The following is a 144,179-nucleotide window of genomic DNA, read 5'->3' as shown; positions in this document are numbered from 1 at the left end:
GCCATCGTACCAAGGCCGCGTCTTCTTCTGTATGATTTTTTTGCGTCTTCTATGATTGTACCGTCTCTTAGTTCATGTTTTGACTGTATTGTAAGATTGGATATCAAATAGTATCATGTCAGACTCTACAACTTTCCTTCTGTTATTTGCTTCAATTATATGTCATTGTGGCTGGTTTGTCAGAATTTATGATTTGTTCGTTTTTCTGTTTCAATTATATATCATTGTCTCCTTTGATTGATATGGACAAGAATTTATGGCCGAAATGATATAAAAATAGCGACGAATATTTTAAGCCGAATTTTGCTATCATTAAAATTTGTCACTAATTTGCGACGAAATTCGCGACGAATTTTCTGACGAAATTCGCGACAAATTTTACGACGATTTTGCGACGAAATTGCGACGGATTTTTGCGACGGACAGAGTCGTTGCAAATTTGCGATGAAATTGCAACGGATTTTTGCGACGAATTTTGCGTCGGACAAAGTTCGTCGCAAATTTTCGACGAAATTTGCGACGAATTTGCGACGGATTTTTGCGATGAATTTTGCGACGGATTGAGTTCGTCGGAAATTTGCGACGAATTTGCGACGGATTTTTGCGACGAATCTTGCGACGGACAAACGTTCGTCGCAAATTTTGCGACGAAATTGCGACGGATTTTTGCGACGAATTTTGCGACGGACAAACGTGCGTCGCAAATTTTGCGACGAAATTTGCGACAAATTGCGACGGATTTTTGCAATGAATTTTGTGACGGACAAACGTTCGTCGCAAATTTTGCGACGAAATTTGCGACGGATTTTTGCGACGAATTTTGCGACGGATCGAGTTCGTCGCAAATTTGCGACGAAATTTGCGACGAATATTTGCGACGGAATATTTGCGACGAATTTTGCGACGGACTATGTGCCGTCGCAAATTTGCGACGAATTTTTTTTCGTCGCAAATTTGCGACAAACTTGTGAATTTTCCGTCGCAAAATTTTGTGACGACCGAGTAGCGACGGAAAAAATTCCGTCGCAAAATCCGTCACAAATTCGATTTGCGACGGATTTTTCCACGTTTTCCGTCGCAAATTTCGTCATTAATCCGGTGTTTTTTTGTAGTGGACAATTCCTCCATGAAAACAGAAAGAAATCAACAAGCGTGAATTATGATGGGCTGCGTGAACTTAAGAATGAAGATCGTTTTGTGAAGATCTCATTAAATGCTAGCAGATGCATGATAAAGAATGAAGACAAAAATTACAAGCATTTAATAAAGACAAATGTCATTGAAGAGTTCTCCACAAATTCTACATTTGTTTTCTAGTGCATTTATTGCTTGTGTGTCTTTTTTAGCTTTGTGGATTTTTTGTTGCTTCATTTAATGTTGTCAGAAGGAGTGCTAGAAGACTTCTTGGCTCATTTAATGTGTGTTTTAAGTGTGTGGATGTTTGTCTTTATCATTAAATGTATTATAAATGTTTTTCTGTTCTATAAGGACGTTAGGGTGAGTGTTGTAATTTGTAAATCAATTGAAGTCATAGGGAACAATTTCTCACTCCAATTTTGTGCAATCGTTTCAAATTTCCAAAGTTGTCGTTCTTCTTTTTGGTTCCAACAGGCCAGAGGAGCTGACTTGTCATCGTCGTTAGTTGATAGGACAAAGACAGTGGCTTCAGTAATGGCTCGACCGCAACTAAATGGGATAGTTGAGGATGATCTTGGGATCCAGATTAGGGATTTTGGTAGAAGAAAGAGGTTCGAGATGCGAAATTAGGGTAAACGCAGCTTTGCAAGATGAAGGTTACACACAATACTGGCTCCCATTGAAAATCGTAAGAACACTTACATAGATGGAAGATGACATTTGCCTCATGAATGGATTTCTTTCCTAGCCCTTCTAAGGACTTTGTGGCTGGTTTCATAATTACCCATATTCCCAAAGACAGACTATGGCTCATATTGATGATTAATAGCAATACCTTCTTTCTCCTCCATCAAACTTGAGTTAAGTCTTTACATTATGGATTTGCCTATTCCACTTATATATATAGCCCAAAGAAATCCCTTTTTTCCATACGTTGTCTAACAATAAAGAGTACCAACTAACCAAGTGGTTGATCGAGTTGTTCAAGCCTTAATTTGCAAGCCGAAGGTTACAAATTCGATTCCCCAGTCTATGTTCGGTCTCAAGATACCTTGGTTAGCATGCACAAGATGGGCCTGTACTTAGATGTATAGCCAGTCTTGGGCTTCCCCACTCAAACCTGGTTGGGCTACGCTGACAAGGCTTGTCCATCGGATATTGGTATTTCGTTGTCGTCTTAAACCAAACGTTCGAGTAGGGGATGAGAACAAATCCAACCCTGTCAAAATTCTTTTTTGATTTGCAAAAATAAGGAGTACCATAACCATGTTCAAACGTAAAAGGAAGTTAAGTGCAGATCGCCCTGAAGTGTAAAAAGCCTTTTGCTAGATTTAGCTTACATAGTGATGCAGAATTTATTAGTAGTGCGTTTCTGGACCGATTGGACAAACAGAAGTCCAAACGGAAAGCGAAACAGTGATGCGATTAGATGGTTTTTTTTCTATTATTTTAGTATTTTTTTATGAGTTAATTTTAAGGGTCGTTTTTGTAATTTTGCTATTTGATGCTTATTAACTTTCCTATTATGATTAGATTTCCTATTATGATTAGGTTTCCAATTCAGATTAGGTAACTTTCCTATTATGATTAGGTTTCCTATTGTAATTAGGTTTAACCCCTATAAAAGGGTGTTTAGGGTTTGTTTTGAAGAGATAACATTATTATCATCATTATTGAATTTCGAGATTTTTCTTTCTAAGTAAGGTTTTGCTTGAATTATTCGCTGAACGCTGCATCAGGTGGTATCAGAGCCTATGGCGACTGGCGGTGGTCTTCGTGACGATGCTCAGGAGACTGGAGCCCCAACCCTTGGGGAGCAGCGTTTAATGGAACGCTTGGATTAACGATTCGATCAAAGTCTTCATCGTTTCGAAGAACGATTTGACGAGTTAACAGAACAATTCGAAGGTCTCGGCGTTGATGTGAACCGGAATTGGCGGAACGACAGAAGGCCTGGTGCAGATCGTGCTCGCGGTGATCCTGTTGATAGACCTGTTCCTATCCGCAGGCAGAATAACCCTCTGTTTTCAGAGAGTTCGGAAGAAGAAGAAACTGAAAATTTTGATGAGGAACGTGCTGATTATGGTGGCAGAAATCGTTAGGGAGGACTTCAGAGAAGGCATGATAAGAGAGATGGACGACGACGCTATGACGATCGTGAAGGTAACGACTTTAAATTGAAAGTCGATATCCTTTATTTTAATGGTAGTCTGGGTATAGAAGAATTTCTGGATTGGCTTGCTGATATAGATAGATTTTTCGATTATATGGAGAACCCTGGTGAGAAAAGGGTGCGATTAGTAGCCTGTAGATTAAAGGGGGGTGCGTTTGCATGGTGGGAGAGATTACAGAATAGGAGGGAACGAGAAGGGAAAGAGAGAGTTCGAACTTGGACTAGGATGAGGAAGCTGCTGAAGCAAGAATTCCTTCCACCCGACTATGAGTAGATTATGTTCCAGCAGTACCAACGTTGCCAGTAGGGCAATCGGACTGTGCATGAGTATACGGCCGAATTTATGAGATTGGCGGAGCGGAATAATTTATCAGAGACGGAGGGACAGCAGGTGGCCAGATATCTTGATGGTTTGAAACCCTTCATTCGAGATAAAATTGGAGTGCAGTTTCTGCGAAATTTAACTGAAGCCAAGAATATGGCGATGAAGGCAGAATTGATGCAGCAAGATAGGGGAAGAAGAGGCTATGAAAATTATCGAGGTAGCAGTTCGGTAGAAAACAACAGTTTCAATAATCGCTTTAACGCAGGGCGAAATCAGGAAGATAAGGCGGTAGAAAAGCGCCTTATGAACGAGCCGAGGGATAAGGGAACGCAAGCACAGAAAACTGTGAACCCTAACCCTTATACTAAACCAGCCGCGATAAAGTGTTACAGGTGTAATCAGCATGGGCACCGTTCTAATGAATGCCCTCAGAGAAAGACCGTAAACGTAGCAGTGAGAGAAGAGGAGGAAGATGGATATTGCTGTGTGCCGGATGGTGAGGACGATGATTTTGAAGATGAAGAAGAGGAGCAAGTAAACTGTGTGGTGCGCAGGATGATGTTGGCCCTAAAACAGGAAGATGATTCGCAGCGCCATCAGTTATTCCGAACCAGGTGCACCATTCTGGGAAAGATCTTTGCTGTGGTTATTGATAGTGGAAGTATGGAGAATATCACTGGGAAGGAGGCAGTGAAGAAGTTGGGAATACACGTGGAGAAGCATCCTAATCCCTATACGTTAGGATGGATTAAATCTGGAGCAGAAAACATTCAGGTGACTGAATGATGCAAAATTCCATTCTCCATCGGTAAGTATCATGATGAGCTGTATTGTGATATAGTAGACATGGATGTATATTATGTGTTATTTGGGAGGCCGTGGCAATTTGATGTAGATGCTCAGCATTCGGGAAGAAGCAATTAGTATAACCTTGTGAAGAATGGAGTGAAGTATACGTTGCTGCCACTGAAGAACAAAGGAAAACAAGCTGCTGAAAATAATTTCGTTACCCTTACGAGGAAATTTGAAGCTGAGGTTAAGGAGACTCGACAGATTCACGTGCTGGTCGTGAAACAAACAATTGAGACTGATGCTGAATTACAAGTGGAGGAGCAGCCTGAAGCAGTCGGGCCTTTATTGAAGGAATTTAGCGAACTGATGCCTGAAGAGATTCCAGATGGGTTGCCGCCTATGCGTGATATTCAACACCATATAGACTTAATTCCTGGTGCTAGTCTGCCAAATTTACCGCACTACAGGATGAGTCCAAAAGAGAGCGAGATTCTAAAAGAGAAGGTGGAGGAGTTGTTGCGAAAGGGACACATTCATAATAGCATGAGCCCATGTGCTGTTCCGGCCTTGTTGACTCCTAAGAAAGATGGGAGTTGGCGGATGTGTGTAGATAGCAGGGCCATTAATAAAATAACTGTGGGTTACAAGTTTCCAATTCCGAGATTGGATGACATGCTGGATAGGTTGTACGGTGCTAAGTGGTTCTCGAAGCTAGATTTGAAGAATGGGTACCATCAGATTCGGATTCGGCTTGGAGATGAGTGGAAGACAGCTTTCAAAACAAAGGAGGGGTTGTACGAATGGTTGGTGATGCCTTTCGGACTTTCCAATGCTCCAAGCACTTTCATGAGGCTTATGAATCAGGTTCTGAAATCTTTTATTGGCAAATTTGTTGTAGTTTATTTTGATGATATCCTGATTTATAGTAAGACCGAGGAGGATCATCTATTACATTTAAGGGAGGTGTTGACAGCCTTACAGATTAATAAGCTGTATATTAATCTTAAGAAGTGCAGTTTTTTAACTAATAAGCTGTTATTCTTGGGGTTTATTATTACTGCCGAAGGAATAGAGGTAGATGAGGTGAAGGTAAGAGCAATCGGAGAGTGGCCGACTCCTAAAACAGTTTCTGACGTTAGGAGTTTTCATGGGTTGGTTACTTTTTATCGGCGATTTATTAAGAATTTCAGTACTATCGCAGCCCCAATTACTGAATGTATGAAGAAAGGCAAATTTCTATGGGGAGAGGAAGCTAAGAATAGTTTCGCTATTTTAAAAAGAGAAGTTATGTACTGCATCTGTTCTTGCTTTACCTGATTTTGATAAACCGTTTGAAGTTGACTGTGATGCTAATGGAGTGGGTATATGAGCTATTTTATCTCAAGAGCGCAGACCAGTTTGCTATTTTAGTGAGAAGCTCAGTGACGCAAGGCAGAAGTGGAGCACTTATGATAAAGAATTCTATTCTGTCATAAGGGCTTTGAAGACCTGGGAGTATTATCTGATTGGGAAAGATTCGTCCTTTATTCTAATCATGAAGCTTTGAAGTATCTGAATAGTCAAAAGAGGATTAGCAAAGATATGCATGAGCGATGATGTCAATTTTTGCAAAAATTTCCTTTCAGATTACAGCATAAGTTAGGTGTGCATAATGTTGTAGCAGATGCATTGAGTAGGAGAGCTGGCTTGTTGATTACGTTGAGCCAGGAAATTCTAGGGTTCAAGTAGCTGAAAGACTGTTATGCAGATGATGATGACTTTGGAAAAATTTGGGAGTCATGTGCTGCTGGTCAACCTGTACAAGAATTTTATGTGCAGGATGGTTATCTGATGCGTGGCAATCAGCTTTGCCTTCCTCGGACATCATTATGAGAGAAGGTAATTCGCGATTTACATGATGGTGGATTAGCTGTACATCTAGGTCGTGATAAAACTATTGCTGCAGTTCGGGAGCGATTTTACTGGCCCCAGTTGCGTAGAGATGTCAGTAGGTACGTACAAAAGTGTTATGTTTGCTAGACTGCTAAGGGTCAATCTAAGAATACAGGTTTGTATATGCCTTTACCTGTTCCTACCAATATATAGAAAGATCTGTCCATGGATTTTGTGCTTGGTTTACCACGGACACAAAGAGGCGTGGATTCTGTTTTCGTTGTGGTTGACAGATTTTCCAAGATGGCGCACTTCATTCCTTGTAGGAAGACTTCTGATGCAGTAAGTGTGGCCAGATTATTCTTTAAGGAAGTGGTTCGTTTGCATGGTGTGCCCAAGTCTATTACCTCAGATAGGGATAGCAAATTTCTGGGGCATTTTTGGCGGACTTTATGGAAGTTGTTTGATTCATCTTTGAATTTCAGTAGCACAGCTCACCCGCAGACTAATGGGCAAACATAGGTGGTTAATAGAATTCTGGGAAACTTGATTCGAAGCATTTGTGGAGATAAGCCGAAGCAATGGGATGTTGCTTTATCACAAGTAGAGTTTGCTTATAATAATGCAGTTCATAGTTCTATTGGCAAGTCGCCTTTTTCTGTTGTTTATACAAAGGCGCCTCAGCATACTCTGGATTTGGTACAGTTGCCTAAGCAAGCGGATAAAAGTGTAACAGCGGATCATATGGCTAAACAGATTGTGGAGGTGCATCATGAAGTCAAACAGAAGCTGGAGGAAGCTAATTAGAAGTATAAAGCTGCAGCAGATAAGCACAGGTAGAAGCAGGTATTTGCGATAGGTGATTAGGTCATGGTTTTTCTTTGTAAAAAGCGATTACCAGCTGGATCTTACAGTAAATAACAGCCAAAGAAGTATGGATCTTACGCTGTCAGCAAGAAGATCAACGATAATGCTTATGTTATAGACCTTCCACATAGCATGGGCATATCCAACACTTTTAATGTTGCTGATTTGTCACCGTTTCATGAGTCCACAGAGTCGTTATATCCAGATCCTGATTTTAACTCGAGGACGAGTTCTTTTCAAGTGGAGGAGAATGATGCGGAATTTATTAGTGGTGCGTTTCTGGACCGATTGGACAAACAGAAATCCAAACGGAAAGCGAAATGGTGATGCGATTAGATGGTTTTTTTTCTATTATTTTAGTATTTTTTTATGAATTAATTTTAAGGGTCGTTTTTGTAATTTTGCTATTTGATGCTTATTAACTTTCCTATTATGATTAGGTTTCCAATTCAGATTAGGTAACTTTCCTATTATGATTAGGTTTCCTATTGTAATTAGGTTTAACCCCTATAAAAGGGTATTTAGGGTTTGTTTTGAAGAGATAACATTATTATCATCATTATTGAATTTCGAGATTTTTCTCTCTAAGCAAGGTTTTGCTTGAATTATTCGCTGAACGCTGCGTCACATAGCAAAAGGAGCAAAGGGTTGAAAATTAAGATAGTAACCCTCCCATTAATTCTCTCTCTCTCTCTCTCTCTCTCTCTCTCTCTCTCTCTCTCTCTCTCTCTCAATACTAATCAAGATTATCAAGTATTATGTTACCGAGGAATTTTAATCATTCCTCCAACGCATCACTAAGTTGAATCATGATGAAATCCTTTTTTGATTTTTGTCTTTTGGATTGTCATATGTTGAAGTAATTAGGTTTGCAATGGAGATTTGACACTTAGTTTCTTTAAACATTAGGGTTAATACTACAAAAAATCCTAAATTGGTACACCTGTGACAAATTCACCCCAAACTATTTTTTTGACCACAAAAAATCCCAAACTAGTACACCTGTGACAATTTTACCCCGAACTATTTTTTTGACCACCAAAAACCCCCACACTGATACACCTGTGACAATTTTACCCTTGAACTAATTTTTTAACCACAAAAAACCCTAAACTGGTATACCGGTGATAAATTTACCCTTCGTTAGTTTCCGTTAAATTTTACTGTCAAATTACTAAGTTTAATGACACGTGGTAATTGACGGTGTACTGATTTTGGGTTTTATCCCTCTATTTTTCATAAGTTTACCAATTTGTGATTTTTCGTAATATTAATCTAATTTAACGGACACTAATGGAGGGTAAATTTGTCACAAATGTACCAATTTGGGGTTTTTAGTGGTTACAAATTAGTTCGAGGTAAATTTGTCACAAATGTACCAGTTTGGGATTTTTTATAGTCAAAAAATTAGTTCGGGATAAAATTGTCACAAGTGTACCAGTTTGGGGTTTTTTGTGATAAAAAAATAATTCGAGATAAAATTATTACAGATGCATCAATTTGAGATTTTTCGTGGTAATAATTCCTAAACATTACAATGCTGGCCATCCCTGCATTACATAGACTTATAGGGATATTGTGTGAGAGATTGAGAAGACATGTTAGGTGACGTTAATGCATTTGGAAGTGAACAATCCACAAGAAAGTGGATAGATCAATTAGCAAACCTTTGGGAGTTGGTAATTGGGGTGGCCATCGGGCCATGTCATCACATTATTTTGTCGGATCGGGCCCATGGTTGGCCCAATATGTTCTGAACAAATCAAATTTGTTTGTCGAAGAAAAATTCACAAGATTTAAATTAATTTTTTTTGTTTTCAAAAAATAATGCTGATGAAAGAAATAATTTGAATAAAATTAATAAAAAACAATCAATCAAATTTTAATAGAAAAAATTACACATACAGGTGCTCTAATAACGATTAAATACAAATTATATTGTGAAAAATGTCCGATAAGTTTGGTATCATTGGCGCCGTGTCCTTCACAATGATTCGGATGACAAAGTGTCATTGTCATCCTCTTGTTCATGTGAAGCACGTCTGGCTGAAGTCGATTAATGCAACAACTAATCGTGCCTGCTAACAACAATTTCTACATTTTTCGTAGTCTATAAATGCATCTATTGTCTTCCATGATCAGTTGGTTAGTACTACCTTCGACTCAAACAATACAAATAAGTTAAATGATTCAAAATTGTTACAAAACATGCAAGTGAAGATAAATAATTTGAGATTGTTAAAGAACATCACTAAGTCGTTGAGCTAACCGATTCGCTATCAATGGCCGGATAGATTCTAAAAACTTTGATCTCTCAATAGGATTAATAGTTATAATCACTCATGATTAAATGCATAAATCAGTATAACATAATAATCTCTAAAAACAAAAAAAAAAGATGCATTAACGACATCATCACATTTGCTTTTTTTCTTTTCCTTTTCCTTTTTTTCTCTTTTTCTTGGGAAACAAACTCGAATGAACCAAATCCCATTTGTTGAAATTTTGCTAAATGCTCCTAAAATGCAAGCATGCAATGTTCAACAACTAAAATATTTCTTCCTGAGGAAAACAGATCCCAATTTTTTTTGATAATACGTGACGATGACCTTTGGACAACAATTTAAGTGTCAACAGATACAGGCCAACTTCTTCAACAATAGAGACGATACGAACATGAGAGATTTGATCGTTTGGGGACAAGTTCGTGACGTTATCAATCCAAAGAATGAATTGAGAGACTCGCAATAGAACATAATGCACGAAAAACGCATGAAAAGGTACAGTATTTGGTGAGACGTCGCCATTTGTACGCTGAGATTGAGCAGACCACATAGTATTTGGTGAGCCGTCGCCATTCATATGGTGACACTGAGCAAATCATACTTCTCATGGCCTTTTTCTCATATGATCAAGATTCTTATCAGACTTCTCTTTCTTGAGTCTTCATGATGACGAAGCTTAACATTCTCTGGAAACGATAAAGAAAAGAGAGAGAGAGAAGATCCAGACGGTGTAAACTGTAAAGCACAGAAGGAAAGCAACTGAGTAGTGCATGAAATCAGAGTCCAAACGCCACCTCATCGGGTGTCCCTTTATTGAACCCATTCCTATATAAAACTGGCAAATTTCTGCAGGATTGCGCAAACAGCAAGCTCGTTAGGCTCGCACTGTAAGCTTACGTTTAGCATCTGACTTTCGTTTTACTTTGTTTAAGATTGCCATGGACATCTTCAGTACTCGTGCTCGGGTACATTTCTGAATCTTGATTTGAAGGCAAGATAATTAAACTCTAAATCACGTAAGCTGGCAATATAAGTATGTAGAAATCCTAGAGTCGACGTGGGATTGGGCGATTTAATTCGAGGCTGCCTAATATTTACTTTTACTAAAGTTTTAGACTGTCTCCATAGGGCACTGCATTGGAGAGACTGTTAAGAGCTTCTTGTTTTTTGCTGTTGAGCATATGTGCTGTCTTTGTCTTGGAAATTTGCAAACCATAGTCATAGGTTCGTTTGGAACAGCCGGTCCATATGCGTTTATTAGCTAGTTGCTGTCTAGCTTGTTCTCTAGCTTTCATCACAATGTGGAACTCCATGCATAACTTCCACGAAATTGGTTGAGTGGGAGATTGAGACACAGCCCAGGGCTAAGAGAAAAGATGTAGATCTTTCTGTATCCACTAGTAACTGTATTCAAATCACAGTGTCGCCCACTCATATTGATAGTGGGGGCCACAGTCGCCAGCCCCTTACTCGATATACGTGGACGGGAATATTTGAGTATATTCGTGGAGATTAGTCGAGTTATAAGTTTTGGAAACTCCCAGAAAAAAAGAAAAAAAAGAAAGAGAAGAACTCCGTACTCATCCTTGACCTAAAGAATACTAAACAATGAGAGCAGTAAGGAGTGAGCCGAAATTCACATGTGCACCCATAAGTATAGGATTGCTCAATTTTTGGTGACATAGAGAAGTAGAATTATTGCGTGCATCTAATCAACTCAAAATTGGCAATTAACCATTAAACTAATCTAACAGACTTGTTCACTACTTATTTGTTTTGTGTTCGGCTACTACATCTTGCAATTCAATATATGCAATCGGGTTCATAACTGCTGAGCTATACATGTAACTTGTTTTAAAGAATTCTCATATTGGAAATTCCCATCATGATGGGGAGCAATTAATATATCTTACTTAGCCTTATAACTCATGGGTTTAGATTTTTAAGTGGACACGAGTCAAACTTAATATGTTAATAGGTTCAGACTTGAACTCTCTCCTGGTGAATTTCCCAGGTGAAGTATTAGGCTTTTGTTGCACCTACCCATAATAGGTATCGAAGTCGATATTTGATTGGTGAGCCTTCAATTTGGATCGGTATTTGATTGAAATATCTCAAGGAAGAAATATCATGATCAGCACAGTTTTTGAGTAGACGTTGCATTCATGGTTGGTTTGGTGAAAGGAGGCCATGAGTGAAGGCACACGTTGCAACATAGTAATGCGGTCTGCCAATTTTGATGCATAGTATTGAAGTGGAGATTAAGGGGGAGTATGCATAATACTAAAACTCACATGTGATGGGAGATTATTAAAATGCATGAGTTAATTGTGTTATAAAAGTTTCAAGTTGGAAGTTTGATTATAGATTGGGTTTGATGAGGATTATTTAATACCCTCCTAGTTGGCCAATAAATCATTGTCTTAAACTTCTACAACACTTTCCAACAATAACAAAGCCACCTACACTTCAATTATTGAACAAATTGCTTGTATATGCATATGCCAAAAGATAGATAAGTCTGCTAGGAGTCCTAAAATTTAGCCTCAAAATCCATAGCAATTCTGAAGTGTGCGATATTTCCTAAAACTTTTTTAGCAAACTAAGTTGTTTCGTTGAAATGTCTTCTTGATGCTAACTTAGATGTGCGTTTTGTTGGTGAAGATATAAAAATGGACTTTTAGGGTGTGTTTGGTAACTTGTCAAATATTGACTGTTTCTATTCTTTTATTCCCTGGAACAAAAAAAGAACAAAAATCCGTTTGGTAAATTTTTTGTTCCCGGGCACAAATTTGTTCTCAGAATCAGTTTTGGAACAGAATCAAGAATTAAAAAAAAAGTTGATTCTTGATTCTAGAAACAAGAATCAGAAATAGAAGAGAATTTTCATTTCTTTTTCTTTTTCTTCTTTCCTTCCTGGCTGTGGCCGGTTCTTCTTCTTTCCTGGCCTGTGACCGGTGGCTAGCGACCGGCCACAGGCCAGGGCCGACAAGGGTCCAGCCCTTGCCCTCGCCTGTGGCCGATGAAGGCCCTAACGCCCTCGCCGGCCTTGGCCTGTGGCCGGTTGCCGGGCATGGCCAAGAAGGAGAAGAAGAAAAAAAGACAAGAAAAAAAAAATATATTAAAAAATTTAAATATTATTAAAATATTATTAATAAAAAGAAATTTTGTGCAGTTACCAAACGCATTTTTGTTCTTTTTCTATTCCAGAAATGGAAATTTTTTTGCCGTTACCAAATGCCTTTAAATGCTTAAAAATTATTTCCGGGAACAGAATAAATAATAATAATTTCTAAGCAGAAATTGTTTCTGAGAATAGAATGATTACCAAACGCACCCTTAATGAACATTTGTTGAATGTCTCATGATTTTATTGGCCAAATGTAAAGTTTTCATTGCTCAATCTTCCCGAATTTTTGGACTTTTAGTGCACACACCTACGCAGGCTGACAATAGTCATTCTTTTTTTTTTTTGGTTGGGGGGTCGGAGACTATAGTCATTCTTAATTGGAGCAATCGATAAAAATGTGATAGCGACGTAGGATTGGCTCCTTCCTCCTCGGAGCTAATGTTCAAGTGACGTGACAAGTTTGAATGTGGGAAATTTAATACAGGGAAAGGCATGACTATGTGTTTGCATTCGAAAGGGAATCTGCTATGTTATTGGTCGACAGACGAATATATAAACCGTCCAACGCAATGTGCATCGGCTGCTTCTGAGCAATATGCGCCAAATGCAAAAAGGATAGGACAAAGGAGAAGAAAAGATATATCCATGTGAATAAAGTTCTAGAAAAAAAGTTTGTATGGGATCATGGTAGTAAGCCCTAAAATTTCATCGAACGTTCTTTGATCTCACAAATTTTTTTGGGTCAAATTGGTAAATTCTACTTCACTATGAACAATGAACTATTCAAAGTTAAGATTCCGTTTCTTTTATCACTTGATTATAAAGTAATATGTGATAAAGTCGGCTGTTCAATAATTTAACATTGATGAAGCAGAATGAGAGCTAGAAGTGGCCATACTCATTTAGGAGGAAGATTACCGAAAAAATCATAAATCTATTGCAATTGTGCAAATTCAATCTTAAAGCTTTCAATTTGGCCAATTTAGTCCTAAACTTTTTGACAATTTGCCAATTTAGTCATACACCTTTCAATTGTGCCAATTTAGTCATAAACCTTTTGATGATTTGCCAATTTAATTATAAACCTTTCAATTGTGCCAATTAAGTCATAAACATTTTGATGATTTGTCAATTTAGTCCTTTCGACCAAAATTGGCCAGAAATCACTGATATAGCGGTCCAGTTAGCGCTGGGCGTTCTACGCGGCATGACCGGCACTGGCCGATGCTGACGTGAACAAATTTTTTAACTTTTCTAAATATTTTATTTTTTTTTCCAACTTTGGCCTGGCAAGGTTGCCAGTTCAGGGCTGGAAAAAAAAAGAAAAGACAGTGTGCTCCCTTAACCCGTGAATGGCAGTGCATTACAAACTCAATTTACAGAGAAAGAAAAGGAGTCAATTCAAACTGTTTATAGTAAACTTGCCCTCGCAAATCTTCAACGCTAGATCCATCCTTGACCATGGTCACCTTAATTTTATGCACTTTAACATGTGAACTAAGACCACATCCTGGAATATAATTATTAAAGAGGGCTAAGATTGAAACAGGCAAGAGTTAGGTGTTTGTAATACGAAGATGGAATATTCCTCATTTTATATAATGTCAGCATTACTCTTTAGGTGAGTTAATATAAGGTTGCATGTCGCATGCACGTGCACCAAGACTTTACAGAATTTCCAGCGAAAAAAATAACAAACGCGACCAATGACGACCTTAAGGTCCACAGGTTCTCATTAATGGCACGAATGTTTCTGAACATTAATTATGTACAGCGGTGGACCCCACCACAATTAGTGAAGGCTGGCCCCGGCAATAATTTCTAGTACTATGATAAGCAGACAAATTTGACATTTGATTTATTGCCACAAATGCGTCCTTTATTTTAAAATATCGATACTTACACACTTCACACCCTCAATTTTCTTTGTATCATTTTTCTAGAGTGAATACTTTCTATATGATCTCGAGATTTGGACGAAAATCGAGATTGAGCCTTTTAATGACCTATTTAGATCCAATATCTATACTCTACTAAGCAAACAAATTTGACTTCTTGATTATTGCCCTTCGCCCATTCTTGACAAATGGCAAATGATTATTGCTCTTTGATAGTCTATTTGGCGAGAAATTGAAGATTCAAAAAAACTCTATTGTAATTGATTTTTTAATATTACTTATGAAAAGGAATTAAGAAAAAATATTTTCATTATCAACGTATCAGGTACTCACTATCCAAAACAATTATTATGTTGGAAACTTATCAAATCGATCTTGTTAATCGTCTCAGGGCATTGGTTTAACTTTGTTTAATAAGGAAATGTTCCAACTTTGAATGGCATGATTGTATGTAACGTAGAAAAGATAATGTATTAATGGTGCGTTCTTTTTTCGCGGGAAATGAATGATTTAAAAAATATTTTCTTTAAAATGATTGCTAATAAAAATGAATGAACGAAAAATATTTTCATCATCCACGAAAATATAATAAACTTTTTAAGATAATACAAATATTTTTCATCTACTAATTATTTCAAACGATACAATCAAATTATTCATTTTTAGCAAAACAAAAAGAATTTAAAAATTATAGACATTTTTTACTCAGAGATTTAACAAGTGTCTTTGTCGCGCCGCGCCTTTTTCGAGCATGCTAAGGAGGTACTTCTATTTGTCATGAATGGGGAAACTATCCCCGAATGAGCTACTAGGGTTCGATATGGATATTTCGCTCAAATATCCCACAGACATCCCATCATTAGACAACGAGGCCTCTCTCAGACCATACCTCACGTGACAACGGGTTGTAAATTTTTTATCATTCTATTCAATCTAGGTTTTCGATTTGGAGTCGCCACTAGTCATTATTGGTAGGTTGACTAGAAACCTAATCGGGGTACGGGAGAAATACCACAATTCTGTGAACCAGAGATTCTGAATACAAGGATTTGGTTATGCTAATGATCCCGGATCGAGATCCCTAACGCCCTTTCGGTACCTAAAATGATACGATGTGTCTAACGTGTCACACGAGTTTCGAAGGTCTATCTACTAATTCTAACTATTCTAATTGTGGGAACTCAATCAATCAATATAAGCAGCACAATCAATTGCAATCAAACAAAACAATCCTAATTTGGGTCTCTAAAATGAAAATCAATTCAAAACACCAAATCCCTAGTAAAGCCTTAAAGGCTTATTCATTCGATGATGTGTATTGTTTTAGGGTTTAGGATTTTTTTAGGGGCAAAAACCCCTAAACTAAGGATTTACTAAAAATGCCATTTAAGCACCTCTAAAACTTCTAATTTCATTTGCGAAGGTTGACCATAATGTTTTTGAGTCATTTTGTGAATTTTTGAATTTTTTGAATTTTTTTTTTGAAAATGTATTTTCCCAGGAGCTATTTTTTACTTTTTTTTTGGAATTTCCAAAATTTTGAGATTTTTATGGATATTTCAGAATTTTCAAATTTTCGTCAATTTTATGAAATTTTTATGATTTTTTCGATTTTTTTAGAATTTTTTTGGATTTTCAATTTTTTTTATGAATTTTCTGAATTTTTCTAATTCTTTAATATTTTTTAGGATTTTTCCGAATTTTCTATTTTTTAGGATTTTCTAGAATTTTTTCTGAATTTTTATGAATTTTATGAATTTTTTTTAAAATTTTTTAAAATTTTCAAAATGTTTTATTTTTTTTTTAGAATTTTTAGAATTTTTATTTTTATTTTTTCAATTTTTCCCGTCAGGGGTTGAACCGGGCTGAACTAGTTAAGACCGGTCCAATCAAGTTGGACCGGCCGACATTGACGCCGACCAGTGCCCCGGCGGGCACAGCACCAAAACGGCGCCGTTTCTGGCGTTGTTCTCTTTGACATGTTGCCGAACACCTGGTAAGCATAATTCTGGGTTTGTTGTTATCAAGGCTGCCGGTTCAAGCTCACCGCCAGCGACCTTCGAGTGAGTTTTTTGCCATTCTTTTGGATTTTATATCAACTTCACATCACCACCTATCAACCGAACCTAATCAGCTCGTCGTCAGACCACCACCGACTGGCAAAAACCTAGCCTGAACATCATAACCCGAAACTGTCCTATACAAGCATTTCTAATACTTAGATCACTGAGTAAATGCCATAGCCATTGTCTAACGATCAAATCAATATCAGAACATCAAACCAAGTTAGAAATGGCTAACTTGAGTGGTTGTTGGCTACAAATGGGACTCCGGTGAGGGTCTCCGAGCTTCGACGAAAGTATTTCAATGGCGGCCGACTTGGTTTATGCAGATTAATCCAAGTTTTGCAATCAAATAAGAAGAAATATGTTCCGAAACAAGTTTTAAACATCAACAACCCAGAAAATTGCAAGATTTAGCGCGGTATAGTTCAACTATTCAATCTGGAATTTTGGAAAAATGGTGATGAAGTCTGAACTTTACCTGTTTCAACGGAGAGTAAAACAAGATTTCCGAGGCAATCAAAAACCGTGGCGCCTTTCTTTGACAACTGAGCTTCAAACTAATGGACTCAGTTTCGTCAGAGAAGCTTTGGATGCGTCGGCCGAGCTCGAGTTTTCGAGCTTCACGACTAGCTTCGACACAAGTTTTCCAAGTGAGGAGGTTCACTGTCAGAGCCGATTTGCCGACGTTTTTCTCGCCGGAAAAACGCCAATCACTCGATCCTGGGAGCCTTAACACACCTCTCAAGCCTAGACTCTTTCTTTCTCGCTCTCTGGTTCTGTTTCCCTTTCTCAGTGATTTCGTCGAACACCCTCTATGCACGAGATAGTAATTTTTTCTATTTTTCTAGCTTGATTTTCCTGCCCAAAGTTGGTTATTACCAACTCCGAATCGATTAAATCGAATTTCCAACACCAGCTGGAGATACTCCAGCTGGAATCGAAGTGTAACACATGCTCATTTGATCAAATTGAATCGGTAAAGTCACGAGTCGGAGAAGATATTTTCTGGGTTTATCACGTTCTAGGCGAGTTGGGTGAACAAGGAGGCCGACCCAGGTCGGGTCGGGTCCATCCGACCGACCCGACAGACTCGGGTTGGTCTAAATTCGTAAATTTGACCCGAGTTTGACCCTATTTTTCGATCTTAACACCAAAATTGGATTCCTCATCACATTTTACACCCGAATATGAGATTTGCCCTAATTTTGTAACAATTAAACCCAAAATTCTCAAATTGTAAATTCGGATCATTAGAGTTTTTGCTCAATTTAACATCCAGATGACCTGATTGGGAAAAATTGATGCCAAAATTGGATTACCCATGACTGATTAACCCTAGAAATGATGTTCTCAAGATTCGACAATTTCAAATTGATCATGATCCCCAATTTGGGCTTAAAATCCCTAATTTTCAGTTGGATTTAGGGGTTTTTTGATTTCTTTGGTAAATTGTGCAATTGGATAGACCATTATGTAATTCAAGGTTCCAAGATTATTATTGTGAAGACATTATAGCCTAAAAATGACTAGAAATGACTCAATTGAATTTTTTATTCAATTTGGGCTTGATTTTACCCAATTTTGGGTAAAGCACATTCCCAATTGAAATTTTCTAAAATTAATGCTGTATTGATGAAATTGGATTCAAAAGAAGACTAATGGCTATTTTTATGGAATTTTTGGATTCCATTTGCTATTTTTATTGATTTTCTCTATTATTTTGACTAAAAAAATTAAGAAAAAATTCAGGAAAATTCTAAAAAATTTATTTTTGGTTTAGAAATAGGTCCCTAAACTTGGCCAAGTCCCTAATCCTAATTTTGTGATTTTTGAAAAAATTTAAAAAGTGAACTAAATATCAGGTGTCAATAGCTGCCCCTCTTTGAGATTGAGCTCGTTAGAAATTGATCTCAAAGATAAGGTGACACCTGAGTTTTTAGTTGACTCTATTGACAAAACAAATGGAAATTTCACAACAACTGATTATGGATCTTGCTTTGAAATTCATGATCTAATCCAAATTTTTTAGTGTATATGAGAAGTTCTTAATGATTGAAGGAAAGAAAAACTTATCTGTTTGTGAGCGTTTCTTTATTGATTTTCTCCAGAATGTGAATTGATGATAGTGATAGTGATGATTATAATGACTTGAATTCTGATTTCATGGTTTAAGGATATACCCCCGAACCATGAGTACCTAGGGCTTCTCGCCCAAGGATTTGGTGGTTTGCCTAGTGGCTCATCGCTAATAGGACTTAGTAATTTGCCTAGTGGTTCTTTGCTAGTAGAACTTAGAAATTTGCCTAGTGGCTCCTCGCCAGTAGAAATTAATAATTTGCCTAGTAGCTCCTCGCTAGTAGGACTTAGTGATTTGCCTAGTGACTCATAGCTAGTAGGACTTAGAAATTTGATTAGTGGCTCCTCGCCAGTAGAAATTAATAATTTGCCTAGTAGCTCCCCGCTAGTAGGACTTAGTGATTTGCCTAGTGACTCATCGCTAGTAGGATTTAGAAATTTGCCTAGTGGCTCCTCGCCAGTAGGACTTAAGATTTGCCTAGTGGCTTATTGCCAGTAAGACTTAAGATTTGCCTAGTGGCTCCTCGCCAGTAGGACTTAGAAATTTGCCTAGTGGCTCCTCACTAGTATGATTTAGTGATTTGCCTAGTGGCTCCTCGCCAGTAGGACTTAAGATTTGCCTAGTGGTTCCTCGCCAGTAAGACTTGAAAATTTACCTAGTGGCTTCTCGCCAGTAGGACTTAGGATTTACCTAGTGGCTCCTCGCCAGTAGGACTTTGTATGATGTTTGGTTGACCAAAAACTATTTGAAACGTGGTTTTAAGTTTACCACAAACTGCTTGAAAATTTGATTTTAAGTTGATCAAAAACTATTTGAAACGTTGATTTGGAAACATGCATTCTTTGTGCCAATGCATTCAAACAATCAAATTTCCTTTCTAAGGAAGTATTTGAGCAAATTTACTTGCAATCTTTCAAGAAATGCTTGAGACGATCATTTGGAAGACGTCATTAGAAAGGATTTGTCTCAATCTATGAACCTGATTTTTTCTTCACTAATTCATCTCTCTTGACTGATTCTCAGTATTCGGAGATGTTCGCAATGTATACAATCCGATTGATGTGATAAGGTCTTTCAAAGGATTGTAACGTACGCTTGGTCAATGGCTATTTAAAGGATAGGCATTGTGAGGCCAAGAAAAGAATTTCATCATATTTTTTTGACTCACTTTAGGTCTACAAGTTAAGAACCTCGAGGACGAGACAAGACATTATTGCATACACTCCTTTGAGAGATAACTTCTTGTCATCAAGTCATATTTTCACTTTCAACATATCAATCTAAAGAGTCTTTGGGGAGAGGTTGTAATGTTAGTATTGGGTAGGCTCAAAAGGCTCATTTGTTTTTGAATTCAGGGTTTTTTGTGAAATTGGTGATCTTCTTGGCATCACCACCCATTTTCCTTCTATCCGCTAGGGATCTTCTCTTTTATGATCACAAGAGTCCTCTAAATACTCATCATGATCTTCTTTCCTCTCTTTTGATCGTACTTGCTTGTTGTGATCTTTGATTTCTCAAAATTTATGCTTTGCTTTGTCATGACTTTTTGTCATTTTGAGCTTTCTTTCGAAATCTCCTTTTCTTTTCTTTATTTTCTTGGGCATTTGGCCTTGCTTTTATCAGGCACACTGCTTTTTCATACCCCTGATTTATCTTGCATCTTTGGGCTTCTAACCTTTTTGAATTCTAAGGACTCTGCGTCATGCCTTTTGTTTCTTATTTATCCAAAGTGGATCATATGCTCATGCTCCAGTGTGAAGAGATGATCACCAATTTAGGGTTTTGAAATGAATATTCAGGCTCAATTAGGCTTTGCAAAAAGGTAATGTGTTTGGGGATAAGAAATGAAATGCTCTTCTTCCTCTTGGGATGTTGCGAGCTTCCATATGACTTCACCCCGAAGTTATCACAGAAAGATTGATGCAAGTGTATGTAATAAAATCTTTCTTGATCCTTTTCTCCATAAACGTCGACCACAAACCTCCTAGTTTGTCCCAATGTAGGGTGGTTCTTAACAGGACTGTTTTGAAAAACTTTTCCACTGTTTAAGCTCAAATTTGATTTGTAAGGGATAATCATATATTTGGGATAGTGAAACGATTGCCTTTCATCATTTCAATCCACGTAATCATTGCGAACATCCCCTATCTCCTTAGGATGAGGTTTTTTTTCTTCACTCTTAGTACTCATTCTTTCATTGCACTCGAGTGTATAGGGAACATGTTTGGACATGGCTTACCGTTCATCATTTGAAGGTCTTTCAATTTGATTTTATATAAACGATTTCTTTGAAACTTTCAAAGCCTTTTGTCAAATTATCCTTTTTAAGGAATTTTGACGTGTAATGCATGCTCAAAGAATGCATGTTTCAAAACTTTTTTGGTTGAAACTCTTTGAGACGATCTTTGAAACAATCTGCTTTGTTTTGTGTAGCTTTCACGTCAACCCGCTTGGGGAAAAAGAAGTTCAATCTTTCCAGAAAAGTAAACTCTTTAAAACCCAAATTGTTTTGTTTTTTTTTTCAAATTCCTGATCGGTTTGATGAGATTCCTTTTCAACTTGATGAAGGTCTTGCAAAATTAGGAATCAAGTGTTGAAATTCATTTGAGCAATTCTTAACAACAATTGGAACGATTACCACTAATTCGCTTATATGTTTCCACTTTGATTCCACTGGGGATTTACTTTTCGTTGCTTCCTGTCTTTGAGCTCCCTGAGGATGACAAAAAGGAAGAACATATTAAAAGATGACATCAAGGAAAGTAGATTGGGAATGATACTTTCCTTTATCCTTTATCAACTCCGTTGGGGGTTTTGGAGATCTTTGATCATCTTAGACTCATTTTGCTTCATTCTGCAAGACGAATAAACATGTTTATGAAATGCATGATATGCACATGTTCTAGAGTGACCCAAATCATTTTATTTCATGGATAGAATATCTTGACAGCATTTGCATTTACAGGATAGGCCAATTCTATTCCAACCATATCTACAAGAATCAATGCTCCTCTAGAAAGAACTTTCTTGACAACATATAGACCTTCATAATTTGGAGTGAATTTCCCGCGGGGATCTGAATTATTAGGAATGACTTTCTTCATCACCAAATCTTTTACCTTAAAATGCCTTGGTTTCACTTTTCGATTAAAAGATTTGGCAACTCTCTTTTGATAGGGTTGTCCATGACATATAGCCATTAACCTTTTTTCATCAATCATGTTGAGTTGTTCACATCTCTGCTGAATCCATTCAGCTTCTGAAATCTTCAATTGAGATAATATCCTTAATGAAGGAATTTTCACTTCAATGGGTAATACCGCTTTCATTCCATAAACCAAGGAAAATGGAGTTGCCCCAGTTGATGTTCGAATTGAAGTTCGGTATGCCATTGAGCATATGGCAACCTTTCATACCAGTCACGATAATTCTCAGCTGTCTTGAACAATATCTTCTTAATATTCTTGTTTGCTGCTTTCACTGCTCCATTCATTTGTGAGCGATATGGGGACGAGTTCAAACGTTGAACGTGGAAATGTTCAAGCAAATCATCCACAATCTTGTTATTTAGATTTGAGCCGTTGTTAGTAATGATTGCTTCTGGAACTCCATATCTAACAATGATGTCCCGTCTAATGAATCTTACGACGTTCTTGGCGGTGACATTTGTGTAAGAATTTACTTCAATCCACTTGGTGAAATAATCAATTGCAACCAAGATGAAGCGATGTCCATTTGAGGCCTTAGGGTTGATTCGACCGATCATATCAATGCCCCACATTGAAAATGGTCATGGCTCTGACATTTGATGCAGCTCATTCGACGGTGCATTGATTCTGTCTCCATAAACTTAACATTGATGATAATATCTCACATGTTGGATGCAATCCGTTTTCATTGTCATCCAATAGTATCCCAACCTCATAATCTTTCAAGCTAGGAGATGGCCATTCGTGTGTGGCCCACATTCGCCTTCATGGATTTCTTTCATGATCTGTTCAGCTTCTTTAGCATCAACACATCTTAATAGGACTGAATCAAATGATTTCTTGTAAAAAGTTTGATCGCTAAGGAATAATTTAGTAGCTATCTTCTTTATAAACTTTCTGTCGTCTAGTTGGCTTCCTTCAGGAAATTCTCCAGTTTGGAGATACTTCTTAATGTCATGAAACCACGGTTCTTTATCAAACTTTGCTTGAATCACCATGCAATGAGTTGGTTGTTCAAGAATGTAAATTCTTAACGGCTTTACATCTATACCATCTTCAGCTTGCAGTAGGGACAACAAAGTTGCAAGAGTATCTGCGAAATGATTCTGAACTCTTGAAAGATAATCAAATGTTATTTCTTCAAATTCCTCTACCATTCCTTCTAAGTATTTGTGATAGGGTATCAACTTGGTATCTCGAGTTTGCTACTCACCACTTGTTTGCAATATGATGAGCATAGAATATCCATATACTTGCAATCTCCTTACCTTCATTGAGAGGGCTAATTGTAAGCCAAGAATACATACTTCATATTCAACAATGTTATTAGTTCATGGAAATGTCAATTTTGCAGATACTAGATAATGTTGGCCTAATGGGGAAATTAGCACTGCCCCAGTTCCTGATCTAGATAAATTGGTTGCACCATCAAAATACATGATCCATTTATTGTCAACCAATGCTAATGTACGATCGTCAAATCATTCCTCCTCAGGATTAGTAGTATTCTGAGAATTCTCTGTCAGCATGTTCGCTATTGCTCGTCCTTTGACTGATTTTTGTGGTGAACTTCTGATATCAAATTTTGATAACAAGACTTGCCACTTTGCTAACTTTCCGACCAACTAGGATTTCTCAAGTAAATACTTAATCAGGTCATTTTCAGTCACCAGCAAAATTTGATGATGAAGAGTGTATTGCCTTAGTTTGTGCAACACTCAGATCAATGCAACACACGTCTTTTCAACTGCTGGGTAATTCGTCTATGATATTGTGAGCTTCTTGCTCATGTAATAAATAGTTTGCTCCTTACCCTTGTATGGTTTTCTTTGGACAAACACTGCTCTTAACGACTCGTAATGAATTGTCAGGTATAACATCAGTGGAATCCCATGGATTGGTGGTACAAGGATTGGTGGACATACCAGCTATTCTTTGATTTTGTCAAAGGCTTGTTGACATTCTTTATCCCATTTCACTTTAACATTTTTCTTTAGTAGCTTGAAGAATGGTTTTGCAATTTCAGAAAGCTGATAGATAAATCGGGCAATGTAATTTAATCGCCCAAATAAACTTTTCACATCTTTCACTGTGAAAGGAGTCTTGAGATCATATATTACCTTAATCTTTGAGGAATCTATTTCGATACCCCTAATGTTGACCATAAATCCTAGCAACTTGCCATATTTTGCCCCAAATACACACTTAATGGCCTCAACTTGTATTTTCTAAGTCTTTTGAACAATTTCCGAAGCACTTCAACATGATATTCTCCTTATTTGGATTTTACAATCAATGTCATCCACATATACTTCAATCTCTTTATGCATCATATTATGAAATAAAGTTACCATTGTCCTCTGATACGTGGCACCAGCATTTTTCAAATCGAAAGGAATCACTTTGTTACAAAATGTGCCACATGGTGTAATGAAAGATGTTTTCGCCTTGTCCTCTTTCTTTATGAGGATTTGATTGCATCCAGAAAAGCCATCTATGAATGAAAACGTTTCAAATCCAGCAGTACTATCCACTAGTACATCGATGTGTAGAAGTGGAAAGTCATCCTTGGGGCTTGCTTTATTTAGGTCACGATAATCAACGCAAACCCATACCCTCCCATCTTTTTTCAATACGGGGACTATGTTAGCAACCCATTCTGGATATGGTACTATTTCGATGAATCCAACTTTAAGCAGTTTCATCACTTCCTCTTCTATTTTCTTTGCCAATTTCGGCTTGGTTCGCCGAAGTTTCTATTTCTTCGGAGGGATACTCGGATCGATTGGCAAAGCATGTTCAACTATGTTCGGATCAAGGCCTGGCATGTCGGCGTATGACTATGTGAATATATCTTGATATTCTCTAAGTAAATCAATAATTCTCGTTGCTTCTGCAGAAGAAAGACTTTCTCCGATCTTAACTTCTTTGGGATTCTCCTCATTACCTAAATTGATAGTAACTGTTTTCTCTAATGTAAGTGGCTTTGATTCTTCGTGACGAATCCATTCCTTCCTGACCCATTTTTCATCCTCATCGTTTTCTTCGATATCACAAGTGATTTCCTCTGTATAAGAACCTATTATGAATATACGAATGCTCATGCCTAACATGCAACAAACATGGTTAGTAATCGTATATGAAATATAACAATGCATGAGGTTTTATGAAAAGCCTTTTTGGAAATCCATTTTAAAATCCATTTTTAAAAGAATAGAAAGATAGAGCTAGTCCTCATATCCTTGGACTACCTTGTTCTTAAAACCAATTTTGCAATCAGGAGCAATATAGAAACCCAAAGTCTCAAGCCTCATGAGTGAGGGCAATATTCATCATAGGTTTGGTTTTGTTTCTATGTCCTTAACAAAATATTGAACACTTTTATTGAATTGAAAAGTGTGATTACAGCTACATCAACATGAATGGAAATTGCAACTAAATTTGAAATTTCAAACAGAATTAGCATGAAACTAGAAACTACAAAAGCAACAATGCAATGGAAAAGACAACAATACAAGTAAAAGTTTGAGAGAATCTTCCTACTCTAGTGCGTAGGTATTTTCTACTTCGGTTATGATGACGTTGATAACATTCTCCTCGAATAAACCAGGCATATTCTTCCTTTGTGTGTAGATCCTCCTCTTGAAGCAACTTAGAGGGTCCAGAAAAAGTTTCTTTGATGTGGATCTGATAATAAGGAAGCTCCTTAGCTTTACCCTTCCATATTGACGGATTAATAACATAATCACCTCGGCTTCTATAGCCTCCATGGTTCTTTTAACCTCGACCTTAACCTCCTTTGTGATTATTAGAGCTCTTTGTGATATAACCTATTCCATGTCTCTTCTTCGTGGCAAGTGGAATAATAAGTTCCTTGATCCCTTGGGCTTTTGACCCAAGTTTGTCACCAGGAGTGAATCTATATTGGCATAACACCTTCCCCGACATAATAGATGATGTTGAGAGTTCTTGGGACTTTATGATACTTTCGGCGGGGATTTGCACCATCGAAATCATTTCAAAGGAATGATAGCTCGGTTCCTCTTTTACCTTCGATTCAATATATGGTATTGCACTTTCCTTGTAAGTGGTGAAATCTGTCTTTTCATGTACAGTGATCATTTTGTTGTTAATAACGAATCTAACTTTCTGATGAAGACTTGAAAGGATAGCACCGGCCATATGAATCCAAGGCCTTCCCAGCAGCAGGTTGAAAGTCCTCGGAATATCCACCACTTGAAAATCAATTAAGAAGGGCATAGGGCCTATATTTATCTCAAGCTTGATATTGCCAATGAGATCTTTCCTCATTCCGTCAAACGAATGTACAGTTACCTTAGAAGGTTTAATGAGCTCTTCACTAATCCCCAAGCAATGCAATGTGCTCAGAAGACACAAATTAAGTGCAGAGCCATTATCAATCAACACACGTGATACTTCTTTGCCCCGGCATCTGACAACAATGTATAGGGCCTTATTGTGTGAACGTCCATCTATCAGGAAATCTTCATCAGAGAAAGCGATTTGATCTTTCAAAAGAATAGTGCCAACGAAATCCTCCAACTGCACTTCGTTGATCGTCTCCGGAACATGTACTTCATTAAGAAGTTTCATAAGCACCATTTTATGACTCTCTAAGGTTTTAAAGAGATCCAGCAAGGAAATTTGGGCCGGCATCTTCCTTAGCTATTTAATTACTTCTATTCACTTGTCTTCATGATTGAAAACAAGTGCTTCACATCTCATTCGGTTACTTCTTTCCTTTCTTGATCACCCTCTTTCAAGACATAGCACCTTTCCGATCTAGTTATAGCATTAACTTCTTTAGGTGCATAATCCCAAAACACGTACTTAGTGTCAAACTTTTCTTTTGGAGGCAAAGTAATGATTACAGGTTGTGTCTCCTTTTCTTTGGTTACTCCTTTCTTTTCTTGATCACCCTCCTTCGGGACATATCACCTTCCCAATCGAGTTATAGCATTAACTTCTTTAGGTGCATAATCCCAGGATACGCACTTAGTGTCAAACTTTTCTTTTGGAGGCAAAGTAATAATCACAGGCCGTGTCTCCTTTTCCTCGATCATTAGCTAATCAATTGGAAGTTGAATGGTAATTGGTTCAACATGACATTTTTCTTCCTCATGCTTATCCACTTCATCAAGTTTGATTAGAAATAGTGTGATCATGGACACCATGCTTCTATTGGCTTCATCGGCATCCATTCCACCCCAACCATTAGGTGTGATCATTTCGTTCTTAAAAGCCCATGGAGGGGATGTGTATTTGACATAGTAATCATATTGGCCACTATCTTGACCCAAGAAATCCACAACTTCACCTTGTTTCTGTGCTTTGCGAACGAACCGCCTATCGCCTCGACGAGTTTTTTTCTTCTTTTTCTTCTCTCGATCTTCCTTTCTTCAAGATTTAATATGTTAATTGAAACCTTGTCCATACCGCCCCATCTGTCAGGTATGATAATTTCATTTTTAAATGCCCATGGAGGCGGGGTGTATTTGACGCAGTAGTTATATTTACCACTGTCCTGACCAAGTAGGTCCATGGTTTCACCCTGCTTAAGTGATTCTTGGGTAAAACGCTTTTCACCCTAACAGATCCTTTCCTTCTCTTTTTCATATTGATCTATTTCGTCTTCGAATGGAATTTTATTCTCAGGATTCAGCACATCATCCATACCGCCCCAACCATCGGGCACAATTACTTCATTATTGAATGCCCATGGTGGTGGGGTATATTTCACTTGGAAATTATACTTACCGGAGTCTTCTCTCAAGTTATCTACAACTTCACCTTTTAGAAGTGTTTCATGACAAAAATGGGCATTCCCTAGTCGAGAAGCTTTCAGCTTGGCTTCATATTCATCTTCATCATCAAACCCAATTATTTCTTCTTCACCTCAAATCATGTTTATCGCATTATGCTCAGGAAGAGGATTCTGATGTACGTTTGGTTTGAGCTCTTGGAAGTTAAGTATCTTCTTGTCAATGAGCTGCTGAACCTGGTATTTTAGAATGGAACAATTATCTACGTCATGTCCCCTTTCTCCCATGCGGTACGCACAGGTTTTTGATTCATCATACCAAGTAAACCTTGTAGGATTGTCTCTTGGCACCTCTTTTGCCATCAAATGACTTTCTAGAAGCATTGATAATAGCTTTGACGAGGGTCGCGGCAAAGGTGTGAATTGCCTTACAGGCATTTTCTTTCGCTCAAACTGCCTTGGGTTCTTCCAGGCAGTGTTGGATTGCTTCGAAAATGGCATCTGATGAGTGTTCCGGCTAGACACCATAACTACCTCACGAACGGGCTCTTTGTCTTTCCTCCCAGGATAAGGCCTCTGTGTTGTTATTTCTTGAACTTTCTTCTCTTTCAATCCCCACTCGATCCTTTCACCCACTTTTACCAGCATGGTGAATGTTTGACAGCCTGACACATGTAACTTGTCGTAATATTCAATCGGCAATGATTTCAAGAAGAGCTCAATAAGTTCATCATTGCTTATGGTAGGTTTTACTTGCGAAGCGACAGCTTTCCATCTCTAGGCATAAACTCGAAACCCTTCATTCTTTCGTTTCTCTGTTCTAACAAGATCCTCTCTAGTTAGGAGTACTTTAACATTAAATTTGTATTAGTGGAGGAATTCTCCAGCCAAATGATCTCATTTCGTGAAATCTTCTATGTCAAGTGCGGTGTACCATGCCAGGGCCGCTCCTCTCAAGCTGTCTTGAAATGTGCTAATGAGAAGTGGCGTGTTGTCTAAATATCTTGCCATCTTGTGAAGATAATACTTCAAATGGCTTTTGGGACAGTCAGTTCCATCATACTTACTCACGAATTCTGGTTCCTTGTAATTTTCTAGAACAACTACTTTTGCATATGGTGAGAATTTGTCGAACCTTTGAAGTTCATATCCCTGACTTGCCAAATATTCTTCAGTTTTGGCCAATTTTTTGGAATCTTCCTCATTTTCACTTTGGATATCTTCTTGGCTAGATCATTTTCTTCAAATTTACTACTTCAGGTGTAGCCTTTGGAAGATTCTCTTGGACTAATTCTTTATTTCTAACTGGTTCTTCGATAGGAGTTTCCGTAGCATTTGAAGTTCCAGCATTAGGAATTGTGGGATAAGATCCTCCGGAAGCAATGATGAAGGCTTTCATTTATGCCATCATGGCGGCCATTTGGGTCATTTGGTTCTCAACTTCAGCTAGTCGAGCACGGGTTTCCTCTTCCACCATTTTAGTCTGCAAACGAGTTTGGATTCGGGTTCTTCTTTCTTCCGTTGCTATATTATCAGTTTTATGGAAAGATAAGGTGTTAGCATGATGAAATAAACATGAAAACGTACATTCTTTCAATTGTATGATTTTTCTTATAATTAACAAGGATAAGAACTTTCATACAAGGCTTAGCATTGTATAAAACTTCTCATCAATGTCTTTCTCAAGCAATCAAAGAATTGTAATCCATGGTGATTCTTTTATGTTTTGAAATCATATTCTAAACTTAACCATACACGTTTAAAAAATGATCAATTCATCATTGCATATAAAACTTGAAATTGTTTAACATCATGATCTTAAACTCAAATGGGAATCTAAATCATCAAATTCTAGGCTTCTTGCTAGCTAAGGTAGCTTCCGCCTTTTGGTATTCCTCCCATTCCTTGATTTGAGATTCCCACTCATCGACATCGATCACGACCTCTTCGGGGACATAGGGCTCCACTCCAGGTATGTTTGGAACAATATATTCTGGAACATACTCTTCTTAAGGATCTGGTACAACACTCAACGGAACATACGACTCCACATCAATTGGATGCTTGCTTTCTATCCATTTGATGTATTCTTTGGATGCCATCTAAATTTTCATGTCACCTTCCAAGCTTTTTAGGCCACTCAATTACTTGTTCTGATGAGTTATCCAAATATAGAATGATTTTGTGAATCTTAGTTTGAAAGCTATTCTTCTCTTCTTTGGGTATAGTTCCACTTGAGATGTCGAAGGCAAATTCCTCGAGATTCTATGTCGGTGGGACTTGCTGAAGCAACCCGAATTGCTGACAACCCTTAGGGGGCAATATGCAACTCCTCCATTCAATCCAAGTCGTGGTACCATATTCCCGTCTTGGCTTGTAATCCTCGCTTTGTCAATCTTTGGCCAATTGATCCGCCGTTGGATTTGATCAGGAGTTAGAGCACGAATGAAATTATCCCAATCTAAGAAAAATTGCTTGGGTGATTTGTCTTGAAGATGAATGTATCGCTTTATTGGATTTGTTGCTGAATAAATTTCACAAATGTTCATGAAATGACACCATGGTCAAATGTGTGAGATAAACCATAATGAAAGAAGACCAGTAGAAGCTTGAAAGACACCCTTCCCATGATTTTGGTACGTGTTTAGGGAAATAATAGTTTGGGCAAGAAGCATATTTGAAAAGTCCCTCTTGAGACATGCTTGTCTTGTAATCACAGCAACTAAAAGATTTAATCCCGTTCTAGACACGGGGAATAAAATGAAGCCGAAGAAGGTTAGAATGAATACCCGAGCTAAAGTGTTTCCCATTTCCCTATGAAGTTTTGAAAAGTTGGATATTAGGAAAGATAATGGAAATCTACCCGTGTTTTATTTGATTAGCTTTTAAATTTTGGAAGTTTTGAGGTTAAGGAATTCGGCTAGAATGCTTATAGGATTAAGTCCAACGGGTGGCTCTACAATCCTAGGCTTAGAATTGATCCTGATGGCGGCTTGATACTCTTCTAAGGTCGGTACCAATTCATGTTCTCCAAACTGGAAGGTGGCAGTAGAAACTTCCCAAAAGTGAGCTAAAGCTTGGACTAAGCTAACTTGATGCTCCACATGCATTAGTTCGAGAAGATATCCAAGCCTTTCTTAGACATAAACTTGGTTGTTCTTAGACATGTCATTCCACTAAGCAATGAGCTCCTTCAGAGGAATGGGATTTACTTGGATGTCTAACTTTCCCATTTGAGTCTAATCATGCAAAGAAAAACTCATCATTATTCACTATGGATTACAAATCAATTTTAATGTCTCAATTTCAATCATATGTCCCTTTTAAGATAAAATGGAGGTAAAGTATATTTGCATACTTAAAAAGTAATTCAAATATCAAATTAGGTCCATTCATGCCTTAAAAGAACATATAGTTGAGAATGGGAAATGAAACCAGTGTTTGATGTAAATGCCTTTTTGTCATGCTCCATTTAGACTTAGCCTATGGTTTACAACTTTGAATACATCAAAATGAACACTCGACTCATTGAATTGTACATGTCATATTTTGAGCACATCGTCACTTGAATTACATTGAAAATTCGCCATGGACCTATACATTCCATCTAAAAGTGAAAGGATGGTTAAATGGAGCATGTCATCCTAATCATTCATTCTAATACAAAAATGGCATCTAAATCAACCATTGGATGTCATTTAGACATTTTTTTCAAATCGTGCCAACTAACTTGCGTAATTGAAAGTGAAAGGAATGAAACGATACTTACTTACTGGAACATTTTTGTTTGGTTTTAGGTATACCAACCACAAAGACAAGCAAATGTAACAAGTGAGGTTTTGACGCCTAAAAGGGTAGGATATGCTAAAAGCTCGAGGTCACCACCTTAATGGATAAGGGATTCCATTCCAATAGGCAATCGGCCTAAAGTAATGGAATATTATTCCATTTCAGTGATCGGTATTGCATTTAAACAATCCTATGAGCAATCGGCTCATAGTTTCGCCTAAACACATACCTCCTAAGGGTAATCCTAAATGTAGCCAGGGTTGGACCACGGGTGATGTGTGCGAATGATGTAATGCTAAAGCAATTTAAAAGCATGCATATCAATTGAATAACCAAACAGCATTTCTAAAATTCAATCAAATCACATTTAATCCCAACACCATCCTGCAAAATAAGGGTCAGCAAAGACAACACCCCTTATACCTCCCACCTACAAAACAATTTAACACGATCATTAGTGGGACGTACCTGGGATCCTTGCGCGAGTACAAAACACATACATATCATTCTATCTAGGCCTAAGTCCACTTAGAAACCTAAAGTCCCCATCGGAGTCGCCAAGCCTGTCGCGCTGTGCCTTTTTCGGGCACGCTAAGGAGATACTTCCATTTGTCACGAATGGGAAAATTGTCCCCGAATGAGCTACTAAGGTCCGATATGGATATTTCGCTCAAACGTCCTACAGACATCCCATCACTAGACAAACGGGACCTCTTCCTAACCATACCTCACGTGACTGCGGGTTGTAAATTTTTTATCATTCTATTCAGTCTAGGTTTTTAATTTGGAGTCGCAACTAATCATTATTGGTAGGTTAACTAGAAACCTAATAGGGATATGGAAGAAATACCACGATTCTGCGAACCAGAGATTCTGAATATGGGGACTTGGTTACGTTAATGATCATGGATCGAGATCCCTAACGCCCTTTCGGTACCTAAAATGATACCATGTGTCTAACGTGTCACACGAGTTTCTGAGGTTTATCCACTAATTCTAACCATTCTAATCGTGGGAACTCAATCAATCAATATAAGCAGTACAATCAATTGCAATCAAACAAAACAATCCTAATTTGGGTCTCTAAAATGATAACCAATTCAAACACCCAATCTCTAGTAAAGCCCTAAATGTTTATTCATTTGATAATGTGTATTGTTTTAGGCTTTAGGGTTTTTTTAGGGGTAAAAACCCCTAAACTAAGGACTTTCCAAAAATGTCATTTAAGCACCTCTAAAAATTCTAATTTCACTTGCGAAGCTTGGCCACAATGTTTTTGAGTCATTCTGTGAATTTTTGAAATTTTTGATTTTTTTTTAAAATCTATTTTACGGGAGCTATTTTTTACTTTTTGTTTTTCTGGAATTTCCAAAATTTTGAGATTTTTTATGGATATTTCAAAATTTTCAAATTTTTATCAATTTTCTAAAATTTTTATGATTTTTTCGATATTTTTAGAAATTTTCTGAATTTTCTATTTTTTATGAATTTTCAGAATTTTTCTAATTTTTTTAATTTTTTAGGATTTTTCTGAATTTTCTATTTTTTAAGATTTTCTAGAATTTTTTCTGAATTTTTTTAAAAATTTTTAAAATTTTAAAATTTTTGTATTTTTTTAGAATTTTTTTATATTTTTATTTTTAAATTTTTTTTCCCGGGGACTGAACCGGTTTAGATCGGTCCGATCGAGTCGAATCGGCCAGCATCAGCACCGGCAGGTGCCCCGGTGGGCACAACGCCAAAACGGCGCCGTTTTCGGCGTTGTTCTTTTCGGCATTTTGCCGAACACCTAGTAAGCATGATTCTGGGTTTGTTGTTATCAAGGCCGCCGGTTCAAGCTCAACATCGGCGACCTTCCAGTGAGTTTTTTGCCATTTTTTTAGATTCTATATCAACTTCACATCACCACCTATCAACCGAACCTAATCAGGCTCGCCGTTGGACCACCGCCGACCGGCGAAAACCGAGCCTAAACATCATAACCCGAAAACTATCATATACAAGCATTTCTAATACTTAGATCACCGAGTAAACGCCATAGCCATTGTCTAACGATCAAATCAACATCAGAACATCAAACAAAGTTAGAAAATGGCTAACTTGAGTGGTTGTTGGCTACAAATGGCACTCCGGTGAGGGTCTTTGAGCTCCGGCGAGGTATTTCAATGGCGGCCGACTCGGTTTATGCAGATTTAATCCAAGTTTTGCAATCAAATAAGGAGAAATATGTTCAAAAACAAGTTTTAAACATCAACAACCAAAAAAATTGCAAGATTTAGCGCGGTATAGTTCTACTATTCATTCTAGAATTTTGGAAAAACGGTTGAACTTTACCTGTTTCAACGGAAAGTAGAACAAGATTTCCAAGGCAATTAAAAACTATGGCGCTGTTCTTTGACACCTGAGCTTTAAACTAATGTACTCAATTTCGTCGGAGAAGCTGTGGATGCACCAGCTGAGCTCGAGTTTCAAAGCCTCACGACCAGCTTCGGCACAAGTTTTCCAGGTGAGGAGGTTCACCGTTGAAGCCGATTTGCCAGCGTTTTTCTCGCCGGAAAAATGCCGATCACTCGGTCCTGGGAGCCTCAACACACCTCTCAAGCTCAGACTCTTTCTTTCTCGCTCTCTGGTTCTCTTTTCCTCTCTCAGTGATTTCGTCAAACACCCTCTATGCGCGATATAGTAGTTTTTTCTCTTTTTCTAGCTTGATTTTCCCGCCCAAAGTTGGTTATTATCGACTCTGAATCGATTAGATCGAATTTCCGACGCCAGCTGGAGATTCTCCAACTGGAATCGGAGTGTAACACGTGCTCATTTGATCAGATCAGTAAAGTCACGGGCTGGAGAAGATATTTTCTGGGTTTATCACGTTCTAGGCGAGTCGAGTGAAGAAGGAGGCCGACCTGGGTCGGGTCGGGTCCATCCGACCGACCCGACAAACTCGGGTTGGTCTAAATTCGCAAATTCGACCCGAGTTTGACCCTATTTTTCGATCTTAACACCAAAATTGGATTCCTCATCACATTTTACACCCGAATATGAGATTTGCCCTAATTTTGTGACAATTAAACCCAAAATTCTCAAATTGTAAATTCGGATCATTAGAGTTTTTGCTCAATTTAACATCCAGATGACCTGATTGGGAAAAATTGATGCCAAAATTGGATTACCCATGACTGATTAACCCTAGAAATGACGTTCTCAAGGTTCGACAATTTCAAATTGATCATGATCCCCAATTTGGGCTTAAAATCCCTAATTTTCAATTGGATTTAGGGGTTTTTCGATTTCTTTAGTAAATTGTGCAATTGGATAGACCATTATGTAATTCAAGGTTCCAAGTTTATTTGTTGTGAAGACATTATAGCCTAAAAATGACTAGAAATGACTCAATTGAATTTTTGATTCAATTTGGGCTTGATTTTACCCAATTTTGGGAAAAGCACATTCCCAATTGAAATTTTCTAAAATTGATGCTGTATTGATGAAATTGGATTCAAAATAAGACTAATGGCTATTTTTATGGAATTTTTGGATTCCATTTACTATTTTTATTGATTTTCTCTATTATTTTGACGAAAAAATTAAGGAAAAATTCAGGAAAATTATAAAAAATTTATTTTTGGTTTAGAAATAGGTCCCTAAGCTTGGCCAAGGTTCCTAATCCTAATTTTGTGATTTTTGAAAAAAATTAAAAAATGAGCTAAAAATCAGGTGTCAACGGTCTTGAAGTGTTCAATAATAAATTTCATAGGATTTGTTTGTTTAAACTTCTCAAAAGCAGGAAAAACAACTTTTTTACTATCTAGGTATGGTTTGAAATATTATTCACATTTTGAAAATTGTAAAAGAATTATATGTAAATTACTGCATTAAAGTTTCGAGTGTTAAAAATTAGTAAAAAAGTTACATCAATGTTGAGGGAATACGGAGAGAACTTATAGGGAGATCCCTCCACCATATTAGGGAGTTCCTTCTCTTGTCTTTCCTTGAGCCTTTCAAGGTCCTGCTCAGGACCAACATGAGATTTATAAAACGTAAAAAATAAAATGCAATCATTGGTATCCGGTACTTGTCAATAAATTAAAATGAAAATCTAGGTATTATGAAAAAGTCTCTTCCTTGTTAATCGATCGAGATAAGGAAATGATTTTTATTGCAGGTATTGTTAATGAGTTTTTGCAATTTATCTGTTAAAGTATGCTTTATTTAAATGATTTAATTTTTAAGATATAAATTGTGCATTACACAAAATGATTTATGTATTAGAAACCTTAAATTCCCCCTTTTACGATATCCAAGTGAAAGCCTAAAAAGATAAGAAACCTCTGTCCACTCATAATTGAATGCCAAGCTTCACAGTATTGCCTTTTGTTAGGATGCACGTGTGGCCCATATCAGAGAATGGACGTGATGTAGAGTACTTAAGATATCCTAATTGGTTCATAACTCACTAACTACTAGAAGAGAGTCAGCTGCTAGGAGTTGGATTCCCTCTTAGTGATCTCTCTAAGTGAAGGTAACGTGCTTTTGCTGCGCTCTCAACAAATGGTATTAGAGCATCCAATTTGTTCCGGTGTTCAGAGAATATTTCAAGAAAAGAATCTGATGACCAACGCGATGAGCATTGTGGTGTAGCAATAGGCCCGATTTAGTCCGGAGAAAGAGACCAAGGATGAACAACGCGGGCTTAATTGTAGATTTCACGATTTGATCTGGAAAAAGAGACTGAAGATGAAATTGGGTGTGGCCGTTGATGGAGATTTGAGTTGATAAATCTTGATCCAAAATGATACCAAACCTAAGAAATCTGATGAACAACACCTTAAGCATTGTGGTGTAACAACGGGCCATGGGCCAGGTCTGGTCTGGAGAAAGAGACCAGAGACTAGCAATGCCGGCTTGATGGTAGATTTCATGGTTCGATATGGAGAAAGAGACCATGTATAAGTTGAGCGTTGATGGAGATAACACTGAACTCGCACATGAGAGGCTCTTGAGTGAAGATTAATCCAACTAGACATATTAATGGACTCCCTCTTGATGATTCCCCCATCCTCGTGCCATTGATGTTGATTTCGCTCTGTTCGACGTACTGTCTCACGTGCATATGCCTTGGCCTCTCTTTTACTGTAATCTGTAAGATATCTGGGTCTGCTGTTTTTCGCCATCCCGGAGCTAGAAAATGGCAGGAGGTGAGAACAGAAGGATTTCAGCCGCATCAGCGAGGTATCACACCAGAAGAACTAAACAGAGCTCTCCATTTATACTGCCTTCAGGTTGATTGTCCTTTTAGTTTTCCCTTTCTTTCGTGAATTATTTGGGCTTTAATTGCTATTGTTCTTCACTGCGAATTTGTAATCAACGCCTAGTATGGACTCGCAATTTGTGATTTCTTGGGTTTAATTTTTCTCTTTCGTTGCTTTATTCTGTTAAGATCTGTTCATTTTTCTTTTACCAATTCTGACGTTTGAAAGAGAAGAGGAATGTGTACATCTTGGATGGAATTTTTCAGTTGTGGTGCTTGGTTGTAGCTGGATACGAGAGTTGTGTCGCTTGTGACGAAATGACTTGGAAGAACACCCGCCATAAAAATCACGTGAAATCTCTGTACAGAAGCTTCTTTTTGTAGCCAGAGCGTCTCTGCTTTTGCTCGCGGCTTGTTTGGCATATAATGTCGGGTTGAAACTTCAAAGTTTCATGATTTTGGAAGAAATCAACAGCATGTTCAACAGTTCTTTTTACTTGGTTCAGCTCGTCTTATGATTCTCATACAATGAGCTGTAGGAGTGTACTTTGTTATATGTTCTTCGTATTTGCACAGCTAAGAAGGTAAACTGACGAGAATTTCGGGTTGTGCGAAGAATAGCAGTTTCCCTAATAATTTGATCGTGTGACCCTCGAAATGGTATTGAATTTCTCTTACCAAAAGATCCCAATTGTTCTGGGATCGGTTTTTCTTACCCTTAACTTTGGCATTTTTCCATCTGAAAGTAAAGAACATCGACAGCTTTAATATTCCGATTTCGTGCCTGTGTTGTTGAATTGCATTCTAATGGGAGTTAGTTTCAGGGATTTTCACCAAATTATTGGCGATTTCATTGGTTGGAATTCTTGCATTGGCATATCAAGCGATCCAACCTGCCGCACCAAAGATTCCAGGAACTCTAGATGGTCCCCCTGTTACAGCACCAAGGATAAAGCTTAGAGATGGAAGACATTTAGCATACAAGGAACACGGCATGCCAAAGGACGTAGCAAAGTATAAAATTGTATTCGTCCATGGATTCGATTCTTGTCGGCATTTTGCTGTTGTGGCCAACACTTTATCTCAGGTGCTCCACTATTGTTTTTTTACCATTCTGAGTACACGCTGAGACTCTGAGAACGCTATTTTTGCATCCTTATCATTTCTTATTCACTGGTTTCTTCCAGGAAATTATCGATGACTCGGGTATATACATCGTGTCCTTTGATCGACCTGGTTATGGTGAGAGTGACCCTGACCCAAAACGAACACCCAAGAGCATCGCAGTAGACATAGAAGAGCTTGCTGATAAATTGGGTCTAGGGTCAAGATTTTATGTGATCGGATATTCCATGGGAGGACAGGAAGTGTGGGGCTGCCTCAAGTAAATCCCTCACAGGTGTCGATCACTTTGTGGAACAATTTGTCTTACCGTGTGTGAAACTACATTGCTCATGTTGTCTTAAGTTTAAATGAAAGTGGACATAGTTACCGCGGGTGCATTCTCTATATTCTCTAATTGTTTCAAATGATCCGCAGACTAGTAGGAGCAGTCCTTGTGGCTCCGGTCATCAACTACTGGTGGCCCAGTTTTCCAGCAAACCTGTCGACTGAAGCATACTACCAACAGTTTCGGCAAGATCAATGGACTCTCCAGGTCGCTCATTACACTCCCTGGCTTACCTATTGGTGGAATACTCAAAAATGGTTTCCTGCTTCGACTGTTATCGATTATCATCCTGAAATTTATACTACTCCCGACAAGGCACTCATTTCCATGCTTCCCCAGAGAGGACCATACTTGGTATGTTAACTCCCTTTAACATGCGATGCGTATGCTTTCTGTTGTCTAGCTAAAGCTATTAGTTTGAAATTGAGAAGAATGAAGTTATATGTACAGCTTGTTTCTTTGTGCATATATGCCATCTCATGAAAGGCGATCTAAGTATCACGTGGCCCTGACTTGAGGTCCTGAAGCATTTCAATGTTCTCCCTGCGTTTCAGGGATCTGTTCATGGTCCAAGTTCTTTGGCTGCTATAGGAAGCTCTTCTAGAAATCTTAGTATCATCCCAAAATATATACAACTTTTGCTGCGCGGCATTGAGAATATTAAATTTGTTCTGTGAGTATTTCTTTCAAGTTTCAAGGGAACATCTTGTATTTCGTGTTGAAAGGTTTCACATATTACAATTCTACTCTGTGATTCTATTGTTCATTATATTTTCACTTTAAACATGCCAAAAATTTTGACAAAGTGGAAAGATTGATGTATTTTTGTGGAGCAAACTTTTTAGTTCCTCTATTCATGCTTTGAGTCACATTATGTTTTCTAAAGTTAACTTCCTTACCTTGCATCCATTGCACTGAAAGATCAATCTTATGTCAATAGAAATGCCTCTTCTATACCAGAAGGAAACGGATTTTTTTTGTTTCAAAACCCTATTTGTGTTTATCAGTTAAATTGCTGATAGATATGCCGAGAAAACATGAACAAAATCATGGACCGCGTATTCCTTTCTCAATCTTGCTATTATCTACAACTCCTGTTTCTCAGAACAGCATGATGCGCCTTTTGTTCTCCTCAATGCAAAATGTGGTAATCCTTGCTTTATCTCAGATTGAGTTGTATTCTGTAATGATCAGGCACAAGTAAGACAGCAAGGAGAATACGAGACTCTCCACCGAGACTTGACGGTCGGGTTTGGGTCCTGGGAGTTTGACCCAATGGATTTGGAAAACCCATTTCCCAACGGCGAAGGTTCCGTACATTTATGGCAGGGTGATGATGATTTGCCCGTGCCCGTCACACTGCAGCGTTTCATCGCCCACCGGCTTCCCTGGATTAAGTATCACGAGCTACCCCAGACCGGCCACATGTTTCCTTATGCCGAGGGCATGTGCAATGCTATGGTCAAGACACTTCTAGATGGGGAAACCGCGGCTTCTGCATAACCATAGGTAGAGAGTTTGGATTCCTAATGTCATATTGATGCATCTGTTCGTATCAGGCGGTGGTTAGGCCCTTTGTTCTGAGTAGCGGACATGCTGTTCATCTTCTTCTTATTTGTTGTGGCACCATCATTTATATGCATTGTATGTGATGACAGAGGTCTCATTAGTGGATCTACTTCTTGGTCAGCCAGTTGAACAACTCCTTTGAAGACTTGAAACGATCATTTCAACTGAACCTTTTTCTTGGCTGTTGGAAGAAGTTTCTCAACTAGATCATTACAATCAAAGTATTGAGTAAGACAAAATCAGAATCATATTTATATCGTACACCATTCCAAAAAATTATGATAAAAACCTGCACAACAAAAAGATTAACAAACACTCCACCTCTTATAACTCCCTTCTGCAAGACCATTTAAAACGGATGTTAGTGGCATGCCTAGATTCCACGCTCGTTCACACAAAAACATTTTCGAAAGAGAAATTCAAGACCTAAGTCCACTACGAGTTTTAACTCAAGTATCCAGTAGAGTCGCCAAGCCGTCGCTACTTTCCTCAAGGTGAATTGTCAAGGGAAAGTTAACAAATTTACCAAGTGAAAACGTTAGACCCTCTCACGAGGTGACACTTACACTTAGTGCGGACTCTCCTAAGTGCATTCGACCGCAACTTGGGTTCTTGATGCAATTGAACAATTAATTAATATGGGAGCCGCCGTTAGTCTATTTAGGGTCAATTAGAAATCCAAGTAAAAACGGAGAGTTTGTCTTACTTCGGCGAACTAGAAATTCTGAATACGGGGACTTGATTACGCTAGATTACCCCAACACTTTTTCAGTATCTTTTCTCTTTAAATGAAAACATTTTTTTCACAATTTTTATCAATTTATTTCCTTAAACCGCTAACATGTGAAAAATGATCATATGAGTATGCAAACATGAATGCAACGCTTAATAATCAAGATAGTAAACACACTACGAAAAAACCGAAGAACCTGGAAGCACAAGCAAGCAAATTCCCCTGATTGATCGTCAAAATGGGAGCTTATACAAACCATGAACCGGGAGGCAAATTGTAACAGCCTGAATTTCGATGTAATTCCGGGATCAATAAAATTGACAATATTTCGCGTTTCATTTTAGTAAGTCTCGCCCAGAGCTGATCACTCTTGGGATACTAACCAATAGGGTATGGCTAATTAGGAAACGGTACGTGGACCAAGGACCCGATCGCGGAGCGGACACCGATCACGAGAAATGATGAGAGAATATTATGAACCAATGTGGATCGATCTTAGGAAAGGTGACGGATTTGGTTTGGCCAAGGCCAACGATGTACAATCGGATCGCAGGTGATTCTGCATGACCGAGAGTGCACGTGGCCAACCAGTCCTGAACTTAAACCGGACGATCGTGACTTCTGGGACTAGTGATAATTTCTCATTCTCTCAATGATCGGACCGTTATGACTCGGATAACCCTAAGTCGATACGCGTAACTTCTAAATAGCCGTCCATTAGTGAGAGATCCTGAAATTGAAAATTGAGCGAGTTTTGATCACGAAATTGGGCCCGGATTTCGATGTCGATTTTCGACGGCTTAAGAGACTATTTTTGGGAATCCGACGTCATATTATGCTGGCCACGCATATTTTGAGTTAGTATGGTTGAAAATTGGAATTTCGGTCCGGGGGTGAAAATTACGATTTTGCCCATGTGGACACCGATGTTGGATTTTGAGGCCGTTTGAGGATATTTTTCGAAACCGATGTCATTTTGGGGTGGCCACGCACATTTAGAGTGGTTTCGATCAAAAATTGGAATTTCAGCTCGGAAGTGAAAAATAATATTATTTTATTCCCGAAACTTTGCAGTCGATTTTTTAGGGCTTAAAGGGCTGTTTTCGCGATTCCGACACCACATTATGTTGGCCAAGCATATGGAGGGTTGGTACGGGCGAAAAATGGAACTTCACCCCGGGACCGGAAAAATGACGGTTTTGCCCCTGGGCTATTTTTGGTTCCGAATTTTGGGGGATAATTAAGGAAATTAATTAAAATTGGACTTATCCTAATTATTGCAGCAAAGGACCAAAATGCCCTTGAATTATTGGATAAGATTTAATGGTGGCCATTGGATGAGGGGCAAAATGGTCATTTTGGGCTAGATTTGTGACACTTGGCACCCTAAACCCTAAAATTTGACCAAATTAAATCTGTTTCTCTCTCTCCTCACCCTCACTCTCTGCCAGATCTCTCTCTCTCTTCCCGATCACTCTTTTTCTCTCATCTTCTCTCTCGGCTAGGCCTTGCCGGAGCAAGCCGCCGCCACGGAGCGCTTCGCCGCCGGCCACCGTGCCTCCCCGTCGACCACCTCGGTCCCCTGCTTCAGCCGTGCCCCCGTCCGACCCCTTTCCCTCTCCCTTTCTCTCTCTTTCTCTCCCTTTTTCTCTCCCGGGTTAGCACCGCCGCCGCGCCGGAGCCCCCACCGCCGCCGCGCCGGAGCTCGTACGGCCGAGCTACTGCCACTGTGACGTCCCCGACGTCCGTACGTCACTGTTCACCACCGTCCGTACGGTGTCCCCGTACAGTGTCCGTACGTCGCCGTCCGTACACCGCCATCCGTACGCCGTCGCCGGGAACGCCGCCGCCGGTTCCACTGTTCACCAGTGATCGGCCGCCGTTCCTCGTCGTCGTGACCTTGGATTAAGTGAGTAAAATTCCTAAACCCGGATTAGAACTGATAGTGCATTTTTTCTGGACTGGTTTAGGAATACTAGTACATGCTGAGAGGAATTAGTGTACCGATTGGTAGGAATTATTATCGGGAAAAATGTAGTGGATCAATGAGAATTTATTGGGGAGAGTAATTGGATTGATTGGCCAATTTAGGAGCCCATTGGTGGAATTGCCGGGTATGTCCGGGTTGACTGATTGTATATGTAATTCGTGCTTAATTGTGATTGATTGAGTACTGCTATGTCGCATGTGGTGTGGCTGATTTTTGTGGAGTGCGACTGGCCACTGTTTGGCTTGTAATTAATTATTGAATTGTGAATCGCACATCGGGCCACGTGGTATTAATTGGGCCAATTGAGCATGTGTTATGATATTGAGTGTTTGAATTTCATTGGTGCTCATGGTGCATTGCATTGCATAACATGGACACGCATTATGTATGCCTAGTGTGAGGCATGTGGGGAAATTGTGCGAGAATGCGTGCCTGCCATGAGTGTGTGATCACCCAAAATACCCTGAAGCGTCATACGCTGGGTTCGGATAATAATGAGTTGCGTGATCACCTAAAGACCTTCGGGTCGTGACCTTCAGATCGATACCGTCCTCATGCACTTTGAAGCAGGACGATGCCCGGTACGTCCGGAAGACGACCATCCTCATGCACTTTGAAGCAGGCTTTGGTTCGTAAGGAGATCAGTGTTGCGCCTCATGCACTTTGAAGCAGGCTAGAGACAATGGGCCAGATCGGTTACTGCGCCTCATGCACTTTGAAGCATGCTAGACGCACCGGGCCGTGAATGTTGTTGACTCGAGTCGTCGTAATAAATAATAAATTGGGCGATTGCCAGTGTGGGCCAGTGGGCCGGGAAATGCACGTGACCTGTCGACGACATTTGCATGCATGAACATGCATGGACTGGCATGCGAGTGTGTGAGACTCGGTACATGAGCATGTGATTGGCATACGTGTGGTAATGTGTGCCACGTACGTGCCGTGATTATTATATATTGAACTGCCTAACTTGCAGGGTCAGAGAATTATTTGATTGTTGTTGCATTATGGTTTCAAATATTTATTTCCGATCAGGAGATTGCATGCTAGCCTAGCCTAGATTTAGGGGTTGAACTCATTGAGATTCGTCTCACGGTTGTGTAAACCGAAACTTTTCAGACCCCCAGCCGTTAGGATGCCGAACCCGCCGCTTTTTGGAATACTCGTACAGATACACCAAGATACCAAGTACCTACCCCGCAGAAATGGGGAATCATACGTAAGATACTTGGTCCGTGGTGTTTATAAATGTGGGAGAGTACTTTCATCAGACCCAGGAGTATGTGGCATGGTGCTTACGAGATGCAGACGGAAACCTAGGGCAACCCCTTAGGACTTTTGATGTGCCGGTCGACCAAAATGGATTGATGATTCCACGGATGGCTGATGGTGAGATAGTCAATCCTCAGGATGTGTATGACGTAGATGGCGTGGATGAGCCCATGCATGGGGAGCCTCAAGTAATCGTCGAAGATCCTGATCAGCTCGAAGACGAAGAAGAGGAATTTGAAGACATGGACATAGATGATGAGGAAGAGATTGGAGAGGTCACCGAGGTAGGGTCCGATGTGGAGATAGGAGCTGAGAAGGATGACGAGTTAGGTCTTTATCTGGACCCAGAGTTAGAGCTAGATTCGAAGGACGAGAGGATCGCAGCCGAGGATGAGCGAGCACAGGCCATGGATTCGGAGGAGTCTTCAGAGGAACCATCGGGCGATTCATCGGAGTCCTCAGACCCTGACTGGGAGCCCTAGAGCAGACCGGTACCCTGGGAAGCGAAGACCGTCTCTTTTGAATAGCGTTCATACCCTAGTTAGCCTAACCACCAGTGCCACTTACCCTCTTTTTGATATAGTGGCAGTTGACTGATGTAGGTTTTTGGAGTTGTTCAAAAATATAGTGCAAAAAGGGTTTTTACTATAAGAGTACAAGTGTATATTCTTGTTTAATGGCTGTTCTACCTTGGTCTCACGTGTGTTGTTTTGTACGGGTGTATATATATATATTTATATACGTTGTTTCCGCATGTGCCTTATCTCTGATTGGGTGTTGGGTCAGCGACGCATCCTGGGAGCGTTGCATCACAAACGACCGGAGGTGGGATGCTCGCACCTCGTTGGGTACGGGGCGTGACATTCCCATTTGAATTGGTATCAGAGCAAGGTCAGCTCGGTCCAATCTGGTCGAAGCCTGAAGTGATAAGGAACGATGAGACCATGGGTAGCCAATAGGGTGACCTTGTGTGCTACATGGATCTCCTGACAGTTGTGTTTGATTGAGTGCTTACTGGTATGACCCGTAACGTGCAGGTGCGGCAGGACCTGAGGTGAGTACGTGAACTCCTTGGGTGATGTGTTGATTGGTTCTTATTAAGCCGCATGCTGATTGTTTTATTGTTGTTTGATACCTGCCTAGGACTTAGACTGGGATAGATTGGTTTAAGTCTTTAATTCCTTGATGGAATTATAGCAGGTAGTGTATAGCCGGGTAGCAATATGAGTAGAAGAAAGGGTAAGGAGCCCCAAAGTCAGCCTAGTTCAGAAGGCCAAGAGGGCCGAGACCACCGACTAGAGGACATTATTCAAGCTCCAAGTAGGATAAGGGGAAAGAGCCCCAAGCCCAGGCTAGCGAGGGAGTCCGTGAGGCTAGAGATCCCAGGTTTGATGAGGTAATGAATACCCTACGGGGAGATAGGGCGTGTTATGGGATTGCAGGCTCAGGAAAGGGCCGCAGCTTATGCTCAGGCAGCGGAGGCCGCCCCGATAGCTGGTAATGAAAGAAATCAGGCCAATCCAGGGCAGGCCCAACCAGCAGGGGTTAGACTGATGCCCCATCTAGTGGAGCAATTTATGAAATTGAAGCCGCCTAAGTTTACGGGAAAAGGTGACCCCGAGGCTGCACCGAAGTGGGTAGAGGAACTGGAAAAAGGCGTTTGAGGTGTTAGGGTGCACCGAGCAGGAGAAAGTGACCCTAGTGTTTATCAGTTGCAGGAAAATGTGAGTGATTGGTGGAAGGCCCCCAAGGGAAGAGTATTTCCGGAAGGTATCGCCCAGACTTGGGCTGTGTTTACTGAAAATTTTTATGGGAAATACTTCTCGGATAGTGCCAGGGAAAGGAAGATAGCAGAATTTGTGCGACTCCGCCAGGGTCAGATGACTGTCGATCAGTATGAGGCGGAATTCGCTAGATTGTCTAAGTTTGCACCAAGGATGGTGGAACATCCCGAGGATAAGGCGCGAAAATTTCGAGAAGGATTGAGACCTGACATTCGTACCCTGTTAATACCGTCCAATCTGAGAACTTATGAGGACATCTATGATAGAGCTCAGGCTCTTGAGCAGAACCAGGTGGATAGGACAGCCGCATCTGGATCGCGGTTTGCCCAGGTCAGAGACAACCGCCGCTTGGGAAAGAAACCTGTAATTGGGAATAGATGGTTTGTCTCACCGGCCAGGCGGAATCTTGGGAAACCGAGCCCCCAACTGAGTAGATATGGGGCATGTTTTAAGTACGGGAGTATGGAGCATCAAATTCGCAGTTGCCCGCAGATGCAACCCTCAGGACCGCCTAGATTACCGCCACCATCGCGCATTGGAAATCAAGCCAGACTTCCCCCACCGGCTAATCAGGGGCGACCACCAGCTCAAGGAAGGGTCTATGCCATGGCGCGCAGAGAAGCTGAGAATGCGCCGGGCGTGGTCACAGGTACGATTTCCTTATGTGATCATGCCGCTTATGCATTGTTTGATCCGGGGGCGACCCATTCTTTCATTTCAGAGCAGTTTATTAAGTTGGTTGGAATGAAACCGGTATTGCTTGAGCATGTGCTTTGCGTGTCAATACCTATGAATGATAGGGTGTTAGTTTCTTTTGGATACCCTAGCTGTAAAATAATTATTGGGGGTAATGAAGAGAGTATCGACTTGGCAGTATTGGCCATGTTCGATTTTGATGTGATCATTGGAATGGACTGGTTAGTCCGACAGAAAGCTGTATTGGATTGCAGCGATAGGACGATCCAATTTAATCCGGATGGATGTCCTAGTTTTGTGTTTCAGGGAAATCGAGGAGGAACCTCGATCCCTTGGATTTCCTCGCTTGAAGTGAGCAAGTTGTTGGATAATGGATGTGAAGGTTATCTGGTAGATGTAGTGGATCCGACAGTGGCAGAATCTAAGTTGGAGGATATACCCGTAGTATGCGATTTCCCCGAGGTGTTTCCTCAGGAATTGCCGGGTTTACCGCCGGAGCGAGAGGTGGAGTTTGTGATTGAATTGGCCCCTGGGACAGAGCCGATTTCGAAGGCGCCATATCGGATGTCCTTATCAGAATTGAAGGAGCTGAAAGTGCAAATATAGGAATTATTGGACAAGGGTTTTATTCGCCCTAGTGCTTCTCCATGGGGAGCGCCAGTACTGTTTGTAAGAAAGAAGGATGGAACTCTGAGGCTGTGCATAGACTACCGGCAGCTGAACCAAGTGACAGTAAAGAATAAGTATCCACTGCCGATGATTGATGATTTGTTTGACCAGTTACAAGGAGCCTCAGTATTTTCTAAGATAGATTTGAGGACCGGGTACCATCAGCTGAAGATCAGAAACGAGGATATCCCTAAGACTGCTTTTAGGACCAGATACGGGCATTATGAGTTTTTGGTTATGCCCTTTGGATTGACGAACGCCCCAGCTGCTTTCATGGATTTAATGAATCGGGTGTTCAAAGAATTCTTAGATCAGTTTCGTGATAGTTTTTATCGATGATATTCTGGTATACTCTAAGAACCTTGAGGAGCATGAGGTGCACTTAGTTGTAGTGCTACGGACCTTAAGGGAACACGCGTTGTATGCCAAGTTCAGTAAATGTGAGTTTTGGCTCAACCGAGTAGGGTTTCTTGGACACATAGTTTTTGGAGATGGAATTTCTGTAGACCCAGCTAAGATCGAGGCAGTAATGAAGTGGCCTAGACCGACCTCGGTGACCTAGATCCGGAGTTTCTTAGGATTATCTGGCTATTATCGACGTTTTGTAGAAGGATTCTCGTCGATAGCCATGCCGTTGACGCGATTGTTGAAGAAGGAATCCAAGTTTGTTTGGGACGATAAGTGTGAGAAGAGTTTTCAGGAGTTTAAGCATAGGCTTACAACTGCCCCGGTTTTAACCATTCCGTCTGGACCGGGTGGATTTGAGGTTTATAGCGATGTGTCACTAAGAGGACTCGGTTGTGTCTTGATGCAGCATGGAAAAGTAGTTGCGTATGCGTCGCGTCAGTTAATGCCTCATGAGATGAATTACCCGACGCATGATTTGAAATTAGCTGCGATCGTTTTTGCGCTCAAAATCTGGAGACATTATTTGTGTGGAGAGAAGTTCCAGATTTACATCGATCATCAGAGCCTCAAGTACCTATTTTCGCAGAAAGAGTTGAATATGAGGCAGCGCCGATGGATGGAACTTCTAAAGGACTATGATTGCGACATTTTGTACCACCCGGGTAAGGCGAATCGAGTCGCTGATGCCTTAAGTCGCAAGTCTAGTATGGCGCACCTAATGGTCAAGGAGTGGACATTATTGGAAAGGCTTAGAGATTCAGAGTTCAAGTTTGAAGTGAGCCAGATGCTCAGTCTGCTAGCTGCATTACGAATTGAGCCGGAGATTCAAACTAGAATCAAGGAACTGCAGTCTACGGACCAGGAGATCCAAAAGATTGTCAGATTGGATACCGCTAAGAGGAAGTCAGATTTCCAAGTGAGTGAAAATGGAATCTTGAAGTTCCGGGGAAGAATGTGTGTGCCTGATGACGCAGAGCTCAAGGAAGAAATCGTATCGGAAGCTCACAGGAGCAATTATAGTATCCATCCGGGCAACACGAAGATGTATCAGAATTTGCGGCAACATTATTGGTGGAATGGAATGAAGGCTGATGTGGCTAAGCATGAGGCTAAGTGTTTGACGTGCCAACAAGTGAAGGCACAGCACTGTAAGCCTGGAGGACTGCTGAGACCGTTAGAGATCCCTGAATGGAAGTGGGAGCACATCACGATGGATTTCGTAACGGGACTGCCACGAAGCCAGAGAGGACATGATTCGATATGGGTGATAGTAGATCGATTGACAAAGTCAACGCACTTTCTGGCAGTGCGAAAGGATTTTGAGCTGGAAAGATATGCAGAATTATATGTGCGGCAAATAGTACGTCTTCATGGAGTACCAGTGACAATCACATCGGATCGTGACCCGAGGTTTACTGCAAATTTTTGGAAAAGTCTGCAAGTGGCTATGGGAACCAAATTACAATTCAGTACGGCCTATCATCCGCAGACAGACGGTCAATCGGAAAGGACGATTTAGACTCTTGAGGATATGCTGAGAGCCTGTGTATTGGACTTCCAAGGCAAATGGGAAGAGCAGTTGCATTTAGTGGAATTTGCTTATAATAACAGCTACCAACATAGTATTCAAATGGCGCCGTTCGAAGCCTTATACGGCAGAGCTTGTAGAACGCCATTATGTTGGGACGAAGTTGGTGAGCGAAGTATAAGCCCAGAGATAGTACAGTAGACGGTGGAAGCTGTCGAGATCATCCGAGATAGACTGAGAACAGCGCAGAGTCGCCAAAAGAGTTACGCCGATCGGAGACAACGACCCTTAGAGTTTCAGGTGGGAGAACATGTATTTCTCAAGGTGTCGCCAATGAAAGGATTATTCCGATTCGGCAAGAAAGGAAAGCTCAGTCCAAGGTACGTCGAGCCATTCGAGATATTGGAAAAGATTGGCGATATGGCTTACCGACTTGCCCTGCCTCCCAACCTGTCCCAAGTGCACAATGTTTTCCACGTGTCAATGTTGAGAAAGTATGAACTAGATCCGACTCACGTCCTAAGATACGAGGAGATAGACGTGGACGACAAAGTGTCGTACGTGGAAAGGCCAGTCAGGATCGAAGATCGGAAAGACCGTGTGCTAAGGAATAAGACAATCCCAATGGTCAAAGTTGTATGGGAGCACCACGGAACGGAAGGTGCCACCTAAGAAAGCGAAGAGGCCATGCGACGTCAACATCCCCACTTGTTTGAGGAGTAAGTGTAGACTACAAATTTCGAGGACGAAATTTTTGTAAGGGGGGAAGAGTTGTAACAGCCTGAATTTCGATGTAATTCCGGGATCAATAAAATTGACAATATTTCGCGTTTCATTTTAGTAAGTCTCGCCCAAAGCTGATCACTCTTGGTATACTAACCAATAGGGTATGGCTAATTAGGAAACGGTACGTGGACCAAGGACCCGATCGCGGAGCGGACACCGATCACGAGAAATGATGAGAGAATATTATGAACCAATGTTGATCGATCTTAGGAAAGGTGACGGATTTGGTTTGGCCAAGGCCAACGATGTACAATCGGATCGCAGGTGATTCTGCATGACCAAGAGTGCACGTGGCCAACCAATCCTGAACTTAAACCGGACGATCGTGACTTCTGGGACTGGTGATAATTTCTCATTCTCTCAATGATCGGACCGTTATGACTCGGATAGCCCTAGGTCGATACGCGTAACTTCTAAACAGCCGCATGTTAGTGAGAGATCCTGAAATTGGAAATTGAGCGAGTTTTGATCACGAAATTGGGCCCGGATTTCGATGTCGATTTTCGACGGCTTAAGAGACTATTTTTGGGAATCCGACGTCATATTATGCTGGCCATGCATATTTTGAGTTAGTATGATTGAAAATTGGAATTTCGGTCCGAGGGTGAAAATTACGATTTTGCCCCGGTGGACACCGATGTTGGATTTTAAGGCCGTTTGAGATTATTTTTCGAAACCGATGTCATTTTGGGGTGGCCACGCACATTTAGAGTGGTTTCGATCAAAAATTGGAATTTCAGCTCGGAAGTGAAAAATAATATTATTTTATTCCCGAAACTTTGCAGTCGATTTTTTAGGGCTTAAAGGGCTGTTTTCGCGATTCCGACACCACATTATGTTGGCCAAGCATATGGAGGGTTGGTACGGGCGAAAAATGGAACTTCACCCCGGGACCGGAAAAATGACGGTTTTGCCCCTGGGCTATTTTTGGTTCCGAATTTTGGGGGATAATTAAGGAAATTAATTAAAATTGGACTTATCCTAATTATTGCAGCAAAGGACCAAAATGCCCTTGAATTATTGGATAAGATTTAATGGTGGCCATTGGATGAGGGGCAAAATGGTCATTTTGGGCTAGATTTGTGACACTTGGCACCCTAAACCCTAAAATTTGACCAAATTAAATCTGTTTCTCTCTCTCCTCACCCTCACTCTCTGCCAGATCTCTCTCTCTCTTCCCGATCACTCTTTTTCTCTCATCTTCTCTCTCGGCTAGGCCTTGCCGGAGCAAGCCGCCGGCCACCGGAGCGCCGCCGCCGGCCACCGTGCCTCCCCGTCGACCACCTCAGTCCCCAGCTTCAGCCGTGCCCCTGTCCGACTCCTTTCCCTCTCCCTTTCTCTCTCTTTCTCTCCATTTTTCTCTCCCGGGTTAGCACCGCCGCCGCGCCGGAGCCCCCACCGCCGCCGCGCCGGAGCTCGTACGGCCGAGCTACTGCCACTGTGACGTCCCCGACGTCCGTACGTCACTGTTCACCACCGTCCGTACGGTGTCCCCGTACAGTGTCCGTACGTCGCCGTCCGTACACCGCCATCCGTACGCCGTCGCCGGGAACGCCGCCGCCGGTTCCACTGTTCACCAGTGATCGGCCGCCGTTCCTCGTCGTCGTGACCTTGGATTAAGTGAGTAAAATTCCTAAACCCGGATTAGAACTGATAGTGCATTTTTTCTGGACTGGTTTAGGAATACTAGTACATGCTGAGAGGAATTAGTGTACCGATTGGTAGGAATTATTATCGGGAAAAATGTAGTGGATCAATAAGAATTTATTGGGGAGAGTAATTGGATTGATTGGCCAATTTAGGAGCCCATTGGTGGAATTGCCGGGTATGTCCGGGTTGACTGATTGTATATGTAATTCGTGCTTAATTGTGATTGATTGAGTACTGTTATGTCGCATGTGGTGTGGCTGATTTTTGTGGAGTGCGACTGGCCACTGTTTGGCTTGTAATTAATTATTGAATTGTGAATCGCACATCGGGCCATGTGGTATTAATTGGGCCAATTGAGCACGTGTTATGATATTGAGTGTTTGAATTTCATTGGTGCTCATGGTGCATTGCATTGCATAACATGGACACGCATTATGTATGCCTAGTGTGAGGCATGTGGGGAAATTGTGCGAGAATGCGTGCCTGCCATGAGTGTGTGATCACCCAAAATACCCTGAAGCGTCATACGCTGGGTTCGAATAATAATGAGTTGCGTGATCACCTAAAGACCTTCGGGTCGTGACCTTCGGATCGATACCGTCCTCATGCACTTTGAAGCAGGACGATGCCCGGTACATCCGGAAGACGACCATCCTCATGCACTTTGAAGCAGGCTTTGGTTCGTAAGGAGATCAGTGTTGCACCTCATACACTTTGAAGCAGGCTAGAGACACTAGGCCAGATCGGTTGCTGCGCCTCATGCACTTTGAAGCAGGCTAGACGCACCGGGCCGTGAATGTTGTTGACTCGAGTCGTCGTAATAAATAATAAATTGGGCGATTGCCAATGTGGGCCAATGGGCCGGGAAATGCACGTGACCTGTCGACGACATTTGCATGCATGAACATGCATGGACTGGCATGCGAGTGTGTGAGACTCGGTACATGAGCATGTGATTGGCGTACGTGTGGTAATGTGTGCCACGTACGTGCCGTGATTATTATATATTGAACTGCCTAACTTGCAGGGTCAGAGAATTATTTGATTGTTGTTGCATTATAGTTTCAAATATTTATTTCCGGTCAGGAGATTGCATGCTAGCCTAGCCTAGGTTTAGGGGTTGAACTCATTGAGATTCGTCTCACGGTTGTGTAAATCGAAACTTTTCAGACCCCCAGCCATAACGATGCCGAACCTGCCGCTTTTTGGAATACATGTACAGATACACTAGTATACCAGTACCTACCCCGCAGGAAATGGGGAATCATACGTAAGATACCGGTCCGTGGTGTTTATAAATGTGGGAGAGTACTTTCATCAGACCCAGGAGTACGTGGCATGGTGCTTACGAGATGCAGACGGAAACCTAGGGCAACCCCTTAGGACTTTTGATGTGCCGATCGACCAAAATGGATTGATGATTCCACGGATGGCTGATGGTGAGATAGTCAATCCTCAGGATGTGTATGACGTAGACGGCGTGGATGAGCCCATGCATGGGGAGCCTCAAGTAATTGTCGAAGATCCTGATCAGCTCGAAGATGAAGAAGAGGAATTTGAAGACATGGACATAGATGATGAGGAAGAGATTGGAGAGGTCGCCGAGGTAGGGTCCGATGTGGAGATAGGAGCTGAGGAAGATGACGAGTTAGGTCTTTATCTGGACCCAGAGTTAGAGCTAGATTCGGAGGACGAGAGGATCGCAGCCGAGGATGAGCGAGCACAGGCCATGGATTCGGAGGAGTCTTCAGAGGAACCATTGGGCGATTCATCGGAGTCCTCATACCCTGACTGGGAGCCCTAGAGCAGGCCGGTACCCTGGGAAGCGAAGACCGTCTCTTTTGAATAGCGTTCATACCCTAGTTAGCCTAACCACATGTGCCACTTACCCTTTTTGATATAGTGGCAGTTGACTGCTATAGGTTTTTGGAGTTGTTCAAAAGGATAGTGTAAAAGGGGTTTTTACTATAAGAGTACAAGTGTATATTCTTGTTTAATGGCTGTTCTACCTTGGTCTCACATATGTTGTTTTGTACGGGTGTGTGTGTCTATATATATATATTTATGTACGTTGTTTCCGCATGTGCCTTATCTCTGATTGGGTATTGGGTCAGCGACGCATCCTGGGAGCGTTGCATCACAAACGACCGGAGGTGGGATGCTCGCACCTGGTTGGGTACGGGGCGTGACACAAATATGCAATGACATGATATATACAAAGACTATATGAAATGCCTAATAATGATGCATTATTATGCATGAACTAAAAGACCATAAATGCAGACTTAATTAGCATCCAACCTATTATAATCATTTTGACATTTTCATGTTTAATTAATATGACAAGATGCAAAAATACCCCCGAAGACATTATCTATATCCGTGTGCTTGAAAATGATAGACCTATTCATGAAGACCTCGCCCTTCGATGGACCTATCCATGTACAATTCTCTTTATACTGTAGGGATAATGACAAATGGTCTTAAATTTTGGCTCAATGTGTAATGTAGTACCTGAACTTTAGCTCAATGTGCAATGCGATCCATGAACTTTTAATTTGTTCAATGTGGTCTATGAGCTTTTGGTAAATATTCAACTTAATCCTTGAACTATTTGAAAATATTCAATATTGTCATTTCATTAATTTAACTTCAAAGACAATATTGAACATTTTCATATAGTTTAGGGACTAAATTGAACATATACGAAAAGTTCAGGGATCGCATTGCATATTAAACTAAAGTTCATAGATTATTGGTGTCATTTTTTTCTATTACGTAATCTGAAAGGTATCTTGATCTTCTGCTTTTCGTCGTCCCGGAGGTAGAAGATGGTGGGTAGGGCTGAGCAGAAAGGTTTCAGCTGCATCAGCGAGGTCTCACACCAGAAGAGCTAAGCAGAGCTCTCCTTTTGGGTCCGGGCCCATCTCGTCACTTTCTGGTAGATTTTATGGATGCATTGGGTTGTGTTCATCTTGGGTTCAAAGGCAAACCTTATACTTGGACAAATAGCAGAGAAGGCTTTGCAAGTGTTCGGAAAAGACTTGATCGAGCAGTTTGTTCGACATCATGGTGTGAGAAATTCCCTCGAGCAGGGGTTGTCCACTTGCCGGTGGTAAACTCGGATCATTCTCGTATTTTGCTGAATTCAACTTCTAATGAGGATAACTCGAAACGTCCTTTTAAATTTGAAGCTGCATGGCTACGGGACTCAACTTGTGTTAATGAAGTGGAAAAGGCTTGGAACAATAATGTGGTAGGCAATTCATTAACCCATGGCATAGGAAGCTGAAATCGACAGAAACAGCTCTCAAAAGGTGGAATAAGGAGCATTTTGGTATTTGCCAACAACGCCTCAAGGAATTGATCGTAGCACTTGATTCCATTCAAAGTGATGATTAGAAGATCATAGCAGGAGGGAAAAAGAAATCAAGGTGGCTATTAACAAGCAATGGGAGAGATTGGAGATGATATGGAAGCAAAAATCGCGACAATCATGGCTTCAGGAGGGTGATCGGAATACCAAATTCTTCCATCTTTCTACAACCATCAGAAGGCGCAAAAATTATATCCTCGCAATTCAGGATGATTGAGGCCAATGGCTTACGAGTATAGATGAGATTAAAAACTTCTTTTTATCCAAGTATACAGAGCTTTTCTCGGGACCATCTCTTGATCCACACCCTCTCATTAGGGAACTCTTCCCTAAGATAGTTTCTGACGAAGAAAACTTGGATCTTTTGGCGATTCCAACTCAGGATGAAATATTTAGCGTCTTGAAAGAGATGGCCCCTCTTAAATCACCAGGCCCAGACAGATTCCATGCTATTTTCTACACGAAATGCTGGGAAGTGGTGAAGGCCCATATTGTCCAATTTGTGCAACATTTCTTTAACACAGGTCAGTTGCCTCATCTTCTCAATCATACTTTTATAGTACTCATCCCAAAAACTCATAATCCACACACCTTTAACCATTTTCGGCCCATAAGTCTATGCAACGTGAGCTATAAACTTATCTCTAAGTTGTTGGCAAATAGACTGAAAGGGTTCCTCAGTCGTATCATTTCACCTCAAGAATCGCTTTTGTTCCGGCAGTAAGCATTCAAGAGAATTCCGTAATTGCACAGAAATCTTACATTCCATGAGGAAGAAAAGAAAGGGGAGTCCATTCATGGGATTCAAGGTTGATATGTCAAAAGCTTATGATAGAGTTGATTGGAATATACTTGATGCAATACTCTGTAGTCTGGGGTTTTCATCTCACTTTTGCAGGCTCATAAAAATATGTGTATCATCGGTTCATTATTCTCTTCTCATTAATGGTAGACTGGCGGGAAGTTTTAAACCTCAGAAGGGACTTCGACAAGGTGACCCTATCTCGTTATACCTGTTTGTGATATATACTGAACTTCTTTCTAGAATTCTATCTAGAACAGAGGATTTGAAGATTATTACAGGTATAAGAGTAGGGTGAAAAAGTCCGCCTTTAACTCACCTTATGTATGCCGATGACTTGTTGTTATTTGTTGGAGCCACTAAACATCAAGTGAGAGCACTGAAGGAATGCCTTGAAATTTATTGCTCGTGGTCAGGTCAAAGCTTGAATCATCAGAAGTCGTCCGTCTTTTTTTCTAAAAATACTTATGTGGGCATGAAAAAGTTTTGTATGGATGAGCTCCACATGCGAAAGACAGATCCTGAATCACTGTACCTTGGAAATCCCCTCTTCAATCCAGGAAAAAGTAGGATAAAATATCAATTCCTCGAACAAAAGGTTGACAATAAACTTAGCTCCTGGAAAAGAAAGACACTACCTTGGGCGAGGAGAGCAACATATATCTGATCGGTTGTTCAGAGCACACCAATTTATGCTATGCAATCTAGTCGGCTACCTCGGAGTACTGGTAACAGACTCGATGCCTCTATAAGGAAATTCTGGTGGGGTGTGCCAACCGAGAAAAACAGATATTTTACACCTAAATGTTGGGATTCTTTGTGTAGAAACAAGAAGAGTGGAGGAATGGGTTTTCAGCAGAATAAGGACTTCAACAATGCTTTGCTTTTGAAGCTCGGTTGGGGAATGATCCAAGATAGAGGCAAGTTATGGGTTCGAGTACTTGAAGGGAAATATCTGCAAACCTCAAATTTCTGGAATCACAAGGTCAAGGCATCAGCCTCTCCTCTGTGGAAGGCAATAATAGATACCAAAGAAATACTTAATCTGGGAACTCTATATCAAATAGGGGATGGAAAGTCGATCGAGGTCGGAAATCACCCCTGGATTCCTAATGTCTCAACTCATATGCCTTCTTTTATTGATCCAGATCCTGCTTTGAAGCACAGAAAGATAGAAAGCTTCTTTATCCCAGGGACAAAAACTTGGGATGTATTAAGTCTAAATCAAACATTTTGCCCAACCTCAGTACAAGCCATCCTTCAGATCCATGTGCCAAACTCCATTGGGGTAGACAAACTGATTTGGCATCCAGCTATCGATGGAGTGTTTTCTGTTAAATCTGCTTACAAACTCATAAAGTTGCAAAATGAAAATGGTAACAATAGTGGGATTTGGAACAAAATCTGGAAAGCTAGAGCTCATGAGCGACACAAAATGATGTTGTGGAGAATAGTGTCTAACGTTTTACCTTGTTGAGCTAACTTGTTTCAATTGATCCATATCCCAGACCCCTCTTGCCCTTTGTGTGGAGCTTCGGAGGAAAATTCAGTACATTTGTTCACAAGATGTCCTCTAGCCCAAATTTTGTGGAGACAGAGCCCATGGGGTATTATCTCGTCTGCTTGGAACTTCAGGTCTCCGGAAGAGATGGTGAATCACTTTCTTGATCCAGGAAAAATAGCACAGACAACGGGAGTGGATTGCAAGCTCTTCACCCTTTATGCAGCAATTCTTTGCACTATAATGTGGCGTTACAGGAATGCAAAGCTACATGATCAGACTATTCCAGTGCCTTCCCACGCGATTTAGATGATCATACAAGATTTCTTGGAATATTCACATATGTTCAAGAGGGAGGACAAAGTTAGGTTAAGCGAGAAACCGGATTTTATTGGGGTAAGGTCAAACTCTTGGATTCCTCCATCAAACCAAGAGTTGAAATTTAATGTAGATGGTGCGTGGAAAGATAACAGAGGTGCCATAGGTATTATTGCACGATCGTATAGAGGCTCAGCTGTCCAAGCGTGGACAAGACGAGGAAGATGGAACTCGCCAGTGGAAGTGGAAGCTGCAGCTCTTCTTCTCGCATGCAAAGCTGCTCAATCCCTCGGCATCCACAAAGCGGTTTTTGAAAGTGATTGTAAGGTGTTAATTGATGCTATTCAACAAAAGGGCATTTGTCCTTGGTGTATTCATCCTTTCGTCTCGGACACTCGCTTACTTCTCAGCAATAACCCAGAATGAAGTTTCAAGTGGATCAACAGATCTAGTAATGTTGCTGCTCATGAGCTTGCAAAATGGGCTTTTTATCATTTAGGAAATGCTTCATCTTTCTTTTTTAATGATCTACCACCTAGAGTCAAAAACTTAGTGTTAGTGGAGTCTTTTTTAATTTATTGTGTTGATGTAGGCTCTAACTCTTCTGTGTAATATTGTACTTTTCTGATGCAATGGAAGGTTCGATTTAGCAAAAAAAAAAGCAGAGCTCTCCTTTTATACTTCCTTCAGGTAGATCATCGCCCTTTTACTTTTCCCATTTTTTCGTGAATTATTAGGGCTTTAATTGCTCTTGTTCTTCACTGCACATTGGAATTAACGCCTAGAATGGACTCGCAGTTTGTGGCTTTCTGGGTTTAATCTTTCCTTTTCGTGCTTTATTTCGTTAAGATCTGCTCTCTTGTTTTTTTTCCCTCCAGTTCTGACACTTGAAAGAGATTAGGATAGTGTATAATATTGGACGGAATTTGTGACATCCTTGAATGAACTCATTCAAAGTAAATTTCGCTTTATTAACTCATTTGAGGTATTATTTGCTTTAGCTTGTCTTATTTTGAGCTTCAGATTTTGTCCTTTAACGTATTCCCAGGAAATCAATCATCTTGCCCTAATCTAAACACTCCTAACTTTGAAACGTTACGTCAAAAAGTGCATTCGTAAATTAATTCCAGCTTTCACATATATATCCGTGGCACACTTTCCTCTTGGTCGATATACAATTCGGTTCATTTCTACCCCCTTCGCCATTCTAGAAACCTGCAATGAGTCACTCCTTGTCCAAATCCTCATACCCTGACATCATTTCCTACCCTTATTAGACCGGGTCGATACAGAATTTTTCAGTTGTGTTGCTTGGTTGTAGCTAGAGATCTAGTATATAATTATTAAAGAGGGCTAAAATCAAAACGAACAAGAGTTATGTGTTTGTAATATGAAGATGGAATATTCCGCTGCGTATATAATGTCAACATCGTTCTTTCAGGTGAGTTGATATAAGGTCGCATGTCGTACCCACGTGCATGAAAACTTTACAAAATTTCCAGCGAAATTAATAATGAACTTGACCAAACACAACCTTAAGGTCCACGAATTCTTCTAATTAGTGGCATCAAATGTTTTCCCAAACCCACCTGCGCATGGCCGAGTTGGTGGGCGCTTTCTTTCCCTCCTCAGAGGTTCTGGGTTCGAATTCCCGTTCGATTCCGTAATTTAAGTAGGTGGCACTGGCGGTGGGTTGCTGGGCTAGTCTCCCCTGAGGTATAGGTGCCACGATTACCTGTGCGGGCTCGTCCCCGGGGAATGGTGGCGGATCCTCGGTTACCAAAAAAAAAATGTTTTCCCAACATTAAATTATTTATGGCAATGGACCCCACCACAATTAGTGAAGTTGATAGTTGGCACTGATTTATTTTTTTTTGGCCCGGTATGTTTCCGGACTTTAGAACTTCTCTATGAAGAGCTTGGTTGGCCTCTAATGAGCCAATTTGGGGAAACCCTGTAAACCCCTCTATCCAAAAAAGAAAAATTTCGAGCCCCCCACCTCACCGTTCCTATGTGGAAATACTATTCTCCGCCCTTTCTTGACAAATAGCAAGTGATTATTACTCTCCGATAGTTTATTTCATAAGAAATTGATGATTTAAAAATACTTTCTTAAAATTGATTTTTAATATTGCTGATAAAAACAGGGTAACGAAGAACATTCTCATCGTCAACGCACTAGATACTCACATTTCCGAAACAATTATTATATTGAAAACTTATCTTAAGATCTTGTTAAGAATTGTGTTAGGGTACAAGTTAACTTCGCATGATAAAGAAATGTTTCAACTTCGAATAGCCTGATTGTACGTAACACATAAGTCACAGTATATTGATAATTACATACTTTTAAAATTAATAAATTTCATAGGATCTATTTGCTTGCACTTTCCAAAAGAAAAAAAACAACTTTTCTACTTTCTCGGTAAGTTCGAAATATTGTTCGAATTTTCAAAACTACAAAACGCAAAAAACAATGTGCAATGATTCGTATCCGGTATTTGTGGATGAATTAAAACGAAATCTATATATTACGAAAAAGTCTGTCCCCTTTTAATCGATCGAGATAATCCAAAAAATGATTCTTTCTTTGAGGGTAATGATTAAGGGTTAATATTGCGAAAAATCCCAAATCGGTATACCTGTGATAAATTTATCCCAAACAAATTTTTTAACCACAAAAAACTCCAAACGGGTACATTCATGACAAATTTACCCTCAGTTACCATCAAATTACCGAGTTAAATGACACGTGGCAGTTGACGAGTGTACCGATTTGGGGTTTTATCTTCTGTTTGTCACATTTGAACGAATTTGTGATTTTTCGTGGTGTTATTCCAATTTAACGGAAACTAACGAAAGGTAAATTTATTATAAATGTACTAGTTTAGATTTTTTTGTGATCAAAAAATTAGTTTGGGGTAAATTTGTCACAGGTGTGGTAGTTTGGGGTTTTTGTGGTCAAAAAAATTAATTTGGGGTAAATTTGTAACAAGTGTACTAGTTTGGGGTTTTTTGTGGTATTAACCCAATTGCTAATGGGTTTTTGCGATATATTTATGTGTTTATACTACGAAAAACCTCAAACTGGTACAATTGCGACAAATTTAAAAAAAATAATTTTTTGACCACCAAAAACTACAAACTGGTAAACCTGTGAAAAATTTACTCTCTGTTAGTTTCTGTTAAATTTTATTTCAGAGTTTGATGACACGTGACAGTTAAGAGTGTACCAGTTTGGAATTTTATCCTCCGTTTGTCACAGATGTACTAGTTTGTAATTTTTCCTGATATTAATCCAATTTAATGGAAACTCATTGAAGGTAAATATGTTATAAATGTACCAGTTTGAAGTTTTTGGTGTTCAAAAATTAGTTTGGGGTAAATCTGTCATAAGTCTATCAATTTGGAGTTTTTCGTGATCAAAATATCAATTTGGGATAAATTTATTGTAAGTGTATCAGTTTAAGGTTTTTTATTGTATTAATCCTATATTTTTCGAATAATATTTCTACTTTATATTAATTTAATTTTTAAGGTGTGGATCGTGGATTACACGAAATAATTTAAGCATTAGAAACTTTAATATCATTCTTTCACGAAACCCAAGTGGACAAAAAAAAAACAAAAAAAAAGCGAAGAAACCTCCGTCCCACTCATAATTAAACCCAAAGCTTCACAGTCTCCCACACAGTGGGTCGCGTCGTGGATTCTTGCTCTGTTCGACACTCTCTCTCTCTCTCTATCCTTCATGCATCAGCCTTGGCTTCTCCGCAAGATACTCGTGGGTCTTCTTGTTTTCGGTCGTCCCCGAAGCTAGGAAATGGCGGGCCGTGTGAGCAGGAAGATTTCGGCCGCATCAGCGAGGTCTCACACCAGGAGAGCTAAGCAGAGCTCTCCTGTTGTCCTGCCTTCAGGTCGATTGCTTGCCTGCCCTTTTCTTAGTTTTCCCTTCTTGTTTTTCCGTGAATTTTTTGGGGGCCTCAATTTGCTCTCGTTCCTCGTTTCGCGTTGGAACCAACGCCCCAGAATGGGACTCGCGGTTCGTGGATTCTTGGGGTTTAATTTTTCCTTTTCGTGTGCTCTGTTTCGTTTACATTTGTTCCCCCTTTTTTCTTTTTCTCCCCAATTCTGACATTTGAAAGAGAGAGTAGGATTGGGTACATCGGGGATGGGATTTTTCAGTTGTGTTGCTTGGGTGTAGCTGGAGATAAGAGAGCTGTGTGGCTTGTGACGAACTGACTTGAAAGAACATGCGCCATGAAATTCATGGCGAGCATTTGTTCTGGACTAATTTTGGGCAAACTTTTGCGGGATTTTTACTACAGTGAACAATTAGTCATATCTTGAATCTGATTAAGGCTCCATTTGTTTTGTTTTGTGGAGAATCAATGAATTGGAAAATAGTTTCTTAAAAATAATAACTTTTATCGCTTGAAATAATTAATTCATGAAAAATATTTTCGTCGACGATAATTTATATCTAAACATTTTTCACGAACAATGAAAATATTTATCGTTCATCCATTTTTATAAGCGATATAAGCGACAATTCATTTTTCGCAAAATAAACACATCCTAAATGTCTGTACGGTTGCTTCTTTTTGTAGCCGGACTGTCTCTGCTTTTGTTCACGACTTATTTGGCATATAATGTCGGGTTAAAACACCAGAGTTATGGAAGAAATCACATGTTTAACGGTTCTTTTTACTTGGTTCAGCTTGTCTTATGTTGTCTAGTATTACCATTTTTGTTCTCATGAAACAATTAGCTCTATGAGTATATTTTTTCATATGTTCTTTGTACTTGCACCGCTGAGAAAAAAGAGATAAAGCTTGAGCTCAACTGACGAGAATTTCGGGTTGTGCGAAGAATAGCTCTGTTCTTGGTACTTTGGAAATGTGACCCTTGAAATGGTATTGAAATTCTCTGACCAAAAGATCCCAATTGTTCTGTTAATTTTTTTTTCACCTTTCTTAACTCTGGCATTTTTCCTTTTCTGAAAGCAAAGAACATCCACAGCTCTAATGTTCCGATTCCGTGCCTGTGTTGTTAAATTGCATTCTCATGAGAGTTTATTTCAGGGATTTTCACCAAATTGTTGGCGGTTTTATTTGTTGGAATTCTTGCATTGGCGTATCAAGCAATCCAACCTGCTGCACCGAGGATACCGGGAACTCCAGATGGTCCCCCTGTTACAGCACCGAGGATAAAGCTTAGAGATGGAAGACATTTAGCATACAAAGAACACGGCAAGCCAAAGGACGTAGCAAAATATAAAATTGTATTCATCCATGGATTTGATTCTTGTCGGCATGATGCTGTTGTGGCCAGCACTTTATCTCAGGTGCTCGGATATTTTTCTTCCCATTCTGCTTCCCGTGTAGCATTGTTCCTGCTAAGACTCTGAGAATGCTATTTTTGCGTCCTTATGATTTCTTATTCACTGGGTTCTACCAGGAAATTATCGATGACTTGGGTATATACATTGTTTCCTTTGATCGACCTGGTTATGGTGAGAGTGATCCTGACCCAAAACGAACACCAAAGAGCATCGCATTAGACATAGAAGAGCTTGCTGATAAATTGGGTCTAGGGTCAAGATTTTATGTGATCGGACTCTCCATGGGAGGGCAGGTGGTGTGGGGCTGCCTCAAGTACATCCCTCACAGGTATAGATTGCTTTATGTAACAATGAGTCTTACATGTATGAAACTACATTGCTCATGCTGACTTAAGTTTAAATTAAATGGGACATAGTTACAAGCGGCTGCATTCTCTATTTACTCTAATTGTTTTTAAATGATCCGCAGACTAGCAGGAGCAGTCCTTCTGGCTCCAGTCATCAACTACTGGTGGCCTGGTTTTCCGGCAAACCTGTCAACTGAAGCATACTACCAACAGTTTCGGCAAGATCAATGGACTCTCCGGGTCGCTCATTACACTCCCTGGCTTACCTATTGGTGGAACACTCAAAAATGGTTTCCTGCTTCTAGTGTTGTGGCTCGCCATCCTGATATTTTTTCTCCTCCCGACAAGGCACTCATTTCAAAGCTTCCCCCGAGACCATATGCGGTTTGTTAGCTTAACTCGCTTTATTAAGTCTTATGCATATGCTTTCTGTTGTTTAACTAGAGCTGTTAGTTTGAAATTGAGAAGAATGAAGTTATGTACAGCTAGTTTCTTTGTGCATATATGCCATCTCATGAAAGGCAATCTTAGTAGCACGTGGCTTTGACTTGAGGGCCTGAAGCATATCCATGTTTTCCCTACGTTTCAGTGATCTGTTCATGGTCCAAGTTCTTTGGCTGCTGTAGGAAGCTTTTCTAGAATTTTTCGAGTATCATCACAATAATATATGTAACTTTTGCTGCATGGCATTGAGAATATTAAATTTGTTCTGAGTATTCTCTTCAAGGGAACATCTTGTATTTAGTGTTGAAAGGTTTGGCACATTACACTTCTAATCTGTGAATCTTTTGTTCATTATATTTTCACTTTAACATGCTGAAGATTTTGAGAAAGTGGAAAGCTTTATTTATTTTGGTGGAGAGAACTTTTTAGTTCCTCTATTCATGCTTGGAATCACATTTTGTTTTCTTAAGATAACTTCGTTATCGTGCATCAATTGCACTGAGAGATCCATGGCAATAGAAATGCTTCTTCTATACCAGAGGGAAATGGATTTTCTCAGTAAAATGGTGATAGATGTACCAAGTAAACATGAATAGTTCTTTTCACGGTATCTTTTCTCCCTGTCTGTTTAACTAACCATTCGTGTAATTATACTAAAATGATAGACCGCATATTCCTTTCTCAATCTCGCTATTATCTACAATTCCTGTTGCTCAGAACAGCATGATGGGCCTTTTGTTCTCCTCGATTTTTGGTAATCCTTGATTTATCTCAGACTGAGTTGTATTCTGCAATGATCAGGCACAGGCAAGACAGCAAGGAGAATACGAGACTCTCCACCGAGACATGATGGTCGGGTTCGGTACCTGGGAGTTCGACCCAATGGATTTGGAAAGCCCATTTCCCAACGGCAAAGGTTCCGTACATTTATGGCAGGGCGACGATGATTTGCTCGTGCCTGTGACACTGCAGCGTTTCATTGCCCACCGGCTTCCCTGGATTAAGTATCACGAGCTACCACAGTCTGGTCACGTGTTTTCCTTTGCCGATGGAATGTGCGACGCTATAGTCAAGACACTTATAGTTGGGGAAACCACCGCATCCGCATAACTCTAGGTAGAGAATTTGGATTCCTAATGTCATATTGATGCATCTATCATATCAAGCGGTGTGTAGACCCTTTGTCTGGATAGTGGACATGCTGTTCTTCTGGTTTTGTGTATTTTTTCCCCCAATCTGCATAGTATGTGGAGACAGAGGTCTTGTTAGTGGTTCTACTTCTTGGTCAGCTAGTTAAACAACTCCTTTGAAGACTTGAAACGACCATTTCAACTAAACCTTTTTCTTGGCTGTTGGAAGAAGTTTCTTTCATCTTTCAAAGCATAGCTCACGGTTGACCCACGTATGACCATGAGAATTCCATGTCGTCAGAGTGGAATGCTATGTATTTTACACCTACCCTTGTCGAGAGATGATGGTTTTTATGTCCTTGTGTTGACAAATTTTCTGTGCTCTGTTGAAGTAATACTTTAAGGAGTAGAAAATAGAAATAGTTCTTTTCGATGCTGTTGTCAAATGAAGAAATTTCACTAGCACTGTCCTTTTGGTATCATCATACATCATACATCATACATCCAGCTAGACAATTCTTTTGCGATCCCAAGTCGCAACCTCATCAAAAGCCGCATCGACAAGATCAACATGATTGTTCGACAAAGCCAGATCCGCAGTCGTAAAAGACTGTGAAGTGAATAGATCTTTCGATCAAAGCCTGATCATCGACTGAACTATTGGATTTTGTGGACTTCTTACGAATAGGAGGGGAATCCGGAAGCATATATATTATGGATGCTTTGTCTTGCCGGGATTTCATCTTAGTTATTTGCCACTGGGGTAACCTGGTTTGGTTCTGGAACTGACCGCAACTGATACTATTAAGTTCCGAGTTGGTTCCGGGAACCTAGAATTGGCTTAGAACTGGTCTAGTTCAGCGGTCTCGGGAACCAATCTAGCAAGGCCGTTTCATCGGCTCTTGGGATGAATTTATTTCTAATGCTTTTCTAAAAAGAAGAGATGAGACTTTCGCGCTTACCATAACTTGAGCCATGATCTTCCAGGTATATACAATTACCTAAATTAACACTTGATGAAGAGTAATTTTCGTGATAGAAAGGTGCAACTTTCTTATTTTATCATAAATAATGCTGGTTCTTGGGTAGAAGAGGAACTAGCATGGAACGGACTGCATCAAGATACAACCGGTTTATGTACTGACTGGTATCTCAATTTTGGGGATCAATTCTCATATCTAGGTTAGGATCCGATCTACGCTGAAATGTCCTGTGTTCTGTTTGCCAAGTAAATACATATCATTTGTAGCTTTTAAATACAAAATTGTACATAAAAAGAAAAGATTGAATATAGGAGCAGGTGAACAAGTGAGTAGTATTGGGGGCCTCCTCTCTTCTTGAAGATTCGGCTCATAACAATCATTAATGATATTCTAAGATATTCTACCAAAAAATTATGAACTGCATAGCACGAGAGATTGATGATACGGCCCAATCAAAACTTGCCTTAATTAGAAAATGCGATTGACTGCCCAGAATGAAGAAAATTTTCTACACGCGTTATGCAAGGTGTTTTACTGACATTTTTATGGATTAGATGGATGTAACGTCTTCAAGATTTAATTGCAACATTCGAAGTTAAAAGGCCTATAAAAGAAGAAAATATTCAGTGATTTGTGCACGCTACGTCACGTGCTTACGAGATGTGCACAAATTCACGTGGACCCATTAGTGGAGCGACACGTGACTCTAACCTGGAATAAAAGAATTCCGTATTTTCAGACACTTTCTCCTCTACAGCCCCTAGGAGGACTGAATTTCTCTCCTCTCGCTCCTCTAGGAAGACTGAGCACGCAAGCAACGCATTTAATGCGAGCGTTCTCTCTCTCCCTCTCCCTCTCTTTGCTTTTTCACATACGTTTGAATGACTCTTTCTTTTTCACTGTGGTGTCTCTTCACCTTTCCCAAAAAGCTTCTCTCACCTCATCTCATCCTTCATTCTCCGCCTGCACCTCGCGCCTCCACCTCCCGCTCATCACCTTCGCCTCCGCCTCATGACATCCACCTCCTGCTCGTTGCCTCCGCCTCCACCCTCCCACCTCCCCTCGTCGCCTCCGCTTTTCAGGTATTTTCTGGGCTTTCGATGATTAAAGTCTTTTTGCAATTCAGGACCAAATTTCTTTATGTGTGGATCAAAAGCAATTGTCGATTTCTTTTCTATTCCTCTGGTTACTGCTTATCCATTTGTAAAGCTTGAAACATGCAGCTTTAGCTAGTTTTGTGATATTATAAACGAAAGATGAGTCATTGTACATAATGCAAATCATGCTTGTTCACTATACACATTGTAATAGGTCGTGCAATTTTTTGTTTCTTTTCAAATAAAATGAGATGAAACGATGTTGTGGCACAGTTTCCTTAGGTGCATAAACTATGTTTTCGTGTTTCTTTAGCTTAGAATCGACAAAGAGGAGCATTCATCTTGTAGACCCAGTTTTGCTTGGGCAAATTTGAGTCGGAATACGAACGAATAGAAATGCTCAAATTTTCAACTTTTGTGATGTAAACTATGATCTACTTCATCTGCATTTTCATGGGAATATTAGTGAAAATCGAGGGTTTTGTTATCTATGTAAAGAGCTTTGTTAATAAAATAATTTTACGGATTGACCTGCAGAGAGAAGTGGGTATGGCATTTTCCATTATGATTGAAATATGCACAGTTCACAATCTTTTACAGTCACTAACTTACATTTGTATAAATTTTCGACAGATTATTCCGAGTACTTTGGTGCTAGCTCGATTTGATCTCGAGGTAAATAGGTATGACTCATCTTTTTAGAATTAAAGTTTTCACTTTATCTACCTTCTTTAAATGATTAGAATTTTTCTTTTAAAAATTTGTAGAGGCTGCAAATGATAATATCATCATGCACAATGTTAATAAAGAATTTGAATTTAGAATTGGTATGATACTTGCTAACGAGGATGAAGCATATAAGACATACAATGCACATGCAATCTCCAAGGGAATTGGAGTAAGAAGAGGACAAAAGGCACACAATAGTAAAGGAATATTGCAAACATGCATATTTCTTTGTAATTGTGAAGACACTCTCCACCAATTCTACCTCATGATTAAAGCCTTGGATTTTCACTAATATTCCCATGAAAATGCAGATGAAGTAGATCACAGTTTGCATCACAGAAGTTGAAAATTTGAGCATTTCTATTTGATCATATTCTTACTCAAATCTGCCCAAGCAAAACCGGGTTTGCAAGATGAATTCTTCTCTCTGTCGATTCTAAACTAAAGAAACACAAAAACATAGTTTATGCACCCTAAGGAAACCGTGCCACAGCATCGTTTCATCTCATTTTGTCCAAAAAGAAACAGAAAATCGCACGATCTATTGCAATGTGTGTGGTGAACAAGCGTGATCTACATTATGTACAATGACTCATAGTATCTCAAAACTAGCTAAATCTGCATGTTTCATGCTTTAGAAGTGGAAAAAGAGTAACGAGAGGAATGGAAAAGAAATCAACAATTGCTTTTGATCCATACACAAAGAAATTCAGTCATGAATTGCAGAAAGACTTCAATCATCGAGAACCTAGAAAATACTTGACATGTGGAGGCGACGAGGGGAAACTGGAGGGCGGAGGCGGACGCTAGAGACGGAGGCCACAAGGGGGAGGCAGGAGGGTAGAGGCGAACGCTGGAGGCGGAGGCCACGAGGCGGAGAACGAAGGATGAGATGAGGTGAGAGAAGCTTTCTGGCGAAGGTGAAGAGACTTTAAAGTGAAAAAGAAAAGAGCTGTTCAAACGTACGTGAAAGAGCAGAGCGAGGGAGAGGGCAAGAGGGAATGCTCGCATTAAATCCGTTGCTTGCGTGCTCAGTCTTCCTCGAGGCGCCAGAGGAGAGAGTATGAAAATATGGCATTTTTTTTTTATTCCAGGTCAAAGCCACATTTCGCTCCACTAGTAGGTTCACATGAGTTTATGCACGCCATGTAGGCACATGACATGGCGTGCACAAACCACTAAATATTTTCTTAAAAGCCTATAAAAGGGATAAAGCTCAAACAGAAATGGCACTGTCGAAAAGAACGAGAAACAAGAAAAATCGTGATCTATTGAAAGGGCCTGTAGTCTATCGCCTCTATAAGTTTATTATATCAATTTGAGTGTTATTCTTAAGAGTTAGCAAGAGTGACAAACAAACGCTCTAGCAAGAGTGACAAACGCTATTTGCAAATGCACAAGAAAATTGTTTTTCTTATAAAAAATACATTTTTGTAGGTGAGAGAGACAAATTGAGAGAATGACCCTTTGCAAACACTAAAGACGTGTGGTTATAATTTGGGAAGTGGGTCTAGTATGTCATGCTTATTAAATGAGAGCAGATATTGAAGGGTTCCAATAATGACCGGATCTATAAGATAGATGTAACTGGAATCTAGTTTTGTGCGACAAAAACTTCTACGACTGTACCAAATAGAGGTATCTGTACTCTTGGCGTAAGTAGCAGAATCTAGCCCATTTGAGCTGCTAGAATTGAAAGAAAGGACACCTCTATAATTCATACTTGCAATTTCTCTTTTCCTAAGCTCTTTAATTTCCGCTATTTATATTGCTAGCTTGCACAATGCGAAGCATAAATTTGTCGGATTTGGTTGTACAAACCGGTTTGTATTTTCTTGAACAGCAAATTTACTCCTCCTTAGTTTCTTATTCCGGCCTAACACATCACCCCAATTGCAAAAGGAGTCACTTATTTAAACACGCTATAACATAAAAAGAAAAAAAAAACCTATCTTTCTTTTGTGGATACTCTAAATACATTCTATAGAGACATGGTGCGAGTGAGAGGATACATACAATAAAGAAGTCATTGCCAACCCTACCTCACCTCATTTTGTCACCATGTCAAAAGCCTAGACCTGGTGAGGCTTCCCCAACAAATTTTGATGTTTGATATAACTTTTAGGGAGCATACATTCTATATATTCCAAGAAACATGATGAAAGTTTGGTTACATAATCTCCCTCAAATTAGGGGATATTCTATATATTCCAAGAAGTATGACCAAAAAAGTTTGGTGTAGAAATCTCCCTCAAATTAGGGTATTGCAAGCATATGTTCATTTCCTTCTGGTAATAGCAAAACCAATAATTTATTTGTGAAGGGGCACACGTGGAGGCATGGGGATCGGCTTAGAGCCAGCAAAACGGGCTATTGCAGCGACACCTGGCGCGAATGTGTCCAGAACTCGAACCCCCTCCATTTCCTTACCATAAACGGAAAGTGAAGGAGCAACTGTGTAATGACTGATATGGCATTTGACTCGCACTGTCTTGTGAGGGGACCTAGTTTACCCGCAAGGGGTCGATGTACATAGATTGTCCGAACATTGCAAGATCTTCTTTTGGCAACAAAAACATATAAAAGAGGAAAGAAAATGGAAATCCTATGAACCAGAAATGAGAGTCCGACCCTCTGCTTCTGCTTCAAGGACGATTACAAGAACTCGGATGTTTCTTTCTTCCCTTTTCTTTAACCAGTGGAAATGACTTGATTGAGTTCACGTCCTTGAGTGCAAGGGAGTGAAGATTGGCTGGTTTGATCGATTCTTTGAGCCCAAAGGATCATGTGTGGAACATCTTAAACCCCGTTTGAGAGCTTCTCATCGTCAACTGGGTCTTGATTTGCCCAAAAATAATATTTTGACCACCAAAAATCCTAAACTGATAAACCTGTGATAAATTTACCCTCTGTTAGTTTCCGTTAAATTTTACCGTCAAATTTCAGAGTTTGATGACACGTGGCAGTTGAGGGTGTACCGGTTTAGCATAAATATACCAGTTCGTGATTTTTCCTAATATTAATCCAATTTAATGGAAACTCACTGAAGGTAAATTTATCATAAATGTGTCAATTTGGGGTTTTTGGTAGTAAAAAATTAGTTTTAGGTAAATCTGTCATAAATGTACAAGTTTAAGGTTTTTCATGAAATTAATAATATATTTATCGAATAATATTTCTACTTTATATTAATTTAATTTTTAAGGTGTGGATCGTGGATTACACGAAATAATTTAAGCATTAGAAACTTTAATATCATTCTTTCACGAAACCCAAGTGTCAAAAAAAAAAAAACAAAAAAAAGCGAAGAAACCTCCGTCCACTCATAATTAATCCCCACGCTTCACGGTCTCCCACACAGTGGGTCGTGTCGTGGATTCTTTGCTCTGTTCGACATTCTCTCTCTCTCTCTCTGTCTCTCTCTATCTTTCGTGCATCAGCCTTGGCTTCTCTGCAAGATACTCGTGGGTCTTCTTGTTTTCGGTCGTCCCCGAAGCTAGGAAATGGCGGGCGGTGTGAGCAGGAAGATTTCGGCCGCATCAGCGAGGTCTCACACCAGGAGAGCTAAGCAGAGCTCTCCTGTTGTCCTGCCTTCAGGTCGATTGCTTGCCTGCCCTTTTCTTACGTTTCCCTTCTTTTTTTGCCGAGAATTTTTTGGGGGCCTCAATTTGCTCTCGTTCTTCGTTTCGCGTTGGAACCAACGCCCCAGAATGGGACTCGCGGTTCGTGGATTCTTGGGGTTTAATTTTTCCTTTTCGTGTGCTCTGTTTCGTTTACATTTGTTCCCCCTTTTTTCTTTTTCTCCCCAATTCTGACATTTGAAAGAGAGAGTAGGATTGGGTACATCGGGGATTGGATTTTTCAGTTGTGTTGCTTGGGTGTAGCTGGAGATAAGAGAGCTGTGTGGCTTGTGACGAACTGACTTGAAAGAACATGCGCCATGAAATTCATGGCGAGCATTTGTTCTGGACTAATTTTGGGCAAACTTCTGCGGGATTTTTACTACAGTGAACAATTAGTCATACCTTGAATCTGATTAAGGCTCCGTTTGTTTCGTGGAGATTCAATGAATTGAAAAATATTTTCCTAAAATTAATAATTTTTATCACTTGAAATAGTTAGTTAATGAAAAATATTTTCGTCTGCAACAATTTATATCTAAACATTTTTCACGAACGATGAAAATATTTATCGTTCATCCATTTTTATAAGCGATATAAGCGATAATTCATTTTTCGCAAAATAAACGCATCCTAAATTTCTGTACGATTGCTTCTTTTTGTAGCCGGACTATCTCTGCTTTTGTTCACGTCTTATTTGGCATATAATGTCGGGTTAAAGCAAGATCGACAAGATCAACACGATTGTTTGACAAAGCAAGATCTGCAGTCATAAAAGACCGTGAAGTGAATAGATCTTTCGATCAAAGCCTGATCATCAACTGAACTATTGGATTTTGTGGACTTCTTGGGAATTAGAAGGGAATCGGGAAGCATATATATTATGGATGCTTTGTCTTGCCGGGATTTCATCTTAGTCGTTTGCAACTTGGGTAACCTGGTCTGGTTCTGGAACTGACCTCAACTGATACTATTAAGTTCCGAGCTGGTTCGGGGAACCTAGAATTGGCTTAGAACTGGTCTAGTTCAGCGGTCTCGGGAAACAATCCAGCAAGGCCGTTTCATCGGCTCTTGGGATGAATTTATTTCTAATGCTTTTCTAAAAAGAAGAGATAAGACTTTCGCGCTCACCATAACTTGAGCCATGATCTTCAAGGTATATACAAGTACCTAAATTAACACTTGATGAAGAGAAATTTTCGTGTTAGAAAGGTTTAACTTTCATATTTTATCATAAACAATGCTGGTTCTTGGGTAGAAGCAGGAACTAGCATGGAACGGACTGCATCAAGATACAACCGGTTTATGTATGGACTGGTATCCCAATTTTGGGGGTCAATTCTCATATCTATGTCAGGATCCGATCTACGCTGAAACGTCCTGTGTTCTGTTTGCCAAGTAAATACATATCATTTGTAGCTTTTAAATACGAAATTGTACATAAAAAGAAAAGATTGAATATAGGAGCAGGTGAACAAGTGAGTCGCATTGGGGGCCTCCTCTCTTCTTGAAGATTCAGCTCATAACAATCATGTATGATATTCTAAGATATTCTGCCAAAAATTATGAACTGTATAGCACGAGAGATTGATGATATGGCCCAATCAAAACTTGCCTTAATTAGAAGATGTGATTGACTGCCCATTTGAAGGAAATTTTCTACACGCGTTATACAAGGTGTTCTACCGACATTTTTATGGATTAGATGGATGTAATGTCTACAAGATTCAATTGCAACATTCGAAGTTAAAAGGCCTATAAAAGGAGAAAATATTCAGTGGATTGTGCACCCACATCACGTGCTTACGTGACGTGCACAAACTCCCGTGGACCCATCAGTGGAGCGACATGTGGTTCTAACCTGAAATAAAAAATACCATATTTTCATACTTTCTCTCCTCTGGCGCCCCTAGGAGGATTGACTTTCTCTCCTCTGGTGCCTCTAGGAAGACTGAGCACGCAAGCAACGCATTTAATGCAAGCGTTCTCTCTCTCCCTCTCCCTCTCTCTCCTTTTTCACGTACGTTTGAATGGCTCTTTTCTTTTTCACTTTGGAGTCTCTTCACCTTTTCCAGTAAGCTTCTATCACCTCATCTCATCCTTCGTTCTCTGCCTCCACCTCCCGCTCGTCACCTTCGCCATCTCCTCGTGACCTCCACCTCCCGCTTGTCGCCTCCGCCTCCACCCTCCCGCCTCCCCTCGTCGCCTCCGCTTTTCAGGTATCTTTTGGGTTTTTTATGATTGAAGCCTTTCTGCAATTCATGCCTAAATTTCTTTATGTGTGGTTCAAAAGCAATTGTTGATTTCTTTTCTATTCCTCTGGTTACTGCTTTTCCACTTCTAAAGCTTGAAACATGCAGCTTTAGCTAGTTTTGTGATATTATAAACGAAAGATGAGTCATTGTACATAATGCAGATCATGCTTGTTCACCATACACATTGTAATAGGTCGTGTGATTTTTCTGTTTCTGTTTGGACAAAATGAGATGAAACGATGCTGTGGCACAATTTCCTTAGGTGCATAAACTATGTTTTTGTGTTTCTTTAGCTTAGAATCGACAAAGAGGAGAATTCATCTTGCAAACCCGGTTTTGCTTGGGCAAATTTGAGTCAGAATACGATTGGATAAAAATGCTCAAAGTTTCAACTTTTGTGATGCAAACTGTAATCTACTTCATTTGCATTTTCATGGGAATATTAGTGAAAATCCAGGGCTTTGTTATCTATGTAAAGAGCTTTGTTAATAAAATAATATTAAGGATTGGCCTAGAGAGAAGTGGGTATGGCGTTTTCTATTATGATTGAAATATGCAAAGTTCACAATTTTTTACGGTCACTAACTTACATTTGTACAAATTTTTGACAGATTATTCCAAGTACTTTGGTGCTAGCTCAATTTGTTCTTGGGGCAAATGAGTATGACTCATCTTTTTGGAATTAAAGTTTTCACTTTATCTACCTTCTTTAAATGATTAGAATTTTTCTTTTAAAAATTTGTAAAGGCTGCAAAGGATAATATCATCGTGCACAATGTTGATAAAGAATTTGGATTTAGAATTGGCATAATATTTGCTAACAAGGATGTAGCATATAAGACGTACAATGCATATGCAATTTCCAAAGGATTTGGAGTGAGAAGAGGACAAAAGGCACACAATAGTAAAGGAATATTGCGAACATGCACATTTATTTGTAATTGTAAAGGACACTCTTCACTAATTCTACCTCATGAATAAAGCCTTGGATTTCCACTAATATTCCCATGAAAATGCAAATGAAGTAGATCACAGTTTGCATCACAGAAGTTGAAAATTTGAGCATGTCTATCTGATCGTATTCTGACTCAAATCTGCCCAAGCAAAACCGGGTTTACAATATGAATTCTCCTCTCTATCGATTCTAAACTAAAGAAACACAAAAACATAGTTCATGCACCCTAAGGCAAACCGTGCCATAGCATCGTTTCATCTCATTTTGTCCGAAAAGAAACAGAAAATCGCACGACCTATTGCAATGTGTGTAGTGAACAAGCATGATCTACATTATGTACAATGACTCATCTTTCGTTTATAATATCTCGAAACTAGCTAAATCTGCATGTTTTTTTTTTGGTAAAGGACAAAAAAACATGCAGATTTAGCTAGTTTCGAGATATTATAAACGAAAGATGAGTCAAGCTTTAGAAGTGGAAAAAGAGTAACGAGAGGAACATAAAAGAAATCGACAATTGCTTTTGATCCACACATAGAGAAATTCAGTCATGAATTGTAGAAAGACTTCAATCATCGAGAACCCAGAAAATACCTACAAAGTAGAGGCGACGAGGGGAGACAGGAGGGCGGAGACGGACGCTGGAGGCGGAGGCCACGAGGGGGAGGCGGGAGGGCAGAGGTGGACGTCAAGAACAAAGGATGAGATGAGGTGAGAGAAGCTTTCTAGGGAAGGTGAAGAGACTCTAAAGTGAAAAAGAAAAGAGTCGTAAGTGAAAGAGGAGAGTGAGGGTGAGGGAGAGAGAGAATGCTCGCATTAAATGCGTTGCTTGTGTGCTCAGTCTTCCCAGAGGCGCCAGAGAAGAGAGAGTATGAAAATATGGCATTTTTTTTTATTTCAGGTCAAAGCCACATGTCGCTCCACTAGTGGGTCCACATGAGTTTATGCACGTCACGTAGGCACGTAACACGGCGTGCACAAACCACTAAATATTTTTTTAAAAGCCTATAAAAGGGACAAAGCTCGGATAGAAATGGCACAGTCTACAAGAACGAGAAACAAGAAAAATCGCAATCTATTGAAAAGGACTGGAGTCTATTGCCTCTATAAGTTTATTATATCAATTTGAGTGTTATTCTTAAGAGTTAGCAAGAGTGACAAACAAACGCTATAGTAAGAGTGACAAACGCTATTTGTCAATGCACAAGAAAATTGTTTTTCTTATCAAAAATACATTTTTGTAGGTGAGAGAGACAAATTGAGAGAATGACCCTTTGCAAACACTAGAGACGTGTGGTTACAATTTGGGAAGTGAGTCTATTATGTCATGCTTATTAAATGAGAGCAGATATTGAAGGTTCCAATAATGACTGGATCTATAAGATAGATGTAACTGGAATCTAGTTTTGTGCGATAGAAACTTCTACGACTGTAGCAAATAGGGGTATTTGTACTCTTGGCGTAAGTAGCGGAATCTAGCCCATTTGAGCTGCTAGAATTGGAAGTAGAGGTGTGCAACCAGATCGGGTTTACTCGGAAACCGGACCGGCCCACCAGAAAAATAGGTTCGGGAACCGGTTCACGTTTGAACCCGTCCGAGAATCGGTTCCATCTTTTGGGAACCGGTTAGAACCAGTCCGATTTCCGGTTCCAAGTGAAAAACCACCTGGACCGGTTTTAGAACCGGTTTTGTATGGAGGTCCATTTCTAATTTTATATGGCTAGAATTCAAAGCATTATATCAAGAAGGATAAGAGAGGTAATCATTATTTGCGAATAGTCTAACTTAAGGACTTGTAAGTATTATAGGGAGCAATTTCTTTTTTCTTAAAATTTTTGTTCTGTAACGAAAAAACTACATATCCAACTGGAACCTATGCTATTTTATCACGTCCATTAAATTATTAGGATAAGATAATCTGCTTTTGTATTAATACTTAAGATTGTTTGCACAATCAAACTTAGAATCTTTGATTTGAGTTATAAGTTTTCCTATTTGCTACATGGAAAAAATGAAACCAAAGAAAGGAACAAAAAAAAAAAAACAGGTTCTTGGGTAGACCTTGGAACCAGACCGAAAAAATACGATAGGTTCCAAAACAGGGTCTAGAGCAAATAAGATAGGTTTCAGGTTCCAAAAACTACGAACCGATTATAACATGGTTGGTTTCAGATTTCAAGTCTAGAACCGACCCACCCTGGAACCGATCACCCCTAATTGGAAGAAAGGACACCTCTATAATTCAGACTTGCAATTTCTCTTTTCCTAAACTCTTTAATTTCTGTTATTTATATTGCTAGTTTGCACAATCTGAAGCATAAATTTGTTGGATTTGGTTGTACAAACCGGTTTGTATTTTCTTGAACAGCAAATTTACTCCTTCTTAGTTTCTTATTCCGGCCTAACACATCACCCCAATTGCAAAAGGAGTCACTTATTTAAACACGCTATAACATAAAAAGAAAAAAAAACTTATCTTTTTTTTATGGATACTCTAAATACATTCTATAGAGACATGGTGCGAGTGAGAGGATACATACAATAAAGAAGCCATTGCCAACCCTACCTCACCTCATTTTGTCACCATGCCAAAAGCCTAGACCTGGTGAGGCTTCCCCCAACAAAATTTGATGTTTGATATAACTTTTAGGGAGCATACATTCTATATATTCCAAGAAACATGATAAAGTTTTGTTACATAATCTCCCTCAAATTAGGGGATATTCTATATATTCCAAGAAGTATGACCAAAAAAGTTTGGTGTATAAATCTCCCTCAAATTAGGGTTTTGCAAGAATATGTTCATTTCCTTCCGGTAATAGCAAAACCAATAATTTATTTGTGAAGGGGCACACGTGGAGTCACGGGGATCGGCTTAGAGCCAGCAAAACGGGCTATTGCAGCGACACCTGGCGCGAACGTGTCCAGAACTCGAACCCCCTCCATTTCCTTACCATAAACGGAAAGTGAAGGAGCAACTGTGTAATGACTGATATGGCATTTGACTCGCACTGTCTTGTGAGGGGACCTAGTTTACCCGCAAGGGGTCGATGTACATAGATTGTCCGAACATTGCAAGATCTTCTTTTGGCAACAAAAACATATAAAAGAGGAAAGAAAATAGAAATCCCATGAACCAGAAATGAGAGTCCGACCCTCTGCTTCTGCTTCAAGGACGACTACAAGAACTCGGATGTTTCTTTCTTCCCTTTTCTTTAACCAGTGGAAATGACTTGATTGAGTTCACGTCCTTGAGTGCAAGGGAGTGAAGATTGGCTGGCTTGATCGATTCTTTGAGCCCAAAGGATCATGTGTGGAACATCTTAAACCCCGTTTGAGAGCTTCTCATCGTCAACTGGGTCTTGATTTGCCCAAAAATAATATTTTGACCACCAAAAACCCTAAATTGATAAACCTGTGATAAATTTACCCTTTATTAGTTTCCGTTAAATTTTACCGTCAAATTTCAGAGTTTGATGACACGTGGCGGTTGAGGGTGCACCGGTTTGGCATAAATATACCAGTTTGTGATTTTTCTTGGTATTAATCCAATTAAATAGAAACTCACTGAAGGTAAATTTGTCATAAGTGTACAAATTTGAGGTTTTTCATGATATTAATAATATATTTATCAAATAATATTTCTACTTTATATTAATTTAATTTTTAAGGTGTGGATCGTGGATTACAAGAAATAATTTAAGCATTAGAAACTTTAATATCATTCTTTCACGAAACCCAAGTGTCAAAAAAAAAAACAAAAAAAAAGCGAAGAAACCTCCGTCCACTCATAATTAAACCCCACGCTTCACGGTCTCCCACACAGTGGGTCGTGTCGTGGATTCTTTGCTCTGTTCGACATTCTCTCTCTCTCTCTCTCTCTCTCTCTCTCTCTTTCGTGCATCAGCCTTGGCTTCTCTGCAAGATACTCGTGGGTCTTCTTGTTTTCGGTCGTCCCCGAAGCTAGGAAATGGCGGGCGGTGTGAGCAGGAAGATTTCGGCCGCATCAGCGAGGTCTCACACCAGGAGAGCTAAGCAGAGCTCTCCTGTTGTCCTGCCTTCAGGTCGATTGCTTGCCTGCCCTTTTCTTAGTTTTTCCTTCTTGTTTTTCCGTGAATTTTTTGGGGGCCTCAATTTGCTCTCGTTCCTCGTTTCGCGTTGGAACCAACGCCCCAGAATGGGACTCGCGGTTCGTGGATTCTTGGGGTTTAATTTTTCCTTTTCGTGTGCTCTGTTTCGTTTAGATTTGTTCCCCCTTTTTCTTTTTCTCCCCAATTCTGACATTTGAAAGAGAGAGTAGGATTGGGTATATCGGGGATCGATTTTTCAGTTGTGTTGCTTGGGTGTAGCTGGAGATAAGAGAGCTGTGTGGCTTGTGACGAACTGACTTGAAAGAACATGCGCCATGAAGTTCATGGCGAGCATTTGTTCTGGACTAATTTTGGGCAAACTTTTGCGGGATTTTTACTACAGTGAACAATTAGTCATATCTTGAATCTGATTAAGGCTCCGTTTGTTTCGTGGAGATTCAATGAATTGAAAAATATTTTCCTAAAAATAATAGTTTTTATCACTTGAAATAATTAGTTAATGAAAAATATTTTCGTCTACAACAATTTATATCTAAACATTTTTCACGAACGATAAAAATATTTATCGTTCATCCATTTTTATAAGCGATATAAGCGATAATTCATTTTTCGCGAAATAAACGCATCCTAAATTTCTGTACGATTGCTTCTTTTTGTAGCCGGACTGTCTCTGCTTTTGTTCACGTCTTATTTGGCATATAATGTCGGGTTAAAACTCCAGAGTTATGGAAGAAATCACACGTTTAACGGTTCTTAGTACAGCTTGTCTTATGTTGTCTAGTATTACCATTTTTGTTCTCATGAAATAATTAGCTCTATGAGTATATTTTGTCATATGTTCTTTGTACTTGCACCGCTGAGAAAAAAGAGATAAAGCTTGAGCTCAGCTGATGAGAATTTCGGGTTGTGTGAAGAATAGCTCTGTTCTTGGTACTTTGGAAATGTGACCCCTGAAATGGTATTGAAATTCTCTGACCAAAAGATCCCAATTGTTCTTTTATTTTTTTTTTCACCTTTCTTAACTCTGGCATTTTTCCTTATCTGAAAGCAAAGAACATCCACAGCTCTAATGTTCCGATTCCGTGCCTGTGTTGTTAAATTGCATTCTCATGTTTCAGGGATTTTCACCAAATTGTTGGTGGTTTTTCTTGTTGGAATTCTTGCATTGGCGTATCAAGCAATCCAACCTGCTACACCGAGGATACCGGGAACTCCAGATGGTTCCCCTGTTACAGCACCGAGGATAAAGCTTAGAGATGGAAGACATTTAGCATACAAAGAACACGGCAAGCCAAAGGACATAGCAAAATATAAAATTGTATTCGTCCATGGATTTGATTCTTGTCGGCATGATGCTGTTGTGGCCAGCACTTTATCTCAGGTGCTCGGATATTTTTCTTCCCATTCTGCTTCCGGTGTAGTATTGTTCCTGCTAAGACTCTCAGAATGCTATTTTTGCGTCCTTATGATTTCTTATTCACTGGGTTCTACCAGGAAACTATCGATGACTTGGGTATATACATTGTGTCCTTTGATCGACCTGGTTATGGCGAGAGTGATCCTGACCCAAAACGAACACCAAAGAGCATCGCATTAGACATAGAAGAGCTTGCTGATAAATTGGGTCTAGGGTCAAGATTTTATGTGATCGGACTTTCCCTGGGAGGGCAGGTGGTGTGGGGCTGCCTCAAGTACATCCCTCACAGGTATAGATCGCTTTATGTAACAATGAGTCTTACATGTATGAAACTACATTGCTCATGCTGACTTAAGTTTAAATAAAATGGGACATAGTTAAAAGCCGCTGCATTCTCTATTTACTCTAATTGTTTTTAAATGATCCACAGACTAGCAGGAGCAGTCCTTCTGGCTCCGAGCGTCAACTACTGGTGGCCTGGTTTTCCAGCAAGCCTGTCGACTGAGGCATACTACCAAAAGTTTCGGCAATACCAATGGACTCTCCGGGTCGCTCATTACACTCCCTGGCTTACCTATTGGTGGAACACTCAAAAATGGTTTCCTGCTTCTAGTGTTGTGGCTCGCCATCCTGATAATTTTTCTCCTCCCGACAAGGCACTCATTTCAAAGCTTCCCCCGAGACCATATGCGGTTTGTTAGCTTAACTCGCTTTAATAAGTCTTCTGCATATGCTTTCTGTTGTTTAACTACAGCTGTTAGTTTGATATTGAGAAGAATGAAGTTATGTACAGCTAGTTTCTTTGTGCATATATGCCATCTCATGAAAGGCAATCTTAGTAGCACGTGGCTTTGACTTGAGGGCCTGAAGCATATCCATGTTTTCCCTACGTTTCAGGGATCTGTTCATGGTCCAAGTTCTTTGGCTGCTGTAGGAAGCTTTTCTAGAAATTTTCGAGTATCATCACAATAATATATGCAACTTTTGCTGCATGGCATTGAGAATATTAAATTTGTTCCGAGTATTCTCTTCAAGGGAACATCTTGTATTTAGTGTTGAAAGGTTTGGCACATTACACTTCTACTCTGTGAATCTTTTGTTCATTATATTTTCACTTTAACATGCTGAAGATTTTGAGAAAGTGGAAAGCTTTATTTAGTTTGGTGGAGAGAACTTTTTAGTTCCTCTATTCATGCTTGGAGTCACATTTTGTTTTCTTAAGATAACTTCCTTATCGTGCATCAATTGCACTGAGAGATCCATGGCAATAGAAATGCTTCTTCTGTACCAGAGGGAAATGGATTTTCTCAGTGAAATGGTGATAGATGTACCAAGTAAACATGAATAGTTCTTTTCACAATATCTTTTCTCCCTGTCTGTTTAGCTAACCATTCGTGTAATTATACTAAAATGATGGACCGCGTATTCCTTCCTCAATCTCGCTATTATCTACAATTCCTGTTGCTTAGAACAGCATGATGGGCCTTTTGTTCTCCTCGATTTGTGGTAATCCTTGATTTATCTCAGACTGAGTTGTATTCTGCAATGATCAGGCACAGGTAAGACAGCAAGGAGAATACGAGTCTCTCCACCGAGACATGATGGTCGGGTTCGGTACCTGGGAGTTCGACCCAATGGATTTGGAAAACCCATTTCCCAATGGCGAAGGTTCCGTACATTTATGGCAGGGCGACGATGATTTGCTTGTGCCTGTGACACTGCAGCGTTTCATTGCCCACCGGCTTCCCTGGATTAAGTATCACGAGCTTCCGCAGTCTGGCCACTTGTTTTCCTTTGCCGATGGAATGTGCGATGCTATAGTCAAGACACTTATAGTTGGGGAAACCGCCATATCCCAATAACTCTAGGTAGAGAATTTGGATTCCTAATGTCATATTGATGCATCTATCATGTCAAGCGGTGTGTAGACCCTTTGTCTGGATAGTGGACATGCTGTTCTTCTGGTTTTATGTATTTTTTCCCCCAATCTGCATAGTATGTGGAGACAGAGGCCTTGTTAGTGGTTCTACTTCTTGGTCAGCTAGTTAAACAACTCCTTTGAAGACTTGAAACGACCATTTCAGCTAAACCTTTTTCTTGGCTGTTGGAAGAAGTTTCTTTCATCTTTCAAAGCATAGCTCACGGTTGACCCACGTATGACCATGAGAATTCCATGTCGTCAGAGTGGAATGCTATGTATTTTACACCTACCCTTGTCGAGAGATGTTGGTTTTTATGTCCTTGTGTTGACAAATTTTCTGTGTTCTGTTGAAGTAATACTTTAAGGAGTAGAAAATAGAAATAGTTCTTTTCGATGCTGTTGTCAAATGAAGAAATTTCACTAGCACTGTCCTTTTGGTATCATCATACATCCAGCTAGACAATTCTTTTGCGATCCCAAGTCGCAACCTCATCAAAAGCCGCATTGAGAAGATCAACACGATTGTTCGACAAAGCGAGATCCGCAGTCGTAAAAGACTGAAGTGAATAGATCTTTCGATCAAAGCCTGATCATCAACTGAACTATTGGATTTTGTGGACTTCTTGGGAATTAGAGGGGACTCAGGACGCATATATATTATGGATGCTTTGTCTTGCCGGGATTTCATCTTAGTTGTTTGCCACTTGGGTAACCTGGTCTGGTTCTGGAACTGACCGCAACTGATACTATTAAGTTCCGAGCTGGTTCCGGGAACCTAGAATTAGCTTAGAACTGGTCTAGTTCAGCGGTCTCGGGAACCAATCCAGCAAGGTCGTTTCATCGGCTCTTGGGATGAATTTATTTCTAATGCTTTTCTAAAAAGAAGAGATGAGACTTTCGCGCTTACCATAACTTGAGCCATGATCTTCAAGGTATATACAAGTACCTAAATTAACACTTGATGAAGAGTAATTTTCGTGATAGAAAGGTGCAACTTTCATACTTTATCATAAATAATGCTGGTTCTTGGGTAGAAGCAGGAACTAGCATGGAATGGACTGCATCAAGATACAACTGGTTTATGTATGGACTGGTATCTCAATTTTGGAGATCAATTCTCATATCTAGGTCAGGATCCGATCTGCGCTGAAAGGTCCTGTGTTCTGTTTGCCAAGTAAATATATATCATTTGTAGCTTTTAAATACGAAATTGTACATAAAAAGAAAAGATTGAATATAGGAGCAGGTGAACAAGTGAGTCGCATTGGGGGCCTCCTCTCTTCTTGAAGATTCAGCTCATAACAATCATGTATGATATTCTAAGATATTCTACCAAAAATTATGAACTGCATAGCACGAGAGATTGATGATATGGCCCAATCAAAACTTGCCTTAATTAGAAGATGTGATTGACTGCCCAGAAAGAAAATTTTCTACACGCGTTGTGCAAGGTGTTCTACCGATATTTTTATGGATTAGATAGATGTAATGTCTACAAGATTCAATTGCAACATTCAAAGTTAAAAGGCCTATAAAAGGAGAAAATATTTAGTGATTTGTGCACGCCACATCACGTGCTTACGTGACGTGCACAAATTCTCGTGGACCCACCAGTGGAGTGACATGTGGCTCTAACTTGAAATAAAAAAAATGTCATATTTTCAGACTCTCTCCTCTGGTGCCCCTAGGAGGACTGCCTTTCTCTCCTCTGGCACCTCTAGGAAGACTGAGCACGCAAGCAACGCATTTAATGCGAGCGTTCTCTCTCTCCCTCTCCCTCTCTCTCCTTTTTCACGTACGTTTGAATGGCTCTTTTCTTTTTCACTTTGGAGTCTCTTCACCTTTCCCAGAAAGCTTCTCTCACCTCATCTCATCCTTCGTTCTCCGCCTGCACCTCGTCGCCTCCACCTCCCGCTCGTCACCTTCGTCTCCGCCTTGTGACCTCAACCTCCTGCTTGTCGCCTCCGCCTCCGCCTCCACCCTCTCGCCTCCCCTCGTCGCCTCCGCTTTTCAAGTATTTTTTGGGCTTTCGATGATTGAAGTCTTTCTGCAATTCGTGCCTAAATTTCTTTATGTGTGGATAAAAGGAATTGTCGATTTCTTTTTTGTTCCTCTGGTTACTGCTTTTCCACTTCTAAAGCTTGAAACATGCAGCTTTAGCTAGTTTTGTGATATTATAAACGAAAGATGAGTCATTGTACATAATGCAAATCATGCTTGTTCACCATACACATTGTAATAGGTCGTACAATTTTCTGTTTCTGTTCGGACAAAATGAGATGAAACGATGCTGTGGCACAGTTTCCTTAGGTGCATAAACTATGTTTTTGTGTTTCTTTAGCTTAGAATCGACAAAGAGGAGAATTCATCTTGCAGACCCGGTTTTGCTTGGGTAGATTTGAGTTAGAATACGATTAGATAGAAATGCTCAAATTTTATACTTCTGTGATGCAAACTGTGATCTACTTCATCTGCATTTTCATGGGAATATTAGTGAAAATCCAGGGCTTTGTTATCTATGTAAAGAGCTTTGTTCATAAAATAATATTAAGGATTGGCCTGCAGTGAAGTGGATATGGCGTTTTCTATTATGATTGAAATATGCACAGTTCACAATCTTTTACAATCACTAACTTACATTTCAATCATGGGAATATTAGTGAAAATCCAGGGCTTTGCTATCAATGTAAAGAGCTTTGTTAATAAAATAATATTAAGGATTGGCCTGCAGTGAAGTGGGTATGGCGTTTTCTATTATGATTGAAATATGCACAGTTATCCCAGTGGCCACCCTTCTCACTTGAGAAGGGGGAGGTGGGGAGTTCGAATCCCCACCTTCGCAGGGGGGTACGGGTGGGGCCGCGTAATTTAAGATGTGGGTTTCGACGCCCACGCCCTGCAAGAGGTGGGGCACAAGTCTGAGTGTGTATCGTGAATGAGAGATAGAGTAGGACCGATCAAAAAAAAAAATATGCACAGTTCACAATCTTTTACAGTCACTAACTTACATTTGTACAAATTTTCGACAGATTATTCCAAGTACTTTGGTGCTAGCTCGATTTGTTCTCAAGGCAAATAGGTATGACTCATCCTTTTAGAATTAAATTTTTCACTTTATCCGCCTTCTTTAAATGATTAAAATTTTTCTTTTAAAAATTTATAGAGACTGCAGAGGATAATATCATCGTGCACAATATTGATAAAGAAATTGAAATTAGAATTGGCATGATATTTGCTAACGAGGATGCAGCATATAAGACATACAATGTATATGCAATTTCCGAGGGAGTTGGAGTGAGAAGAGGACAAAAGGCACACAATAGTAAAGGACTATTGCCAACATGCACATTTCTTTGTAATTGTAAAGGACACTCTCCACCAATTCTACCTCATGAAAAAAGCCCTGGATTTTCACTAATATTCCCATGAAAATGCAAATGAAGTAGATCACAGTTTGCATCACAGAAGTTGAAAATTTGAGCATGTCTATCTGATCGTATTCTGACTCAAATCTGCCCAAGCAAAACCGGGTTTACAAGATGAATTCTCTTCTCTGTCGATTCTAAACTAAAGAAACACAAAAACATAATTTATGCACCCTAAGGAAATCCGTGCCACAGCATCGTTTCATTTCATTTTGTCCGAAAAGAAACAGAAAATCGCACAATCTATTGCAATGTGTGTAGTGAACAACTATGATCTACATTATGTACAATGACTCATCTTTCGTTTACAATATCTCGAAACTAGCTAAATATGCATGTTTCAAGCTTTAGAAGTGGAAAAAGAGTAACGAAAGGAACAAAAAAGAAATCGACAATTGCTTTTGATCCACACATAGAGAAATTCAGTCATGAATTGTAGAAAGACTTCAATCATCGAGAACCTAGAAAATACCTGAAAAGCAGAAGTGACGAGGAGAGACGGGAGGGCGGAGGCGGACGCTGGAGACAGGGGCCACGAGGGCGAGGCGGGAGGGCAAAGGTGGACGCTGGAGGCGGAGGCCACGAGGGGGAGGCGGGAGGGTAGAGGCGGACGCCGAGAATGAAGGATGAGATGAGGTGAAGGAAGCTTTATGGGGAAGGTGAAGAGATTTTAAAGTGAAAAAGAAAAGAGCCGTTCAAACGTATGTGAAAGAGGAGACTGAGGGAGAGGGAGAGAGAGAATGCTTGCATTAAATGCGTTGCTTGCGTGCTCAATCTTCCTAGAGGCGCCAGAGGAGAGAGAGTATGAAAATATGGCATTTCTTTTTATTTCAGGTCAAAGCCACATGTCGCTCCACTAGTGGGTCCACGTGAGTTTATGCACGCCACGTAGGCATGTGACATGGCGTGCACAAACCACTAAATATTTTTTTAAAAGCCTATAAAAGGGACAAAGCTCGGACAGAAATGGCACGGTCAACAAGAACGAGAAACAAGAAAAATCGTGATCTATTGAAAGGGACCGGAGGCTATTGCCTCTATAAGTTTATTATATCAATTTGAGTGTTATTCTTAAGAGTTAGCAAGAGTGACAAACAAACGCTCTAGTAAGAGTGACAAACGCTATTTGTAAATGCACAAGAAAATTGTTTTTCTTATCAAAAATATATTTTTGTAGGTGAGAGAGACAAATTGAGAGAATGACCCCTTGCAAACGCTAGAGACGTGTGGTTATAATTTGGGAAGTGAGTCTATTATGTCATGCTTATCAAATGAGAGTAGATATTGAAGGGTTCCAATAGTGACCGGATCTATAAGATAGATGTAACTGGAATCTAGTTTTGTGCGACAGAAACTTCTACGACCGTAGCAAATAGGGGTATTTGTACTCTTGGCGTAAGTAGCGGAATCTAGCCCATTTGAGCTGCTAGAATTGGAAGAAAGGACACCCCTATAATTCAGACTTGCAATTTCTCTTTTCCTAAACTCTTTAATTTTCACTATTTATATTGCTAGTTTGCACAATGCGAAGCATAAATTTGACGGATTTGGTTATACAAAACCGGTTTGTATTTTCTTGAACAGCAAATTTACTCCTCCTTAGTTTCGTATTCCGGCCTAACACATCACCCCAATTGCAAAAGTAGTCACTTTTTTAAACACGCTACAACATAAAAAGAAAAAAAAAACTTATCTTTCTTTTATGAATACGCTAAATACATTCTATAGAGACATTGTGCGAGTTTGAGGATACATACAACAAAGAAGCCATTGCCAACCCTACCTCACCTCATTTTGTCACCATGTCAAATGCCTAGACCTGGTGAGGCTTCCCCCAACAAAACTTGATGTTTGATATAACTTTTAGGGAACATACATTCTATACATTCCAAGAAACATGATGAAAGTTTGGTTACATAATCTCCCTCAAATTAGGGGATATTCTATATATTCCAAGAAGTATGACGAAAAAGGTTAGGTGTATAAATCTCCCTCAAATTAGGGTATTGCAAGAATATGTTCATTTCCTTCCGGTAATAACAAAACCAATAATTTATTTGTGAAGGGGCACACGTGGAGGCATGGGGATCGCTTAGAGCCAGCAAAACGGGCTATTGCAGCGACACCTGGCACGAACGTGTCAAGAACTCGAATCCCCTCCATTTCCTTACCATAGACGGAAAGTGAAGGAGAAACTGTGTAATGACTGATATGGCATTTGACTCCTTGTGAGGGGACCTAGTTTACCCGCAAATGGTCGATGTACATAGATTGTCCGAACATTGCAAGATCATCTTTTGGCAACAAAAACATATAAAAGAGGAAAGAAAATGGAAATCCCATGAACCAGAAATGAGAGTCCGACCCTCTGCTTCTGCTTCAAGGACGATTACAAGAACTCGGATGTTTCTTTCTTCCCTTTTCTTTAACCAGTGGAAATGACTTGATTGAGTTCACGTCCTTGAGTGCAAGGGAGTGAAGATTGGCTGGTTTGATCGATTCTTTGAGCCCAAAGGATCATGTGTGGAACATCTTAAACCTCGTTTGAGAGCTTCTCATCGTCAGCTGCTTCTTGATTTGCACAGCAATAATACCCTCTGATCTGAATCAGGTAAACCTTGTACAATCTCTCTCCCTCCCTTTCTTCTCTCTTTTCTAGAGCTTCTGTTTTTCTGTATCCATTTTGCTTGTTGCTTGATCTTCATCTGTTGTGTACTTCAGATCAATCATTTGTTAACTAATATAGCTTCCCGTGAAGGTAGAACCTAGGAATAGGAGTTGATAGCAGCTGCTTGTAGAACTCTCTATCTCTCTCTCTCTCTCTCTCTCTACATCACTTGGTTTTGTTGATTTGATTTGCAAATAATTAGGGGACTATGGGATTTTTCTAAAGGAGGAAAGTATCTTCTTCTTTTTCTGGCAAGTGCCTAAAATGTCTCGTTTTGGAAGTGATGAACTCGTTCTTTAATAATTTAGATAAGACTAGATTTTCGATGTCAATTCTCGAACAGTTAAGATTATATGTGGACCACCTTTTGTTTCTATATCCATCGCTTTCGAGGAGGAAACCGTTCTTTATATGCTCTACGTAATTCCTTTCTTCACCTCCACCCCCACTTTTTTAATTTCATATGTGGTGTAATTGAGTTAGCAAGTCATATGCAATTCTGTAATAGCCAAAGGAAAAACAGAAAGTCATTTTCAGTTGTGTATACATACAAGGTTAAACTTGTACGACCAAGTCTCAGTAGCCAAGTTTATCTGTCATGGCTTGAAAGCCGATGCTGCTGATTATGTCTGATCTGAATGTATACAAGAGCGGAATTTCTCAAGCACAGCACTAAAATGTTTGGCCCAATGCAGCAGCATCAAGACTCGATGAGTGAAAGTTTTGCTTATAGAAGTCCTTGTGCCAGAGATGTAAGCCATTTTCTGGGTCAGGTTCTGTCTGAAAATGTTGAGATCAAAAGACTCCTTTTCATTCATTCTGAATATGTTTGACTTTTACAGATCACCTTACTAATTTCGATTTAGCTGGCAAATTTTTATCGTTCTGACTTCTGACTACTTAAGATACAACGAGGGAATCCCATAAATGTTAAGAAAGAGTATTTGCTGGTGGCTGGTGCTATATTAAATTTGAATAAGATTTCGGCAGTTGAATCCAGTCGACCCAAACATCGGTAATTTGTGCAGCTAGTAATTTTCTGTGATACTACCAAGTAAAGACTCGCTCCGTGAATTGTGTCTTTAAGAGAGAGTGTGAAAGTGTCGTAACAGGTAATTTCTTTTAATCCAACATGGATCCTGACTGTTTCGACTGTTTCTTGAAATGTGAATAGTTTGGTCTAATACAATGAATCCAGTTACTAATGCGTTTATGCTTCTGTCCGAGTTAGAAAGCAAGCTCATATTTCTCTGATAATAATGATCTGTCTCTTCGCTGGGTTAATTGGTAGAATTAAATTACCCGACAAACCTCGAAAGATCTCGGAGATTCCGGAATCATGTCTCTTTTCTCAGCAACACTTGCCTCTTAAGAAAAACTCTTGTCTGTCATCATTTATCATTCATAATCAATCAATAAATTTAAGTATCCTCCTTTTTTCCGTATGCTTTTTCTTTCTTATGAAGGTATAAAAGGAAATCCAATTCAGATCGCGAGATGGTGGTGTCAAAGACCGAGATCATTCCCCCGGAAGAGATAGAGTCCGAGTTACAAACCGATCAACAGCCCAAGAGCCATCCTTTCTCATCCCTCGGGAGGCAATCCTCAATTTACTCATTGACCCTGGATGAATTCCAGCACGCACTCTGCGAGAGCGGCAAGAATTTTGGCTCCATGAACATGGATGAATTCCTCACCAGCATCTGGAATGCTGAAGAAAACCAAGCCGTAAACACCTCCGGCAACAATAACACCACCAACAACAGCACTGAGAACGCGGATCAACATGTGTCCCTGGGTGGCACGTCCACCAGTAAAGGCATAGCCAAGCAGCCGAGCCTACCCCGCCAAGGCTCGCTCACTTTACCCGCTCCGCTGTGCCGGAAGACGGTGGACGAGGTGTGGTCCGAGATCCACAAGGGTCAGCAGAGCCATCAGCAAAGCAACAATGTGCAGAATCCCGAGGACGCCCCTCGCCAGCCGACTTTCGGGGAGATGACGTTGGAGGATTTCCTGATAAAGGCAGGGGTGGTTAGGGAACAGCACATGCTGCATCCACCGCCGACTCAGCAGCAGCAGCATCAGTTCGGGATGTACCAGAACAACCTGTCAATTGGGCCCAGTTTCGTCCCCAGGCCCATAATGGGAATGGGTGGAGCCGCTGCTAACGCAGCGCCATACCAACCAATGGCTGCTGCAATCGGAGAGGCATCGGTGTATCCGGCAAATGGGAAGAGGAACGACGGATATGCGACGGCACCAATGCCGGTAAGTTATGGTCAGAGGGTGAGGAACGGAAGTGGTGGCGGCGCGTACGGGGCAGGTCAGGCAATGGGTATGGGAGTGCTAGTGAATCCAGTGTCTTCGAATGGGATGTGTGGCGCACCGGTCGAGAATTCTGGAGGGCAATTTGGAATGCAGATGGGGGGAGCGAGAGGAGGAAGGAAGAGGATAATCAATGGTCCAGTGGATAAAGTGGTGGAGAGGAGACAGAGGAGGATGATAAAGAATAGAGAATCAGCTGCAAGATCTAGAGCCAGAAAGCAGGTACAAGTGCTCTATCAATTTGTAGTGTTCAGTTCATTGTGCTGTTTCCTGTCCTTCATTCATAACATCTCCTGGATACTTTTGGTACTGCCTCGAAATAAAGAAGTGATGCATCAGCTACAATGATATAGTTTCTAAACTTCCTATAGCGCTACAAACTTACACAGAGGAAAAACACAAACATAGCGATGATTATCATTGACAAGTTTTAAAGTATATGTATTTGATGCTCTTGATGCTTGTATCAGGATTTAAAGTTGGCAAGTAGACAAGCACTTGCTTCATTAGTATTTCAGAAAATTTTGTGTTGTGAAGTGTATGGTTAGACACCTGAATAAAGGACTCATGAAAGGTTGATGGGACCAGAATGGTCATCTCATGTTCTTCCATTGATGTGCACGTTATTGGACTTTGGCTGGATTCAGTTCATAAATCAAGGAGTGAGAATTGATCTAAAATTGTCTCCAATTTGGTAAAGGAATGGCAGGCCAAGAGGTTGTTTCGGAATGGAAATGCCTGTGCTGAATGCAGAGTTGTGGATTGAGCGTGCTGACTCTGGTTGTAGATTGTTTGGCTACTGCATCACCTGGCATATATTCACACACTGTATTGCCTGGTGATTGTCAAGATCTGACTTTGTACACCCTGGCACTTGCTTATTGCTTGTGCAGGCTTATACAGTCGAACTAGAGGCGGAGTTAAACCAGTTGAAAGAAGAAAACGCACACCTTAAACAGGCACTGGTAATGCCGGCATCTATGGTAATTACTTCTATTGGGACTTGATCTATGTTGAGCTAATTCTGGTTCATTCTTCCCCGAACTTTAAACAGGCGGAGCTTGAGAGGAAAAGAAAGCAGCAGGTACTCGACGTTGTAATTATAATTTGCTGCAGAACACACAATTTTCTGCATGACAACGTTTTTGGTCTTGTTTACATGTGAAGAATGACCTCAAGGAACCAAACAATACAGGGACTGCTCGTATATGAGTCAGTTCGTGCATGATCATCTTATTCCGTGTCTTTTGATTGTTTGTTTGCTCATGTCGGTAGGACTGTTTCGCAGTATCAAGAAGAGCTGAGGTTGAAAGCTCAAAGTCAAACCAGGGCATACAGAGCGAAGGAGAAACTGAGGATGATCAGGAGGAACCTGAGTTCCCCCTTGTGAAGTAAATCGGTATTTCTTTCGAATCCAATCTCTGCTTATTTGGTTAGCCTCTTCAGTTACTGAAAAGGCTTTACCTTTAATTTGTTCCTGATGAGTGAAACTTCCGCAGCAAATTGAGGAACTGAACAGGAAAGCCCTGGAAGAGATGGGATAAGTCGGAAATTCATAGTTCACCCGTGGTCTGTGGAAATGCTTGGCCGTACAGTCATCCTAAGGATGTATCAGTCGAAGATGTCAACGAAATGTTTTTCTTTTTTATGCTCTTCCCCTTTTTTCTTCTTTTGGCCATAGTTGTGAACTGAGAGTATGCATGCTTTTCTAATTGACGTTGGTATAGTAGTTGTCAGTAAAAGATAATGCAGATAAAAAGTTATAGACATGAAAGGTCAATTTTAAAATGCTGATCAAGGAGAATTGCATCTTCGGTTGTTAATCGCCATCTCAAGTCGATTCTTTGTTTCATTCGATTCCGAAAGAAACCCGATCTGACGTCGGTGCCAATTGCCATCTTAGGTGGTTATATCATTCCGTTTCTATTATTAAGGGTGTGGATGTGCTTTGCATTGCATTTTCAGATTTCAACATGGTTGATATTAAAGCCTCGTGCAAGAATGTAAGAACAGCTCGAGAGACATTCAATGACTTTTAGCTTTGTTTCAACCCACGAAAAGCTCTAGCTTTAAGCAGATGAGCAACACAGATCTTCTAAAACTCTTGAAGAGAGCAAGCTGCATGTAGTGGTGGGATAGATTTGTTCTTTACCTTCTTCGCAAGCACTTGGGCTTCTGTCTCGTTGCAAGCTTATACGGTGATGGGCATTGACTGATTTGAACTTGAAGAGCACCCAACATTGCCTTAGCTTAGCTCTTTCTCGTACATTGAAACATCGTAGCCTCGTTAATCGTTCAGAGTCAAGACTTATCTCATTCATTTCAGTAGCAAATCGCAGGCTCGTGCACATCTATTACGAACCGCAGTCCTGGGAACCAACGATGTCAATACCAAAGGAGAGCTGACGTCCTAAAGTCTGGGAGAGTTGGTCGAGGTCTTCATCCTACGGAACCCAGTCACCCCTCAGGTTTAATGTCGAGTTTGCAGAATCAGCGAAGTGCTGCTCAAAGGCAGTTTGTAATTGTAATCCCAACCATCATATCCACTGGTAGTTCTATCATGTTGCTCCATATTGTGATGACGAATTCGCATAACCGCTCGGCAATCGTCCATGCTTCAATCAGCTGAACCCGACATTCCATAATCACAGCCATCGTAGGCCCTAGTACATTAGAAACACCGGTGTCAAAAGCCTCCAATCATTAGATGAGATCTTACCAATGCAAACACTCGATCGTCTCTCCAGTCTTCCTTACGGTGAAGGATGGTCTGGCATGTTTTGAACCAGACGCTCAATTCCAGAAACTGCCCAGGACCATTGCCGTTGCTGCAATTGTGTTGAGATGAAAAACTAAACTGAATACTTGGTTAGGTCTATGTGACCCCAAGCTATCTATTTATAATAAAGTCAAAAAGGCCAAAATTATAATATTAACCTTATTGCTGTAATATATAAAATAATAAAGGAAATAGACAAATATGCCCCTATTAGCCAAGTACTCTCAACACTCCCCCTCAAGTTGGAGCATAGATATCACACATGCCCAAATTAACTAAAACAAGATGAAACGATTTACTCCCCAATCCTTTAGTCAACACATCAGCAAGTTGATCACCGGACTGAACAAAGGGCATACAAATTAAACCACTCTCCAACTTCTCTTTGATAAAGTGCCTGTCAATCTCCACATGTTTTGTACGGTCATGCTGTACAGGATTATGAGCAATACTAATGGCGGCTTTATTATCACAATATAGCATCATAGGAATAGGAACAGATACACCAAGATCTTCAAGTAATCCTTTAAGTCATAACAGTTCACAAACTCCATGTGCCATTGCACGAAATTCTGCTTCAGCACTAGATCGAGCAATCACATTCTGCTTTTTGCTACGCCAAGTCACAAGATTCCCTCCTAAGAAAGTACAATACCCAGAAATAGACTTTCGATCAGGAGATCCAACCCAATCAGCATCTGTATAGGCTTCAACTTTCAAGCCATCACGAGGAGATAAAAGAATCCCTTTTCCGGGAGCAGACTTCAAATATCGAAGGATTCGAAGAACAGCATCCATATGAGTAGAGTATGGATCATGCATAAACTGACTCACTAGGCTCGCAGCAAAAGCAATATCAGGTCTGGTGTGTGATAAATAAATCAACTTGCCCACTAACCGTTGATAACGACCCTTATCTACGGGATCACCATCCTTTTCTCGAAGACGAGTATTGACCTCAATAGGCGTATCAGATGGACGACATCCTAACAACCGAACTTCTGTTAAAAGATCAAGGACATACTTCCTTTGGGATAGAAAGATACCTTTTGAAGATCTGGCAACTTCAATCCCAAGAAAGTATCGGAGCTTTCCAAGATCCTTTATTTCGAATTCTTGTCCAGGAAAATTCGTCAACCGGCTTATCTCATCAGTATCATTCCCTGTGACAATAATGTCGTCTACATAGATCATAAGAATAGTGACTTTAGCACCTGATCTCTTCACAAACAAAGTATGATCAGCATTACTTTGTTTATACCCAACAAAGATCATAGCTTTCTGAAACCTACCAAACCAAGCTCGAGGTGATTGCTTTAAACCATAAAGTGCACGTTTCAGCTTACACACTTTACCTTGAGTTTTGTCACAAGAAAAACCTGGAGGAATCTGCATATATACCTCATCTTCTAACTCTCCATGAAGAAAGGCATTCTTCACATCTAACTGCTGAAGATCCCATCCCTGGTTTACAACACACGAAAGTAACACTCGAACAGTATTCAACTTGGCAACAGGAGCAAAGGTTTCTTGATAGTCAATCCCATAAGTCTAAGTAAATCCATTCGCCACCAACCGTGCTTTATATCTGTCCACAGTACCATCCATCTTCTGTTTGACTACAAACACCCACTTACATCCTACCGGTTATTTCCCAGGAGGAAGAACAACAAGATCCCACGTGTCATTTTTCTTTAAAGCATGCATTTCCTCCACCATTTCTGTCTTCCACTTCTCATTTGCAAAAGCTTATTGCCAATTCCGTGGAATAGAAACAGAAGATAGAGAAGATACAAAAGTACGATAAGAGCTGGACAAAGAGTCATATGAAACAACATTGGATATAGGGTGTTGAGTACAAATTCTAATACCCTTTCGGAGTGCGATAGGAAGATCAGAAGGAGAAACCTCATCAGAAGGAATAGTAGAATCCGGATCCGGAGATGATGACTAAATAGGCAATGTATCAGTGGTCTTAACCTGCGTGCTGGTAATGGAATTTCTACGACGATATGTCTTCAATGTTTCCCCACTATCAATCCGCCTTTGAAAGATACCCATACTTTGCTTAACAGGTGTGGTCTCCTCCTGAATCTCTGATATCTCCCCCTGAAGTATTGCATTATTCTCTACTTGCGTTGCATCGTTCTCCTCTTGAGAAGGAGAAGGAGAACGATCAGAGACTATTGGAGGAGGAGGAGGAGGAGGAGAAGGAGAAGAGTAAGTAATATCCTTAGGAACATCTAGAATTGGCAACACCTCTACACTAGGACACTCCCCCTGAAGAGGTGGAGCGGAATAATAAGAAGTAAACTCATGAAAAATCACATCCATAGATATAATACTGCGCCTAGAAGGAGGATGATAACACTTATAACCCTTTTGAGTAGCTGAATACCCAAGAAATATGCAGCGGAGACCGCGGGGTTCCAACTTACTCTTAGAGGTAGTATTACGAGCATAACAAACACAACCAAAAATTTTTGGAGGAAGAATAAAAGTTGATGATCCCTGTAAAACATCAATAGGTGTGCGAAAATCAAGAATTCTAGTCGGCATCCGATTGATTAAATAGGCAGCGGTTAAAATAGCATCACTCCAATACTGAGAGGGGACATGACGTGCAAACATAAGAGACCTGGCGACCTCTAACAAATGTTGATTCTTTCTTTCGGCAACACCATTCTGTGTTGGGGTATCAACACAACTAGTCTGATGAATAATGCCATGATCAAAGAGATATCGTTGAAACTGACCTTCAGTGTACTCAGTGCCATTGTCACTGCGAAGAATTTTCACAATGGCGTTGAATTGAATTTGAATCATTTTGTGAAAAATTTGAAAATAACGAAAAACGTCACTCTTATGCTTCAACAAATAAACCCAAGTTGCACGAGAATGACAATCGATAAAAGTAACAAACCATCAATGACCAGAAATAGAAGTACGTCGGGAAGGACCCCACACATCAGTATGAATCACATGAAAAGGGAAACGACTTTTATTATTTGAAGATGAATATGTAGAACGAGTTTGTTTAGCAAAGACACAAGCTTCACAAAAAAACTCATCTTTATTACAAGCTGAAACGAGACTTGGGAAAACTTTTTCTAAAGTTCCTAAAGGGGGATGACCTAATCTGCAGTGCCACTGATGGAGATCTGTCAATGCTGAATTAACTTGATGGGGCGTAGTAGACGACATAGAAGTAGAAACCCCACTACCCTCGAGCAGATAAAGACCACCATCCAATCTACCATATCCAATCTCCTTCTCCGTTACCAGATCCTGGAAAATACAGTAAGAAGGGAAAAAAGTTACTTTACAATTTAAGTCTCGAGTCAAACTACTAATAAAAAGGAGATTAGTAGAGAATGATGGAATATGTCAAACAGAAGACAAGGGAAGAGTGGAGGAACAATTGATAGACCCTTTTCCAGCGATGGAAGAGAGGGTTTCATCAGCTACACGAACTTTGTCTCTACCGGAAGTAGGGGTTTATTGATGAAAGAGACTAGAAGAACCTGTCATATAATCTGTAGCCCATGTATCAATGATCCATGGGCTGGAAACAACAGATGTATTAAACCCCCAAAGAAGATACCTGAAGTGGCTAGATTTGAAGCAAAATGGGAAGACGAATTGGCAACTGTGGAGGAAGCAGCAGTAGTTTCAGTATGGTTTACTTTGTTTTTTGTCTTTCTCTGTGCTTTTTTTTCCTCAAAATCTGTAGGTTTTCCATGTAACTTCCAGCAGGTAGCCTTAGTATGATAAGGCCTATGACAATATTCACACTTCACAACTTCCTTAGGGGTATCATTAAATCGAGAGAACGAACCAGATTTAGTAATAGTGACAGCACTAATTTGTAGAGCAGATTGATCAATAGTAGAGGACTGGAGCATTGCTGTCCTATGGCTTTCTTCTGAGTGAACTAGGGCATAGGACTGTTCCAGAGGGGAATGGAGACCGGCTAAGGACTTGAACACGTATCTGATCATATTCAACATTCAATCCTGCCAAGAAATCATAAACTCTGATCTTGTCCACATGGTTCTTGTAGGCAGCAATGTCTGTAGCATTAGTTGGTTGATAATCGGTATTATGATCTAGCTCTTGCCATAAACTGCGAAGCTCAGCATAATATTGAGATATAGTCATCTCCTTCTGAGAAGTGTCATGAACCCTTTTTCGAAGTTCATACACCTGTGCATCATTCCCGATTTGACCATAAGTATCCCTAGCAGCTGACCAAATTTGCGCCGCAGAATCAAGAAGCAAATATCCTTTTGCAATATGTGACTGCATCGAGTTAAGCAAAAAAGACATTACCAAAGAGTCATTTGAGATCCACTTGTCTTGAGTAGCACCCGATGTTTCCGGCTTTACAAAAGTGCCGTTGATATGACCTGTAAGCCCACGGCCTGCAATGGTCAAGAATACAGATTGAGACCATATCAAATAATTTGTGCCGTCGAGCTTCACAGAGATTGTAGCGAAAGTAATATAATCTGTACGACCATCTCCTGTAGGTGGAGGGTTTTCAACTGAACCGTCAGACATTGTGTCACTGGTAGTAGGCTAAAAATATCATCCAAAAAATCAGCAAGATCAGATCAAGGGAAGAAAAAAATCGATTTTTTCAAGATTTTGAAAACTTGAAAAAAATCGATAATTCTATTTTATCCCAAAGAATCTGAAAAAATATGATGGTCCACGAACTGCAGTGCTTTGGTCTTCACACACGAGAGAATTGTAGGCCAGCGGCAAGGCAGAAACAATTCCAGACAAGAAGAGCCAAAAAATCACAGAAGAAGTTGAACCACCTATCGCGGACTGCAAAGAAGTTTTAGTTATGTCATAGAGGTGAAGTTTAGGGCAGACACTAGATTCAAAGAATCACCTCATTAGTGCTGCCCTACATTGTGAAAGAGAGCAAATGAGAAGATGAGAAGGAACTGCGGTGGGAGAGAGTGAAGGCGTGAAGAGAGGAAAAAGAAAGGTTGCGCAGAGGAGAGATTAGGGTTAGGGTTTCAGTTCAGATCTGGCTCTAATACCATGTTGAGAGGAAAAACTGAACTGAATGCTTGGTTAGGTCTATGTGACCCCAAGCTATCAATTTATAATAAAGTCAAAAAGGCCAAAATTACAATATTACCCTTATTGTTGTAATATATAAAATAATAAAGGAAATAGACAAATATGCCCCTATTAGCCAAGTACTCTCAACAAATTGGTATGCTGCTGACAACAACTAGCACAGAATAATCGTTTTGAAAAACACATCTTCAGGTCATGGGGTTTAAAGCAAAGAAAGGCGAGACTGCCCAGCTAGTTGTCGAGTTGCTAGAGGTGGTCCGCAATTGAACTCTCAGGAACTCTCTTCTATGATAGCACGGTCTAAACAAAGTTGTCAGCACAGCTTTGTTCTGACCACAGTACAAATGCAGAAAAGAGTGTCCTTGAAACTTCAGATCTCACAAGATTAGCACATAGTCAATGAAAAGAGCGCTTCTCTGGGGGGCCAGGCAAGAGGATGATGGCGAACATAATGAATTACCATGATTCTATATTGCTCAGCACATAACTCGTCAAAAGAAATAGCAACTTTGTTCACTATTTTTAAGGACTGAAGAAACAAAAAAGATTGCGAGATTTCTGAGGTCCTGTACCAACCAGTGATTAACTGAGACCTGAAAATTCAAAATTGATCTTAACATAACATCTATTCAAACTCAAATTGAACCTCTACCTCCATATATTTTCTCATAAGAGGAATCATTGACGTGGTGAAATTGCCCAACTTACCATACTCTTCCTCTGTTTTGGCCTCTGATACACCACGAAAATTATCAATTTCTTCAATCTGGGGCATCTCTCCAGAAGTCCTGCCACCCACGCTGAGAAGCGGTTGCTAATTATGGTCCATCCAAGTTCAAGTACAACCACATTCTCCAAGTTAGATGAACCAAGTCCATAGCTTCAACTTCTTCATCCAGTGCAACACCCCATAGACGAAGCGTCCTCAACTTTGAAGATTTGGAGATCATATGGTAAAATTTCGGCCACATGACCGTGAAGTTTGCGACGTCCACAACCTCGAGATTTTCCATGCTTTCACTAATATCGAGATGTATAATACTAACATCGTCCATCTTAAATACTCTTAATGCCCCTTTTCCAATCAGCTCAAAAACCTCGAGATTACAATCTCGTAGGTTCAAGTTCTGAAGGCTATCAGCCTCCAACAGAAACTTATCCAAACTTATCGCTTCCACATGTATTTCTTGCAATGAGTGACTTGTCAACTCCATAGTTGCCTGCGAATCCGACATGGCGATATCTGGATTAATAAGAGCCAATGACTCAATCTCTGGACAGATAGAAAGGAGGAGGCTCAAATCCAAGGCTGAGATGCTGATGAAGCTCAAAGAGAGCGATGTCAAGTGAGGAAACTTCTGATAACTCGGCTCAACGCCCGTGATAGAAGTATGAGCCAACTTCAATACTTCGAGCTTCTGCCTTCAGCATCGCTCCACAATATTGATGTTCGGATGCGTCCTCACGTTATAACACAGCTCACGCAAGGTGTCCTTGGTGTACATGAGCCAAGCGATCACGGGGGCGGCTGAGAACTCATCCGCATCCTCCATCAAGATGGACAAACACTGAAGGCCTCGAGTCTGGAATATGGTCTGCGTAATGAGGATCTCCAGGCTGGTCGTGCTTATATCGCAGTACACAGGCCAATCATTGGAATCGAAGGAGAGTGCTCGAAGGTGCTTCTTCCAAGCCTCTCTCCATTTCCGGCAAGTCGTGGAAGCAACCACGACATCTCTCGCAGCTTTGAGCTGTGACAGTATGTTCCCAATCACTTCAACAGGGAGATCATCCATATATGCAGTTTGCCGGCCGTGAAATAGAAAAACCACCAGAAACAATTCAAGACTGCACCGTGTTAAAGGGTTGTTCTTGTTGCAGCTTTTTCACCACATATAAATCGTTTCTGACAAATTCCGGTCACAAGTTACGACATTTCGAGCTCAGTGATATGTTTAACGGGACAATATCGGAATTTTTAGACAGAGCGACTAGAAGCCAACACCAATTCAGACGCCGCGAATGCTATAACCTGTATATCCGCAAGACCATGGATCATCTGAACCAAAAGAACCGCGAACAGGAACGGAATCAAGAAACCGAGCAAGATTCCCCAAAAGCAATCAGGCAAAAGTCAAAGAAGCAAAACCCAGAAACGGATTTCGCAGTAACTCCAAGATGCAAACCAAATTCGACTCAAAACGAGACCCGGAAAAGAGAGAAAATCCCGAAGCGTCGGCAGTCAGCTTACCGGGTGGAGAAGAACGGCGCCCGTCGATCGTCGCCGACCCAGAACAGGATCGAAAGAGCAAGCGCGAATCCGAACCCGCCGCGAGCGAAGCGCGAGTACCCTTCGATCCCGAATCGCCGATCGAGCGATAGGCCGGAACCGGCAGGCACCTCAATCGGCCGAAGCAAGCGATCGGGACTCCCCCATGACCCTCTTTCTTGGATCGACGAAGTTTCAATCGAACTCGACGGGAATTGGTCGGAGCTTCACACACGTGCAGCGGACTCCCGTGCGGAAGCGCAGTTGGTGTTGTTTCCCCCAAGGACCGTGCCAACGGTGGACCAAAAGCTCGTATTTTTTTATAGGGTTAATACCACGAAAAATCCTAAATTGGTACACTTGTGACACATTTACCCCAAACTATTTTTTTGACCATAAAAAATCCCAAACTGGTACACCTGTGACAATTTTACCCTGAACTATTTTTTTGACCACCAAAAATCCCAAACCGATATACTTGTGACAATTTTACCCTGAACTATTTTTTTGACCACCAAAAACCCCAAACTGGTATACCTGTGACAATTTTACCCCAAACATATCACAAAAAACCTTAAACTGGTACACATGTGACAATTTTACCCCGAACTAATTTTTAATATTATTTTTTTGAATTTTTTCTTTTTTCTTTTCTTTTCTTTTTTTTCTTTTTTTTTCCTTCACCTTCAACCTCTGGCCGGTCGCCGGTCCGGCGACCGGCCAGAGGCGGAAGCCGGCGAGGGCCGCCCTCGCCCGACGCCGGATCTGGCGAGGGCGACCCTCGCCTGCGTCGGGCGAGGGCTGTCCTCGCCTGCCCAGGGCAAGGGCGACCCTCGCCCGACTCAAGCGAGGGCGGCCCTCGCCGGCTTCCGCCTCTGGCCGGTCGCCGGACCGGCGACCGGCCAGGGTTTGAAGATGAAAAAAAAAAGAAAAGAAAAGAATAAAAAATAAATAAAAATTAGAAAAAAATAAAAAAAATAATATTAAAATTTTAATTCAGGGTAAAATTGTCACATATGTACCAGTTTGGGGTTTTTTGTGGTAAGTTCAGGGTAAAATTGTCACAGGTGTACCAGTTTGGGGTTTTTGGTGGTCAAAAAAATAGTTCAGGGTAAAATTGTCACAAGTGTACCAGTTTGGGGTTTTTTATGGTCAAAAAAATAGTTTGGGGTAAATGTGTCACAAATGTACAAGTTAGGGCTTTTCGTGGTATTAACCCTTTTTTATATAGGAATACGTGGATAGGTGTATGAATGTCGCAGAGCAGGCACAAGAAATGACGTGAGTTTTTCACGGCGATAAACAGTGTGAAATGGTTGTGGTGTTCTCTCTGTTCGAACGTGCTCTGCTTTTCACACCAGAAGATCCTTTCTTACCAGCTTCAAGTGTGTGCATGTTCGAGATGGAGAGGAAAGAAGGGAAGCCAAGAATGGAGGGATGCGAATGGTTCCGCTGGTTCTTTTGTGCTGAAGAATTGGTACATTAAGCGGTACCATTGCCCTCTCACAATCAAAATTGGCAACTATGGGTATTCATAGTTCTTTCTCTTTAAAGTTTCATCTGATTATTAAAATTATGTCTCGATTTTAAACCCAAAAAGGAGAGTTTCCTAATTCAAGTTTAATAGGTTACCTAATTGGAGAAGATTTCCTAATAAGATGTTTCCTATTTTGGATTCAATTCTTGCCTATATATAAGAAGGGCATGTTATTTGTTATTAAAATTATGTCTCAATTTTGAGCCCGAAAATAAAAGTTTCTTAATTCAAGTAGGTTTCCTATTTTGGATAGGTTTCCTAATTGAATGATTTCCTAGTTGGAAAGGGTTTCCTAATTGGAAAATGTTTCCAAAAAAATATATTCCATATTTTGGATTCAATTCTTGCCTATAAATAAGAAGATTGTGTTATTTATGAGGATCATAAAAGAGAAGCTTATACTTGTGAATTACATTATGAAGATATCCGAGTGTGTTGTAGTCGATTAAATTCTTAAGGTAAGAATTTGTGCAATTCTTTCGTGAAATTGAGAGATTATTTCGTGAAAAATTGTGAGGTTAAACACTATTTGATTTATTGGGTGTAATTGGGGCTTGGGAAACATTGAGGTTGTGTTTGGTTGTCCGGATTTCTAAACAGGATATGACTGGATAGGATAGGATAAGAAATCCTGGGATTTCTTCATATCCTATCCACTGTTTGGTGGACTACGGATTTAAAGTCGGATAGGATAATTTTATTTTTTTTTGCTATTCACGGGTCCGGAGGAGTCGGTGAAGGAAAAAAAGCCGAGAAATTGTTTTGGTGAAAACGCACAAGGTGTGGGGATGAGGATGACGGCAAGTGGAGCGTCGGGTTTCTGGAAAAATAGGCATTAGAAATCCTATCCAGATCTATCCCACTCCCATCGGATTTTTTTATCCGGGCTATATCCGGTCTATATCCGACCTTATCCTATCCTGGACCACCACCAAACACAGGATAGGATAAAACATATCCTATCCTGGCTTTTATCCGGTCGACCAAACGCAGCCTGAGAGTATTTGAGTGACTCAAATGTGATTGTAATCTCCGTTGTATCGCTTGATCTATAGTGGAATTAATTGCTACTTTCCTCGCGAACGTAGGTCACTACGACCGAACCACGCAATCCGATTTATTTTCTTGCTCTGTCTATTTTATTATTCGATCGCTTGCTTCCGCAATATATTTCATGAAAAATCTTTTTCATGAAAAATATTTTCCTCATTTTTTGATGTTTGGATTGTTTAGGAAAATGAGTCGACGGAAATGTTTTCCTAGTCAGCAGAAAACCTATGCTTAAATTTTAGGAAATTAATTTCCTCCTTAAAACATCGGAAATCAAATTTCAAAATATGACAAAATACCGACACTTGGACCGGAAACTCTCCGCTTGAGTTTGGGAACCCTAATGCTCGTTCCCGGGTCCTTGATGCCTGGGACCCGATTCCTACGCCCAGGCTTGGGTACATCAAGGCCAGTTTGGGTCTCCGGCGCCCAGGCCGAAGTCCATCGAGGCCAAGCCAGTGGCCCCGGTGCCCATACCCGATACCCCGGCACCCAGGCTAGGTCTCCAAAGGCTGAGCACGGGATCCTGGTACTTGTGCTCGAATCCTTGGCAACTGAGCCCATGTCCCCAAAGGTCTTGCTCTGGTCCCCAGCGCTTGGGCGTCCCCAGTGCTCCTGTCGGGATCCTCCACACCCGTGCCCTAATTCATCTAGGTCAACCTTAGGACCTCAACACCAAGGCACAAGTTCAACATGGTTGGGCTCGAGACCTCGATGGTTGATCCTCGATCCCCGGCGCCCTAGCCCTGGTCCACAAAGGCCGAGCTCTTGACTCTAATGCCCGTGTCCGAATCCCTGGTGCCCGAGCTCTGGTCCACAAAGGCCCTAGCCCGGGTCCATCGAGGTCGGGCTCGGAACCCAATGCACTTTCCTAGATCCCTCATGCTTGAGCACGGGCATTGGGGACCCGGAAACGAGCACCAAGGTCCCAAGCCCAACCTTGATGGAGTAGGGCACGAACACCAGGGTCCCAAGCCTCGACCTCGATGGAATAGGCTCAGGGGCAGGAGACCTGGACACAAGTGTCGAGGACCCGAGCACGGCCATATCAGGCCCAACCATGTTGAACCCGAGCACGAGCACCAAGGACCCCAATCATCGAGATCTTACGCTTGAACTTTGTGGACACCCGAGTGCTAGGGATCCGGGGCCTTAGGCTCGGTCTCTATAGACCTGGGATCGGTGCCTGTGCTCTTGCTAGAGACCCAAGTGCCCAAGCCCAAGTCTAGTGTCGAGGTCCATCGAGGTTGGACTCGAGATCTTGGTGTCCGTGCCTGATTTTCTGGTTGCCCATACACACTTCACTAGTGCCCAAATATTGCATGTGTATTTAGGAAAATCAAATTAGATTTTCCTTTCTAAAAGACGGAAAATAGTTCTCTAGTTCTTTTTTAGATTTCAGCCAAACACCGGAAAGTATTGTTATTTTTCTGGAAAATGACTTCTTGAAAAATATTTTCCAAAAATATAACATTTTTCCATAAAACAAACGGAGCATACACGTAAGAATTTGCACAAATTAAAGAACTATAAATTTTCCTACTTTAAATATGTTGGAATTATGTCTCGAATTTGAATCCATTAGGCGAAACCCAATCCGAATGGGGATGTGCAAAAGCCAACTGTTGTAAGATTAACGAACACGGAAGCTAATGGGATCTTGCAAATTAAGTCAATATGAAAGCACCAAAGAAATTAATGAGAAAGGATAAAGGACACCAAAAATTTACGTAGTTTGGTTCAAGTACTGGTACCTACATCCACGAAAAACCCAAACAAAAAAAAGAACGTCATGAACATTGTTGTACCTGATTTTGCACATTTTGCTTGGGCACCTGGCTGGTGTACCGGGCAATGCAATGAGGGACGGTGCAAGGCGTGTCCTGCTGAGCGAGGCCCACTCCGATGTTCGTAGAACCTACGAAAGCCAAGGGAACGAGCCACGTTCAAGCTAAGGTTGAGCGAGGGGCAAGGGGTTTTTTTTTTTTTTTTTGGGTCACTGAGTATTGATGACGAGGAGGGACACAAACCTTTGCTTCGTCGGTGACGGCGGGGAGCAAGGAGCGCCCGAAGCAGAAACAACGCAATGCGACGGAGCGAGCACTCTTGCCTCATCAGGTTTGCATTTTCTGTTCACTTGAGTTTGGTCCAATCTACTAGCCCATACTTTCCAAATTTTGTCTGATCTAAAAGTGCATTGAATTCCAGAGCTCTAGATGCATAAGTTTTTTTTTTTCCTAGTTCTTTGGGTTTATTGGGTTTACAGGATGTGATCAGAAGCATGAAGAAGAAATGGACTTTAAAGCAATTTACAAGAATTTCGTCCTTGGGGTCAGTTACTATGCCTTTTTCCATCTTCACTTTTTTATCATGAGTAGGAGGCCTCTAAGTCGACGAAGTCGCCATGATGCTGCTGATTTATTGCAGGTAATGGCAGCTAGAAGTCCCAATGTAAGGCTCCGCAAAGCTTTAACTAGAAAGCCAATTAAATATGTACTGATCGCCTATCTTGAACTTGAATCTCCATCTCAATATGGTTCAGCTTATGATGTGCCTCATTTTCTCTTTGTTGTTATTTTATTGCTTTTGATCCTCAGTACTACAACGAAATGTCTACTGTCAGCTCCTGCGAAACCATCCAGATCTAGATCCAGATTATCAAGGATGGCTATGTTATCTTCAATTTCCAAAATGATAGTTAGTTGCAATAAACAGAGGCTCAAATCTATTCATCCAGTGGCTCCGACCCCTAACAACACTAACGTGGCTGAAATTCTTTTACCGACATGTAGTAGAAGATCAGAGCTCCGGAATCCAGCACTTTTCACAGAGAAGTCGAACAGAAAATGGCTGCATCTACTCCTTATAGATACACTATTTCGAAACAGCAAAATAACCTTGCCCCTACAGTGTTGCGGTGCAGGGAATGCGTAAAAATGACCATAGAATTTTAACATGTCGGGCAATTATCAAAGCCCATTCTACCCCACATTCTAAATGTATGTGGATCGGAGAGTTTACTATTCATTGTCAAATTTGGTTTTTCAAGGCATTTAGCTTCTTATAGATGATTGGTAAAGGAATGTTTTTTCATGACCATTGTTGCAAAGTAGCATCAACCTTTTACTACTTTAAACTAAGCAACATGCCATATTGCTCAATCTCAGCGTGAAATGTTTGCTGTTATTCGACTGGGCTAGCTTATAATGAATATGTTCCCTTTTGTTTCTTAGACAACGTTAGCCCAGTGAAGATGGGTAAGGTAGCCTTTTGTTTGAACATTCATTAGTAACCTGTATGCGAAAAACGAAAAATGATCACAACCATTGTGGTGAAGAAGCATCAACCTTTTCATACTCTCCTATTTCTTTCTCTCTTTGCCATGAACCCTTTCCTACTTTAATATAAGCAAATGTGCATCTTATTGCTCGATCTTAGTGTGAAATATCTATTGGTAGTCGGCGAAGGCTAGGGTGTTATGAATACGAATTTCCTGCTTATGTCTTGTGATAGCCGGCGTGAACCATTCGTCCAGAAATTCACTGAAAACCTTAACAAGGGTCTTGTGGTGGTAGTGGAACTCTACTGATAAACCACAAACTCTATAATCTCTTATGCACAAGTTGACGCATATATACACGAATTCTTGTCCAACCAACACCGTATAACAACTTTCAGGCAATCTGGACTTGTCTCTTTTAGGAACTATGTATCAATTGTGTACACTTATTGTCAATTGTGACAGGATAAACACGCTGAAAATTCCCAATAACATCAATAGAAGCTTGCTTATTTTGCAATGAGCTCAAAATGCTATTTCCTAGCATAGGAGATGAGAACACTACAAGTGTCATAACTTTCGTGCTGCGCTTACTTAAGTGTCATAACTTTTTTTTCGCTCATTTAAGTGCCAAAAATTTGAAAAAGTGATCACTTGAGTGCCAAATTCCATTTGGCAGCCGGAAAATCTAACGTGGCTTCACCGGAGCTGACGTTGACAACATTTTAATATTTTTTTGAAATTTTGAATTTTTTTATTATTAAATTTTTTATTTTTTATTTTTGCAAAAAAAAATTTCAATGCCGGCGAGGGTCACCAGCGACCCTCGCCGGCTGTGAAGGCCTCGCCTAGATTGGGCAAGGCCCGCCTTGCCCTTGGCCATGAAGGCCCTGGGTGAGACCGTTGCGGCCTCGCCGGCAACGGGCGAGGCTGTGAAGGCCGTCTCACCAGCCGCGGGGGAGGCGGCCTCTCCAGATCTGGCGAAAGCCTTCACCGCCGTGGGCGAGGCAGCCTCCTTCGCCACCTCGCCGCGCCGGCGAGGCCGCAATGGCCTTGCAAAGGGCTTTTGCGGCCATGGGCAAGGCCGCCTTGCCAGATCTGGCGAGAGCCATTGCCACCGCGGGCAAGACAGCCTCGCCGGATCTGACGAGAGCCTTTACCGCCGCGCCCTTGACTGGTGAGGCCGCGATGGCCTCGCCAAGGATGTTCGCGGCCGAGGGCGAGGCGGCCTCGCCGAATCTGGCAAGAGTCTTCACAGCCGCTAGCGAGGGTCACCGGCGACCCTCGCCAACCTTGAAAAAAAAAAAGATAAATAAAAAGATAAAGAAAAAAGAAAAATTTTAAAAATTTAATAAAATCCATAAAATAACATTAAAAAAATCCACTTCGGATGAAAAATTAATTAAAAGATCCACGTCAGCTCATTTGCCGGAAATTGCACTCAAGTGATCTATTTTCGCCGGAAGTGGCACTCAAATGATCTATTTTACTCCGATGTGGCACTCAAGTGAACGAAAAAAAAAGTTATGGCACTCAAGTGAGCGCCGTACAAAAGTTATGGCACTCCTAGTGTCTTTATCCCAATAGTTTTGAAGCTCAAATGGCTGAAGTGACTTCCAGGTGACTGAAAAATGAGCTTAACAAACTATTTGTGCAGCAAACACTCCACGGACCTCTTTGCAAAAAACTTTGTGACCATCAGGTTCAAGTTATGCTACTCTACTGCTCATTTGCTAGCAAATTGTGCATATCCTTGACATTCCAAGTCAACTAGCGATTTTAAATTTTATGTGCAAAATAAATCAGGCTTTGGTGGGGCATTTGGCACATATGAAAGCATAAAATGTCAAACACAAGGAAGCATGTTAAAAGTCTACTAGCCATTGCACCAAACCATCTTCAATTTATTTGCAACCACCTTCCATTTCTGGATGCATCAACATCAAGATTGTTCCAGTGAGGTAGGTGAGAAAATTGCTTATACCCTGTCGTGCGCATCTTACACAAAATTCACTATCCTCGGTTCTTCACGATATTCTTGAGCTTCTCATTTGCAGCCACAAGCCCTGCAGCTATGCCAGGTTCATTAACAGAATGTCCCGCATTTGGAATCACCTGTTCATAGTGCAACAATTTAATAAACAAGATAATGGATGAAGATTTTACTTCATAAATCTTCGTGGCATGCAGAATCAAAATCATGAAATCATAAGCAAGAATTCTTATCTGACGTGGCCATCCACAAAACCTTACAATTGCAGAGAATTGACCTATCTCTAAAAGCCATTGGGAAAAGCAATATGTCGGCAAATCCGTGACAACCATTAACATTAACCGTAAAGAAGTAAAGAAACACTAGAAGAATACTCTAAGCACGGAGGTCATATGCAACCTATAAAACAGATTTTAAGCATAATCAACGGCAGGACAAGCCTAAACAGCAGAAATCCTTGTGATCACCCGACAAACACACGTGGCTCATCAAGGGATCCCATAACAAGGTCAAATTCAACCAACTCAGAATTAAATTTTTCCATCTTGAAATTGGAAAAAGGGTAAAAGAAATCAAGGCTTCCAACATATCTCAGTGTTTGATTGGGCATGACAGACAAAAATTTATCGTTTAAGCCCCAAAAAAAGGAAAACCAGAAACAAAAAAAACAACCTCATTAGTCTTAGACCGTAACAAAATGCTTCCATGGGATCTATGGCTACTCAAACATCTATAAACGATAAACCATAAACAACAAACATTAGAATTTGCAACAAATTTCAGCCAAACGACCTCAACCAGGTTCTATGACTTCAAGGTCTCACTGATATACATCTGTCAGATGTCTTTTTATTTCAATTACCTGATTCGCTCGCACTCTCTATGTTCAAGTTCTCATTGTTCCATGCTTGACATTAGCAACTAACAATTGTGTATGTAACTCCAAATGAATAGGCGGAAACCACAAGGATTACTAAGCTATGCAACACCAAGGACATAGTAACAGTCATTAGAATGTATTGAAAACAAATACATCAAGAAACAGTGACTCGTGGGCGCTAGGGTCGAGCGAGGGACTTAAGAATTGAGCATTTAAAAACTCCAAGACAACGACAAAAGCAGAAGGAAACCCAACGAATTCAGAAGACGCACCTCAACGCAAACCATCAACCCACAACGCCAAAACCAAACACACACGAAGAACCCAAACAAAAAAAAGAACGTCACGAACATCATCGGACCTGATCTTGCACCTTTTGCTTGGGCACCTAGCTAGTGTACCGGGCGATACAATGGGGGACGGTGAAAGGCGCGTCGTATTGAGCGACGCCCACTCTGATGTTCGCAGAACCTATGAAAGCCAAGGGAACGAGTCACGTTCAAGCTAGGGTCGACCGAGGGGTCAGGGGCTTTTTTTCTTTTTTTGGTCGCTGAGTATTGATGACAACGAGGGACACAAACCTTTGCTTCGTCGGCGACGGTGGCGAGCAAGGAGCACCCGAAGCTGCAACAATGCGATGCGACGGAGCGAACGCCGGAGCAACCAGGAACGCCGACGAGAGCAAAATTTGAGAGCGAAATCACGATTTCAAAATAATTTGAAAGCCTTCGCTCTTGCAGCCAAAAGGAGAGAACATGCTAGCTCTTGCTTGGGATTGAACCTCCAGAGATTTGTTCTGTGAGTTTTTTACATTTAAATGAGTTGTTTATTTGTAAACACTTAAGGTTTTGGTTTAATCTAGGTGTTGGAAACACTTGAACTTGTGAGTAAGCGATTGTAACTTGGATTCTCCGATTATGATAAATTATTTCCTGATGGCTCTTCTCGTGGGTATAGGTACCAATACTTGGACCGAACCACATAAACCTTTGGTGTCATTTATCTTTCCTCGTTAATTTCTTTGGTGCTTTCGCATTAATTTAATTTGCAAGATCCCAATTAGCTTCCATGTTTGTTAATTTTACAACAGTTGGTATCAGAGTTATGGATAGGGTTTTTTGGATTGTGGTTTGGGGCTTTTGCTTGTCTGATTATTATATAGAAATTATGTTGTTGCAATTATGTTTAGGGAAAAAGCAGAAATTAAGAAGTTTAACGGAAGGAACAACTTTAGGTTGTGAAGCGTTAAGATCGAGGCCTATTAACAACTCAAGATTTGGCCGAAGTATTGGAGGGTAAGGATAAGTTGCCCGAAACAATAAAAGATGCTGAAAAGAACATGTTAATGAGGAAGGCGAGCAGTACAATCTTGTTAAATTTATCGGATGAGGTGTTGATAGAGGTGGTCAAGAAAAAGGATGTTGTAGCGTTGTGGGCATAACTTCAAGCACTCTATGTAACGAAGAGTTTGAACAATCGCTTGTACATGTTCAAGAGAATGTTTTAGTTTAGATACACTAAAGGTACATCATAAATGAGTTTAATAAACTCATGATGGATTTAAAGAACGTTGGTAAGATTCTAGATGATGAAGAGCATGGCATGTTGTTAGCTTCTTTACTAGATTCATGGGAGCACTTTACTTATTCACAACTACAGGGGTGCATTACAATTATCTTGGAAGCGATAAAGTCTGCCTTATTCTCTAAAGAGTGGTTGAGAAAGTTACGAGATGCCAGTCTAGTGCAGGATGTAGCGCAGGGATAAGTGATTCGAGGTAGAGATCAATATCAGGGGTCCAGTATCAGCAGAGATAAAAGCAAGTTGAAGTCATGCCATAGAAAGTCCAAGGAACGCGTGAAATGCTTTGAGTTTCAGGAGGAGGGGTATATTAGGAGAGATTATCCGAAGCGGAGAAACCGAGGCGATAGGTAGAATGCTATAAGCAATGTGACGAACGTTGCCGAGAAGAGTACTAGTGATGCAAATGTTGTTTTGTGTGTGACTACTAGTTCGTCAGGAGACGAATGGATGTTAGATTCGAGGTGTTTTTATTATATGATGCCTCACATGACCTGGTTTGCTACTTACCAAAATGTAGATGGTGGCAGAGTTTTGACAGGAAATAATGTAGCCTGCAAGGTTATGGGTATTGGGATAGTTCAGATTCGGATGCACAATGGGGCGGTGTGCACATTTACAAACGTGAGGCATGTACTAGAGTTAAAGAAGAATCTTATTTCTCTAAGGACACTCGATGACATCGGGCCGCCGAAGGTGGAGTACTGAAGATCTCTCGAAGTGCCATGACAATGATGAAAGGGAAGAAAGTGAATACTCTCTATCATCTACTAGGAGAGATCGTGACAGGAGCTTCTACAGTTTTATCAGGTGAGTCAGACTCTGACTTGACTCTATTATACCATATGCGATTAGGGCACATGAGTGAGAAAAGTATGACGATGTTCAGTGAGAGAGGATTGTTGAGGGGTCAGAAGACAAGGAAACTGAACTTATGTGAGCATTGTATTTTTGGGAAGTAGCGCTGGACTAAGTTTACTACAGCTATGCACTCGACTAAGCAGCCAGCTAAGTACATTCATTCATACGCCTATGGCCTATCTTCGGTTCCTTCATAAGGAGATGCCCCATATATGTTGACATGTATCAATGGCTATTAGAGGAAGGTTGGGGTACATTTTCCAAAGTACAAATCTGATGTGTTCGATCGGTTAAAGAAATTTAAGGCATTGATTGAAAAGTAATCGGATAAACAAATCAAGGATCTGAGAACCGATAATAGCACAGAGTTATGTATTGAAGATTTTGCCGAGTTCTATGAGAGAAAAGAGATTGTGAGACACCGCACAATACCTGTGACCATAGTAGAATGGCGTAGCAGAATGGAAGAGCAGAACTTTACTTGAGTGAGTTGGGTGCATGCTTTCGCATACAAGACTAGGTAAAGAATTTTGGGCCGAAGCAGTGAACATAACATGTTACTTGGTTAATCGATCTCCATCATCTGCTATCGAGTGGAAAACTCCTGAGGAAGTATGGTCGAGGAAACCTATTGATTACTCTGGATTACGAGTATTCGAATGTCCAGCGTGTGTTCATGTAAGTAATAGTAAGCCTGAGCTAAGGGCGAAAAAGTGCGTATTTATAAGTTATGCACATGGGGTGAAAGGCTATCGGCTATGGTGTACTGATCCTAGATCATCCACTATTATAATCAACAGAGATGTAATTTTTTAGGAGAATGTAATGCTTCAACAAAAAAGTTATGAGACACTACTAGCAGAGTAGTGTCAGTAGTGAGGTGGAGCTTTAAGTAGAGACTCTAGAGACCTCGGAGATAACACATACTGATACTATAAATGAGGCCACAGTTCCCGAAATCGGTGATAGTAAACAACCAACATAGCCACGGCACACTATAGTTGCAGGCAGACGAAAATGCAAATTAAACCATCGGTATGTTATGGTGATACTGATATTATTTATGCATTGACCGTAGGTGATAAGGTGGACAGATATGCCTTTATCTTACTTTGAGGCGATGGCTAGTAGTAAATTGTCGTAGTGATTAGGGGTTATAAGTGGAGATGGAATCATTCCATCAAAATCAGACATGGGAGCTAGTCAATGTACCTAAGAGCCAGAATATTGTTGGAAGCAAGTGGGTCTTTAAACAGGATTAGGGCATTCTCGATGTCGAGGCAGCGAGATATAAGTCGAGACTTGTTGCAAAGGGATACACACAGTGGAAGGGCATTGACTACAATGAGGACTTTTCTCCTGTAGTAAGACATACTTCTATTCGTGTATTACTTACTATATAAGATCTTGAATTGGAGCAGCTAGATATGAAAATGACGTTTCTTCATGGTGAGTTGGAAGAGTAAATTTACAAGAGGTAGCTAGAGGGATTTGCTATTCGGTGTAAGGAAGATCATGTTTGCTTTTTATATGGGCTGAAATAGTCTCCTTGGTAGTGTTATAGCGTTTTGATGCTTTCATGGCTAGTCATGACTATTTGAAAAGTCAGATTGATAGCTATATTTATTTTAAGAGATTGGAGGATGGGTATTTGATTTACCTTTTATTATATGTTGATGACATATTGATAACAGTTAAAAATATGTTTGATATTGATGTGCCGAAGAGGCAATTGAGTGGTGAGTTTGAAATGAAAGATTTATGTGCTGTAAAGAAGATATTAGGTATGGAGATTTTGCGTAATAGGGCTGCAAGACTTTTACGTTTATCTCAAAAGAAATATATTGAGAAGATTGTGGCACGCTTTAATATGTAGTCGGCAAAATTAGTGAGCACACCATTAGCGAAGCACTTTAAACTTTCAAATAAGTTATCACCGCTGACTGAAGATGAGGAGGACCATATGTCCCGTGTTCCTTTTTCTAGTATAGTGGGTAATATTATGTGTGCTATAGTATGCATTAGGCTTGACATTTCACAAGTTGTGAGCAGTTAGCCGTTATATGAAGCAGCCTGGTAAAACTCATTGAGAAGCTGTGAAGTGGATTCTCAGATATTTGAAGGGCACAGCAAACATTGATATAGTGTACCAGAGGGATAGCAATGGCAATAAGACCTTTGGTTATGTAGATTCAAATCACGCCGGTGACTTGGATGAGTGCAGGTTTTCAGTAGGGTATGTGTTTACACTTGCATGTGGTGCAATTAGTTGGAAAGCGTCTTTACATGACCATATTGCCTTGTCTTTGACTGACGCAGAGTATATGGCACTAACATTTATACCGAAGGAGGCGATATAGCTATAAAGTTTACTTTCGGACTTTAGGTTAAATAAAAAAAGTGTTGATATACATTGTGACAACCAATGTGCGATATCTTTGGTATATAATCTGGTCTATCACAAGCAAATGAAGCATATCAACATCAAGTATAATTTCATCCGAGATGTCTTGGTGAAGAGTAAGGTTGTTGTGAAAAAGATTGCTACAATGGAGAACCCGATAGACATAACAACGAAGCATGTTCCTTTGGCAAAGCTCAAGCTTTACTTGAGCTTAATTGGTATATGTAGAGAGTGAGCGTCCATCGGGGCGTATAGATGATGAGCATCATGACTTGGCTTCAAAAGTTGAGTAACGTTAGAGAAATGTTGAATTATATTTTCAGTTTGAGCTATTTATGAAATCCAAACTCCTGCACTAAAAGACAAAAGAATGGACGCGCTTAGTTTGTTATATATATTGCACTTGTGAGGGCAAAAAGGAGAAGAAAAAACAAAAAGCAAGCACACTCTTTTCCTCACCTTGTGGCCGTGCAAGAGAAGGCCAAGTGGACCCAAGGGAGTTTGGAGAGAAAAGAAAAAGAAAGAAGGGTTAATACCACGAAAAACCCTAAACTGGTACACTTGTGACACATTTACCCCAAACTATTTTTTTGACCATAAAAAACCCTAAACTGGTACATCTGTGACAATTTTACCCCGAACATACCATAAAAAACCCCAAACTGGTACACATGTGACAATTTTACCCCAACTAATTTTTAATATTATTTTTTTGAATTTTTTTGAATTTTTTCTTTTTTTTTCTTTTTTTTTTCTTCACTTCAACCTCTGGCCGATCGCCGATCCGGCGACCGGCCAGAGGCGGAAGCCGGCGAGGGCCGCACTCGGCAGCCGCTGGCGAGGGCCGCCCTCGCTCAACTCGGCAAGGGCGACCCTCCGCTGCGCCGGGCGAGGCCGCCCTCGCCCGCCCAGGCGAGGGCCGCCGCCCGGCCGCGGAGGCGCCTCACTCCTTAGCCGGGCGGGCGAGGACTGCCTCGCCCAACGCCGGGCGAGGCGGCCCTCGCCGACGCAGCGAGGGCGGCCACACCGAGCCTGGGAGAGGATCACCCTCGCCGACGCGGCGAGGGCGGCCCTCGCCGACGCCGGCGAGGGCGGCCTCTCCCGACGCAGCGAGAGGACGGCTCGCTGACGCCGGCGAGGCGCTCGCTCGAAACCGGCGAGGGTCGCCCTCACCGGATATGGCGAGGACGGCCCTCGCCCGACGCCGGCGAGGGCGGCCCTCGCCGGCTTCCGCCTCTGCTGCCGGTCGCCGGACCGGCGACCGGCCAGAGGTTGAAGATAAAGAAAAAAAAATAAAAGGAAAAAATAAATAAATAAATAAAAATTCGAAAAAAATAAAAATAATAATATTAAAATTTTAATTCAGGGTAAAATTGTCACATATGTACCAGTTTGAGGTTTTTTGTGGTAAGTTCAGGGTAAAATTGTCACAGATGTACCAGTTTGGGGTTTTTGATGGTCAAAAAAATAGTTCGGGGTAAAATTGTCACAGGTGTACCAGTTTGGGGTTTTTTATGGTCAAAAAAATAGTTTGGGGTAAATGTGTCACAAGTGTACCAGTTTAGGGTTTTTCGTGGTATTAACCCAAGAAAGAAAGAAACACTTTTAGCCTTAGCTTAGGTTGTCTCTTCTTGATAACGAGCCATAGGTTGTCACGTAGGGAATATAGTACTTCCCAGGCTTCTTTCTTCCTTTCTTGAGAAGTGTGGGGTGGGTTCCTTTCAATGAGAGCACAATGACCACATAGTAGCCCTTCCTTTGGAGCTGGACAGTGAAGGCGAAGGAGTTTCTTGAGAGAGGAGCGGCCCCACGAAGCCAAAAGTAGAAAACGTTCTTGGACTTGAACATATGGAGATTTGTGCCGTGAGTTTTTTATATCCAAATGAATTGTTTATTTGTAAATACTTAAAATTTTAATTTAATTTAGGTGTGGAAAACACTCGAACTTATAAGTGAGTAATTATAACTTGGATTCTCTTATTATAGTAGATTTTTTTTCTACTGGCTCTCCCCGTAGATGTAAGTATCAGTACTTGAACCGAACTATGTAAATTTTTGGTGTCCTTTATCATTTCTCATTAATTTCTTTGGTGCTTTCATATTGACTTAATTTGCAACATCCCATTAGATTCCGTGTTCGTTAATCTTACAACAGTTGGCTTTTGCACATCCCCATTCGGATTGGGTTTCGCCTAATGGATTCAAATTCAAGACATAATTCCAACATATTTAAAGTAGAAAAATTTATAGTTCTTTAATTTGTGCAAATTCTTACATGTATGCTCCATTTGTTTTATGGAAAAATGTTACATTTTTTGAAAATATTTTTCAAGAAGTCATTTTCCAAAAAAATGACAATACTTTCCGGTGTTTGGCTGAAATCTAAAAAAGAACTGGAAAACTATTTTTCGTCTTTTGGAAACGAAAATCTAATTTGATTTTCCTAAATACACATACATTATTTGAGCACTAGTGAAGTGTGTAAGGGCAAGCAGAAAATCAGGCACGGACACCAAGATCTCGAGTCCAACCTCGATGCACCTCGACACTAGACTTGGGCTCGGGCACTTGGGTCTCGAGCAAGAGCACAAGCATTGATCCCAGGTCTATAGAGGCCGAGCCTAAGGCCCCAGATCCCTAGCACTCAAGGGTCCACAAAGTTCAAGCGTAAGATCTCAATGACTAGGGCCCTTGGCGCTCGTGCTCGAGTTCAACATGGTCGGGCCTAATATGCCCGTGCTCGGATCCTCGACCCTTGTGTCCAGGTCTCCCACCCCCGAGCCCGTTCCATTGAGGTCGAGGCTTGGGACCCTGTGTTCGTGCCCTAGTTCATTAAGGTCGGGCCTGGGACCTTGGTGCTCATTTCCGGGTCCCCAATGCCCATGCTCAAGCATGAGGGATCTAGGAAAGTGCATTGGGTTCCGAGCCCGACCTTGATGGACCAGGGCTAGGGCCTTTATGGACTAGAGCTCGAGCACCGGGGATATGGACACGGGCATTAGAGTCCCGAGTTCGGCCTTTGTGGACTAGGGCCAGGGCACCAAGGATCGAGGATCAACCATCGAGGTCTCGAGCCCGGCCACATTAGACTTGTGCCTTGGTGTTGAGGTCCTAAGGCTGGCCTCGATGGATTAGGGCACGAGTGTGGGGGATCCCGACAGGAGCACTGGGGACGTCCAAGCGACGGGGACCAGAGCAAGACCTTTGGGGACCCGGGCTCGGGTGCCAGGGATCCAAGCACAAGTACCTAGATCCCGTGTTCAGCCTTGGGGGCCTAGTTTGGGTGCCGAGGTATCGGGTATGGGCATCGGGGCCGTTGGCTTGGCCACGATAGACTTCGGCCCGGGCGCCGTAGACCCGAACTGGCCTTGATGGACCTAGGCCTGGGCACAGGAATTGGGTCCCAGGCATCAAGGAACCGGGAACGAGCATAGGGTTCCCCAACTCCAGCAGAGAGTTTCCGGTCCAAATGTCGGTATCTAGTCATATTTTGAAAATTGATTTATGATGCTTTAAGGAGGAAATTAATTTCCTAAAATTTTAGCATAGGTTTTTCGTCGACTAGGAAAACATTTCCGTCGACTCATTTTCCTAAACAATCCAAACATCGAAAAATGAGGAATGAAAAATATTTTTCGCGAAACATATTACGGAAGCAAGTGATCGAATAATAAAATAGACAGAGCAAGAAAATAAATCGGATTGCATGGTTCAATCGTAGTGACCTACGTTCGCAAAGAAAGTAACAATTAATTTCACTATAGATCAAGTAATACAACGGAGATTACAACCACACTCGAGTCACTCAAATACTCTCAGTGTTTCCCAATCCCTAATTACACCCAATAAATCAAATAGTGCTTAATCTCACAATTCCTCACGAAATAATCTCTCAATCTCACGAAGGAATTGCACAAATTCTTACCATAAGAATTTAATCGACTACAACACACTCGGATATTTTCAGAATGTAATTCACAAGTAGAAGCTTCTCTTTGATGATCCTACAAATAACACCCTCTTCTTATTTATAGGCAAGAATTGGATCCAAAATAGGGAATATCTTTTTTGGAAACCTTCTCCAATTAGGAAACCTTTTCCAACTAGGAAACCATTCAATTAGTAAACCTATCCAAAATAGGAAACCTACTTGAATTAAGAAGCTTACATTTTTGGACTCAAAATCAAGACATAATTTTAATAACAAGTAACATTCTCTTCTTATGTATAGGCAAGAATTGAATCCAAAATGGAAAACCTCTTCTTAGGAAATTTTCTCCAACTAGGTAACCTATTAAACTTGAATTAGGAAACTCTTCTTTTTGGGCTCAAAATTGATACATAATTTTAACAATTAGATGGAGCTTTCAAGAGAAAGAATTCTGAATACCCATAGTAGTCAAGTTTGATTGTGAGAGAGGGCAATGATACCGCTCAATGTACCAATTCTTCCGCACAAAATAACCAGCGGAAGCATTCGCATCCCTCCATTCTTGGCTTCCCTTCTTTCCTCTCCATCACACACTTGAAGCTGGTAAGAAAGGATCTTCCGGTGTGAAAAGCAGAGCACGTTCGAACAGAGAGAACACCACGACCTCTTCACGCTGACCATCGCCGTGAAAAACTCACGTCATTTCTTGTGTCTGTTCTGCGACATTCATACACCTACCCACTTATTCCTATATAAAAAAATACGAGCTTTTGGTCCACCGTTGGCACGGTCCTTGGGGGAAACAACAACAACTGCGCTTCCGCACGGAGTCCGCCGCACGTGTGTGAAGCTCCGACCAATTCCCGTCGAGTTCGATCGAAACTTCGTCGATCCAAGAAAGAGGTTCATGGGGGAGCCCCGATCGCTTGCTTCAGCCGATTGAGGTGCCTGCCGGTTCCGACTTCGGGATCGAAGGGTACTCGCGCTTTGCTCGCGGCGGGTTTGGATTCGCGCTTTCTCCCCCGATCCTGTTCTGGGTCGGCGATCGGCGGGCGTTGTTCATCTCCACCCGGTAAGCTGACTGCCGACGCTTCGGATTTTCTCTCGTTTCCGCGTCTCGTTTTGAGTCGAATTTGGCTTGCATCTTCGAGTTACTGCGAAATCCGTTTCTGGGTTTTGCTTCTTTGACTTTTGTCTGATTGCTTTTGGGGGATCTTGCTCGGTTTCTTGATTCCATTCCTGTTCGCGGTTCTTTTGATTCAGGTGATCCATGGTCTTGCGGATATACAGGTTATAGCATGCCCGGCGTCTGAATTGGTGTTGGCTTCTAGTCGCTCTGTCAAAAAATTCCGATATTGTCCCGTTAAACGTATCACTGAGCTCGAAATGTCGTAACTTGTGACCGGAATTTGGCAGAAACGATCTTCTATGTGGTGAAAAAGCTGCAACAAGAACAACCCTTGATCTCCCTGTTGAAGTGATTGGGAACATACTGTCACAGCTCAAAGCTGCGAGAGATGTCGTGGTCGCTTCCACGACTTGCCGGAAATGGAGAGAGGCTGGGAAGAAGCACCTTCGAGCACTCTCCTTCGATTCCAATGATTGGCCTGTGTACCGCGATGACGTGGTCTTCGGTCCACCCAAAACTCGAGACATAACACCGACCACGTGAAACCGAATAATCCTTATGCATGTGACTTGATCTCTAGGGTGCGTTTGTTTCACTGAAAACTTCTTGATATAGGAAAATGTATTTCGTGAAAATCATTTTCAAGAAAAGTAATTAATTTTCATTTGTCTTGAGGTTTTGAGAGAGTGATTTCCTTTTTGTCAATAGGAAAATTTATTTTTCCCCAATCTAAACTTGTTGTTTTCAGTCTATAAAAAAAATCTTCTTTAGATCAATTAATTTTCCGCCATCCGAATGCCAAAATGTCGGAAAATAATTTCTCGAAAATAGTTTTTTCAAACACACCAATGTTTCGTCAAAGTCAAAGATGTAAATCCACCAGGGAATTCCGACCAAAAAAAATCAGCAAGGGAAAATCCAAGTTGGACTTTGATGATTGATTTCGTGTTTGACTAAATTTGGACTTTGTGTGGACATCGGAATATCGTGCAAGGAGATATGAACAAATTAGTTTGGTCACTTTCACGTTATCATAACACTTGTATATATACAAATCTTCCATTGGCTATTTTGTCCTTGAAGGACCTTCTGTTGTGGAGATGTGTGCCGTGACTTCTGGCCTATGGCCGCGACAATCGTGCAATTACATCCGGGAGTAATTTCAAAAGTGGTTCTGTACCCGCACATAAAAATTTCACGAGCCGTTTGAACATTTGAAACTTTTTCTTCGTGGATTTCACTCGATGATTTGTGCAATGCATCCAATTGAGATAGCTAGTCATGCCGAAAGTGTGAGTGTTTGGGCGAGGCATGTAATTTCCCAGTGAAGTAAGAACCGGCATTTGGGCCGAATCGCATAAATCTCTCATTCTTTTTTTGTTTGGTTCCTCGTTGATATTTTTGATAATTCCATCACCTTGTGTTAGATTTTGATGGCAAGATCCGTCAACCATTGCGTTAATTCGCAGCAAAATGGATTTTGTGAATTGATTCTCCACTAAAAGTTCTGTTTGCAGAATATCATGGAATTGATACTCCCTCACGGAAGATTCAGGGGAACTGGATTCTCTTTGTCAGGAATAAAGGGAAACGTAGTAAAGTGTCTTGACTTCATGTAAAGTTGGACAATAATGGGATGTTTCATCTGCAGGATGCAAAACAGTTCCTTAACTCTCTCTCTCTCTCGGATGAGCAATCGTTCAAAGTTCTGCAGCATGAGCCGCATGGGAACTTCATTAATCAGCAGATGATACGATTACAAGAGGGACCAAGATCAACATTTAGGATCGGCAACATGGTCATTAACCACTAACTGCAACTGTTTGGACCTGTCGTGATCGCCATTGTTTTCCAAATCCCACTTGCTTGGTTCTTCCACGACTCCTCTTTTCCTATACTTGCAGTAGAGTATCAGTTGCAGCACGCCCAAAGGACTCCCCACCAGATTAGGTGACTGAATACAGTATAGAACATGTCAATATCACATTACAAAATTCGGCGGGACCTCCCTCGAGTCCCAGGAAAATGCACATGTTTTTAGTATGGATGATTCTTTCCATTGTACCATTCTTAGAATGAGTCTATATGAGTATGTTTTATATAACATGAAAAGACTGATTAATAGTTGTACCAACCGCGAGGAAGAGATCGCAGCCCAGTAGTCCGTAGGCCATCCAAAGGGAACTAGCGAGGAATGAGAACAATGACAAGTAGAACGGCATGAATTCCACGCTCTTTGTCAGTATCACTTGTTTCTGCAACACCAAAGCGGATAAGAACCATTACAAGATGTTAGTCACGTACTCAATGTTAGTATAGATGTGCTGCATGGACGATGTGAAATAGTGTGTTGACCACTGGTGCCTAATTAAATTATTAGATAATGAGAGGCAAAAATGAAGAACTCGCATCGACAAATGAGTTGATGAGTCGATTTATAGCCACCTCTAACTGATCATCAGTAAATGTCTCTTTCACACAAATTCATAGATAGATTATTAACAAGTATATCAGAGCCAGGACCTTCAATTAGCATATGGAAGTCCACGAGTCTTGCTTATAGCTATGCATATTGCACTTGATCGAATGAGTCGATGGTAGATGAGATAAATACCAGGGCTTATCTCGGTTGTTAACAAGTAATATAACTATGAAATGATCTGTGTGATTGTTAACACGAGAACTCGTATTGTTTATCAACTTAAGCAAATTTGAAGATCAGTTGTTGGCAAATTATTGATAGAAGAAAAACATGTTGGTCACTTTAATTACTCAGCTTTCCCATCTTTGTATTGGTCTGTTGCTATGGATAATGTATGCATGGAGACATGGAAGAAGTGGACTTACAACAGCTACCAATGGAGATCCATACATCGCGACTGAGGCCACGAGTCCTATACTTCCTACAAATACTTTACGGTGATGGTGATCATGAATTATAAAAGTTGATATGATGGCAATGATAGTGAAAATTGTGAGCACTCCCAGCGCCATCGCAGCCACCTTTATCTGTAAGTATACATTTCAAAGATCAGAAAAATTTATTCCCCTGTTGCATTGCAACACCAGCACAATAAGCTAAAATACTGAGCTTTTATGCATATAAAAAAAAATTCTGTCACCGATATAATTTGAATGAACGGACAGCAGCAAACTAAATGGACTCATCTTGCCTTCTTTTTCGTGGAAGCGAACCAAAAGTATATGGCAATGAAAGAGCACTCGAGAAGAATCCCGACACCATTGATTGTGACGACCGGAAAGTTTTCCCATCGGTAGCTCACGATGGGAAGCCCGTACCAAGTGTAAAGGAGGCAGTTCGACAACGCCAGGATGTATGGAATGCAAGAAAACTCCTCAGTACTCTTCCTTCTTATGACCCTTGCAAAAGTCAATCTGCAACACGATACAATTATTAGGGTAATTGCAATCTGATTATTACATGGGAGCCGCGTATAATGACAATGAAACAGCAATGGAGCATTGAGTTCATTGAAACATTACATGGGAGCTGCATATAATAACAATGAAGCGGCATTTCCTGCAAGAATAGAAACAACAATGCACACACTCGATAAATATGTATAAACCATAGATAATTACAAAAAACTTATATGCTGATCTTGAACTTGGAAGAATGAACATAAAAGGGAAAGATGTATGGTAATGTACCCATCACTCCAATGGCAAGACGCAATTTATCTCCCATAGTTTTGCACTGTCAAAAACAGATGACGAACCCTAGGATGAACGATGTGGTGTCTACAGACACTAGAGAGACTCTGAAACTATGCACTTGTTAGGAGCTTTTACAAAGTGCTTTGCGTGGACTGTTACTTCCCACCTCAGGCTATTTATATCTCAGAAGACACAGGAAAGGGAATAGTAATATTATTTTATGAATTATAAAGGTGTAAGTGCTGTCTACGTCTACAATGCAGATCGTGGATGGGTTCTTGAACTTGTGGATGGAAATCGATCAGCTCACAAAAGATAAAAGGGGAATTTTTATTTGCTCAAATGCTAAGTGCAGAATGCTGTCGTGTTTGGACAACGCGAAAAGGGAACTATATTTGCTGGTTTTGGTTCTGGTTCTGTACCATGAGCGCCAGCTACCGCAGAGAACTTCAATTCGTTTGTATGCCATAAGTTCAAAAGACAAAAGGCACGGTCTATTCCGACAGAATCATTCCAAGCACTCTCGGGCGTATCCATCTTGCGGTCACGTGATATGCCGAGCTAGTTTTTGCTCGTCAAGCTAAGTCTAATCTTCCCAGTTCGATTACTGGGCGAGACCATTTGAGTATAAGATTAGGAAATTTGCGAAAGATCACTTCTGTTTGGCGCGACAAGGAAGAATAAGAAAAACACGAGACCCATCAGTTTTCCGAGCCGCCAATTCTCCGCCGACTAAATCGACAGATTGCCATGGATTATACATGCATCTACATTAGACGCCATGTTTTTGTATTGCATGTCCATTCAAGGATCAATGTCTCTATTCGTCTAGTTCCCCTTTGCTTGCGTCTTTGGCCCCTACGTGCCTTATAATATCAGTGGAAACTGTAGACATCCACATCAAAATGGAGAATATGGCTTCACCCATTTTCCTTCGATTAGTTTGAAAGTTTGAATATAACCTCGAATTAGAACTTTTCTTTATATCTCAAAAATTTATGATTAGGTTTGCTTGTTGGGATTTTCCCACCTTAAGAGCTACTCACTAGGAGAAACTTTTTAATTTCACGTATTTTAATTGTAGTAGAAATGTGAACATGAATCAGGGACAAAGACATGCCCCACAGTTTTATTGCCATTGGAATTTAGCATGCTGTCTTAAAAAGGTCAATGCTAATGGAAACACATAAGCACCTTCAGAGGACAATCAATCGATTATAATGTACAAAAAATACGTGGAAACTCAATAAAGGGGAAAAGTACCAAAAAAAGTCATAAACCTATTGCATTGATATCAATTCAATTATAAATATTTCAATTAAATCAATTCAGTTCTAAACATTTTCACATTTGTACCAATTCAATCCATCCGGTCAATTTAGGTCGAAAATCGCCAACGTTGACGCCGGCCGTCCTATGTGGCACGGTTAGTGCTGACGTGGAAATTTTTAATATTTTTTTTTGAATTTTTAATGATTTTTTTTCGTTTTTACTTTTTTTCCTTCCTTCTCCTCACTTGGGCTTGTGGCCGGTTGCCATGGCCAGCGAGGGTGTCACGGCCCTCGCCGGCCACAAGGGAGGGTTGCCCTCGCTAGGGAAGGCGAGGGCTGGACCCTTGTGGCCTGGGCATGGGCGGCCATCGTCGAATCTGGTGAGGGTTGGACACTCGTGGCCTAGGCGAGTGTTGCCCTCACCAAATCCAGCGATGGTCGCCCTTGCCCGGGCCACGAGGGTCCAGCCCTCGCCCTCGCCGGCGAGGGCAACCCTCTCCTGTGGCCAGTCGCCGGCCATGGCGACCGGTCACAGGCAAGGAGAAGGAAGGAAAAAAAAAGAATTTTTTTTAAATTTAAAAAATTATTAAAATTTGTCCACGTCGATGCCGATCATGCCACGTAGGACGGCCGGCATCCACGTTAGTTATTTCCGGCCTAAATTGGCCGGATGGACTGAATTGGTACCAATGTGAAAAGGTTTAGAATTGAATTGGTCCAATTGAAAGATCTAAGATTGAATCGATACCAATGCAATAGGTTTAATACTTTTCCCCTTAATAAAGTTTCCGTCGATAAGAGGAACCCTATTGGTACCGAGCCTCTTAAGATTTCTCCATTGCTCAAAACGAACAGAATCGGAAGTGTTCTCACACTTTCCAGACGAGTTTTAGGATTCCATTGCAGGATCAAAGTCTTGAGATTCGATGCCACTCTTGTCATAAATTTCTAGACTCTGGTACACTTTTTCCTCGTGTCCATCTTCCTTTGGTTAATCCGATAGGAAGGTGAACTTGACTCGATAAGCTTTTGTTGGGATAAAAACAACAAAAGTGTCATAACTTTTCTTTCACTCACTTAAGTGCCACAAATTTTAAAATCGATCACTTAAGTGCCATCGAGGATTTGTCTTGCCAAAAAATCTAACATGGACACCAGTCATCTGGTGCTGATATTGACAATTTTTGTATTTTTTTTTTGAATTTTTGAATTTTTTATTTTTCCTTTCCTTTTTTCTTTGCTTTTTTTTGTGTGTCGACGAGGGTCACCAGCAACCCTTGCATGAAGCAAAGGCCTTGCCCACGGTTGGCGGGGCCGCAAAGGCCCTCGGCAAGTCTATCGCAGCCTCCTTGGCCCACGAGCAACGGTTCGAAGGCCCTCGCCAGATCTAGGCTAGGGCCTTCGCGACCCCACTAGCCGCGAGCGAGGCGGCCTCGTCAAGATCTGGCGAGGGCCTTCACGGCCCTACCGGCCTCTAGTGAAGGCCTTTGTGGCCTCATCGGCCAAGCACGAGGGCGCGAAGGCCCTTGCCAAACTGGGCAAGGGCCGCCTCACCCATGGCTAGCGGGGCCGCGAAGGCCCTCACTTGTGGCCGGCGATGGCCTCACCCAAGGTCTTTGCGGCCAATAAGGGTCACTGGTGACCCTCACCAGCACAAAAAATAGCAAAGAAAAAAAAAAGAAAAGAAATTTTTTAAAAAAAATTCAGGTCGGAATGAAAAATTAAGTAAAAAATCCACATAGGATGATTTGCCAGAAATGACACTCAAATGATCGATTCTACTCCGATGTGGTATTTAAGTGAGTGAAAAAAAAAAGTTATGGCACTCAAATGAGTATCGTACGAAAATTATGGCACTCAAGTGAGTATCGTACGAAAGTTATGGCACTTATGCTGTTTTTATCTCGGCTTTTGTCAGAGTCAAAAAGAAAAATGTCATGGGGTCTTAAAATGGAGGCCCTTTCTTATCTTCAAATCGACCAACCACATATATTATTGGTCCTAAAGTGGAGAGCCACCTATACTTAATCACTAATTAATCAACTACATCGCGCGGGTCGTGGTGGCACTATCAATTCAAATTGGATCCTTCCTTGCGACGTTGATCTCAGCATATGCTTTTGGTTTTGGCTGTCTTCCATTTAGTCCTTCTTGCATCATCATCATCGACGGATTACATTATTCTTCATCGTCAAATCGCAATTTGTGGGGTTCGGATGCTTCGTTTTGGGACATCGTTCCTCCACATGGATGTTCTCCGGTTTTGGGAATCACTTGTTTAATGTTCGTCGCCTCTTGTTTTGGGGTTGCCCCTCCCAATCACTTCCCTATTCCACCTTGCAAGTCCCACTTTCGTCTCTTGCGTTTCTTTTATTCTCCGTATGAACTTTTCTTTTTTCTCGTTTGGGTTTCCATCGAGCAAGCTTGTGCCAAGTTTATCTTCAGCCGCATATTTTCTCAACGCATGCCGCCTGTGGGTTTACACTCAAAAAAAATTTCGATATTTTTCACGAAATGTACGATCGAATGCGATGGCCCACCCCCACGAATGGTCATCCGTCTTCCATCGAATACAAATTGGAGTCGTGTCGGGAATGAAACTCTGTTCAACTTGTGCCTTGAGCGTCGACCATCAGATGAGGAAAGTCCCCTCGACTCTTTGACATTGGCGGCGGTTCTACAACAAGGGACTCGTCGATTCGAACCTTCTGATAATGAGTGAAATGAGGAACTATTCTCAAATGAAAAAAAAAAATTATAATGAGTATGACATGTATCTTTGTGATAACGCTCGTATTGAGTGGCTACACCTGTTACCCATTTTCATAAATCGAGTTTTATAAATGTGGTCAAATTGGAGACATGTACTTTTATGATAACATTCAGATTGAGTGGCTACACCTATCGCTCATTTTTATAAGTCGAATTTCATAAATGTGGTCAAATCGGAGATGTGTACCTTTATGATAATGCTCCGATTGAGTAGCTACACCTATTACTTATTTTCTTAAGTCGAGTTCCATAAATGTGATCAAATCGGAGACATGTACCTTTATAATAACATTTATATTGAGTGGCTATATTTGTTACCCATTTTCTTAAGTCAAGTTTCACAAATTGGTCACATCGGAGGCATGAACTCAATTAGGCTGGAAATTAAGTTGGCACGAGCATTGTTTGACCGGGACCTCAGTACCAATAATAAGCTTGCCACTTATTCAAGTGTACTGCTAATTCGACTTTCACGGTTGACACACAAAAGTGGATGGATGGTTGAAGTTCGACCATCAGAGACATCGACGTTGACACTGTTTACATCTCTTCGCACTCGAGCGTTCATTTCCAAAAGCGAGTAAGGAGAACATATTCTATTCTAGCAAAAAAAAAAAGGAGAACATATTCTAAAGAACACAAGTAAATTCCTTTTGTTGGTGATGATGTCGAATGCATCTGATGTATCTTGATGTGGACACATGACATTCTGCAACTAATTGGGATTGCTGATAAAGCTAGCACAAGCCTTGACAAGGAAGTAAATCAAATAGCGTAATAATTAGAAGTTACCTGAATAAAGTCCCACATTAAACGTACATGGATGAGTTAAGTCGCTTATAACGTACGATACCACGGTTTCTAATGTCTAGCTCGATTAGGCTTCCTTCAATTGGAAGCTTGTTTGTACTTGTATGATTCTCTCTTCTTCACTTTAATCATGAACTTTATGCCAAATTTACGGAATATATATTATCTACACGCTTCTCACTCGGTAGGTCGATTTCCTCATAAATGCTCATGCAAGACGATGGGTATAATAACTCGATTCTTTTCCTCTTTCCTAGTAACAGGAGTTTGATATTTTGAGTCAAGTGCTAGAGGTGAGAATAATGCAGGCAACAGAATCGAGTAATTTCTATATGTTTATGTATATCATAGTGAAGAGTACATAGGCTTTATTAAATGACTATATGAAGTAACAAGATAAGCATGATATCGACCATAATCAATTAGCCGTGAGTAGGTCGTGAGTGTAATCATTAGCAGGAGGACTTTTTAGGTCAAGTCTCACGAGTTTCGAGTAAAAAGTAAAGAAAATAAGGTATCATGACGGCTCGGATCATAAACCCAAACCAACCCGAAACAATTAAACACTAAACATAAAAACCTAATCACTGAATTGGTGGAAACATTGTGGAGATTTTTGTAGGTTTATTTAGGATGCGTTTATTTCACGAAAAACGTAACGTTTTTGGAAAATGTTTTTCAGAAAATCATTTTTCAGAAAAACGGTTAGTTTTCCTTTGTTTGGTAATATATGATCGAAAATGTTTTCTGGTGTTTGGATATTATTTGAAAAATGATTTTAATCTCATGACTTTATTCAGGACAAAAAAAAATCGAATTTTTTATTTAAAAAAATTCGAATTTTATTTATTTTTTTTAAAAAAAACCGAATTTTTAATTATTTTATTTTTATTTTCTTTTTTAAAAAATTAGAATTTTTAATTTTTTTATTTTTATTTTCTTTTTTAAAAAATTCGAATTTTTAATTTTTTTTCTTTTTTCTCTTTTCTCTTTCTTTTTGTTTTTTTTTCTTTCTTTTTTTTTTCCTCTTCCTCCGCCGCAACCGGCCGACGACAGCCACAGGCGAGCTCGAGGCTCGCCCGGCGACGGCCACAGGTGAGCACGAGCTCACCAGCCTTGCCTGAGCTCATACTCGCCTGGATCTGGTGAGCCGCGAGTTCGTCGGCCTCTGTTGAGCTCAAGTTTGACTCACCTAGATCTGGTGAGCCGCGAGCTTGCCGGCCTCGACGGAGCTCGGGCTAACGAGCTCGCAGCTCATGGGCCTCGACCGAGCTCGCTTGTATCTGGCAAGCCGCGAGCTCGCTATCCTCCGCCAAACCCAAGCTCAGCTCACCTAGATATGGCGAGCTTGAGCTCGCCAGCCTTGATGGAGCTCGGGCTGACGAGCTCGCAGCTCGCCGGCCTCGGCCGAGCCAGAGAGGTCGGCCCGGTCCCGTGTCCGGTTGCCGGATGTCGTCGAGGCCGGCGACTGGCAGAGGGAGGAAGAACAAAAAATAAAAATAAAATATTAACAAATTTAAGATAATAAATCCGGAAAGTGTTTTCACCTTCTTAAATTAGAGAATTCACTTTCCTAAATTTATACATGAATGTTTTCCTTGATCGGAAAGTGTTTTCGGTTGACAAAATCATTTTCGGACAATCAAACGGACGAAAGTCTGGAAAACACTTTCCTGAAAAACTCTTACACCAAAACATACGCACCCAACAGTGAAAGAGATGTCCGAGCAGGTGCTATTGTTTGTTGGATTCTTGGAAGCTTCAACCCAACAGCGATGGCTGCCGCGTCTGTGGATGCGGAAATTGAACCTTGACTTCCAATATTCAGCAACGCCTCCTCCAAATCTATGCAAGCAGCTCACCATCGAACTCTACCAGAGCCGTTGTCCATGGTCGTTAAACTCTTCATGGCAATCCAGATCTCGATACGGCCATGGACATCCAAATCTCTAGAGTCACGTCGATGGTTGTCCACACTCGAGCTCTGTTTATCTCCTCCATGGCCGTCTAGATATCGATAAGATCAGAGCGATCATGGAGCCTCATCCTCTCCAAATCTAGAGGAGACTGAGGCCTTGTGGCCGATGAAGATTGCTTACGTGATGATCTCGAGATGGACCAAGTTGCTGCGTTCGGAGCAAGTTGCTGCGACAAAGGCATTTGAAGAAGAAGCCTTCATTTTGGCTCTGTGTCATTACGGTTAGATCTTTCCTTATTTTTTCATCAAGATACAAAACCGATAACCCCAACCGAATCAAATTGACCCTAACCGTCATTTCAGTTCGGTTTCTTTACTGTTTGGGTCACTAAAGATATCATACATGTTCGAGTTGGTTCGGGTATTGTTAGAAACCCGAACCGAACCGCCCGTCGACAACCCTACTAACAGCCATATTAAATTTCCGTGTATTCTTATATTTGATTGTTATAGATATAACCAACAATCGATCAAGCAGCCAAGCTTAGCGAAAGTGGTTACCCCTTTTGCCGTTTTGTAAGTGGCGCGATTTAATTTTAATGCACTGAATTCTATAATCTATGAGATTTCAAATAAAATTTCTATATTTTGTCTCCCTGCCCGTGATAGGTATTTTTAATTACTTTTATCTTGTCACCTAAGATAGATATCGCAAATTTCATTTATCTAACCCCTGATGTTGGCTTCTATGCATTCACTGTGGGATATATTTCCTTGACAAACTGTGTTTGGTTATCCAGATTTGAATTGGGATAGAATAAGATAATATGAGATTAGAAATACTCCAGCTGTCCTCCGGATTGTAGAAAGTCTCATCACATGTTTGGAGCAATCCAAGAAAGAATTAAAAATCTTTGAAAATCTCACTTACCAAGCATAATTCCTGCGATATACAAATCTCACCACTAGAGCGCCCTCGCAAGCATCTCAAACCCTCTCTCTTCAGCTTCCTCTGATTCGTCTCCTTCATTGCCAGTTTCACTAGATCCACAGCCATCTCTACCTTCAAATTGTAGTCCTCGCTCAATTTCACTGTATCAGAGGCGATTCGGACACCGGCGAAGATGAGCCATGGGTCGCCGAGGGCATTGCGGAGCAACCAAGGGAGGTAGCGGCTGTGCAAATCTAGTAGACGAGGCAACAACGATCAATGTAGAGGTGAAGGGCGGCAACGGGGTGATGGACGCCACGCATGAAGTTCAAGTGCCATTTGATGTTGAAGCGACGATCTAGGGGTAGTGACGGGCGGAGAGGAGGTGGACAGAGATCCACCAATGGACGGCACTAGGAGAGCAAGTAACGAGGGCATACGTGCCTCTATTGTGGATGACAACCTCGAAAGATCCAGTGAACTCGTGAAAGGATTCGAATTCTTCAATGGTGATGGCCATGTGAGCGTAAGAGCACGATCGGCTAGACGGCAATGACAATTGCACAGTGGTCGGAAGTGATGATGATTGACTATCGTGGAGGTGGTCCTTGCACGTTGGCTGGCTAAGCTGGATTCGTCACTCCATCACTCCATCATTGAAAGAAAATTGTTAAGTTATTTTTTTAAAAAAATTATCCAATCCGGGTTTATCCCATCTCCTAACCTGGATTTCTTATCCGGCATTTTATTGAGGTATATCCAATCCAGAAGGCGTCACTCAACACTGGATAGGATATTTTGTTATCCTTCCAAGTTACTAAACATACCCTAACTCTTTGGCAAGAAAGTCGAAGAATTGGACATATAACTTTTCGACATTCTCTAATAATTGAAGGAACTGTACCATTGTACCAAGTAATTTTTTTTTTGAAAAAAAAAGGAGCAGTAGTAATACTACATATATTAAAATTATATTTATTAAATCGGTATGTTAAATAATGTGACAGACTTCAAGTAAACTTTTGTGCAAATGAGTCATGTCAAGCATCTAATGTAAGATCAACCTCTCACGTTACTTGTTATCGTATTATTTCTATAAATCAGTCTGGATTGGTTGATACCACTTGGTTCATCTGTTCCGAGTTTATTTTATCCAATCCGCATGAACAACAATCAGTGAGCGTGGCAAAGCATCTAATGTGAGCAGTCATGGCACACACCAAAAAGTTAAGAGTTCCTTCCTTTTTCTACCATACTTTAAGATAAACATGCATACTAATTAATGTGTTTATTTAGGCTCTGTTTGTTTCGCAAAATATGAATTATTTGGAAAACAGTTTCCTAAAAATGATTTTTTGCATCACTTAAAATAATTTTCCAATGGAAAATGTATTTATTATCGACAATAACTTATGTTTTTATATTTTCGTGGACAATTGAAAATATTACGGATTCATTATCGATAACAATTCATATCTAAACATTTTCGTGAACAAGGAAAATATTTTTCGTTTGTAAGCGATGTAAGCGATCGTTTTTAGAAAAATATTTTTCAAATCATTCATTTTTGCAAAATAAACGGTGCTTCAGTTAAATGTGGTTGCGAAACATGTACATATAGGTCGATTTTGGCAAATTGCCCCAACTAACTTCTTAAATTTATTTCGTGTGATTATTTTACTCTAAACCAACATTCGATGTCATGATTTTATGAGGTTTAATGCACTAGGTAACTATCCTCTATGACCACGTCTTGTTGGATCTAACAGTGCAACCTAGAGGGGGCACATAGGTTGTTTAGAGATTATGACAATCTTTTGCGGAAATTGACAAACAATATTTAAAATTAGCTGAAAGAGATAATATCAAGTGAGCTTGGTGCTATCAGTAAAACATAGATGATAACGAACAAGTAAAGATAGCACAGATCAAATTATAATGGTTCAGCTTTATCTCCAAGCTTACGTCCACTCTCCAGACTAACAGCCATAACGTGAGCTATCCACTAGTATTCTTCAAGACAAGTTATAGTTAGCAAGTATTGATCATATCAATGATAGATCACACTATTATGACTCAAGTACCACTATCACTCTTGTATACGTGATCTTATCACAATTACAAAGTAGCAAAAACACTACGCTGGAAATTTCAGACGAGTAGATCACATTTTGATCAGTAGAGAGAATGACAATGAACATAACAACTTTCTCTATTTTTTGTCCAACTTTTGAGCTTCATTGATCCTCTTATATAAACATGTTCAATCTTCCCATTGGAGATGGTCACGAGGAGCAAGGAGCCATTGAGAGTCATTAGGAGCTATTTGTCTGAGAATAGGATTGCCCATACAAACTTTTTCCTCGAAGGTCAGCATATTTTCCCAAAATGGAGTACGCTGGATCCATCACATCGTCGGGTACTCTAACAATTTGATAAAAAGGCTGTCAACTGCTCTCCGACAATTTCCGTTTTTCTGTTGTGGTACTAATGGCTAATCTTTGTCTATAACGGTCATCTTCGGATGAACATGTCAACAGCATCATCAATGACTTGGTATCAGCATGATCACATGCACATAATAAGCACGTGCACATTTTCACCTATATGTTGATGCTGCCAACAAATAAACCGTAAAGAATCACTTGCAATGTTACTTGTAATGATACTTCTAAGCATAACAACTTCTAAAGACTTCACAGATTGACGATGATCCCTCCAAGTCCTTATGATCACCTCGTCATGTTTGACTTGTTCACATCTTGGAGAAATCTACATGACCGTAGTTAGTCATCACTTAGCTCTTGTGGTTATCATGGATATCATCACAGTCTTTCAAACTTCACCATGAGCATTTGCATTTATCCTACCAAATATTATTCCAATGATAATTTTAGAATCATCAAACTTTCATAAGGATGTTTTCCAACACATCTCTCTTGTAAGTGTTGAACTTCATAAAAGCTAAATTGCATCAAGTGTTAATTAATATACTTATCTCTTTGAATCGTGAAATCTCAATTAGTGGAGAACAATGACTTCATTCAAGGTCTGTTTATTTCTCGAAAGATAAATGATTTTGAAAAATATTTTCCTAATAATGATTAGTTATATTGATTGGAATTATTACCCAACAAAGGTATTTTCATTATTGACAACAACTTATGTCAAAATATTTTCATGGACGATGAAAATATTTTTTATTTATTCATTTTTAGAAGTGATATAAGCAATCATTTTTTTAAAAAATATATTTTTCAAAACGTGAATTTTCCACAAAACAAACGACCCTTCATCTGAAAATCAAACCAAAAGAGAAGTTTCTCCTCCCAAACAAAGCTCAGTAAGAGGTTTCTCAAACTAGCCAAATTGAAATTGTAAGACCTTTTGTTGACACCTAATTTTTAGCCGACGCGTTATTAAAAGCAGAAAACTCAAGATTAGGGTTTCCGATCGCGATGGAACCTGTTTCTTGAACAAAAAGTGTCATTTTTTAATTTTATGTATTGGCTTAGCTTCTGTAGACGGTTTACCATTCATTTCATGCAAAAACCTGAAAAATCAAACGGTTGACTTTCGGGTTGACTTTTTGGTCAACCCTTTGACCAAAAGTCAACTCCGAGTCAAATTGAGGCTTTCGCATAAAAAGATTCATTTCAAGTTTAATTTCACTTTAGAAGTGGAAATTGCGGAAAAATTCAAAGATTTGATCATAAAATCAAACTCTCTATTATTTGACTTTTGGTCAAACCTTTAACCAAAAAATCGAAAATACAAAAATACAAAAATCCAAAAATCATCTTATTTTACATTCAATCTAACTCTGGCATTTGAAATTTTGCAAAAATTGATTAAGAACCTACTTTTTCCCAATTTGCGGAAATATATTCGGAATCGGCCAAAAACAAAATTACTTTCATTTTGTTCATATTTTAGCTTAGTTCCTTTAATGACATTTGATCCAGAGGTCATCATAAGATTACTCGTGCGACCAATTTTGTGAATCGGCACTTTGAAATGAAAACCCCCAATTTTAGCCCTAATTAGGGGTTTGAATCAATCGTTCACGATTCCCGAATGGTTGATATCATTTGACTCATCCAAAGTCAATTTTGCGAAATTGATTTAAGAACTCTCCAATTTTTAGATTTTTGCAAAAAAGTTCCCAAGTTTTGTGAAATTACAAAAATGCCTCTAATTAGGTCCTTAATTGCAAAATTAATCAAGACCGTTGATGAGATTAAATCATGGCCATTCAAATTAGCACATGTTAAATGAGGTATTTGCTTAACCTCAAAGTAAAAGATAAGCACAAATTTCGACCGTCGGATCAAACTGACGGCTGAGATTGAGTCTTGGAGGGAGTACACAACTCATTTTCCCTCCAAAATTTGAGAGGGGGTCTCATTCTGCAAAATTTTGGATAAAAAATCCAAAACTTTCTCCTTCTCTCTCTACCTTTTCTTTCCTTCACGTTCTCTCTCTTTTTTCTCTCCTCTAGAAAAAACCGCTCACGCGGTTCCTCAAAGGGCCGCCGGTTCACCCCCACCGGCGGGTCCTCGTCGGTGACACCACCAGCACCGCCACCCCCTCCGACATCCGCCCGCCGGTTCACCCCCACCGGCGGGTCCTCGTCGGTGACACCACCAGCACCGCCACCCCCTCCGACATCCGCCTTCGTTCCTTCGACGTCCCACTGGTCAGAGCCTCGCCGGAGTTGCCTCCGTTTGCTCCGCTTCTCCTTCTCTTCCCACGGCGTCTTGAGCTGGTCCGAATCAAACCAGTTCTGTTCAGCGGCTGATCCAGGCGGTCCGACCACCACCGATCTCTCCTCAGGTGTTTTCCCGACCTTGCTGTGGTCGGAGTTTCATCAGAAAGCCACAAGAGAAGTTCTGGTGGCTCTTTCTTCCCTGGCGAATCAGATCAGTCCAACCGGACTCATCTGATCCTTCTTCTTCGCCGGTACTGTTCCGGCGCTGATCCGACGTCGCCGAACACTTCCTGGTGTCCTCTGGTGGTTGACGTCCATCCTTGGTGAGCTGAGGTCCCTCGGAGCGTTTCGTACATCGATTGACACAAATCGATTGATCGTTTTTTCGTGCGATAACAAAAAATAATCTTTCGGTCTCGAATCTGATGAAGCGAGGTTACAATAGGTAGCCGGGGCTAGGATTCACCCTAGGACTTCTTTGGACTCCGTATTGATGGTTTATGGTTACTGACTACATGTTTGATGATTTGACGATGATGTTCTTGAGTTGGAACGTGTTCTGCAATTTCGAGTTTCTGGACCTGCTTTCTGTTTTGTCGATTTTGACTTGTTAAACTTCATTTCTGGACTTTGACACCTTCTGGACTCTTGTAATACACTTCGAGAGCTTCGATTTGGTATCTTACGGCGCTTGATTTGATATCGTTTGCTACCTGAAAACCTATTCTAAAGTTTGCATCAGAATCAGAATTTTTGTTGTTCTGTTTCTTCACGTTTTTACACGATCGGAGCAGTTTTGCTTCTTTTTTTTTTTCCGATTTTTCTGTTCGGATCTGGATGTTGTGGTCTTCATGAAAGTTGCTGAGAATCATCTTGATCATAACATGTGTTTTTTCTAGATTTTTCTGATGAGTCTAGATGAATGAAATCCTCTGTGAATCGACCTAGGGTCTGAAACAGCTTTCTGCATTGATTACTCTGAATCAGGTTGTTCGGTTTAATGATTTTTTGCTGCATTGTGTGTTGAGATTCAATAGGAGTTGTCCTCATGAAAAATGATCTAAATCAGGTTGGTTATAACATAGGCTTTTCTCAGAATTTTTGGAACATGCCTAAGTGTGGAAAACTCATGAAATTTGACCTCTGTACATGCTGATTTTGCCTGACCTGCACTGTTGTCGATTTTTTTCTGATTTTTCTGCTAAGATCTAAACTTAGGTCTCTGCATGAACAATGTTCACATATGTCTTTGTTGCAACATATAAATTTTTCAGATTTTTTGGAGATAAATAGATAGGTGAAAACCTCTGTGAACTGACCTCATGTCTTGTCTGCTTCTACTGGAACCCGAATTGAATTTGCTCAAAATTGAATGTGCAATTGTGATTTCTTGACCCTGATGTCTTCATGAAAGTCATAGTATAGTTCATTACCTTTTCAAAAAGGTATAAATCATGTCATTCGGTCATCATTTGCATGGTCAATTGCATGCTCAATCTTGAATCCTTGTTCTGTAATTGTTGATTTCAAGGAACCCGATCTGTTTTCCCTTTTTTTTTTCTTTAGAATCACAATTAGGTTTGGATTTCTCATGAAAAATGTTCATCATGTTGCATACTATTCACATGATTTGTATCACATTTTTTGCCTTGTCATGAGGATAGTAAACAACATGCATCTTGTGAGCTCATTTGCTGCAATTCATTATGGGTATGCATCATTGTAGAAATCTTTTTAATTGACCATGAAATTGATGTTAATCAAACTCGATGCCTTCTAGAAAGTCTTAGAGAACGTCTTAAGCTTTCTAATGATGCCAGGATTGTCTCATTTGCATGTCCATAGGCCCCTTTATTATTTTTTATGAGGTTCCCCTGAAATCTGGAAAATTATGAATTCGGAATGCTTGATGTGCCAAATCTGTGTTTGCGATTTGCTGATTTTGTGTGAATTTTTCGGTAAAGATTTTGATGATGAGTTCTTCATGAACTTTGATTGTCATTTCCAGTCCTAGGTCGTGACAAAATTTGATAATTTTTGGACATTATTAACATGCCCAAATTTCCATGAGGTTGCTCTGAAAATCTGTTCCTATGTTCTGTTCTGATGCACTTCTTCATGTTCTGTGATTTTTGTAAATTCATGTGTAGCTTATCTTAAGGAGTTTTCTTCACATAAATTGTTCGTTGTTGTGTGCTTGATGTACCATAAATTTTCCAGAACTATTTGATCATAGGTCCTTTTCCGATTGAATGCATCTTGTATCCCCTATTCTGCTGTCCTTTGTTTTTCCTTTATGAATTGTCTTTTGTTTTAGGATTTTTAGAAAATAATGCATCCTGAACCAGTTTTTTAATGCCTTCACGAGCTTTAATTCTCACAATTTATCGATTTTCTAGTGCATGTGCTTATGATTGGCGCGTGATGAATTGAATGAAGTGACCCGATGTCGGTTCACTAATTTTAGTGATTGGATGAGAATCAAGGTCTTTCGACCTGTTTGCATGCTTAATTCATCGCTATGCATGCGATTTTTAGATGGACGCCTAGGGATGGTGCATGATCGTGGGCCCAAATTGGGGATTACATATAGAAACTGATTTAGGGATTCATGGCATTAATTGCTGTTGGTGAATACCAATGGTAGTTAATAACCATGAATTGTGTCTAAAACGAACATGGGTAGATAATAAAAGGTATCGATGCATGTTTGAACAAAGGCCGACCCAAGGCCAACTTTGAAATTCTTTGTGCCTTGTTTGTTATCTTTGATTGACTTGTGATGCTGTGTACTTTGTAATTGTATATTGTTTGTTGTTGTTCTTTCTTGGGTTAATACCACGAAAAACCCTAAACTGGTACACTTGTGACACATTTACCCCAAATTATTTTTTTGACCATAAAAAACCCCAAATTGGTACATCTGTGACAATTTTACCCCGAACATACCACAAAAAACCCCAAATTGGTACACATGTGACAATTTTACCTCAACTAATTTTTAATATTATTTTTTTGAATTTTTTTGAATTTTTTCTTCACTTCAACCGGCGAGGGTCGCCCTCGGTAGCCGCTGACGAGGGCCGCCCTTGCTCGACTCGGCAAGGGCGACCCTCGCCGGCGTCGGGCGAGGGCCGTCCTCGCCCGCCCAGGCGAGGGCTGCTTCGCCCGAAGCCAACGAGGGCAGCCCTCGCCCTTGCACGGGCGGGCGAGGACGACCCTCGCCGACGCCGGCGAGGACGACCTCGCCCAGACACCGGCGAGGGCAACCTCGCCCTTGCCCTGGGCGGGCGAGGACAGCCCTCGCCCGACGCCGGCGAGGGCGGCCCTCGCCCGACGCAGGCGAGGGTAGCCCTCGCCCGATACCGGCGAGGGTCGCCCTTGCCGGATCTAGCGAGGACGGCCCTCGCCCAGCTGCGCGAGGGCGGCCCTCGCCCAACGCAAGCAAGGGCAGCCCTCTCCCGAAACCGGCGAGGGTCGCCCTCGCCGTATCTGGCGAGGACGGCCCTCGCCCGACGCTGGCGAGGGCCGCCCTCGCCGGCTTTCGCCTCTGGCCGGTCACCGGACCGGCGACCGGCCAGAGGTTGAAGATAAAGAAAAAAAAAATAAAAGGAAAAAATAAATAAATAAATAAAGATTCGAAAAAAATAATATTAAAATTTAAGTTCAGGGTAAAATTGTCGCATATGTACCAGTTTGGGGTTTTTTGTGATAAGTTCAGGGTAAAATTGTCACAGATGTACCAGTTTGGGGTTTTTGATGGTCAAAAAAATAGTTCGGGGTAAAATTATCACAGGTATACCAGTTTGGGGTTTTTTATGGTAAAAAAAATAGTTTGGGGTAAATGTGTACCAATTTAGGGTTTTTCGTGGTATTAACCTTTCTTTCTTTAGTTTCAGTTTTAGATTAGGGTTAGAATAGGTCCAAAAAGACGATGGTCTTGAATATGGTGAAGGTCGATGTCCATTCCGACTCTATTCTTTGTATACGGCGATGGTCGATGTCCATTCCGATCTATTTTCTTGTAAAAATTCATTCATTACCCAACATATGTCTCGGGTTTCTTATATGCGTTGGATAAACACCCGACGAGTTGCGGGTTTTTCTTTCTTGCACTTAGAATTAGCTAGTTCTTTTAATACCTTGGTTGTTTACTTTACGTAATGCTTTTCAATACAATTGTTTGTTTCTTTTTTTTCTAGACTAAGATAGGATTAGTTTAGAATTTTAAATGAAAACACAAAAACAAGATGCATGATCATTTAGTGGACTAAGACTTTGGCATGAAAATAGTAAAAAATAAATGCATGACGACTCAGATAATAACCATGATAAGTTTAGCGGTACCGAAAGGGTGTTAATAGAAATATTAACATAAGCTAGTCCACGAACTCATGATCTCTGGTTTTTGTAGAAATCGAAACGAAACTCCCGCGTTTCGATTGGGTATTCTAGCCGACCCCCGACCTAGGCTAGTGGCGACTCCTTAAAAAGCTAAAATCGATCCGCTGTCACGCGAGTTATGGATTTAGGGAAAATTCACGTTTATGACCAATGAACCGTATGGATGACTAAAAGGTCGATGCTTCGATAAAGCTATCTTTTATGATGTGCCATATGGACTGTTTTATGAACACTTACCTCTAAACTCGCTTTATCGAGTTTGGCCCTCGAAAGGTAGGTCGCGACACCTTTGGACACCAATTAACGAGGATTATGCATACTATGACGTATAAATGAATATCACTACATTTTTTTTTGGTCAAATAATATCACTACATTAGAAGGACAAGAATTCGATGATAGGTCAAATTCTAACCAAAAACGCATAGGGAAGCGATGGGGAAAAGTGTCAAAAAAGTCCTAAATCTTTGGTAAAAGTACACCACAAATGCTATAACTTGTGTACGGCGATTACTTTGGTGCCATAACTTTTTTTCGGATCACTTTGGTGCCATAATTTTTTTTCGGATCACTTTGGTGCCAAGTCGAAGGAAAAGAAATCACTTTAGTGCCAATTTGGCCGGAAATCCGACGTGGCATTTTTTTATTAATTTTTGACGCCGACGTGGCTCGCCGGAGGCTGAGTCAGCGTGTACAGTCAGCATTTTTTATTTTAAATAACTTTTTCCAGCGTGTACAGTCAGCATTTTTAATTTTAAATATTTTTTTCCTTTTTTTTTTCTTCTTTCCTTTTTCTTTTTCTTTTTTTTTTCTTTTTTTTCTTTTCTCCCCTTGCCGGCCGGTTGGGCCACCGGCGAAGCCCGGGAAGGGCTGGGCGAGGGCGGCCTTGCCCATGGCCGGCGAGGGGCGGCCTCGCCAGATCTGGGCGAGGCGACCCTCGCCGGCGACAGGTGAGGCCGGCCCTCGCCGGATCTAGCGTCGGGCGACCCTCGCCGGCGTTGGGTGACCCTCGCCGGCGTCGGGCGAGGGAAGCCCTTGCCTGGGCGGGCGAGGGTCGCCCTCGCCAGATCCGACGAGGGCAGCCCTCGCTTGGGCCGGCGAGGGGCGGCCTCGCCTGTCGCCGGCGAGGGTCGCCTCACCCAGATCTGGTGAGGCCGCCCCTCGCCGGCCATGGGCAAGGTCGCCCTCACCCAGCCCTTCCCGGGCTTCGCCGGTGACCGGCCGGCTACAGGCAACCGGCCGGCGAGGGGAGAAAAGAAAAAAAAGAAAAGAAAAGAAAAAGGAAAGAAGAAAAAAAAAAAGGAAAAAAAATATTTAAAATTAAAAATGCTGACTGTGCACGCTGCAAAAATTATTTAAAATAAAAAATCTTGATCATCATGTGACTTCATTCCGGCGAGCCACGCGCACGTAAAAATTAATAAAAAAATGCCACGTCGGATTTTTGGCCAAATTGGCACTAAAGTGATCTCTTTTCCTCTGACTTGGCACCAAAGTAATCCGAAAAAAAAGTTATGGCACCAAAGTGATTGCCGTACACAAGTTATGGCACTTGCGGTGTACTTTTGCCCTAAATCTTTTGTATTTGTGTCAATTTAGTCATAAACCTTTTTTTGACGCCGATTCAATCTTAAATCTTTTGCATTAGTGCCAATTGAGTCCTAAACCTTTTTTTAGTGTCAATTCAGTCATAAACCTTTTGTATTTGTGCCAATTCAGTCCTAAACCTTTTGCATTTGTGCCAATTCAGTCTTAAACCTTTTACATTTGTGCCAATTCAGTCCTAAACCTTTTTTTAGTGCTAATTCAGTCATAAACCTTTTGCATTTGTTCCAATTCAGTCCTAAACTTTTTGCATTAATGCCAATTCAGTCTTTCGACACGTGAATAGCTATTAGCCGGAAGGACTGAATTGTCACCAATGCAAAAGATTTAGGACTGAATTGGCACTAATACAAAAATTTTTGGACTGAATTGGCACCAAAAGAAGATTTATGACTGAATTAGTATCAATGCAAAATGTTTAGGACTGAATTAGCACCAAGACAAAAAGGTTTAGGACTGAATTGGCACCAATACAAAAGGTTTAAGACTGAATTGACACTAAAAAAAGGTTTAGGACTAAATTGACACTAATACAAAAGGTTTAGAACTGAATTAGCACAAATACAAAAGGTTAATAACTTTTTTTTTTACACTTTTCTCGGAAACGACGATAGTCACGTGCCAAGAAGTCCTCGGAAGAAGCCACGTGTCGCCATCCCGCTTGAGAGATTTGAGCCCCATGCACGACGCCGCCCTCATGTAAAGTAATCCATGCACGACGCCACGTAACCCCCTCCCAAAAACCCCACCTTCCCTTCCGTCTCTCCCTCGACTCAACCTCTTCCTCATCTCTCTCGCTCTCTCTCGCTTCTTGATTTCGATTTCTCCTGCAAGAACCGACACCAAAACCCTCGACAGACAACCCAATTTCGCCCTCGGATCCGGAATCTGATTCGAGTTCGGCACGGAGATGGTGAAGCTAGCGTCGGCCCGGGAGATCCGGATGTATGGGCCGCGGCTGGCCCGGAACCAGTCCGAGTACGTGAACGCGGGGCTCTACCTGTTCGCCACCATGGTGCTGTTGGGCGGGTTCCTGGCGGAGCTGTCCAAGGAGCGGAAATCGGGCCTCGTGGTCCTGCTCATCGCGGTCGGGATCATCGCCCTCGTGAACGTCCACGACCTCGTGGCGCACCTCGCGGGGATCAATTGCCGGGTCTCGCTTGTGGAGTACGACGGGCAGCTCGGGCTCGTGGAGTTCGCGGTCCCCACGGTCCAGGCGTTGGGATCGTTGCTTGTGTTCTTGGGGATTCTGTTTCTGTTCCTCCAGGTGCATTGCTTAATTAGCTTCTTGTTTCGTTAATTGGATTGCGGATGTTGGTGATGGTTGATTAGCTCGCTATGATTTGTAAGCTCGTATTGATTTTCGCTCGTGTGTAGACTACTCTAATGGTGTCGATTGGCGAGAGTGTGCATCCGATCCTTGAGCGTGCAAATGTGTATGCCAATGCTGGCCTGTCAATGAGGTGAATTTAATTTGAGTATGAATTGTGGGAGATCCACGTTTGTTATGGTTAGATGTTCAGAAAGTTCGGCGGTTCTCTCGCACCTAGACTTGGTTCGAGTGAAGGAAATGGAGATCGCAAACAAAGAATTCCCTTGTTTTTAACCTAGAGGACCTCCCTTATACTTTAGTCAATATTTACAATGTGACAATATCTATGTATATATGTATCTATGCTTATAGAGATTGCAGGTTCACCATTGGGCCTTATGCTCTAGACAATTAGCCGGCCGGTAGCAGTCCTGTCGCTACGCGATACTGGCCTTTCCCAACATTTGAGGCCCAATTGCTTCTTAGTGGCTTTACTTGGTTTCGACAGTTCAATAATTGCTATACTCAGGCCTGTTTGGTTCAACTTTGGGGGAATATCTTTAACAAAATGCAAAAGTTTTTGGGCTAAAGGGATTTTTCAAAATGCAAGTAGTGTTTGGTAATATGTATTTTAAAACCACGTTTAAAAGCAACTTTGGTTTAAATACCGTTTGGTAAAAACTAATTTTGTAAAGGACTTTTGCTAATATTTAAAAAAAATATTTGAGGTGGAGCTCAGCCACCGGCAGGCCAAAACGGCCGCCGGCCAACATCCGCCGGCCAGCCTCACCTGAGGTCGGGTGACCTCAGGCTTCGCCTGGGTCGCGCGACCTAGGCCAACGCTTGCCTAGGTTGCGCGACCCCTCAGGCGGCGGTCACCAGCCTCCGGACTAGATCCTCGGGGAAGATGAATAGTCCATGAGCAGTGCTACTAGCATTCTGAAAATGCAACTTGCCAAAGTGCCTCCAGACCTGCCTTGGGCTAAGGGACTTTAGAGGCCTTTGAAAATGCAATTGCATTTTCCCGAAGTGCTCCAAAAAAATTTCCAAATGCCATTTATATTTGGTCAAGGGACTTTAGAGCCCCAATGCTCATTTCAAATGCTGAACCAAACCGGGCCTCACTCCCCACCCCCCCTCCTAGTTTGCTGTCAGCAAAAATCACTTTAATCCTCTCTGATTTATTTCGTAAATTGGGCGATGCCGAAAAAGGAAGTGTTTGGAGTGTCTAAATCGGGGTAGTTTCGAGTGGTTGGATATCACACCATAGAATAGTAGCTCTTGGCTCGTGTTTTGGAGAAAAAACAAGGTCTATAAGGACCGAAATTGATTTAAGCCTTCGAACGTGGTGCCCCATTGAGACCTGCTTGCGAAAAAATAAAATTCTCTGTTTCCCTTGGGGCAGAGAAGGGATCCTTAAGTGTTGATGAACTGTCAATGAGAAGATTGAGTATATATGTCTGAGATGTGGCAATGACTTATACATGATATTGCAGGCCGAAAAAGGATATGGTTATTACAAGCTGGAAAAGCATGCCCTGAACTTGCTTATTGCTGGCCCAGTTTTCTGGTTGCTCGGATCGATTCATAACTCTTGCCAAATTTACGAGAGAGCCGATGGACATGTCCAGATATTGCAACAGAGCGTCCACATCCCGTTTCTAGCCGGAAGTTTGCTCTTCCTGGTTGGGGCAATCATGAACAGCCGAGAGCAAGCCGGGTCTCTCCACCACGGCACGGTGCTGCTGGTCAGTTCCTCTGCTCCTATTTCTCATCCGGTTGCAAATAATTCATTCGATCGATTTCTAGATTCGGCTCAGATAAGATCATTTCTAGGAGTGAGATCCTAGGGCTGATGGTAGAGTTAATTAATTGTATGAATCCAGCTAATAGAACTAGTACATGTCTGAACAACTTGAAAAAAGCATGGGATGTCATTAGTATTAGAGCAAAAACAGTCATATTCTTTCGGAATGCGACTTGTATATTACAATTGATTTCAAGTAAATCTGTGAAACATGGGTCATTTTCCTCCTTTG

The 144,179-nt window shown here is 40.8% G+C and overlaps 7 protein-coding genes, 2 long non-coding RNA genes and 2 pseudogenes across 11 annotated transcripts in view; 8 read left to right on the top strand and 3 right to left on the bottom strand.

Annotated features, from left to right (window-relative positions):
* The first annotated feature begins 36,405 nt into the window (after positions 1-36,405).
* On the top strand, positions 36,406-39,793 carry LOC115675248 (uncharacterized; annotated as a pseudogene).
* Positions 39,794-43,771: 3,978 nt separating this feature from the next.
* LOC130135141 (uncharacterized) lies at positions 43,772-44,146 on the top strand. Its single transcript, XM_056303568.1, has one exon. The coding sequence runs from the start codon at positions 43,772-43,774 to the stop codon at positions 44,144-44,146; it is 375 nt and encodes a 124-aa protein (XP_056159543.1).
* An 8,468-nt stretch (positions 44,147-52,614) lies between these two features.
* On the top strand, positions 52,615-52,989 carry LOC115675275 (uncharacterized). The gene has a single exon (XM_030597871.1). It carries the CDS (start codon positions 52,615-52,617, stop codon positions 52,987-52,989), a length of 375 nt encoding a protein of 124 aa, XP_030453731.1.
* Positions 52,990-60,882: 7,893 nt separating this feature from the next.
* On the top strand, positions 60,883-64,654 carry LOC130135155 (uncharacterized). Its single transcript, XM_056303648.1, has 5 exons — positions 60,883-61,099; positions 62,267-62,529; positions 62,643-62,854; positions 62,996-63,257; positions 64,119-64,654. Exons 1-5 carry the CDS (start codon positions 61,006-61,008, stop codon positions 64,425-64,427), a joined length of 1,140 nt encoding a protein of 379 aa, XP_056159623.1. The 5' UTR covers positions 60,883-61,005; the 3' UTR covers positions 64,428-64,654.
* A 13,247-nt stretch (positions 64,655-77,901) lies between these two features.
* On the top strand, positions 77,902-81,667 carry LOC130135169 (uncharacterized). Its single transcript, XM_056303674.1, has 5 exons — positions 77,902-78,151; positions 79,297-79,559; positions 79,673-79,884; positions 80,026-80,287; positions 81,149-81,667. The coding sequence occupies exons 1-5, from the start codon at positions 78,058-78,060 to the stop codon at positions 81,455-81,457; spliced, it is 1,140 nt and encodes a 379-aa protein (XP_056159649.1). The 5' UTR covers positions 77,902-78,057; the 3' UTR covers positions 81,458-81,667.
* Positions 81,668-86,821: 5,154 nt separating this feature from the next.
* On the top strand, positions 86,822-91,757 carry LOC115675246 (protein ABSCISIC ACID-INSENSITIVE 5). 3 transcript variants are annotated; one of them, XM_030597843.2, is made up of 6 exons: positions 86,822-87,552; positions 89,076-90,156; positions 90,828-90,899; positions 90,989-91,018; positions 91,210-91,333; positions 91,434-91,757. In XM_030597843.2, the coding sequence occupies exons 2-5, from the start codon at positions 89,107-89,109 to the stop codon at positions 91,327-91,329; spliced, it is 1,272 nt and encodes a 423-aa protein (XP_030453703.1). In that variant the 5' UTR covers positions 86,822-87,552; positions 89,076-89,106; the 3' UTR covers positions 91,330-91,333; positions 91,434-91,757. The 3 variants fall into 3 exon arrangements, with proteins under 3 accessions (XP_030453703.1, XP_056159516.1, XP_056159515.1); XM_056303541.1 differs by lacking the exon at positions 86,822-87,552 and adding an exon at positions 88,105-88,361 and having other exon boundaries at positions 91,223-91,333; XM_056303540.1 differs by lacking the exon at positions 86,822-87,552 and adding an exon at positions 88,105-88,361.
* A 6,547-nt stretch (positions 91,758-98,304) lies between these two features.
* LOC115675247 (F-box/LRR-repeat protein At1g67190-like) lies at positions 98,305-100,201 on the bottom strand (annotated as a pseudogene).
* A 4,575-nt stretch (positions 100,202-104,776) lies between these two features.
* On the top strand, positions 104,777-105,740 carry LOC130135179 (uncharacterized). Its single transcript, XR_008814657.1, has 3 exons — positions 104,777-105,000; positions 105,097-105,120; positions 105,267-105,740. It is a non-coding gene; the product is annotated as an uncharacterized LOC130135179 (long non-coding RNA).
* Positions 105,741-107,563: 1,823 nt separating this feature from the next.
* Positions 107,564-109,504, bottom strand: LOC130135175 (uncharacterized). The gene is made up of 3 exons (XR_008814653.1): positions 109,404-109,504; positions 109,184-109,293; positions 107,564-108,064 (listed from the first exon to the last, which is right to left on the bottom strand). It is a non-coding gene; the product is annotated as an uncharacterized LOC130135175 (long non-coding RNA).
* A 10,940-nt stretch (positions 109,505-120,444) lies between these two features.
* Positions 120,445-122,543, bottom strand: LOC115675230 (bidirectional sugar transporter SWEET3). The gene is made up of 6 exons (XM_030597829.2): positions 122,401-122,543; positions 122,233-122,269; positions 121,902-122,124; positions 121,576-121,737; positions 120,864-120,983; positions 120,445-120,682 (listed from the first exon to the last, which is right to left on the bottom strand). Exons 1-6 carry the CDS (start codon positions 122,435-122,437, stop codon positions 120,503-120,505), a joined length of 759 nt encoding a protein of 252 aa, XP_030453689.1. The 5' UTR covers positions 122,438-122,543; the 3' UTR covers positions 120,445-120,502.
* A 19,034-nt stretch (positions 122,544-141,577) lies between these two features.
* Positions 141,578-144,179, top strand: part of LOC115675277 (uncharacterized) — a 3,158-nt gene continuing 556 nt past the window's right edge. Inside the window, exons 1-2 of the mRNA XM_056303690.1 lie at positions 141,578-142,095; positions 143,637-143,888. Of these exons, the coding sequence (XP_056159665.1) occupies positions 141,739-142,095; positions 143,637-143,888 (609 nt within the window). The 5' untranslated portion in view covers positions 141,578-141,738. The remainder of the gene's footprint in view (positions 142,096-143,636; positions 143,889-144,179) is intronic.

Source organism: Syzygium oleosum, unplaced genomic scaffold (genome assembly GCF_021117445.2).
Source record: "Syzygium oleosum isolate NSW1041296 unplaced genomic scaffold, Sole_v2.1 Sole_v2.28, whole genome shotgun sequence".
NCBI lineage: Eukaryota > Viridiplantae > Streptophyta > Magnoliopsida > Myrtales > Myrtaceae > Syzygium > Syzygium oleosum.
Note: the sequence above shows the minus strand (reverse complement) of the source record. Positions and strands in the feature narration are given on the sequence as shown.

Excerpts from the sequence above, each read along its gene's own strand:
- LOC130135141 (XM_056303568.1), top strand. The coding sequence starts at position 43,772 with ATGGCTGATGGTGAGATAGTCAATCCTCAGGATGTGTATGACGTAGAT.
- LOC115675275 (XM_030597871.1), top strand. The coding sequence starts at position 52,615 with ATGGCTGATGGTGAGATAGTCAATCCTCAGGATGTGTATGACGTAGAC.
- LOC130135155 (XM_056303648.1), top strand. The coding sequence starts at position 61,006 with ATGGCGGGCCGTGTGAGCAGGAAGATTTCGGCCGCATCAGCGAGGTCT. Across the intron at positions 61,100-62,266 it reads TCCTGTTGTCCTGCCTTCAG|GGATTTTCACCAAATTGTTG; the intron begins GTCGATTGCTTG and ends AGTTTATTTCAG. Across the intron at positions 63,258-64,118 it reads TTCCCCCGAGACCATATGCG|GCACAGGCAAGACAGCAAGG; the intron begins GTTTGTTAGCTT and ends TGCAATGATCAG.
- LOC130135169 (XM_056303674.1), top strand. The coding sequence starts at position 78,058 with ATGGCGGGCGGTGTGAGCAGGAAGATTTCGGCCGCATCAGCGAGGTCT. Across the intron at positions 78,152-79,296 it reads TCCTGTTGTCCTGCCTTCAG|GGATTTTCACCAAATTGTTG; the intron begins GTCGATTGCTTG and ends CTCATGTTTCAG. Across the intron at positions 80,288-81,148 it reads TTCCCCCGAGACCATATGCG|GCACAGGTAAGACAGCAAGG; the intron begins GTTTGTTAGCTT and ends TGCAATGATCAG.
- LOC115675246 (XM_056303540.1), top strand. Across the intron at positions 90,157-90,827 it reads GATCTAGAGCCAGAAAGCAG|GCTTATACAGTCGAACTAGA; the intron begins GTACAAGTGCTC and ends TTGCTTGTGCAG. Across the intron at positions 90,900-90,988 it reads CACACCTTAAACAGGCACTG|GCGGAGCTTGAGAGGAAAAG; the intron begins GTAATGCCGGCA and ends AACTTTAAACAG.
- LOC115675230 (XM_030597829.2), bottom strand. The coding sequence starts at position 122,437 with ATGGGAGATAAATTGCGTCTTGCCATTGGAGTGATGG. Across the intron at positions 122,270-122,400 it reads TCTTGCCATTGGAGTGATGG|GAAATGCCGCTTCATTGTTA; the intron begins GTACATTACCAT and ends CTATTCTTGCAG. Across the intron at positions 121,738-121,901 it reads TCGCTTCCACGAAAAAGAAG|ATAAAGGTGGCTGCGATGGC; the intron begins GCAAGATGAGTC and ends GTATACTTACAG.